Source organism: Pelodiscus sinensis, chromosome 3 (assembly GCF_052426305.1).
Source record: "Pelodiscus sinensis isolate ZL-2025 chromosome 3, ASM5242630v1, whole genome shotgun sequence".
Lineage (NCBI taxonomy): Eukaryota > Metazoa > Chordata > Testudines > Trionychidae > Pelodiscus > Pelodiscus sinensis.
Window position 1 is genome coordinate 14,475,119 of NC_143054.1, and position 144,179 is coordinate 14,619,297.

The 144,179-nt window shown below is 45.6% G+C and overlaps 1 protein-coding gene across 2 annotated transcripts; it reads right to left on the reverse strand.

The window, feature by feature from the left end:
- Positions 1 to 12,998: 12,998 nt before the first annotated feature.
- On the reverse strand, positions 12,999 to 87,595 carry ADGRF5 (adhesion G protein-coupled receptor F5). 2 transcript variants are annotated; one of them, XM_075923387.2, is made up of 21 exons: positions 87,315 to 87,595; positions 58,414 to 58,543; positions 52,919 to 52,982; positions 51,600 to 51,770; positions 43,689 to 43,868; positions 42,549 to 42,664; positions 41,447 to 41,505; positions 40,287 to 40,435; positions 38,103 to 38,315; positions 34,237 to 34,452; positions 32,756 to 32,920; positions 32,386 to 32,601; positions 30,976 to 31,188; positions 28,961 to 29,110; positions 28,344 to 28,549; positions 25,899 to 26,078; positions 22,996 to 24,393; positions 20,954 to 20,995; positions 20,795 to 20,854; positions 18,081 to 18,165; positions 12,999 to 16,045 (listed from the first exon to the last, which is right to left on the reverse strand). In XM_075923387.2, the coding sequence occupies exons 2-21, from the start codon at positions 58,516 to 58,518 to the stop codon at positions 15,969 to 15,971; spliced, it is 4,065 nt and encodes a 1,354-aa protein (XP_075779502.2). In that variant the 5' UTR covers positions 58,519 to 58,543; positions 87,315 to 87,595; the 3' UTR covers positions 12,999 to 15,968. The 2 variants fall into 2 exon arrangements, with proteins under 2 accessions (XP_075779502.2, XP_025039203.3); XM_025183418.3 differs by lacking the exon at positions 87,315 to 87,595 and adding an exon at positions 67,041 to 67,687.
- Between the last annotated feature and the right edge of the window lie 56,584 nt (positions 87,596 to 144,179).

A 144,179-nucleotide genomic window follows, 5' to 3' on the forward strand; every position in this document is an offset into this window, starting at 1 on the left:
CCACTCTTACAAAAGGAGCCATGAGGCTGGGTTCTCCAGGACTCAATCATCCAGAGCCCAACAGGGAGCTGCAGGGGCTGAGCATGTCAATTCCTGCCTAGAGACAGAGAAGGAGGAAGGTGGTTCTGCTCTGGCCAAAGGGGATTTGATGGACTGTATTTGCCAAATCTGGGAGCAAGAGGACTTGAAACCTTTAGTCCTGGGATAGTGGACAGCTGTGAAGAGGCCCAGAGAATATAGCGACAATCCAGTCTAGGAAGTATGTGACTGGTATATATAGAGACACTGGTTTGAGACCCAGACTGGGTCTAGGTCCTCCTATCAGCCAGTGCTGGAAAGACCTAAGGCCTGGAAAGGAGACATGGCTAGTTTAAAATCTAGGAAAAGGGGCTAGATTTAAAGGGGGTGGAGACCCTCATAAGGTTAGACTGACAGTCCTAATGGCACTCTCTACTCAGACCAGAGAAGGGGATATATTTCCTCTAGAAGTCTGATTAGAAAGCTGGACTTAGGAGCTGAAGAGAAAAGCTGCCCTCAGAAAAGAAGGGCTGAGTCTAGTTTGAGACAGGATTGGAAGACTTTTGTTTGTGTTTGCTTTGGACTTTAATACCCCAGAAGGGTCTCAGAGGGGTGGTCATGTTAGTATTCAGGGCTCGACAAACTATTGAATCTACTTGCCCGTGGCGAGTAGATTTCATCCCGGCGCCCTGTTTACCGGCGGCGCATGCAAGCGCAATGCGGTTCTTGCACATGTGCAGTGCGGGGCTGGCGAGGGGCTTTCGCTGCCGTTTGTCAAGCCCTGTTAGTATGTATCTGCAAAAACAAGGATGAGTCCTGTGGCACCTTAGAGACTAACAGATTTATTAGGGTAAAAACCTATCAGCTTTCATGGGTAAAACCTACTTCATCAGGTGCATTGGAATGGAAGTTAGAGAAGCAGGGGGTGTATCTGTAAGGAGGAAGTTGCTTGTGTTAATGAAGCTAATCAAGTCAGGGTAGAAGCAGGTCGGTCACAGTGTTCAATGTGGAGATGTGAATATCCAGAAAGGGGAAATTGCCTTTGTAACACATTAACCAGATGAGATCCTTATTCAATCCTAAATTGATAAGTGTTTAATTTGCAAATTAATTCCAGTTCAGTACTTCCTTGTGTAATCGGGGTTCGAAATTCTGTTGTAGAAGGACGGATACTTTTAAATCCATTACTGAATGTCCAGGAAGGTTAGGATGTTCCCCTACAGGTTTAGGTGTGTTACCATTCCTAAAGTCTGATTTGTATCCATTTGTTGGGTTTATCTGTTGTTGACTGGGTTATTTAGCTGGAGAGCCAAGTGACTGAAGACCTGCCTAGTGAGGTCAACAACCTACAAGGAAAGATTGCAGCACCATACCTAGCTAACAGATGGCGCTCGTAAGAGGAGAGTGTCCCTTGTTACAAGCATGCACAATCATTGTGTGAGCAGTGGATTGTACAGAGTGGACCAAGTTCTACTCTGTTCCACTTGCTTTCAATCTGGAATTTACTACAGTGAGCCAGCGAGTAGAAAGTGGTCATGTACATGAAAACTAACTGTTGAAAGAACCACACGAATATGAAAAAGGTGACTAAAAAGGGATCATGATAGGGATTTACAAAATAAGGACTGGAGAAGGTGAATAAAGAAGAGTTATTTACTCCTTCCCATAACACAAGGACTATGAGGTCACCAAATGAACTTAATGGGTAACAGGTTTAAAACAAACAAAAGGAAGTATTTCTGCACACAACACACGATCTGTGGAACTCCTTGCCAGAGGATAGTGTGACATCCAACAGTATACTAGTGTTCAAAAAAGAACTAGATACATTCATAAAGGATAGGTCCATCAGGGGCTATTACCTAGGCTGGGCAGGGATAGTGTCTATGGCCTCTGTTTGTCATAAGCTGGGAACGGACAACAGGGGTGCGATTATTTGATGATGACCTGTTCTGTTCCTTCCCTCTGGGGTACCTGGCATCGGTGACTGTGGAAAGGCAGGATACTGGGCTGGATGGACCTTTCATCTGAACCAGTCTGGCCGTTCTTATGTTAATTAATTCTAGGAGGCTGTATTAAACGGGATGCTAGACTAGATGATCACAATGGACCCTTTCTGTCCTTAAAAATCTGTGAAAAAATAGACTTGTAACTTAGCACTAGCAAACAAGTTACTTTGCTATGAGGGGATTAAGCAGGAAACAGTAAACTAAAATGAATAGGGACTCGTGCATACCAAGTTGTCGATTTCATGTCATCAGCTTTCTTGCGGGAACATGCTTTTTAAAAATGAAACTCTCCTATGGGCTATATGGGATTTTTATGGCTCGCTGCCTATATGTGGGGAAGGATTTCAGATCTATGACTTACTGGTTTCAAACTCCACAGGTGAGCTAATGAAGAGAAAACAAAAAAAGTCCTATAGCGTTGAGCAGACAGGAGTGTGTTCGATACACAGAGGAAAAGAAATTAACATTGTAGAATAGGGGAAGGAATGTGTTTAGGTGAGACCAGCTCTGCAAATTAAGGGCTGAGGAGCAATAATGTGAGAACTTTGCTCTCAGTCCATATAAATGTAGTACAGATATGACCAAGATGGAGGCCAGAGTCCTCTACAGATCCAGAGACTGATTAAACTGTGTGTGTGTGGGGGGGGGTGGGAGGTCGGGTCACATTGGCTTTCCCAATGAAGTGCTTCAATTCTGATTGTAGGGACCACTTCTAGGAAAGAGACTATAGTTTAGTCTCCAATTGTTGATTCCTACTTATTGTATAGGTCTTTTAATTGATAGCTCTCAAAGTGCGTTACAAAGGAAGGGTAGCATCGCTACCCCCATTTTACAGATAGAAAAACTGAGGCACGGAGTGGGGCTGTGACTTCTCCAAAGTCAGCCAGCATTCAAGGCAGGAATAGAACCAGGACTCATAAATCCTAATCCAGTGTACTATCCCCTAAGCAGCCCTGCTTCTGTGATGTTGTCACCGGTCTATTAGGAATGGGACAGATACCACTGCACTGGCGGGAGCTGGAAGGAAGCAGTGCATTCAGGCTTGTTTGCCTTTGTAGGCAAAATGTAATTTGAATGGTAACTGTAGAAGGAAATATGAGTCTCCCCCATGCTTTGCATACTGTGCCATTTTCATAAGGGGTGGGAGGGTGTAAGGTATCAGTGCATGTTCCTGGCCTGCAACACAGCCCTTTGGACTGCACTATGCATAGGATAATACTTTACCTAACCTGGGAACAGCTTTGCAGCGTACACTGTCACTGTTCCAAAGGTATAAGTTCACTTGTATACCAGATATCACTATCTTAGTACGGACCTTTATTTTCTGTTATTTTATCTAGTCCCCAATTATTTCCAGCACCCACACCAATTATATGTGTTAGTTCCTGCAAGAACTGGGAAGAGAGGCCATACACAGTTGAGCGTAAGCCTGACCTGTGTGCAAAACACACTGGGAGTTTGGTTTATAGATAGCATAAAGCCTTATAGAAATACGATATTGACTAACAAACCCCATGAGGGCTTGTGACATACTAAAGTACAATCCAACCTAATGAGAAGCTGTGTTTCGCCCTGACTAGAACAAGGGGAGGAGTGAATGGAAAGCACATAACACTCCCTAAGAAGAAGCACCTGAATTTTAGGAAGGCTAATGCAAAAATTAAAACACAGAGAAGTGAGACAGATAACTACTGCTTCTGAGAAACTTGTGAGTATGGTGAGCTGGATTAGACCAATAGTTCACCAAGTTGTGAAAAGCCACTTTTCAGGAACATTGATAAAAACTTGTTGAATTGAAATAGTGCTGCAGAAAACGAGTGTTTGCTGTTACACTAGCAGCCTTTATGAAGTGGGTGTGAACTATGACAACAACTTTTAAAGCAGCTGGAGGGAGATAAGGTAAGTAGAAAGTTCTACTGTGGACAAAGTCTATGTGTAACTTCCTGAAATCTCATGTACAGCTGCTGATTGAACAGGCTATTGCATGGAGCTCAGGGAGATAGGATCCTGGCTCAAACCTGCTTCAGCAACTGCCTGGTCTTAGATCATGTCTGCACTGGAAACCCAGGATGACACTTTGGCTGTGTCTAGACTGCAGGATTTTTTAGAAAAAAGTAGCCCTTTTTCGAAAAAAACTTCACCTGCGTCTAGACTACAGTCGCGTTCTTTCAAAATTAAATCGAAAGAACGCGGCTTTTCTTTCGATGGCGGTACTCCTCATTTCACGAGGAAGAGCACCTTTTTTTGAAAGTGCTCTTTCGAAAAAAGGCATTCTTGAATGCAAACAGGGCTTTTTCGAAAGAGAGCATCCAGACTGCCTGGGTGCTCTCTTTCGAAAAAGCGGCTTGCTTTTTCGAAAGTACTGCTTGCAGTCTAGACGCTCTTTTTCGAAAGAGGCTTTTTCGAAAGTATCTTTCGAAAAAGCCTCTTTTGAAAGAGGCTTGCAGTCTAGATGTAGCCTTTATGTGGGAGTATATCCACCACTGTTTTCATATCACTTGGGCACATGCATATTGGTTGCTTGTGTTGGCACCACATACTCGCCGGGTGTCAATGTAAAGCTAGGATAGGAAGCTTACAGTCTGTGTTCCCCATCCCTGCTGTAAAGCTTGGGGCACCACAGGTGTGTAGCTCAGCGCGCCAAGCACCAGCAGCTGCTCTAATTCCTTTTGGGCTACTTTCATGATATTTTATGTCAGAGTAATGACTCATCAGGGGATCTCTATAGAAAGAATATGGCTGCACTGGAGAGGATCCAGCGAAGGGCAACCAAAATGATTAGGGGACTGGGGCACATGACCTATGAGGGGCGGCAGAAGATTTGGGCTTATTTAGTCTATAGAAGAGAAGAGCGAGGGAGGATTTCAGAGCAGCCTTCAACTTCCTGAAGGGAGGTTCCAAAGAGGATGGAGAGAAGCTGTTCTCCGTAGTGACGGATGGCAGAATAAGGAGCAATGGTCTCAAGTTAGAGTGGGGGAGGTCTAGGTTGGATATTAGGAAAAACTTTCATGAGGAACGTGGTGAACTACTGGAACGAGTTACCTAGGGAGGCGGTGGAATCTCCATCCCTAGAGGTTTTTAAGTCCCAGCTTGACAAAGCCCTGCCTGGGATGATTTGGTTGGGGCTGGTCCTGCTTTGGACAGTGGGGCTGAACTCAATGACCTCCTGAGGTCTCTTCCAGCCTTAGCATTCTATGATTCTATGATCTCTGGGAGCTAACGGTCAATTTTCCAGTGTGCAACTTTCTTCATCCATAATACCATCTATGGCCATAATTTTCATGCCAGTTTTTAAAAACTCTCATAAACCCACATGGTACTTTTCAGTCATCTCTGAGAGAAGCTGGGAGCCCACATAAGTCTGCACTGTTCTCAGGAATGTCACCAATACAGGACACATGATTCTCCTGCATTTGCAGGCCCTCAAGAAGCACAGCAACAAGTAGGGACATGAGGCTGTCTTGGAGCACAGTTTGCAGAGGGCTGTAGTGGAAAAATAACTCATGATTGTTGGTGCTCACAGGAGAGCCGCAGCTGGCCAAGCACTGCTTCTTCACCCGACAAGTGAGCACTGACTGGTGGGGGTCTGCATCGTGAGTAGTGGCCACAGACCTATCAGATGCAAAAGGCCAGATTCCGGGACCTGCGGTTAGAGCTCAGCCCAGTCTTTGATGTAGGGACACTAAGATGAGAGCTGTATAGAGGGGGAACGTGGGTGGTGACTGCACTCTAGACCATAGGTTCCCAAACTGGGGAGGCGCACTCCCCTAGGGGGGGTGAAGAAATTCCGGGGGGGGGGGGGGCGCAAGGTGACCCAGACCCTCCCCTCATCACTTCCCCCCTCCCCCAAGAAAGAGCCTGGTCTGCTGGGTAAAAAAATACAGAAACTATCATGTGACATGTCTGGTATTTTCTGTTTTTCGTGGCTCAAGTGTCCACCGGAACACGGGCAACTCGGGCTGGCTGGGGCGGGGGGAAGATAAGCATCCCGGGCAGACTTCAAAATGGCCACCTTAAAAGGGCAATGCCTGCTCTACTCTTAAAAAGGCACCTTTTTTTTACACTGGTCCCAAGAATTAAAGGTCCCGCAACTGTTTTTCGGCCCCAGACAACAAGTTTTGCTGCTATTTGGGGGAGGGGAGTGAGGCATGAGGGGGGGGGGGTCTCAAAAATCAAAAAGGGGGCACAATGCTGAAAAGTTTGGGAACCACTGCTCTAGATACTTGCAATGCCGGATTCCTTCTGGCTATTGGAAATCACTTTGGCCTTGGAAGGAAGAACCTCACAGGGGGGCCGTTGTCATGCAAATGTGGGGCCATTGTCTTCTGCTCAGCCAGACCATGATGCTTGGCAGTGGGCAAGAACTGGCGGATGGATTTCCATGCTGCACTGGGCTGATAGCTGGCACACGTCTTTTGGCACCAGCCCACCGTATTATGGTACATGAACAGAAAGGGCTATTTTGCTATGACAGAGACAGGTTAGGGGGGTAATATCAATTTATTGGACCCACCTGCTGGTGGAAGATACAAGCTTTGCTGCAACACAGAGCTCTAGGGAAGGAAGCAGGGTCTCTTCTAAATAGAAGTAGAGGCAGATTGTGAAGCAGAAAGGGTAGTGCTGGCCCCCAAATGCAGGGGCTTTGTTCTCGGCCTCAGCTGGGGGTGGACAGGGGAAGAGGGTTCAGCTCCTCCACTTTTAAAAATGGTCCAACGCCGCTGTCTTTTGTAAACTAAAGAAACTCATTTTTTTCCAAACTTTCCACCTAGGTCACGGCCTCGCTGGCACCCTTATTACAGAGCACAGGCAGCCACTTTAACAAGCAGGCTGGTAATTGCTCTTCAAGGTGGGCAGGGAGGAGAATACTTTGTGCACTGTCCCACCCCCTAGCAAAATCTCCAAGCTCCCATTGGCTGAAGCACACGTCTGTTTTATCAGTCCCCTCAGGGATTTTCATATGCTCAGCACCGCCCCCCACCCCTCCCCCGGGACATGATGTGTTCAGAAGAGCAAAATTCCCACTTGAAAAACTAAGCCATGTGCTGCCCTTTTGATTTCTTCCAGTTTCCACTTTCATTTTCCCACCAGGTGGCAGCAGAAAGCCAAGCTGAACCATTCAGGTCAGGGGAAAGATCCTGAACTGTTCCAGATACCACCTGCAATGCCTATCAGCCTGGCTTTCTCTATCGTCTATCTCTGCATTTCAGTGTACAGTGAAGGGAAATTAACAGATTGCTGCCCTAAAGTCTGCCTCTTGTCTAGTTTTCTGTATTTTGGGGGAGTAAACCTGAACCAACCAGAATCCTGCATCCAAGCTAGGGATCTGAGGGTACGTCTACACTACAGCGCTAGTTCGAACTAACTTAGTTCGAATTAGTTAATTCGAACTAAGCTAGTTCGAACTAACGCATCTAGAACTAAAAACTAGTTCGAATTAGCGTTTTGCTAGTTCGAACTAGTAAGTCCACATTGAGTGGACTCTGAACAGGGCTTAAGGATGGCCGGAAGCAGTGCTGGCAGGGCATATAAGGAGGACTTAGAGCATGGAGATGCTGTCTCAGGCTAGCCGAGGGCTGCGCTTAAAGGGTCCCGACCCCCACCCCGGACACACAGTTCTAAGGAGTGCCCCGCTTGCAAAGAAGTTCTGGCTTGGAGTGCCCTGAGTGCCCACACTGGGCACATCACACCACTCGGCCATCAGCCCGGCTGCACTTGCCGCAGGCTGCCATCTGGGGAGAGGGAGTAATTGGGGGGCTGCAGGAGAGCTTCCACCCCCAGAAGCCCGCAGAGCCAGCCCAGTCCTCCCCATCGGGGGCTCGTACCCCATTCCTCCCTCACCTCCTTCCACTTACCCTTCCCTAGCCCCCCTTCTTATTGATGTACAAAATAAAGATAACGTTCCTTCCAACATTGACTCTGTCTTTATTGAAAAAAACTGGGGGAGACTGGGAAAAGGAGGTGGGAGAGGGGAAGAGAAAGGCTGGGAGAGGGGAGGGCAACTAACATGATCAGGGGTTGGGAACAGGTCCCAGATGAAGAAAGGCTACAGAGACTGGGACTGTTCAGCTTAGAAAAGAGGAGACGGAGGGGGGACAGGATAGAGGTCTCTAAAAGCAGGGGTTGGGTGGAGAGGGTGCATTCAGAAAAGTTCTTCCTGAGTTCCCATCAAGAAGGACTAGAGGACACCAAAGGAAAGGAATGGGTAGCAGGCTTGAAACTAGTAAGAGAAAGTTGTTGTTCTTGACAAAGCAAATAGTTAACCTGTGGAACTCCTTGCTGCAGGAGGCTGTGAAGGCTAGAACTAGAACAGAGTTTAAAGGGAAGTGAGATAAAGTGATGGAGGTTGGGTCCATGGAGTCCTATTAGCCAGAGGGTAGGAGTGGTGTCCCTGCCCAAAGTTTGTGGAAGGCTGGAGAGGGATGGCACGAGACAAATGGCTTGGTCATTGTCTTCGGTCCATCCCCTCCAGGGTCCCTAGGGTTGGCCGCTGTTGGCAGACAGGCTACTGGGCTAGATGGACCTTTGGTCTGACCCAGTACGGCCATTGTAAGCTCAGGGCTCAGTGTCGGGGGTCTCAGTGGACCCCCTTGATTTTCATGCACACCTGGTCCTGGGTGGCCAGGCTGGCAGCTCTCCTGCCCTAGACGGCCACTTTCCTGTGCCTAGTGCGGAGATCGTGGACGAGGTCCACGATGTCCGCACTAGCCCAGGAAGGTGCCCGCCTCTTGCGGTCCAGGGCAAGCTCCCGGGAGCCGCCAGCCTGGTCCCGGCAAGAGGGGGTGGGCTGGGGGGCATCGGGTGGGTGGCTCTGTGCCGTGCCAGGTGCAGGGTCTGCTAGCTGGGTGCTGGCAGGCTTGCACCTGGCACGGGCACCGTAGCCAGCCCGTGCCCCTTAAGGGGTCCGGGGCCGGGAGGGGGCATAGAGTTTCCCTGGTGTTGGCCAGAGTGGCCACCAGGGAAACCTGGGGAGGGCTAGCCTCCCACTAGTTCGAACTAAAGGGCTACACAGTCCTTAGTTCGAACTAGGCGTTAGTCCTCGTAAAATGAGGTTTACTAGTTCGAACTAAGCGCTCCGCTAGTTCGATTCAAATTCGAACTAGCGGAGCGCTAGTGTAGCACCTATTAAAGTTAGTTCGAACTAACGTCCTTTAGTTCGAACTAACTTTGTGTGTAGACATACCCTAAGTGACTAGTCGAATAGTAGACAACCCAATAAGCCTGGTTGCTCTTACTACATTTAAAAAGCAGAGCGGAAGTGGTCCTGGAGCCGGCGTGAGCCAGGACTGTTCAGTGCCATCTTGCGCTGCCCCTTATCGACTAATCGAGTACTCGATGGAAATTCCATCGACTATTTGATTCGCTTATTAACCACACTTAACATACCTAATCCAAGACCCTTTGTTAGGAAGCCTTTGTATTACCCTAGGGTGCATTTAGACTACATGGCTCCGTCGACGGAGCCATGTAGATTTGTTTGTTTGGCAAAGGGACATGAAGCCACAATTTAAATAATCGCGGCTTCATTTAAATTTAAATGGCTGCCCCATTCTGCCGTTCAGCTGTTTGTCGGCAGATCAGGGCAGTCTGGACGCTCCCCTGTCGACATGTAAGCCCTTTATCGACCTCCCTGGTAAACCTCATCCTACGAGGCATAACAGGGAGGTCGATAAAGGGCTTTCAGGTCGGTGCAGGAGCGTCTATACTAGCACGCTGAGCTGGCAAACAGCTGATCAGCTGTTTGTTGACTCAGTGCGGCAGCCATGTAAATTTAAATGAAGCTGCGATTATTTAAATCGCGGCTTCATTTCCCTCTGCTGATCAGCCTAATCTACATGGCTCCATTGACAGAGCCATGTAGTTTAGACACACCCCTAGAGTGCCGGAGTCTAGCTCAGCACCGAAATACAGAAGGATCCGACTGTCCAGTTTATTTTGGAGGAGATAGACTCTTGAGATTTTTGTGCTGTTGAATCTGAACGGTGGTCCTGGTTCAACCCTGATCCTAACCCTCCCCCATATTTCAGTCTCTGCCAGAGAGGAAAGCTTCCTTTACAGCCCATCTCTAGAAAACGCCGCTATGAGCAAATGCAGTTTCCACACCCCTGATCCACTGGGCCAGCACTAGAGTTATCAACCCAAACAATTTGAGGCAGGGGGTTCTTACAATGCATGAGTCTATACCTGCCCCTATGTGCACTAGCGTCAGTCATTAATCAGCCACGCTGAAAAGGAGCCAAGGTGCTCCCAGTTTAATATGCCTTTGTGAGAGAGTACAGCAGTGATCCCAAGACTCCAGCAGACAAAGGGTTCACACTGGCTGCCAGTCTCTTGCTCGGGATCAGGGGCTGTGGGAGAGAAAGGCAAATAGGCTACGAGAAGGCAGAGCTCCACACATGGTCCTGGTATGGATGAACCTCAGGCAAGGGATTTACTGGTTATCAGAGCCATTGGACAGTTCAGGTCAGCAGCTCCAGGCCCCAGGCTTTGAGGGACCCCCACAGCAATCGCCCCGACCATATTATGGACGGGACGGTCCCCCCATATTGATGTTAGCCTGCAGCCTGCTCCACCTCCCAGCCGGGTTGCTCTGCTTCACCACAGCAGTGGGAAGTGGACAGACCCAGCTGGATAATGGGTGACAGAGCAAAGCAGGCTTCTGAGTCACGTCCCTGCTCTGGCTCCCAATCATGGCAAGTGCGTGGGTCCGACCCCTGATGCTGCCCCACACTAGGCCCTCCAATAATCTCCTGGCTCGCATCATTTGGGGGAGGGGGTTTTGGGAAGGGGGTGGAAGAGGCAGGGTGGGAGGCAGAGCAGGAAGGGGGCAGAGCAGCCCTGTTGGTTGTATTTGTCTGGCTCCTTACAAACGCTGCTGCAAACTTGGGAGTTGTCAGCTTGCATTGCTCTGCAGAGCAGGATTTATAGCTTAGTTTTGTAGGAGACAGATCTCTGTGTGTTTCTCATCACTACCTCCTAGGATTCTATAGCTGCTGCTTGAGGAATAGCTCTCAAGGCTTCCATACAAGAAATCCCGAGACCTGAACCAACACCCTGGCTCCAAACTCCCATGCTCTGTCCGCCACCGTGTTGTGGACCAGTTGTGGAGGCTGAGGGTGTGGCATGTAGCATTTTTGATAAACAGCCAGTGCCCCTCAGGATACTGCCAGAACGCCAGGCGTTAACTACCATGAGGTTGTTGAGTGAGAAGCCTCCAGAAAATGAAATAAGGACACAGCTGGCATTCCTGGAGGACACCACAGGTGAGCAGTTTACTGGGGAATAGCTCCAGCCAGGCTAGAGTGGTTTGGGTTTTCCATGGCTGAGTCTGGGATCAAAGGAACCCTAAGTCTACCACAAGCTGAAGGAGAGGAAGGTGGGTATCGGTAGATGAAAGCACAGCAGGAGCCTGGGGCTAAGGCAGGCTGCCTCTCTGCCCTGGCTCTGCACAGCTCCCAAAATCAGCTACCAGGTCCGTGCAGCTCTTAGTGATCCGCAGGTTGCCCCTACACCAAGTGCAGCTCCCATTGGCCAGGAACGGTCACAGGAACTGGGGGAATAAAAGCAGTGGGCAGAGCCTTCCTGGTCACCCCTGCACCGAGAAGCCACAGGAACCTGGCAGCCATTTTCTGGGAGCCGTAATAAGTGTTGCTTGGACTCCCTACCCCAGCCCCCTATCCCAACCCAGAGTCCCCACCCACACCCTTATTTGTGTTCCACCTGGAGACCATGCTCCAGCCAGAGTCCTTACACTGCTCCACCCTCCATTCCTTGCCCTAACCTGGAGCCCTCTCTGCCCCCCAAACCCCTCTTCCCTGCCCTCCTAGGCTAGATCTACATTATTTCGAAATAAGAAGAAGAAATAATAACTCCAGGTATGTCTACACAGCAAAGTTATTTCGAAATAACTTTACCAGCGTCTACACAGCCAAACCGCTATTTCAAAATTAAATCGAAAAAGCGGAGGGCTTATTTCGAAATTGGTAAACCTCATTCCACGAGGAATAGCATTAATTTCGAAATTGCTATTTCGAAATAAGTGCTGTGTAGACTCTTATTTCGTAACAGGGGGCCTCCAGCCCTATCCAGGGTGCCCTGGTGGCCACTCTGGGCACAACCAAGAAAACTCTTTTCCCTCCTCTCCTCCTCAGAGCCATTAAAGGGGTAGTCTCTCGCCACAGTGCCTGTGCCAGCTCTAAGCCTGCCAGCCCAGAGCCAGCAGTTCCTGCACCTGACCCAGTGGCCCCACCATGAGCCAGGCAGCCAGCCCTCCACTGCTCCCCAGGAACAGTCTGCCAGCTCCCAGGAGCCTGCTCCAGTGCAGAGATCAGGGACCTAACTCAGGTTTGGGGGGATGCCTCCAACGTCCATGAACTCCACACTAAATAGAGGAACGCAACCGTCTACAGGCGGATGGCTGCCCGGCTGGCCACCAAAGGCCACATGGGAACCCAGGAGCAGGTTCGCATGAAAATAAAGGAGCAGTGGCAGGTGTATGCCAGGGCCACAGAGGGCAGCTCCCAACCAAAGGCAGATCCAGACCCCTGCCCCTATTTTGCCACCATGGACCAAATCCTGGGGGGCGGGATGGTCCGTGCCCCCCAGGTGGTCATTGACCCTGGAGCAGAGCTTGCTGCTTCCTGCTGCTCCAGCCCCTGCTGCCTCCCCAGCTACTGCTCCTCCTACCACTCCTTCTCCCCCTCCTGCTTCTTCCTCCCCATACCACCAGTGATGCTGAGGCCCCCGCACCCGCGGTGCTGGGAGACTGTTGGAATGGTGAGACCCCCAGTCCTGAGCCCTGAGCTTTTCCTCCCCTTTCCTCCCCTTGACTCCCTCTGCCAGCTCCCTCCTCCCAGATTTTCCCCTCCCCTCTCCCATCCTCCCTCTTTTCCTCTCCCACCTTCTTTCTCCAGTCTCACCTCAGTTCATTCTCCTTCCACCCCAGTTTTGTTCAATAAAGAGGCGTTGTTGTAATGAAGACGTGTCTTTTATTGTACAGCAGGGAGGCAGGTTAGGGAGGGGTAAGTGGAAGGACGTGAGGGAGGAATGAGGCACAAGTCCCCAGTGGGGCACACCAGGGAGATTGTTATTGCCTGCAGAATGTGCTGCCAGGCTCGCAGCAACATGTCCAGGAGAAGCACCAGAGTGCCCAGGGCAGCTCTGGCTCCATGCTGCAGAGTGCTGTGGTGTCCTGAGTGAGGGCAACCAGAGCATACAGAGAAAAAAATGCTTTGCTGTTCCTCAAGGAAGATAGGCAAGAAAGCAGGGAAACCTTAGAACCGGCTGTCTGGGGGGAGGGAGAGGGGTGTTCCTTTAAGCACAGGTTTCAGATAGCCTCAGGCAGCAGCCACACAAGGTAACTCCTGACCTGATGCCCTGCCAGAACCGGTTCCGGCCGGCCTTAAATGCAATTCAGCATCCTATCAGTGTGGACGCGCTATTTCAAAATAGCAAAACGCTATTTTGAAATGCATTTTGTGTCTAGGTGCATCCTTTGGAAATAGGCTATTTTGAAATAACGCTGTAGTGTAGACATACCCTCCCAAAATAACTATTTTGAAATAAGCTTTTTCCTCTTCACAAGCAAGAGTTATTATTTCGAAATAACAAGCTTGGTGGTGTGGATGCTCACCTTGTTATTTCAAAATAAGGGAAGTTGTTTTGAAATAACTCTCCAGTGTAGCCATGTCCCCAGAGCCCACACCTCCCAGCTGAAGCCATCACCCACCCCACGCCCCAACTACCTGACCCAGCCTGCAGCCCCCTTCTGCATTCATAATCCCTCATCCCAGGCCTTACCCCACACCAAAGCCCACACCCCTAGCCAGTGCCTTTTCTCCTCTCTGTTCAGCAAAGCCCTGGAAAAAAAATCAAACCATTTCCTGTTAGCCATTGAAGCCCCAAACCATTTAAATACCTCGCCCCTATTCTAGCTCTGCAGATCACAAGGTCATTTCGAAGATTAGCTTTCACACTGGAAGAGACTTTAAAACAAACACAAGTTGCTATTGGTATAAAGAATTTGTTTGACCAATACGTTTCTATTTCCCACTACCACCCCTCATCCCTGCGTAACAGTGACGTCTCTCTCCTTGCAACACAGGTTGAATCCTTCAGTGCAGTCAAGGGCCAAATTCACCACAGGCACATAAGAATATAAGAATGGCCATACTGGGTTAGACCAAAGGTTCATCTAGCCCAGTTTTCTGTCTGCCGATAGTGGCCAATACCAGATTCCCCACAAGGAGTAAACACAACAGATAATCCTCATGTGATCCCTCTCCTGTCACCCATTTACAGAGAGAGGCTAGGGACACCATTCCTACCTATCCTGCCTAATAGCTATTGATGGACCTAACCTCCATGAATCTAGCTAGCTCTTTTTTGAACCCTGTTAAAGTCCTAGTCTTCACCACATCCTCTGGCAAGGAGTTCCACAGGTTGACTGTGCGCTGAGTGAAGAAAAACTTTCTTTTGTTGGTTTTAAACTGGCTGCCTAATAATTTCATTTGGTGACCCCTACTTCTTATATTGTAGGAATAAGTAAATAACTTTTCCTCATTCACTTTTTCCACACTTATGTAGGCATCATTCCCCTGAGGCCAAATGGCGTTGCAGCCTCTGATAACGGTAGTGAATCTGGTCCCTAATCCAGAACCGGATGAATTTGTGAAATACTTTTTATTCCAAACAAGATTGGACTAAATATCCTTTTATTGCAAAATTCCTTTCATTGACAAGGTTGTCTTTGGCCACGAGCATTTTGCAGAGGACTCTCATCATCTTCTGTATAAGGACATCAAAATCTGCAGCCAAGGAAACAACTGAGAAGCTACAAATTCAGCATGATAACAATAATTTACATCATGCCTGTCACTCACGGTTTTACTCCTGGAAGTGCAAAGTGTGGGACTACCATTGTTGTCAATGGAAGATCACTGAAAGCTTACACAATGGGATCTTATATACACCACAGGAATGCAAGCCTGTGGGCTACAGTAAGCAACCAACCATCTCCTAAGGCAGGGCTACTCAACACATGGCCTGTGGGCTGCATGCAGCCTGTGGACCTACCATGCAGCCTGCAGGTGGGAGCCAAAACAAAGAAGTAGTCAATGTAATGGTCTTCTGTTGATAATTGTTTTAGTAGTTAAATTCCTGGACTGTCATGGCTCATTAAAAGTGCCGTCATATGGGTGGAAATCAGGTAAATGTTGCATTTTATTAATATAATCAGAACTGACTTAAATGGGATCTGTGTGTTGTATAGTCGTGCCTTAAACTTTGTATTCATACCTGTCACTGTGACCGAAGCTATTTGCATATATTTGCATATCTATGTGATCACACTTAAGTTGCAGCCCTTGGCCTGTGCTGTGAGTATCACTGTGGCCCCCAGGGCTTCCAAAGTTGATTAGCCCTGTCCTAAGGCATTACAAGCCAGGAAGGAAGGGGAAATTTTAGCTGGGGATATAAGATAAGCCATCTTGTTCTTACAAAAGTCCTGTAGAGGGCTCTCAGTATTAAACTAGAGCAAAAATTGAAAAGAAACCAAACAAACAAAAAACAAAAACAACGACAAAAAACCCCAAGTGTTTTTATGTCACATCTGAAAGGTCTCCCTGTAGTAATCATCAGTATGCTCCAGGTCTTAGAAGGTCAGCACTCTGAGTTAACCTTTTAGGGTCTGAACACGTCATGCTAGGAAGGCTAGATAGCTCAAGCACGAAATGTAGACTACTGAGTCATCTGCCCCCTATGGGAGCAAATAGTAGGAACATATTAAATAGAAGGGTTGATTCTTAAAACGTGCCAAAGCACAGTGCAGTCTGGGTAAAGTCCACTTCTCTGTATTTCACAGAGTATTTTTTCATTCTTTTGATGTATGACTGGCAAAAAGACCCAGGTCCCTTCACAGAGATTTGGTTCAACTTTTGCAGCATGTCACTGAAGCAAAGAATATGTGTTGGAGGTGTATTCCGTAGATGAACATGTGTCAGTGGAAGAAACTGTGTATTTTCCTGTAAAGAAAAACAAAATATTTTGAACTTGAAGACACAATAGCACTGGATTGGTTGACCTTGTAAAACAAAATATGTTACACAGACCCGTCTATCCATAGTAAGGATGCCATCTGGATTGTGGCCACACCATAGACCACAAAAACAACAGGACCTGTGATTTGTATCAGACACTAACACAAATAGGTTATGTTTACTTGGATTAGATTGTTTGCAAGTGACCACTGAATTCCATTACGGAGTTCCAGATACCGATGTAAATTCCACTGTTCGTTATACTTTTGCAAACTGACTGAGGCCAGAATTCTAAAGTGGGTGCCCAATGAAAAATTCCTCCATTCATTTTCAGAATCATTCTGTTTGTCCTTCAAATATATGAATAGTTAACAGCTAAATAAATGACTCGTTTTTCAAATTGCTGAGCAATCAGCAACTCCCACAGAAAGCAAGGAGGTCACTTACTGAGGTGCTTAAATGTGAGAGCAGGAGAATAACTTTAAACACCCATTTTGGAAAATCACGGCTTGGCTTTTTAGGACAAATTCTGTTTGGTTGTGCTGATGAAATCTTTTTGATTTCGCTAGGTTCTGGCACTAAATTTTGCCTCAGTATGTGATTTAAAAAACACTTTATAATTGCTTGGTATTTATTAGTATTTGCTGCTGTCCGCCCAAAACTTCCCTCGTCTCTTCTGAGTTATAGTTGGCTTTAAAAGATCACACCTTTGGGGACCAAGTTTTTCTGAGTTTAATTTAGAACAATACCTCCCTAAGTATCAATTGATAAATTAGCCTTAGTAAAATAGTTACCAACAGCCAACAGGTGCATTTGTCAGACCTCCTCCCCTCTATGTGGTGCAGTATTGCTCAGCACTGTACTAATTACACCATGTCATGAACATAAGAACACAAGAACGGCAATGCTGGGGCAGATTAATAGTCCATCTAGCCCATTATCCTTTCTTTCAGTGCCTGGTGCCAGATGCTTCACAGGGAATGAACAGAAGAGGGCAATTTATAGAGTGATCCATCCCCTGTGGTCCAGTCCCAGTTTCTTGCACTCAGAGGTTTAGAGAATACCAGAGGATGGGGTGTGTCGCAAGATGGCAGTCTTAGCTAATAGCCATTAATGGATATATCCTCCATGAAATTAACTAATTCTTTTTTCAACTCAGTTATACTTTTGGCCTGCACAATATCCCCTGGCAATGAGTTGCACAGGTTGATTGTGCTCTGCACGAAGAAATACTTTCTTATATTTTAAGTGTGCTTCCTATTAATTTCATCTGGTGACACTTGGTTCTTGTGCCAAGTGAAGGGGTAGATGTAACTCTTCTTTACTCACTTTCTCCACACCATACATGGTTTTATAGAATTTTATCATGTCCTCCACCTTAGCTATCTCTTTGCTAAGCCAAACAGTCACCGTCTTTTTAATTTTTTCTCATACAGAAACCATTCCATACCCTTAATATTTTTTCATGTTCTTCTCTGTACTTTTCCCAAATCTAATATATTAGGTGATATGATCAAAATCACACACAGTGTTCATGGTTTGGGTGTGCCAAGATTTATATAGTGACATTATGATATTTTTCTGTCTTATTATCTATTCCTTTCCCAGTGGTTCATAACATTCTGTTAGTTTTTTTTATTTCCCTTGAACATTGCAGGAGACTGGACTTGAGATGGGACCATTCTACTGTGTCCTGAAAAGTCTCTGTCTCCTTAGCTTCTCAAGTCCAGTCACTCTGATCTCAAGAGTCCATACTCGGTTTCTGAGGGCCAGAAGCTGCTAGAGATAACTGACTTCTTTAGAAAAAGCTAATCTAACGAATTTTTAAACAAACCTAATAGGCCAGCTCTACCTCCCAGTTATACTGCTGTAAATCCAATCGTTCCACTGCATTCAGCTACTGGAAAATGGAACTACCAAACGTATGTAGATAGATAGAGAGATGCTATTTGAAAAAGATTTGAAAAGACACAAAAATCCCATCTGTTGTACTTGTTAGGAGATAGCCATTGTCACTTACCTGTTTTGCCAAATAAGTTGTTGAGTGTGCCTGAGAAAGGAGAGCTCATGGAAAACACAGGAGCAGAAACATCCAGGGACGTTGACTGTAAGACGGAAACTAGTTTTAGTTAAAACTCAAAACCATTTTCAGGAGCAACATTTTAAAAAAGATTGTGTGAATAAAATTCTGTTCAGTGGGGGCACACAGGAGGCATATAAATGGGATGTAGGGCAGGCCAGATAAAAGGGTGTTTTAAACTAGCTGCTCTCAGCTAGGGGCATATGTATCTCTGTGGGTATGCAGGGGTCTTCCAGGTGATGCATCAACTCCTCTAGCCACACGCTTCATTTTACAACAGGCTACAGAAAAAGCACTAGGGAAGTGAGTACAAATTGAAATTTCATACAGACAATGATTTGTTTCTACTTATCTATATGACATACACTGAAATGTAAGAACAGTGTTTATATTCCAGTTGATTGATTTTGTAATTATATGGCAAAACTGAGCAAATCAACAATTTGTCAGTAACACTGTGCTGTGACTCTTGGTATGTATACACTGCACAGCTATTTTGGAACAAGCTATTCTGGAATAGTTATTCCGAAATAGCTTATTCCGAAATAGCAAATCTACACTGCAGGGAAGCCTCAAAATAAGTCAGAGGCAGTTTCCCTAATGTAGACATGCTATTTCAATTTAGAGCCCCAGGAGGAATAACTTAGAATGGCCCTGGTATGGGGCTATTTTGAAATAGCAGAAGTGGAGTGTCTAGACACGCCTGATTTTGAAATAGCTATTTTGGAATAGACGTTATTCTTCATAGAATGTGGTTTACAGAAGTTGGAATACGATGTCCGTTATTTTGAAATTATTTCACAATAACAGAATTGCTGTGTAGACGCTCGCATAGTTATTTTGGAATAACAGCTATTATTCCGAAATAACTTTGATATGTAGACACGCCCTATGTCTGCTATTGTAAGCAAGTCATTTTTACATAAGAAGAAACTTGGGGTACACAAGACCTATCAGCCTCCCAAGAGGGATACAGTGGTCTGCAAAGGTTGAGAGCCCCTGCTTTAAAGCAATCTGTTGCAGAAGGAATAATGAAGCTATTGTGGCATTCAGTAGCATTCAATCTATCAGCACAAATTAGAGACTTTACGTCTCTCTGTGGTTGTTTTCTTATGGTTTGTTCTGTTTGGACTGGATTGAGATGTTAGACTGATTGTGTGTGCATGTGTGTGCCCCCACATTTATGGTGACAAGAATGGACAAGAGGGAATCATACAGATTAACCCTAAAATAAAGTCACAGCCACAAATGGTCTTAACCTATGCAAATGGTGCATATTACACCTGGGGTTAGACTATAAGCCCTTTCACTCCAGCAGCAGAGGGCTTTTGCCTTTTAAGCTCAAGGAGAATTCCCATTAGCGTTGCATCTGGACTACAGACGACATCCTCTTCAGATCAGTCATCCGCACATGAGATTACTACAACTATGTCAGCAAATCTGATTCCATCCCCCAGGGGGCGGGTGAACATTAACTATATGCAACCTCATGATATATTTGTTAGTCTCTAAATTGCCACAGGACCGCTGGTTGTTTTTAAAGTTACAGACTAACACGGCTACCACTTTGAGACTATAAAATAATTGGTACTTCACAGAAGGGCAGGGAGAGAAAGAATTTATCTTGCTAGAGAGATTAAGGAAATTTCCTTTATGGAAAAGACCTATAGAATTTTATAGGGATGACCAAAAGGGTTCTACAGAGAAAAAGAGGCGTTCACTAGAAATTTAAAAGTGTATAGAATTTAAGTAGATCACTGCAATAGATTGATTTAAAAATTCTATAGCAGGGTCCTCATTCCTTATTAAATGCAATAATGCTTTTATAAGGTTCATCAGACTGAATCACTGTGGAAAAAAGGATGTAATTTTGTAGATTTGAAACACAGGGTTCATAAGGTGGTCAAGATAGAAGAGGAACGTGAATTAATTATTTTTAAGAAGTGTGGTCACAGGGCCTGATCTCCTCTGCTTACGCTCACCTTGCTAGGGAAAACTCCCACTGACAGAGGCCAAAATCTTGCAGTGGGTACAGATTCCACTGATTCTGAGGGGAGTATGAGTTGGTCCAGTGAGGGCTTTTCCTGAATAAGGAGTGGGAATCAGCCCCCAAAGTGTAGTGGCTTTTGTCTTTTCTTTTTAAAAGGGACCTATTGGCTTCGGAAGGTAATTTAACTAATGCATCGGGCTAACCCATCCCCTGTAACAGTAAATGTGTAATTTTAGATAAGCCAGTCATTTCTGATTGGGTGAGTTGTAGACGAAACATTTCCCCCAGTATCTCATTTGTACGTATGGTTCTTTATAGAACCCTATATGGTGTTAATAGTACAGCTGGTTGACCTGTTTTGAATTTCAAAAAAATCAATCAAATTTCAACATTTCTTTGAAATGTTGACTCTAATTTCTAAAAGGAAAAATATTGATTATATTTCCATAACTTCCTTCCCCCCATTTTTGACCGACTATATATCACAATATTTTTAATTTTGAAGAAAGAGGGAGATTTTTAAAAAATCATGAGTTGCCCCCACTTCTTTTCTTTTTTGAGCATTTTTAGTATGTTCTAAGTATGAGTATTAAATACATTGGGTTAATAAAATATATTGCAGAGTATTAATAAAGTAACTATGAAATCCATTTTTAGGATTAACCTTTGCTTGCTGCGTACTCCATCTTGTAAATGAATATGCATTCAACAAGGCTTCTTGCACCTGTATTTTGCAAACAGAGTCAATCAGTAAACCCATGCAGTCAATTCAAATAATAAACTTACATTTGTATCTGGTGTAAAGCATTAGTTAAATTCTTACCTTCTTATCCCATAGAGTTCCAAACACCAGAATAAATAATCCCTATGAAAATAAGATATTTAAATATTAACAGTATATATACTTGTCCAGATTTAACCACATACTAGAGCATTCCTCTACCCACCATTTCTCTGTCTTGACAACTGAAACTAGAAGATTGTCATAGCAGGAACTTAGCACAATAGGGTCCTCATCTTCTTTGAGGTCTCCAGACATTTATGTAATATAGATAGTTATAATTCTGCCCACAGAAGGGACACAAGCCAATACAGATGAGGAATTTCTTGGTTATGAATGTCTGTGTGTCTTTAAATAATCTCATGAGAAGATGGTTCCCAGTTAAACACTCTATTGTAAATCTATAACGCAGTAGTTCTTGTTCAGTGTTTTCACAATAGTAACTGCCATTCTTTCCCTGGATGTCACTGTGCAGTTAACATGTTGCTATCAAAAAGTTATAAGCAAAGTGACTAGGATGGAAAATTTTAAAGACACGAGAAAAAAAATGTTTCTCTTTTTATTTCAGAAATGAAATTTTGTGAAATATTTAAATATCTGCAGTAGTTGCTTATTAAAACTAAATTGGATTACTTCTTTAAGAATGCAAAATGTATAATGTAGATAGCACGTACAAAAGTTCCTGTTTGGTATATTTATGAAATATAAATAAGTATAAATTCTAATGTTTTGATTCAGATAATAAAGATAAATACATCTAGAATTAGGGATGAGCTGCAGCTGTACACTCAACTAGCTAGGTGCTTTTTTTGTTGAGAGAAACATATTGTTCATTTAAAATACTTATTAGTTATTATTAGAAAATATATGGAAGGCCAGAAGGGCAGCAGTAATGATATTAATTTAAACATTACTCTAAAAATTCTTTCACTGTTCATTAGAAGAAAAAATATTTCACATAATAGTCCCTTTTCAATTTTCCCTAAAATTTACAATTTTCGATATTGGGCAAAAAAAGGAAAAAAAATCCATAATATTTATTCCAAACATTTTCTCCCCCTCCTCCACCTCTTACCTTAGTGGCATAATAATTCTGATAGTTTCAGTTTTATAAGGCATTTCACTAAAGGAATCTGAGTGCTTTATATATTTGCATTATTATTTGTTAACAGAGCTGGGTAGAGAATGGTAATCTATTTAATGAAGAATTTGATATTTCAGAATTTGTTGGATGTTTTTTCTCATGTGCAACAAAACTGAAAAATTCTGAAGTTCTCAGTGAAAAGGCATATGGTCCCAGCTCTAGAGGCTGATCAGGTGCCATAGAACAAAAAGCCCAGGGCAGAATCAGAAGCAGAGAGAGGACTAGAAACCAGAAGTCCATATTCCCAGATTACTTCATTAACAGTTAGAACTCATTCTGCAAGCACAAAATCTTAGCTTATGATTGGGAGAAAAAAATCAGCCATTCATGCGCCCCAGATCCTGGGAGTGCGGCGCATGCGTGGCTCCGCCCCGGGCACCTGGCACATGCATGGCCCCACCCCCAGGCACCCAGTACATGCGCGGCAGCCCAGCGTGGTGCATCCTACAATGGGACGCCCCGGGAGGTAGCTCGGTCAGCCCGTAGCTTGGGCAGGCTCTGGGATGATCCATTTCACTTGTTTACTTCCCATCCCATGAGTATTGCTCATCAATTTATTATGTCTTATATCTGGACTGTCTTTCTACAATCACAAAATAATTGGAAGTGATAACTGGCTAGAGTAGCACTGGAGAAAACAGAATCTGATGGTAGCTCAGAATACACACACAATCGGAATACATCCTTAATCACAGTGAATTTTGCTCACGCACACAAAGTAGAGCTGTTTGCCTAATTTGGGGAAAGAATTACCCCACAACTTATTGGCAGAAACCTTGGGAATAGGGTGTCACCTTCATCTGTGACCGGCCAGTAAGAAACACAATCTATTTCCTGTGACTTCTGGAGGGTGATGGTGCTTACACCTTCCTGTTTTCTTTTTCTATGAGTCTGAGTTAAGTGGTCATGAAAAATAAAGCAGTGCACACATGATACTCACTTGGAAAGCATTGAGGAGAGTAAATAGTATATGGAAGACTATTGAGCTGTCTTTGATAACGGTCGCCAGTCCAAATCCCCAGGTGAGGCCTAATAACGGGGTCAGAATGCCAATGCTTTTGATTACTTGATTCAAGGAGTTCCTCTCCTGCTTGCTTGGCTTCTCCCCAATGGCAGGCCTTAGTATTTTCACTATGACTACAACAGCAATGATTGAATTCACAGCCACAATGGTCAGCGCGGGGATCACGAAGGCAAGGAGCGCTTTGCTGTTCTCCCAGTTGAGCCAGCAGGCGTTTTCCCTCCTGTAAGCATCCTGTGGATAAGTGACTGCTATGGTGATGACTGCTATGATGAGAGGGCACCCATATCCCAAAGAGTATGTTACAGTTTTCTGGATGGTCTTGCTCGTGTCATGTAAAATGAAGACCAGGCGATAGAAGAGCATGAGACCCGTGGCAAGCATCCAGAAAAAGACGCAAAGGTAGAACAAGTGGATGAAAAAGGTGGCAGCTATACAGACATTTCCATTCACTGGCTTCTTTGTGTCTTGTAGAGCGGCAGCGACAATGAACCAGACATCTGCGATCAGAAGACACACAGCTATGTTCAAGATGCAGACGTGGCGCATGTAGGAGGTTCTGTTTTTGGTCACAGATTTCCACACCAGACATTCAATTACGATGCAGAGCACCAGACTCGCCAAGGAAATGCTCAGGCCAATGTAGGTGATGTAATCTAGTGGCTGCAATGGGTCTCCAGGAGAGGTGGATTCCATGTAGGGCGACATAAGAATTGAGAACGAAGTCAAGTGATCACAGATGCAAATGACATTGTCTCCATTGTCCTTCGACTGACAGCCTGTGCCATCCCATCCCCCTGCACCGTCAGAGAGAGAGAAGTTCCAAAAGACACACTGGGGATCTCTCAGGGAAGTATTGCCTTTGGCAAAAGTCTGAGAGATCTGGAAGTCCTGCAGGTGCCTTTGGCTCACTGTTGTTGTCATTACCAAGCCATTCACAACCACATCTGTCTCATTGGGCATGGGCAGAATATATCTGAGTGTTGAGAAAGCCACACTGATAATGGCTGTGTTTGGTACCAGGCTCTGAATCTTAGTGCTATTAATTAGCACATTACCACTGAGGTTTGATGAACTGGAGAAAGTAAAGGTCTTATTATAGTCCAATGTGCTATTTTCTGGGATAACTATCCCTTGCAGCTGAAGGTTGGTGTTGGTGATAGAAGGAATGGTATTATTCACTGGCTGAAGGGCCTGGGAAAATCTCTCCACTGAATTCAGTAACTGGGAACTCTTCTCTTTTTCCTGATTGTGCAGTTTTTTCCAGGCAGGTATTGTGGAATTGCTGACAATAATGTCCACTGTAGAGAGGAAATTCTGTAATAGAGACAAAACACGGTATTAATGAAGTTCTTTACCATCACCAGCCAGGAGTGGAGGCATGCACACAAGACATATACTTTTCCCTTGCTCCCTGATAGGGGAACGGGAAGAAAAGCAAGCAGCGCCCTGGTATGCACAGTAGCTACCTCCCCTCTCCTACCCTCTCACCCCCCCCCCCCCATTCTCCTAAAATGGCACCTTGCATCAACTCTGTGATAGAGACTCTGTCTTCTATGTTCTGCAAAGCTCCTAGCACACTTCTGGATGCTGAGCTGCCAGTAATTTTCCTCTCTCCCATTGCTCCAACAACATCACCCTTTTAACTAATCTTTTCCTATAAAAGCAAAGTTCCTGGGCCTCCCCATCAAGGCTTTTCAAAATCTTGCCTTTGTCTGTACCTTTGTTCTTATTACCTCTTACTTTATCACACCCTCAGCTCCTCCCTAATCCATGTGAAACCCCTTTTTTCCTCCCCGGGTTACTCGGGAGCAGGTCACACTCACTGGTGTGCCTGGGCACCTGATGGTTTTAATCCAAAAGGATATCCTGGGCACCCCAGTAGTGATGGTGTTTAGCTGGGGAAAGTCCTATCCACCCCCTTGCTGCAGTCCCTTGCTCGTAATGAATGTATAATGGCGGTGCCTCCACCTGGCTGGCCTTGTACACACTTACTCGTGTGCCTTGAGAGCCTCCAGGAACATACTCATTCCAGCTATAATCTGGATCTAACTCCAGAACAACAACTACAAATCATATACATCTAATAGATTACATTAAAATAAACAATCTTTACTTAAGTTAAATAAACAGGGTTTAACAGACTAAAAATGAATAGCATTAACAAAGTGCACAATGATAATTGGAACTTATATATCTAGCATTTGCACTGCCAATACTGATCTCACCCCAAAGCGTGCACATCCCTAGACTCAGAGTCCCAGACTCTTGCGTACGTGGGCGCGCTTGAAGAATTGCAGCTGTAGTGGAGGTTCTCTGCAGGCAGTGTGTATGTGGGTCCAAGCTAGGCAGCAGCTCTGTCTCAAGCAGCACTTTCCCCAAAAGGCCCAGTTACTTACAGCCTCATGCTGTGCCTATCAGAAGCAACCTGCTAAATCCCAGTTCCATAGGTATCTAGTCCCAGTCTGTAGCTGCACTCCAACAGCCCCTGAATTGGATCAAACTCCTCCACAGCAGCCTGGCTCCCCTCTTGTTCCAAAATCCAAGGGCAGAGTACCAGACTGCTAAGCCTCTCTTCTCATGCACCTGGAGAGAGACAGATCTCCCACACAAGAGTCACTTCCTTCCTGTTTTTTCCCAAGGGCTCATGGGAATTGTAGTCTGTGAGTCTGGATTGCAGCACACAAGGTCTTTCCAGAAAATAAGCAGAGGCACCTTTAATAAGGGGACTACACATGTATTACCCAGTCAGGGAGTCTATTCCCATCTGAAGCGGAAGCCAAAGAGCCAACGAACTTCTACAAGGATTAACTGTAACTTACTGTCATAATGCGTGGATCTGCCTCTGTCGAGATGTTTGAAACCAAATTCAGGATGGTAATCACTGCATTCAGGTTTGCAGGTGAATTGTTTATTTCTTCTTGTTCTTTCCCTGTTTCATTGTGAAGTGTCTCAAGATATGTGGCTATCTGTTGTGTTGGCTGAGGGCCAGACACCAAAGACTAGAATGGAAATTAAACGTGATGTTACATATAGGCAATGCACCCAGAGCTTGATCTTCAGTCTAGATACACAGTGAGCACATAGGGAAAGAAGTGTAAATCCCCCACAAGTCTAGCTGGACAGAGGAATAGGGTGACTGCTAGTGATTTCTAGAAGAGAAGATAAGGGTTGTTGTTGTATCTGAGTGATGACACAAGCAAAGATGGGAGTGATCCTACCAACCACGCAGCCAGACACCTTGCAGTAGGAATTATTCCAAGCTCGGGACTAGCTGACAGCAAGGGATGGCCTATGCTCTGGAGCTAGCTGTAGCCATATGTGTGGGATGTATTTGCAGAGAGAGGGCCATTGGTAATGAGCTCTGAAAAGGCTCTGACAGGACAGACCATCCCATCACTGAAATGTGAACAGGGAACAGGAACATGCTCCTGGGTGTTGCAAGCCAGCAATGCAACAGGGCGCACTAGAGTAGAACTGATGCACAGGCTGCACTAGAGTAGAACCAAAGGCAAGAAGTATGTATTATGCTGGTGGTGGACAGCGCTGGAGAATCTTGTCTGTCTGACTTTACCATCATTTCCTCCCTAACTTCCTGTGATGGCCCTGTCTTGTGGTGACCCTCATTCTGGCTGTAGAGTGCCACAAATGCTCCATTCAGAGCTACTCATGGTACGTGTACTATAAACACGCACCTATGGCAGATAAAAGTCCACCTCCTGCTAACAGCTAAAGGTAATTCACCTTTAAGGTAAGTGGTAGAATGTTATGCTTATGGTCCCAACCATTGTGATGCTGAGCATAGGACAAAGCCTTGATCCAGGATAGCCCTTAAAGGCATGCTTAACTTTAAGGATGTGCTTAAGTCTCATTGACTTCAATAAGACTTAAGTATGAAAGGTATACATGTGCTTAATTGCTCTCCTGAGGGAGAAAGCTTTCTTGAATGAGGGCCTATATATGCCTAGTCAGAGAGAACTGGACAATCATGTCTGCACTGTAGGGCTGTGTCCAGACTCAGGGGTTTTTTTGGGAAAAGTAGCCTTTTCCCGAAAAAACTTCCCCTGCGTCCAGACTCAAGCCGTGTTCTTTCGAAATAATTTCGAAAGAACGCGGCTTTTCTTTCGATGGCGGTAAACCTCGTTTCACGAGGAAGAACGCCTTCTTTCGAAAGTTCCTCTTTCGAAAGAAGGCGTTCTTCAATGTAAATAGGGCTTCCTCGAAAGAGAGCATCCAGACTCGCTGGGTGCTCTCTTTCAAAAAAGCGGATTGCTCTTTCGAAAGATCCGCCTGCCGTGTAGACGCGATCTTTTGAAAGAGGCTCTTTCGAAAGATGCTTTCAAAAGAGCCTCTTTCGAAAGAAGCCTGCAGTCTAGACATAGCCTACATAAATATCATGTAGACTCAGGGTACGTCTAGACTACAGGCTTTTGTCGACAGAAGTTTTGTCGACAGATACTGTCGACAAAGCTTCTGTCGACAAAGAGCGTCTAGACTACATTCAGTTCTGTCGACAAAGGAAGCTGCTTTGTCGACAAAACCCTGTAGTCTAGACACAACCCTACATGCAATAACACCTTCTGTCGACAGAACTCTGTTGACAGAAGGCGTTATGCCTCGTAAAATGAGGTTTACCAGCGTCGACAAAACAGCTGAGTTCTGTCAATGTTATGTCAATGTTCTGTCAATGTTAGGTATAGTTTTGGCGACAAAAGTCCACTTTTGTTGACAAAACTCTGTAGTCTAGACACACCCTCAGCCAGCGTTTTGCCACATTTTCAGATTGTCAACCCCTTATTCAGAATAAAAAAAATTGCACTCCCCCTTATATTTATTGTGGAAACAAGTGCAAAAAAGTGTGTCTACAGTAACAGGGCTCAGCTTCTGTAATTTATTTGTGTGTGTATTTCAAGAGGTTGACAAAGAATAGTTGACCCGGGAGGCTAGGAGTGGGGGAGCAAGATTTTCTTTGTTTTAATTGCAATAGAAATTTCATTGCCTCACGACTCCGTCCTTTCGATTGCCTTGATAAGCACTGCATCGGGCTGTTCTAAATTACTCTGCCACACACAACTCCCTGGAGCCCTTGGAACAAAGAGTTAATTACCTGGCTTTGAAAGCACGTTTAATTGAATCGTTGCTATTTTCCAGTATTGAATGTCTTTTACATGGTTAAAGCATATGAACAATAGGAACACATTGAATGCACCTTCTAGTCTTTATTCAACGCTACTGAAAAAAACATGAAAAGAATACTAAGTTGTTACCTCAGCAGCACTGAACAGTGTGTTTATTTGGTCAGAGAGGCAGGTGTTACTAGCAACCATCCACTTGCTGTCGATGCACCCATAGATGATATTCCCTCTGATGGGGTTGCTCAGACCACTCACATTTTTGGAGTCTGGGCAGGGTTTTGTTATCTGTTTTCCTTGCTCTCCCACACCAATGATGTCTGAACACATAACTTTATTTTCTATAGTAAGACAAAGAAATAGCTGGATAACAGGGAATAGAATTGCATCCTGGGAGATGTAGTATGACTAGGGAATCCAGCCTATGAGGAAGACCAGGGGCATGAGGCACCAGAATTACAATTCCCATGAGACGCAAATGCCAGCAGAGATCATTGTCAAACTGAGCTAAAACAAGACACTTTGTTTCAGTTTTAAAGATTTTGGCAAAGCTGACATTCTCTTAGGAAAACTGTATTTTCTATATTTTAAAAAGCCCATTTGGATAACAAATTCCCAACCAGCTCTAACCTCTACACATGCTGCTGCACTTAAGCAGCCCCCATTGAACACTATACATGTCCTTTGCTTTGGCAAATATTTTAGAACTGTACATTCAATTGCTGTAGATAATTACAAAACTTCCTTCTTACTTGGTATAACAGTTAGTCTCATAGGGAAACTTTCGACCTTATCTTGAATGTGGTTAACAAAGGTACAGTAGACCGTCACATTTGTCCTTGAGTTGCAGCTTTCTGTATAATTGTATAGATAGCACACTTGGTTTCCTTGTGTTGCTTGCACTAGAAAAAAGATTTTAGGTGTGTTAATGTGATAGTTTGATTCCATAATTGGAGTAAAAGAGGAAGTGCTTGTGAAAACCTGCTTTTTCAGTCTCGTAAAGAACAGCTTTCTGAGCCCTTCCAGTAATAATCTCCTACTATTCAAACTTAGGGTCTTCTATTGCTTACGCTCATTCTTTGCCACCTTCTTATGCTGACTCTTCTGTCTACAGATATAAAGTCTAAGCATGTTCTGGCCTTCAAGTACAAGAGCAGCTTTCCTCCAGAGTCCTTTATGGTGCAGCAGCAGTGGCTGGTATAGCTGCTTTAGGACACCTCTTCCATTTCTGCTTTTGCTGCTTCTGTTTAATGTTGCTGGTCTGCCAAAAGTTTGTGAATGGGTTTGCCGATCCCCAGTATATAAAAGGTTGAGAACCACTGGTTTAACTATTGCTGAGGGTGTATGTATGTCATTACTGGGGATATTTTGAGTTAAATTAATTAAACCTTTGACCTTATTACATTTCTGTTCTTGTTTATTTTAGTGAGAAGCAGAGCAGAAATGTATGTCAATCTCATGATATTCGTAAATATTTTGAGCCACTCGGGAACTTCACCTAAACATGCTAAATAATTGGTAGAATGTATAACTGCATTAAATTCAAAGACCTAGAACCACATACATGTGCTCTGGTGAAGACCTTTTGCCTATAACTTCAAGTGAATATGGGATAGTCTCTTACATAGTATTCTTGAGTGTTTTGTCCCATTTGGTTTGAAATTACTCAAGTACTTGAGTTTTCATCACTTGCTTTGAGAGGCTGTTCCAGTGTCTAGTAAACCTCACACACAGGAACTGTTTTCTCTTATTCATCTTAATATGTTTTTGCTTAGTTTCATGGCTATTACTCCTACACACTTGAGACACCCTTAACAATGTCTCTTTCCTTCACATTTACAAATTGTAAATGCTTGGAGAGGGCTATCATATCAACCTGAATCATAGCTGCTCATCAGTTAGATAGCGCGACATGAAAAATATGATCCTAACTTGAGAACATAAAACAAATGAAAGGCTAGAAAATGTTGGCAAGCAGACTACACCTGATATGAAAGTCACTGGCAGAAAGTAAAGACAGAATCCCAACGAGTATCTTTAGGACTTTACTGTAACCATATTTTGGATCTGATCCCACACTTATGGAAGTAAATGGCAAAACTTCATTAACTCCAAGGGGATCAGGCCCTTTAAGACTAAATTGCGAGAGTGTGTTGCTTACACTGCGTCATGAGCTGAAAGACAGGTCTTGAGATCAAAAAGGTGACAATCCCCAATTACACATGATGAAATGATTAGGGGTAACAAAGCACAAGGACTTGAAGAATCTGGATTACTGTAATGAGATAGTGCAATTGAAAAACACTTCTAATTGTAGGCATCATAGAAGTGAATCTTATGGGAGAGTGTCCAAAATTGTCCACACATTCAACACACAGTCAGTACTATTTTCTAGGCCCACCAATGGAGGTGAGGGGTAAAGGGCGCAGTTGCCTCAGGACTCATGATTTAAAGAGGCCCGGGACTCCAAGCCATTGCTGTTACTACTGTGGCAGTATTGGCTCCTGGCCCTTAACATCACCACCAAAGTGCTGTACTATGAGCTCCAGGCAGCTCTGAGGGCTAGAGGTCAGGGGTGCTGCACTCTGGGTGGCACAGAGGGCTGGCTGACCCCAGCCCTGCCACTTCTGCCTGAAGCCCCACCCCTTCTGCCTGAGGTCCCACCACTTCTGGAAGCATGGGGCCAGGCCTCCACCCACCTTTCCCAGGGGCCCGTAGAGGCTGTTGGTCCTCCTGCTATTTTCGGAGTAAATATCAGCTTTCTTACCTCCTATGAATTCTCTTTGTTGAACAGTGAACGTAACATTATAGTTTTCTCTTCTGGTTGTGCAGCATGTTAGGGCACGAGATACGTCGCATTGTATAAATCCTTCAATGGGATCCAGTACAATATGCTGCTTAGCAAGCAGAGGAACAATCTCAACTGTTGTATAAGCAGAGCTTTGCAAAAACTTCTGAAAGAATGTGCAAATATAGGTGCCTGAAAGCAATGGAACAGAAACAGGCCCCTGTTGAAAGCCACAGAATGCAGACTGATGAATTGGTAAACTATGGGTATTACATTTTTCTGGCTATGGTATATGTGTCTGTGGTGTACTTGCTATGGAGGTAGATCAGAAGGGATTGCTAAAGACACCGAGCAGAAAAAGAAAAACGATGACCCAGATCAGGAGCAGCCTTGCAATCACTCAAGAATAACCGCCAGGTTAGTACATGCCTACTGAATTGTCGCTGCACAAAACACAGCTGGAGCAGGAACTGGTGATGCTCCCTTTTTATAGAATACTTGTAGTTCTCAGCAGGATGCGAGAGACCCAGGTTCATGTCCCCTCTCTACCTGATTTGGAGGGGAGACATGGACACAGGTCTCCTACCTGTTATCTGAGCATAATAAACTCCAAGAAGCTGTTCCTCAATTAATCATAGAATCTTAGAACTGGAAGGGACCTCGAGAGGTCATTGAGTCCAGTCCCCTGCCCTCACGGCAGGACCAAGCACCGTCTAGATCATCCCTGACAAGTGTCTGTCTAACCTGCTCTTAAATATCTCCAGTAATGGAGATTCCACAATCCCCCTAGGCAGGGGTTGTGATGAAATGTTGAAATACTTAAACATTAATTATCCTAGACAGAGACCATGAGACTAACTCTAGAGTAGGGGCGGGGAGCCTTTTTTAGGTTGGGGGCCACTGACCCACAGAAAAATCACTTAGGGGCTGCACCTAAGTGAAACAAACAAAATAAAAACCCTCACTGACGTGGCCCCCAACTGAGAAGGAGAAAGACGCTCCCCACATTCTCCTTGCACAGCAGAGCTCGGGGGGACCAGCTAGAGGATTTTGTGTGTTCCAGCCTGTGGAACGACAGCTCTGCAATATGGGGGAGGGAGCCCTGAGCCTCTGGGGCCAGAACCAGGCTAACCCGGGGGCCACATGTGGCTCACGGGTGTTAGGTTCTCCACCCCAGCTCTATAGGCTGCTGGTTAAGTTTAGGAGATGCAACTTCCAGGCCCTGTTCTGTTGGCTTCAAGGGACCACTTGTGTGATGAGAGCTGGGCATGTGGCTAAATGTCCTGCTGGACAGGGGCTCAGGTGAAGTTCCTATTTTCGAATGCTTGGCCATGTCACCTCCCGTGTCATTCTGACCAAACCAAACCGAGATGGGATGCCTTCACTTACCATTCCATGCCTGAGTAATAGCGTTCACGGTGAGCACAGACCTGGCTTCGGTTGATGAATTCATGGTGTTGATATATGGCTCCTGGTCTATAATTTTACCTTGGATTTGCCAGACGACATTGTCGTAATTGCTCACATCACTAATGCATGTGAGAGAAAAATTGCGTCCCTCGGAAACCTGAGCTTTTGAGTTGGAAGATTCTATTCTTACACTTGCTGAAAAATAAAAGAGAAATGACACTTTATTGTCCTTTGCACGAGCACAACAGGTCGGCAGAGTGGGAGAGAACAAAGACACAGTCCCTGCCCAAGGCACTTATGCTCAGCTATCTGCAATCAGACTCTAGCAGCATTCTCCAAAGGCTCTTACCTACTCGGAAATACGTCACTTGGATGTCTCTACTTGCGATAGCACCATGCCCCGTGTGCAGCTCACATGTGTACGTTATCGTGGTACCAGACTTGTCGCTTGGGCAATGAGACTGACTGGCATGGAGAGTGTACTCAGTGCAGTTTGTAGTGTTACTGGCGGTTCCTGTAATGAAATAAACAGTCCCAGGCCTGTCACTGCTGTCTGGTTAATAACTACAATAAAGCCTGAAGACACCAGACGTGTCCTGCCCATGCAGGAGTAGGCACAAGTTTGCACAGTGAGGGTATGTCTACACTACCACCCTAGTTCGAACGAGGGTGGTTAATGTAGGCAACCAAAGTTGCAAATGAAGCCAGGGATTTAAATATCCTGTGCTTCATTTGCATCTTGCTGGGCGCCGCCATTTTTAAATCCCCAGTAGTTCGGACTCCGTGCCCGCGGCTACATGCGGCACGGAGTAGGTAGGCTTTCTAATTCGAACTACCAGTACACCTCATTCCCGGGCTTCATTTGCAACTTTGGTTGCCTACATTAACCACCCTAGTTCGAACTAGGATGGTAGTGTAGACATACCCGGAGACACTCAGACTTAATTTGTGCAACACTCACAGTGGTGCACTAGGGACACAGGACAGGGCCAAATTGTGCACATAGTAGTGACACGTGCCAATTACTTAAGGTACCTAATGGCCCAGGTCTACAATTCTGACATACTGGGCAGCACATACTGCCATTGAGTCCAATAGTGCTGTTTGGGTGAGGACAAGTCGCAATGAGAACGGGTTTCAGGTTCAGGCCTGAGAGAAGTATTTTGAATCAGATGATCTTAGCATTGGCAGATTCAAGGTGTTTCCTCTAGTAAGCAATGGAAAGTACAAAGAAATACTGCAAATATTAAAGTCACCTATTTATCTTAGGGGACACCAACATTTTTAAGGGCTCCCCTGGAACTGTATTTTGGGTGTCAAGAGAGCAGGGTTAGAAATAATGCAGCAAATTTACCAAAACTACCCATCTAAATTATACCCATCAGATCTGAGAGTGCATCTATTGTGCAGGCAAAACTCCAGGGCGAAATCCTGATCCCAACACAACCAACGGCAAAATTCCCTGACTTCACGGGACCAGAATTTTACCTCACATATCTGAGTAGCTTACAATGTATGAATCCCTGTCCAAGCGCAATTACATTTGTGCATTTACAGTTACTCAGTTTGCAGTCAAACTTTATATGAAAGTTCCATTTATATACAGTTAATAAAAGGTCAGTAACGCTACGTCTACAATGCCGTTTTTTTGCAGCAGAAGATACGTAAAATGTGCTCTCATTTGCGTATCTTCTGCCGATCCTGTGGTTTTGCAGCTATAATAGTCCCGTGTAGATGGGGCCATTTGTTGGGGGGAAAAAAAGCCTTTAGCACAAGATCCTGTAAATCTCATTTTTTGAGTAGTATGTGAGTGTGAATATTTTGTCTTACCGTAATTATTTATTGCTTCATTTGTTCTCCAGTTACTAGTAAAGGATTGTATATCTCCAGCAATGCAACAGCTCAGCAATACTTTGGTACCATTACATACAACGTCCATCTTCTCTGATGACACTATATCTATTGGTGTGATGCTTATATTGTTTGTTATTTTAAATGTCACCATGTAACTCAGAGTGATCTCCTTGAAATTGCAAATATAGAAGCCTGTAAAGGAAATATACTGTTTTACTGCTGAGAATTCATTCTGCCTTCATCCCCAAAAGCAACGAAAAATAGGTTTAGCTATTCACCACCTAATCCAACAATAGCGTAATCATTTTAATCCCTTGTTGGCTGTCATAACCTATGTGATAATGATTCATGTCAAGCTTCCATTGCTGGTGGTAGGTGTCATAGGCCCACTGGGACAGTGGCACTGTGAGGGGAACAACGAAGTATGACATGTACCTCTTCTACAATGGACCTAGTACCAGAGCTCCCATATCTGCCCCTCAGTCTCTCTCTCTCTCTCATTGCTGGCAAACAAGCGTACCATTTATGGGAGGTGAGGGAGGAGGGTGCTACCAACTTTGAATCCCTGGATTTCATACTTGAGGTCTGCTTAAAGCTGCATACCCTGACTCTAGAGGCAGGTCTTAACTGCAACAGAGTTTGAGTTCTTGCAACTTTGCCTTTGGGGCAGGAAGTTTGTTATAAAAAGAAGGAGTCAGGGTGATTAAGAATAACAAAAGGCTGGGTAGTCAAGTAATTGAAGGATTGTTAGATCATCATGAAAACATTGCTGGGTACTCCACTTAAAAGATAGGAGAAAAAAATAGGAATGAGTGTTGTGCCGCTGGGATTTGCATTTGAATCACTGCTGTTAAACTTAAAAATACCTTTAAAAATAAGTGGTCCTGGAGCACCTTACAGACTAACCAAAAAACCTTATGAATGTTCTTGAAAATGGGGTGAACAGTGGCTAATCCAAACTGACTGCAAAGAGAGTTACAAAGGGATCTCACAAAACTGGGTTATTGGGCAACACAATGGCAGATGGAATTCAGTGAAAAGTAATGCACGTAGAAAAATAAAATCCCATCTATACATACAAAAATGATGGGGTCTAAAACAGCTGTTACCACTCAAGAAAGAGATGTTGGAATCATTGTGGATAGTTCCCTGAAAACATCTGTTCTATGTGCAGTGGTAGTCTAAAAAATAAAAAGCTAACGGAATATTGGGAATCATTAGGAAAGGAATAGATAAGACAAAATACTATATGGCCTCTATATAAAGTCATTTTATGCCCGCATCTTGGATACTCTTAGATGGTCGTCCCATCTAAAAACAGATGTATTGAATTTGGAAAAGGTACAGAAAGGGCAACAGAAATGATAAGGGGTAGGGAACAGTCTCTATCTGAGGAGAGATTAACAAGACTGGGACTTTTCAGCTTGGAAAATAAATGACTGAAGGGTGGAGGGGATATGTTAGAGGTCTCTAGCTTCTGTTTGCCAGAAGCTGGGAATGGGTGACAGGGGATGGATCATGATGATTGCCTCTTTTGAAGCACCTGGCATTGGCCACTGTTGGAAGACGGGATACAGGGATAGAAGAATCATTGATCTGACCCAGTCTGGCCATTCTGATGTTCTTATATAGAGCTGAAATGTATCTGGCCCCTGCTATACACTACTAGACCCCACTCCCCTTAAAGAGCTGAGAGCGAGCCCAGGACTCCTGATGGTGTCTCTCTCGCCATAGTAACAAAGAAAGAATATACATTAAAATTTTAAGGCTAACCGCTAAGTGCATCTGCACTGCACCCTAAACTTGAAATAAGATACGCAATTTGTGCTATGCAAATTGTGTATCTTATTTCGATTTTATTTTGAAATAAGCTATAGGGGACCCCCGACTTATGACTGCCCAGCTTACAACCACCCTGCTCCGGCCGACGTCTCAACCCGGCACAGCTCCCAGCTGGCTCTGGGCCTGGCACACTGGGTACTACAACTTCCAGGAGGCAAAGGAGGCTGAGAACAGAACCCTCATTTTAACATTGCGCCTATGGGAAATAAGGGTTCGACTCATGACGGCTTGACTTACGACAGTTCTCCAGAAACCAATTAGGTCGTAAGCGCAGGGGTCGCCTGTATTTTGAAATTTGGTACATCTACATGGCACCAAATTTTGAAATTCTGCTTTTTCGAGCCATCCCTTAACTGTCATGCCACAAGGTTACAGGGATGGTGAAATAGCACATCTGTTATTTCAAAAAATATTTCAAAATAACAGGTGCGATCCTTGGACGTGGGGTAGCTATTTCGGGATACCTCTGGCATCCCAAAATAGCCATGCAGCATAGACATACCCTAAGTTGTTGGCCAAAAAAAGTAGAGTTTTCCAGTGCCTTAGTAGCCCCTGGCTAGAGGTGATGTGTGGGGAAAGGGAGGGTGATTGGGTTGGTTTCCCTCCCCCCATTTGGTGCTTGGCTTGTACTGAGCATGCTCAGTAACACTGCTGAAGCCTCTGTCCTCAGTCCACCCATCATGCTCTCACTCTCTTCTCCCTCCCCCCATCCAAATCTGAAATGGCGCCCGTGCTGGCAATTCCACTTCTCTCTCTATCCCTCAAGTTTGCAGCCTTATCATTTCTCCTTCCCCTCTACTAAATAGTGCTGGATTTTCTTCCCTTGCTTCTCCAAAGTCCATCTTCTCCCTCCTCTACTATTCCTTTGTATCAGCCCAACAGACCTCTTGCCTTGACCACTGACCCTCATCTTCTCTGGCTTCCCAAATTGTTACCAGCAGGCCTGCCGACGGGGGAGGAGGGTCAAAAGGGGCAATTGCCTCAAGGACTGGCAATTCTAAAGGGCTCAGGAGACCTGCTTGCCACTGCCACTGCAGTGGCAGGGGCAGTGACTGGAGTCCCGGACCCTTTGGCCAGCTCTGTGGGCCGATGTGGGGGAATGCAGTGCCAACCAGGCAGCGTTAGGGGCTGTCTGCCACAGCCCCCTCCTTCCACCCGAGGCCCCGCACACATTGACACAATTGTTAGGCTCCTGGTCAAGGAGTGACCCCCACCCACATTGACCAGGAGCCTAACAATTCTGTTAGCACCCTTGGTCACCAGTCAAAGTACTGCTGCAAAAAACACCTCCATTGCCCGTGTCCTTGAGGAGGCCTCTGGCTTCACTCTGACACAAAGTTCTGCCTAATAACACTTAGCTTTTGAGAGAGGTTTGCATGGATAGAACTCAAAGCACTTTACGCAGGAAGTAAGTACCATCACTCCCTATTACAGATTGGGGGAAATTGCCTGACCACGATCACACAGTAGATCAGAGTCAGAGCTGAGACCAGAACCAGCAGTTCTTATCTTCCTGTCCAGTCCACCTCACCTGGCTCCATAACTCTAAGATCTAATAGAACACCCATTTTCAAAGGGCTCTCTACACAGTAACAGTTTAATTGTCTATGGAATCCTATGCTGTTACTTGTTATTATAATATAATACACGCAGTTAGTTGGCATTACCTTTCATAAGCTGGTCTGATAGCACTTTATAGACTAACAAAATATGTAGATGGTATCATGAGCTTTCGTGGGCACAACCCACTTCTTCAGATGATCAGATACCATCTACATGTTTTGTTAGTCTATATAGTGCTATCAGACTATTTGTTGCTCTTTTCTGTGACCGACTAACTCGGCTACCCCCTGAAGTTTCATAAGCTGATTCATTAAAGAAACTCAGAGGAAAATGATGGCAGGAAAGGTGCCTTTGTCCTGTTTTAAATAAATAGAATATATTTATTTCTTTGCCAGTTCAAATAATACACTGTATTAGCAAGAGGGACACAACCGTACCAGTATCAGCCTGTGTAACATTGGTAATTTTCAGAATTGACTTTGTGATTCCATTTGTCATTTCCGTATGTATTAAATGCCGACTGCTATTCGAGATGACAAGTCCAGAATGCCACCAGGTCACATTCACTGTATCAAAACTTCTCTCACATTTCATTATTACCGTATCACCCTGGAAAATGTCTTGGGGGGACACAATGAAGTTGGATTCACCTGGAAAGGCAAGGAGAAACATGATTTATTTTTGTATTTAGTACTTCCACTGACATTTACCTAGCACCTCCCCTCTCAAAGGAATCCTAAGAACCTCACACATTATACATACTCAATGTCAATGATATGTAGCCACCTCGGGGGTTCAGGACATCAGCTAGACAGATGACAGGTGCATAGGGATCAGTTTTGAGGCCAATTTTATTTAATCTTTTTATCGCTGATCTTGGCACCAAAAGTGGAAGTTTCCTAATAAAATTTGCGGATGACACTAAGTTGGGAGCTATTGCCAATTCAGGAAAGGATTGGGATATCATACAGGAAGATCTGGATGATCTTGTAAATTGGAGTGATAGCAATAGGATGAAATTTAATAGTGAGAAGTGTAAGGTTATGCATTTAGGGATTAATAACAAGAATTTTAGTTATAAGCTGGGGACACATCAGTTGGAAGTAACGGAGGAGGAGAAGGACCTCGGAGTCCTGGTTGATTATAGAATGACTATGAGCCGCCATTGTGACATGGCCGTGAAAAAGGCTAATATGATCTTGGGATGTATTAGGCGAGGTATTTCCAGTAGGGATAAGGAGGTGTTAGTGCCATTATACAAGGCATTGGTGAGACCCCATTTGGAATACTGTGTGCAGCTCTGGTCTCCCATGTTTAAGAAGGATGAATTCAAACTAGAACAGGTACAAAGAAGGGCCACTAGGATGATCCGAGGAATGGAAAACCTGTCTTATGAAAGGAGACTCAAGGAGCTTGGCTTGTTTACTTTAACCAAAAGAAGGCTGAGGGGGGACATGATTGCACTTTTTAAATATATTAGAGGGATAAATACCAGGGAGGGAGAGGAATTATTTAAGTTTAATACCAATGTGGACACAAGAACAAATGGATATAAGCTGGCTAGTAGGAAGTTTAGACTTGAGATTAGATGAAGGTTTCTAACCATTAGAGGAGTGAGGTTCTGGAATGGCCTTCCAAGGGAAGTAGTGGGGGCAAAAGATCTATCTGGTTTCAAGATTAAACTAGATGGGTTTATGAAGGGGATGGTTTGATGAGATAACATGATCTTGGTAACTAATTGACCATTCATTATCAGTGGGAAATAGGTCAATGGAGGGATGATAGGAGTTACTATAGAGAACTTTTTGGGTGTCTGGGTGGTGAGTCTTGCCCACATGCTCAGAGTTTAGCTGATCGCCATGTTTGGGGTCGGGAAGGAATTTTCCGCCAGGGTAGATTGGCAGAGGCCATGGAGGTTTTTCGCCTTCCTCTGTAGCATTCCTTCAGGTAGGAATAAGAGATCCTCCGGAAAAGGGCTTTATTCCGGAGGATCGCGCCAGTCTAGACGCTTTTTTTCCGGCTTTTCCCCAAGCTGGGAAAAAAGCGGCGGACATGTTTATTTAAATCTGCGGGGGATATTTAAATCCCCCGCGGATTTCCCTATACTGACTTACCTGATTTGCATCCCTTTTCCGGAATTTGGGGCCAGTCTAGATGTAGCCCACGAGTCTATGAGCACACTGCCCAACAGCAAAGTGAAAATTCTGGGCAAGGGTACTAGGGCAAACCTCAGTGTTCAGTAAAAGAACTGAGCATAGAACAATGTGCATAGAACAGACCAGTGCACGAGGCCAGAGGTGCTGATCAGCCTCAGTTCTGATCGGTCGCGTAAGGACTTGCCACAGTGAGCCCTTGCACTGAACAACACAATCCTTGATTTATCTCCTGGTGACAGGTTTCTTGTTGTCAATAGAAGATGCTGTGTGCTACACAGGCTAGGACAGCTGGCCTATTCATTTCCTCCATGGGAGCTGTGCTGTTTTGAAGGTCTGGTCCCAAGTGTTTAATAGTATTAGGCAGCTCTGCAAATTATTGTTCCCATTATTTCCTGTACTACAAATGATTGTTCACAAACTTCTTAAAGTAAATTCATAGCACACATAGTAGATCTTAAATCTTACCTGCTTTTTCTATTGAATAAAAAAAAGAACTAGAGTCTAACATATATGATGCATTTAGTAAGCCTGCTATGTCTCCATTAGCATTTCCAATTTGGCTGTATGTTTCTGGGGCAGCTCTGACCTCATAATCCACAATAACACTTCCATTTCTAAACAGAGAAAAGAATAAAAAAAAAGTATTGATTTGAAAACCCAGCACTTAGGTAATGTGTCCTATACTCAGATCTATGAACAACCATTAACTAATGACTCTCCCCAACCTCTTTATGAGATGTTTACTTGCCTTCCTTCTGTCTTCCATTCAGTGAAATTCACTACCATGCAGAGAGTCAGCACAAAAGCACATGAATGAGTTTGCTCCTATTTTGAGAAATAAAGTGCTGCACAAGCATCTGCATAGGGATGGATTTCACTCCAAATTCTTTGTATTCACTTTAACTATAGAGAATTCCATCTGTTTGCATTTCTAGCATGCCTGTCATACTCTCCTCTGAGGAAGTGGGTTTTGCCCACGAAAGCTCATGATAATATATATATATTTGTTGGTCTCTAAGGTTCTTCAGGACTACTCGTTGTTTTTCATAGTAACTACAGGGCATCTTACCGGCTGTGTCTACACTGACGCAAACTTGCACAAAAGCAGCCGCTCTTGGGCAAAAATTTGCTGCCTTTCTACACTGGCTGCATGTTCTTGTGCAAGGAAACTGACATTCTACTGTATGAAATCAGAGCTTCTTGCGCAAGAACTATGACACTCCTGCTCAGGAATAAGCCCTTTTGCACAACTGTTCTTGCGCAAGAGGTCAGTGTAGACAGGCAATTTGAATTTCTTGCGCAAGAAAGCCCTATGGTTAAAATGGCCATCAGAGCTTTCTTGCGCAAGAGAGTGTCTACACTGGCATGGATGCTCTTGCGCAAAAGCATATCTCTTGCACAAAAGCACATGCCAGTGTAGACGCTCTCTTCTGGAAGAGTTTTTGCAGAAGAACTCTTCCGCAAAAGAGTTTTTGCGCAAGATCATGCCAGTGTAGACGTAGCCGGTACCCTGTTTTGTGTCTCCAGAATGTGTGTGTGGGGGGGGGGGGGGGGGGAAAGACAATAAGAAAGAAGGGCTCATGTCTTCTGAAAAACAAAAAACAACCCAAAGATGTTTTTCTTACCTGAATCCGGTGACTCTTGCTGATATGAAGCCCGGTAAAGATTTGTAGCCAGCTGTAAACTGAAAAGGAAGAAATAGATTGCACAATGGGAAACCTCAATATATTTTTCATGGAAGCTTCAAATCTATCATTGGTAACTGGAGAGCTGACTTGATTTCAGCAAATTGGAACTCAGAATGTAAGCTCTGATACAATGAGGCTCCTTTCATTTATATGCTGTGATTTACACCCAGGTGATGGTGATTTGTATGAGACAAATAATCTGACATTTTTAGTGCCTGTAATCCTGAAAGATCTTTAAATACTTTACAGCATATCTGCATATTTGAAATCAATAAGATTTTTGTCATAGATTCCCAGTGGAAGCAGTAACTGGCTCTCTCTAAACTCATATATATGTGTTTATATGACTGGCATTACTGATGTATCATATGCTTTAATGTATTTATCCACACAGCGCCCCCATGAGGTAGCAAGTGTTATCACCTCCATTGGACAGACAGGAAACTGAGGCACAGAGAAGCCAAAGGCCAGACTTTTCCAGGTATTTAGGCTCCTCGAGGTGCAGGTACATGCACAGTCGTCTTTCCAAAAGCACTGGTGTTAATGGGAGTTATGCACCGTCATCCATTACCAGACACCATACCTATGCCAAGGGCAGGCAGTGTGGCTTAGTTGATCAAGCACTGTACTAGGGTTCAGGAAACCTGATGTCTATTCCAGTCTCCACTGCTGTGTGACTTTGGCCAAGCCACTCAATCTCTGCAGACTTCAGCTTCCCTATCTGTAAAAGCCATAAGGATGCTGACTGCCTTTGTGAAGAGCTCTGAAATCTACAGAGGAAAAGAGTTGGATAAGACCTAGATTTTTTGCTATTATTATGTTTTACCAAAGCCAGAGTATGTTCCCCTATTGCCAGTCTTTGGTACATGTTACAGATTTCTCCCTTGCTGTCCACCAGTGCAGTTGTGTCTCCCTACCTCCTACTAAAAATAATGTTCCCATCTCACAAGCAACCCCACTTATTTGGACATGAATAGCCCTCATATTGTATAGACAGTGGTTTAGCAAATGCATGTGTTTTTAAAAGCCAAAGACGTACGGCATCTTCCAAATCTTTTGTGTATTTCATATACAGTTCAGACGAGGAATTCCGAAGAGCATCCTGGAATGTGACATTGAGTCTGACTGACATTTTTATTGGAAAAGCAGAAGTGCCTGTAGCAAAATAAAAACAAAACAAAAAACAATAAAACAAAACTACTTTGAACAAGAAAAGAGTCACAATCAAATGCTTTCAAAGTGAGATCTCCCCAAACAGAACTCTGAATCCAGATACACCCAGACCTTAGGGGTGTTTGAGATTCAGGCTTCTCGCCATGGGGGGTGTTACTACATAGCAAGCTAGGGTGCAAAGTTACCACACTTTGGCTTCCTGCACAGTAAGGTCTTGTATGGACACTGCTATAGTGCACTGAAAGTCCTGAAATGTACTTTAGCTACTACACCATGTAACACATAGGAAGTCAAAGTGGACTCCAGAACTTTTAAGGTGCTGTAGTGGTGTACACATGAAAAGTTACTGCAGACCAGGCTAGCCTGGTGTAGAATTACACCATGGCTTATAGTGCAGTAATGTCCCACATAGACAAGCCCTTAGATATCAACCTAAATGTCTTAAATAGCTCTTGTCTTCATAAGGAGTTGAGTCACATCCTAGGTCTGAACATTTCCAAACTTTGGGGTTATTCTGAATCTGGACATGACATTGATTTACAAATCATGAAATTAAAAAAGACAATACATAGTGGGTTCTTCTTGTTTGCTCTCTGTTTTTATGAACATTTAGGGGACCCTCTGGTTACGTTTTCATGCTTCCCTCTGTAATCACAAGGGCTAGAAATTGACTTGCTGCAAAGAAAGCTGATGTTACTACATAATCCATGATACCAGAAGCTGGGACTTTAAGCAGAACACCACCTAATAGAGATTTATGATAAAATCATGAGTGTTGGCAACACTGCCCCATGATTTGAATGGGGCCAGTCGGATGCAGATGGAGAGTTGCATGCTGGGAGATGTAATTCGCAAGACACATTTTCCTATTCAAAATAACAGCTGGAGTAAGTAGAAGTATTGTGCTTGGTCCAGGAATCACATTTCAGCCAGCCCCACGGATGCATAAAGCTCACTTCTCTCTCCTGAGTCAATGCCATACACTACAATACTAAGCATACCTTACCTCCAGGCTGATGCTGACAATAGGATTCTTGAGAAGACAATAGTATGAGACAGTCACAGATCTCCTCTGCTCTTGGGATGGTACCTGGGCAGATAGGGTTGGCATGGCACACAGCAGCTGGCCAGCTATACCCAGGTTCACAAAAACAACGGACCTCGTTCTTACTGATGGAACTGCATACTGGTATAGATAGAACAGAAAGTGGGTGGTAATGATGTGTTATTCATAATAGTTTGCACAGCAAGCTATTCCCTTAAGTATAGCCACCCTGCTGGATGTGTATGCAAAAGTTTATACAACATACCGTGCATCTTAGTTATTCACTAGCAAGATATAATCCCAGATACCTTGAAAATCCTGTTATATTTGATCATGAGCAGCTAAATAAGAGGGTCTCTTTGGGGGCCAAGTCTGATTCATTATTTAAAAGTTTTCTTTTGAGTATACAGCATGGACCAAATGCGACCTTATTTCAAAATCGTGGATCTGTTGTATTGAAATAGTCCTGCTGACCTATGAGAGCCATGATAGTTTTAAGGTTAGATATTTCACCAACCACTTGGGCTAAAAACAAACAGCATGCATCATCTAAGCCAGTGGTTCCCAAACTTTTCGGCATCACGTCTCCATTTTGATTTTTGAGAAACCTTCACGCCCCACCCCCAAAGTAGTTGCAAAACTTGTTGAGGAAAAAAAAAAGAACCCATTTAAGAGCAGAGCAGGCAGCCCTTTTAAGGCAGCGGCCATTTTGAAGTCTGCCCTAGCCAGCCTGAGCTGCACGTGTTTCGGCGGATGCCCAAGTGGATGGACGGACTGGGCTCTTTCTTGGAGGGGGATCGATGGGGGGGGGGGATTGGGTCACCTCGCGCCCCCCCTGGAATTTCTTCATGCCCCCCAGGGGGGTGCGCCGCCCAGTTTGGGAACCCATGATCTAAACTGTTTTCAATAATGTGTTGCTGTATTTCTAGTAAGATATTGAACCATAAAGTGATATCATTCTGATTGCTATCTTGAACTTTAAAATTCAGCATCAAAAGAGCACTCTCAGAAAAACAATGTAGACACATATACTTCATGTCATCTAAAATTTAAGCCCTGGCTTTATTGCTGTTAATGAGACTTTGGCTGCTAAATCAAAGTTAACTTTCAATGTAATAGCATGAAAACTGCTTTGAACTGAACTGTTCTGTATAAACTAGATCACGGACAAGAAACACTTGGAAAGATGACCACGTGTTTAGAACTAGCATACACATCCTTTCATTGCTCCTTGATTGGAGGTTAAAAAAAAACAGTTCCTGCACTATCTATCTATATTTTAGAGGGGGAAAAAAACAGTGAAGATAGTATCATGAGCTTTTGTGGGTGCATCTGAAGAAGTGGGTTGTGCCCACAAAAGCTCATGATGCTATCTACATTTTTTGTTAGTCTCTACAGTGCTGCAGGACCAGTTGTTTAAGTTTTTAAATTACAAACTAACATAGATACCCCTCTGAGACTTTTATATATTTTAGAGAGTTTGTGATCAAGAACTCCACCTAAACAATAAGAACTAAGACCACCAAATTTGGAATACAGCTGCCTCTTATCATAGCTGAAAGCAGTGTAAAGGTTTGGTTGTGACAGGAAAATGGGTGGCTAGAATGAAATTGCTTCTCATAAAACCAAACAGAAAAGAGATAGAATCACCAAATCAATTATAGTCCTTAAAATTGACATAACTGAGCAAATGTTGAAAGAGACTGAAACAAGATGAGCCAGAAAAATAGGATGAACCTGGAATAGGATTGCTTGTCAAGAAATCTTACATAAAAGAGATAAAACAAAGACATTTGGAGTGGTGCTCTGCTTTGGCATAGGAAAACCAATGCTTAAGGTTTGAAAACTTGAATAAAATGTTTTTGGAAACCAAATTAACTATAGTCCTTTTTTGCTAAAACATAATGATAAGAGTGTATAGGGATGAAGAAAAAATACACTTGAAGGAATTCCCATTTTTAAAAAATTACAAAAAAATAAACACAAATTTTAACAATGATTTTTTAAAGAAATCCAAAATAAAAATTAACGTAATAAAAAAAAATTGGATCAAGGAAAATGATCCTATAGTTGGAACCCTCCTTCCACAGGAAGTTATGGTATCCTCTTGCACTGAGGATACATCTCTGGAGGAGGGAACTCCAGTCGTAGGAAAAGGCAGTGTTAGGAATGGAGGATTCGATCATTAGAAACATAGATAGGGGGGTTTGTGATGACCGGGAGAACCATATGGTGACTTGCCTGCCTGATGTGAAGGTTGCGGATCTCCTGAGACATCTAGATAGTCTTATGTGTGGTGCAGGGGAGGAGCTGGTGGTCATAGTACATGTAGGTACCAATGACATAGGGAAGGATAGGAGAGAGGTTCTAGAGGCCAAATTTAGGCTGCTAGGAAAGAGACTGAAATCCAGACCCTCTATGGTAGCGTTCTCTGAAATGCTTCCAGCTCCATGCGCAGGGCTAGGTAGGCAGGCAGAGCTTAAGAGTCACAATGGTGTAGAGAGGAAGGGTTTAGATTTATTAGGAACTGGGGAAACTTTTGGGATGGGGGGAGCCACTTAAGGCCATTATGGCCATTTTACAGATAGGGAAGCTGAAGTCTACAGAGATTAAGTGGAGGGAGCCGATACAGGAAGAATGGGCTCCACCTAAACCAAAATGGAACCAGACTGCTGGCACTTAATATTAAAAAGGTCGTAGAGCAGTTTTTAAACTAAGGACTGGGGGAAAGCCGAGAGGTGTGGAGGAGCACATGGATCAGACAGAGACATTTATTAGGGGAGGTTCTATTAACAGAGGTGCTCTATGTTTTAGTCAGGAGGAGAGGCTGGAAGTATGGGTCGGATCAGATGAGACACAAGCAAAAGAAAAAGAGTCTAATACATCAAGAAATGGCAGACAGATAAATAGTGACAAATTATTGAAGTGCTTATACACAAATGCTAGAAATCTAAATACAGGTAGCCCCTGAGTTATGAAAGCATCCATTTATGACCGTTCGTCCTTACAACCAACCTCCCATTAAGTGCGTTCCTGAGTTACGAACACAATCCTCACTTACGAACAGAGAGGTCACATTTAAATGAATGGGGTCTGACTTCCGAACAGATTGAGTTATGACCAAGTGCTTGGTATGTAACTTGTTCATAAGTCGGGGACTATCTGTAGTAAAATGGGTGAACTAGAGTGTCTAGTTTTAAAGGAGAATAGTGATAGAAATGTAGCCGTGTTAGTCTGGGGTAGCTGAAGCAAAATGCAGGACAATGTAGCACTTTAAAGACTAACAAGGTGGTTTATTAGATGATGAGCTTTCGTAGGCCAGACCCACTTCCTCAGATCAAATAGTGGAAGAAAGTAGTCACAACCATATATACCAAAGGATACAATTAAAAAAAATGAACAAATATGAAAAGGACAAATCACATTGCAGAACAGGAGGGGGATGCAGGGGGGGGGGAAGGAAGGAAGGTAAGTGTCTGTGAATTGATGATATTAGAGGTAGGGAGAGTGGGATGTCTGTGAGTTAATGGTATTAGAGGTGATAATTGGGGAAACTATCTTGGTAATAGCGACGAGGAGTCCTGTGGCACCTTATAGACTAACTGAAGTGTAGGAGCATAAGCTTTCGTGGGCAAAGACCCACTTCGTCAGATGCATGTACTTTATCTTGGTAATGGATGAGATAGTTCAAGTGTTTGTTGAGTCCTTTTTGGAAAGTGTCAAATTTTAACATGAATGACAGTTCAGAGGATTCCCTTTCAAGTGCAGATGTAAAAGGTCGGAGGATATTGATATAACAGGCATCATGGAAACTTGGTGGAATGAGGAAAATCAATGGGACACAGTCATACCAGGGTACAAAATATATCGGAAGGACAGAACAGGTCATGGTGGTGGGGGAGCCGCACTATACATGAAAGAAAATGTAGAATTAAATGAAGTAAAAATCTTAAATGAGCCAAAATGTTCCATAGAATCTCTATGGATAGTAATTCCATGCTCCAATGATAAGAATATAGCAGTAGGGTTATATTATCAACCACCTGATCAGAACAGTGATAGTGACTATGAAATGCTAAGGGAGATTAGAGAGGCTATCAAATTAAAAAACTCAATAACAGTGGGGAATTTCAACTATCCCCATATTGACTGGGTACACGTCACCTCAGGATGGGATGCAGAGATACAATTTCTTGATACCTTAAATGACTGCTTCTTGGAGCAGCTGGTTCTGGAACCCACAAGGGGAGACAGTATTCTTGATTTAGTCCTAAGTGGACCATAGGCTCTGGTTCAAGAGGTAAATATAACTGTATCACTTGGAAATAGTTACTATAATATAATAAAATGTAACATCCTTGTGGTGGGAAAAACACCTCAGCAGCCCAATGCTGCAGCATTTAATCTCAGAAAGAGGACCTACACAAAAATGAGGAAGGTAGTTAATAGAAATTAAGATACAATGACAAAAGTAAAATCTTTGTAAGCTGCATGGAAACTTTTCAAAGATACCATAATGGAGGCCCAACTTAAATGTACACCCAAAATTAAAAAAACACACTAAAGGTATGTCTACACTTGCACCCTAGTTTGAACTAGGGATGCAGATGTAGGCATTTGAAATAGTAAATGAAGAAGGGATTTAAATATCTCACACTTCATTAGCATGATCTTGTCGGCGTGTTACTCTGAACAAGAGCAGTTTCAAAAGTGAAAGTGCGCGCTGAGACACGTTAGTTCGAACCAAACCCCTTGGTTCAACCTAACGTTATTCCTCAAAAAATGTAACTAACATTACTCAAAAAATGTAACTAACATTACTCAAAAAAATGAGGAGTAATGTTAGTTCAAACCAAGGGGTTTTGTTCAAACTACTGTAATGTGTCCCAGCACGCACTTTCACTTTCGAAACAGCTGTTGATCGGAGTAATGCAATGGCGAGAGCATGCTAATGAAGTGCGGGATATTTAAATCCCCACTTCATTGACTATTTCGAATGCCTACATTTGCATCCCTAGTTCGAACTAGGGTGCAAGTGTAGACATGCCCACAGAGAACCAAATAAGTGCCACCATGGCTTAATAACCAGGTAAAAGAAGCAGTGACAGATAAAAAGATATCTTTTAAAAAGTGGAAGTCAAAACCTAGTGAGGAAAATAGAAAGGACCATAAACTCTGTCAAATTAAGTGTAAAAATATAATAAGAAAAGCCAAAAAAGAGGTTGAAGAACAGCTAGCTAAAAACTCAAAAAATAATAGTAAAATGTTTTTAAAGTACATGAGAAGAGAGATTAAAAAGACTGGGAGTTTTCAGTTTAGAAAAGAGGAGACTAAGGGGAGATATGATAGAGGTCTATAAAATCATGTCTGGTATGGAAAAAGTGAATAAGGAAAAGTTATTTACTTATTCCCTCAATAAAAGTACTAGGAGCCACCAAATGAAATTAATAGGCAGCAAGTTTAAAACAAACAAAAGAAAGTTTTTCTTCACTCAGCTCATAGTCAACCTGTGGAACTCCTTGTCAGAGGATGTGATGAAGACTAGGTCTTTAATATCGTTCAAAAAAGAGTTGGATAGATTCATGGAGGTTAGGTCTATCAATAGCTATTAGGCAGGCTGGGTAGGAATGGTATCCCTAGACTCTGTTTGTCTTGAAATGGATGATAAGAGAGGGATCATGTGATGATTACCTATTGTGTTTGCTCCTTCTGGAGCATCTGGTATTGGCCACTGTCAGTAGATAGGATATTGGGCGAGTTGGACCTTTGGTCTGACTCAGTATGGCCGTTCTTATGTTTTTATATTCTAAAAATAACACTGTATTTTTGTAAAATACAATCATTTAAATAAAGCATGCACATTTTCCCTTTATTTTCCACTTCCCCCCCCCAACACCTTAATTGAGTTAGGGACCTGAACAATACCAGGTAAATCTGCTAGTTTTAAATACACAGTGTCTCGGGGGCTCCCATTCTTTATGAAAATTGGCATATGAAAATGACTATGCATAATTTGAAGATGCTTTAGGCAAAAGGCATCATGTTTCATTATTTTTAAAGTTACGATCTGTGGAGTGTGTATTTTTCTTTCTCGTGTATCACTTTTGTATGTGAAGTTAGAAATATGAAGTGTGGATCTATCTATCATTTTATCTGCTAATGTGGGCCATTACTTATACTCTGGAAACAATGGCTGAGTACTCAAAATAACAATCTGTAAACGGTTTTATTTTTCCTGTAAGCTCAAATTCTGGTTGGTCCTAGAAAGACATGTGATCCTACCACCTGATACTGGAATGCATTTTGAATCTTGTATATTTCCACTGGGATGAGGAGGTTAAACAAATGGTTCCTGCCTTTGGAAAAGTGTTTTTAAGGAATGGAAAGCAATCAGGGTTTTTATTCTCAGCTGGCTTTTGAAATTGCCTCCCCGCTAGAGGATACAAATGAAGAAACCTGAAAACAAAGAACTCTAAAGAATTTTAAAACGCTGTACTCTTAGGCCAGAGAGAAAGAACAACTAACTCTGTCTTGAAAGATTTTACCCAAACCAATGGCAAAGGGTGAGGAACATGCTTTGAAACAATTTCTCTTAGGGCACGTCTACACTCTTCACACCAGAGATCGACATTCTAGTGTTCAATTTCGCAGATTCGATTTAGATCTGTGAATTGAATGCTGAGGGCAGTTCCAGCCAGGACCGGTATTCCTTGCAGCCAGGAGGAGTAAGGGAAGCCAACGGGAGCATTTGCTCCTATCTGCCTTCTGCTGTGTGGACGCCACCAAGCTCGGTTTAAGGTAAGCTGATTCCAGGTACAAATTCTATCTGAAGTGTATTAGGCTTAATTTGTGTGTTTTGTTTATTTTGGCTTAGTGACTTACTTTGATCTGTCTGTTTTCACTTGCAATGACTTAAATCCTACATTTTATGCTTGATAAAAACATTTTTGTTTATTATCAAGCCCAGTGTGAATAAGTGTTACCCAGGAGCGGAAGTTGGAGAGAAGCAACCACTGTGCATATCTCTTTTTCATTGATTAAGAAGGCAAATGTATACATTTTCTTTGTGTAAAACTTTTATACAGAGTAAGACCTTTATTTGGGGTTTTGTCCTCTTTTGGGGGCTGTGATTCTGGGTGCTATCAAGACTCTATTGCTGAGCCCTTCCAGGGCTACGCTGGTTCAGTGTGTGTTGATCTGCTGGGCAGCTCTTACTCCAATTCTGTGCCCCAGAGGAGAGGTAGGCAGGCTCAATGGCACGGCCATCACATTGGGTGACTGCCCCAAAGGGACCTGTGTGATCCTACCCATCACATGTGGAGTGTTTGTATTTTTTGTCTCATCTTTTAACTATCTAAAATATCAAATAACTGAAATTTTACATACTAGCAGCTGGGAAAATAAAGGTTCTTCAATTCTTTGCCTGTTAATAATGTCCTTTGGAATTTCACTGGAAAGAAAATTAGCTCAAGAAGTGTGTGTTCACATGATAGGGACAAAGTATAGCCTCTTAGGAGTGATTTAAATTCCAAATTACATTAGAGGGAAGTAAATACTTTGAAAATCAGTACTGCAGCTTCCTGAAGCATAAAAGTGACTCAGACTGCTATTCGTGTTGTGGCATTAAAACCATGATTGAATGTTTTAGCACCAGGTTTCTCAGGTTCCCTCCCTTCCTTCGGCAGTATCACTGCAAGGGCCAGGAAATGCTGCTATCTGTGATTTTTTTTTCTCTTTTGTTGGGTGCTTTCCCACTTAGTAGGTAAGAGGGACCACTTTGCCTTCACTTGTTGCTATGTGCAAATGTGAAGGCAATCCAATTACTGGCAAGCCATTGAATTGTTCAGAACATCAGAAGAGCGACCTGCTCACCGGTAGTAATGTTGATGCTTGAAATGTTCGCCACTGCATCTGAAGTGCTCACTTCAACTGGAAAACTAAGATTCTGTAAATCATCTTTGATGAATTCCAAGAGAGACATATCTGTCGAATTGATCTGAATGACAATAGCGTATTCCTTAGGGGAAAGGCCAGGTGCAGCTACTGAAAAGAAAAAGGATGAGTGTGTTAGGGTGCATTATAATAACGGAAGGCTTACAGACTAGCATCTGTGGTTCCTATAGCTGCCTATAGCTAACAGAGTGTCCAGTCATTATTTCTGAAAGGGGATACAAAGGAGCTGAGAGTAACAGGAACCCCATTTGAGTGGTTTGAAATCTGTCAGAGTGAAAGGAGTTAAAATTCTCTCTCATTCCTTTACCCCGTTGGCCCAACAATTGTATTAGTCCTGAGTAAATAGCCATTGATCTCAGATCTGCTAAGAGGTTCATTCTTTCTCCCAAACCATTTACTTGACCTCCATCGTTGTGTAAGCGGAGGCTGAAAGAGCACTTCCCCGGCCTCCAGAGACACACTGGGAGAAAAGGCTTCAGGCACTGACTGGGTTTGCATAGGTCCACAGCATCATGGTGCTGCTTTGTCAAAATCATCACTTGTGGCTGGTTTGGGGATACAAATCGCTCTAGTTCCATAGCACTCATGGTATCAGATGCCATCAGGGTTCTGGGGCTGGAACTGGGGGTGCGGGCTGCTGCTCTGTGCTCTGGGTTTGGGGGCTGTAGCTGTGCGCTTGGGGGCTAGGGTTGGGGATCTACTGTGGCTATGTAATCCGGCCCTGCAGTACAGGGGACTGAGGCCATGTGCTCCAGGTGGTGGTCAAGGGCACTGCAGTGCCACTGCTCACTCTGGGGGTAGGGTTGTGGGGGGGCACTGCTATGGTGTTGTCTGCCCCATGCTTCTGGGCTGAGATCAGGGGGAGTAGGTTTGGGGGATGCACTGGGCAGAAGAAAGGGGACAAAAGGGTACAAGTAGGGGTGGGGCTTTGGGAATAAGGGGCGGGATCAGCAGCTAGTCTCCCCAAACCACCAGTTCATCTGCCATCCATGTGTGCAGTGTAGATATATACCAAGTGATCAAGGATGGAAAAGGGAGGTGGTTTAAGCCATTCTTCTGGGGAGGAGCTACAAAGTAACATCTATTTAGTCACTTTCAACTGTGATTGGCCACAGGGATTGCACCATAGCGATTCACGCTCTTGATCCGTGCCACTCACTATTTCTAGGAAAGCCATCCCAAGGGAGCTGTTCCCTGCTGCCAAAAGGAGACCTGCTGTCACACCAGTGTTTACCTACCCTGTCGCTTCTGCCTGTGCAGCTCTTTTGGGACGTTCTCCACTGCTCCATTTTCACTGTCAGGCTGAAAGAAGAAAGCAATTGTATGAGCTTATGTTTTATTTTATTTTATTTTGTTTTATTTTATGACTTTACCTGAGCTGCTGAAAACAGAGAGGACACTGGAACCCTATCAGTTTGCAATTGCTGGTCCATCATCTTTTGTAGACACTTTCACAGGTTAAAAACGCCAGTGGTTTCACGCTAATACACTTTCATTGTCTTATATTCTCCTTATTATTACTGATTACTTGTATACTCCTCATAAGTGTGTCTCAGGGTGAAATTCACCCCAGCACAAGGCATATGGGACACTTGAGTCTGAATGCACTCTATGTGCTTTACAGAACTGACGCACATGATCTCTATCTCAGAGAGATTAACGGTCTAATTTTAAAAGTGACATGACCAATTACAACAATAGAGGGGAGGGGCAAGGAGCCACAAGAGCCATAATAATAAGACCATCCTGTTACTATGGGATCATATTGAAATTTCTATTATTTGTACTCTCATGATAACCTAACTCACCTTTGTTGGTAAATCTTAGATCATTTTTTGCCATAATGATTTATGATGGCAAAATAATACTTTGTATTAAAAGATCAATGTGAATTGGCTTGTCCCTGCTTTCATTAAAAACCTCCCTGGCTTCGCTCCAAGGAGTATTGGGCTCATAGGTATATGTACAATATAGATGGAAATGTTTTATAAGGGGATATTGCTACTATGAGCAACCAAGCAGGAGCTGTTGTTTCGTAATGTGAGAGCCCCAGACTGTCAGACAATGAGAGATAATCAAAACACAGAATCCCATCTCGTTTTTATTACTGATCAAATCAAACCAGCTCCTGCCCATCACCTGAAAACACTGGGAAAACAGAACACCAGGGACAGCTGTACCCATACTCTATGGACAAAATAAGATGGAAACTGTGTACTTAAAGTTATAGAACTTCAAAATAATCCTCACCATAATCATATTTGGCCTTCAAGACCATTGTGTCTGAGCACCTCCCAATCCTTAATTAATGCATTTCTCCTCATAAGAGCTTATGAGGTAGCAGCATTTTACTAGGGGAATGGAGGCACAGAAACACTAATGCTATGTCTAGACTGCACATTATTGTGCAAGAAGATATGCAAATGAGGTACAGCAATGAATATTGCTGTGCCTTATTTGCATACCTAATGAGCCACCATTTTTGCGCAAGGGGCTTTTGCGCAAGAAGGAGCTGTCTACACTGCTCCTTCTTGCGCAAAGCAATCCTCTTGAGCAATAGCGGTTCTGCTGATTTTTTTCAGGCAGAACGGCTCTTGTGCAAGAGGAGGTTTTTGCGCAAGAAGGAGCTGCATAGACATAGCCTAAGGATATGTCTACACTACAGAGTTTTTTCAGAAAAATGGCCATTTTTCCAAAAAACCTTAAATTACTTCCACACTGCAATTGTGTTCTTCTGAAAGAAAATTGGAAGAACAGAAGGGATTTTTCTGACATTGGTAATCCTCATTGTACGAGGAAGAAGCCTTTTTGCAAAAGAGCTCTTACAGAAAAAGGCGTGTGTGGAAGGGGAAAAGGGAGTTCTTTAGAAAGAAGAGGAAAGAGGAAAAAGCACAGGTGCCCTGGTAGCTACTCCATCCAAAGTAATCACAGCTGAAATGCGAGATAATGTCCATTCAGTGTGGACACTATCTTTTGAAAAAGCAGATCACTTTTTCGATGCACTTGTGTGTGGATGTGCTTTTTTGGAAGAAGGTTTTTTGGAAGATCTCTTCTGAAAAAAGGTTCTTCTGAAAGAAGCCCACAGTCTAGACATAGCCTAAGTGACTTAAACAAGGACACATTGTGAGCATCTGGAAGAGTAGGGAATTAAATAAAATGTCTCCCAAGTCCCAGGCTTGTGCCCTAACCATTGCACCAACCTATCTCTTGCTCCACAGTATGTCAATGTTTGGCCATGAGAGCGAGAAGATGCTACCTGTGAGGTGCTCTCACCTGAGTCTCCTTAACACTGTGTCTTCAGAAGATGAGCTAAAACTGATTCTACTGGGACATCTTTGAGGGCCCCAGATTCTGATTCCTCATCAAAGGCTCTTAAGTAAAGTAAGTTGTCAAGGGATAAGAGGGAAGATCCTCTCATTGATTGATAACTGGTTAAAAGACAGGAAACAAAGGGTAGGAATAAATGGTATGTTTTCAGAATGGAGAGAGGTAACTAGCGGTGTCCCCCGAGGGTCCATACTGGGGCCAATCCTATTCAACCTATTTATAAATGATCTGGAGAAAGGGGTAAACAGTGAGGTGGCAAAATTTGCAGAAGATACTAAACTGTTCAAGATAGTTAAGACCAAAGCAGACTATGAAGAGTTTCAAAAAGACCTCACCAATGGCAAATGAAATTTAATGTTGATAAATGTAAAGTAATGCACATTGGAAAAAATAATCTCAACTATACATACAATATGATGGGACTAATTTAGCTACAACTGCTCAAGAGAGTGATCTTGGAGTTCTTGTGGATAGTCTAGGAAAACATCCACTTAATGTGCAGTGGCAGTAAAAAAAGCAAGTAGAAGGTTAGGAATCATTAAAAAAGGGATAGAGAATAAGACAGAAAATATCTTATTGCCTCTATATAAAACCATGGAATGCCCACATCTTGAACTCTGCATATCAATGTGGTCGCCTCATTTCAAAAAAGATATATTGGCATTGGAAAAGGTTCAGAAAAGGGCAACAAAAATGATTAGGGGTTTGGAATGGATCCCATATGAAGAGAGGTTAAAAGACTGGGACTTTTCATCTTAGAAAAGAGGAGACTAAGGGGGGATATGATAGAGGTCTATAAAATCATGTCTGGTATGGAAAAAGTGAATAAGGAAAAGTTATTTACTTATTCCCACAATAGAAGAACTAGAAGTCACCAAATGAAATTAATAGGTAGCAGGTTTAAAACAAACAAAAGGAAGTTTTTCTTCACTCAGTACACAGTCAACCTGTGGAACTCCTTGCCAGAGGATGTGGTGAAGACTAGGACTTTAATAAGGTTCATAAAGAGTTGAAGAGATTCATGAAGGTTAGGTCCATCAATGGCTGTTAGGCAGGATGGGTAGGAATGGTATCCTTAGCCTCTGTTTGTCTGGAAATGGATGACAAGAGAGGGATCATGTGATGATTACCTATTGTGTTTGCTCCTTCTGGAGCATCTGGTATTGGCCACTCTTGGTAGATAGGATACTGAGCTAGATGGACCTTTGGTCTGACCCAGTATGGCCGTTCTTATATTTTTATATAGGTATCAGATCAGACACCTATTTCACAGGCCATCACTAGCATAGCACTTGAGACAGAGAGTAGCCGAGTACATATGGGGGCTTCCAACTGCAGTACAGGATATGTTAATTTTATAGCATACCCTAAGATGTGCTGGTACCGTTCTTAGTAATGGGTGAAGAAAAAACAAGTGGCAGGAAGTTTACATCTTTGTCAGTTTGTGGAACTTAACTAAAATCTGTATTTACAGAGTGGGTGAATAACTTGGCAACCCTTAAGATACCTCCTCACACAAAGGAACAATATGATGTGTGATTACAGCTGGTTCCTTCTCAGATTGCATCAATGCTGATCGTAAAGCTTCCCAACACACATTTTGTTGCACAAACAGGGATGCTAGCCTTTCTCTGGCTCACCTCTCAGCTTGAACAGTTACATGATGCCTACCTACGTCCAATTCCTCCTTCACTTTGAGGCTAGAGAAAGAAGTGTTATGTTCCTCTCCTAAACCATTGTAGTTTTGCTGTGCACAGTCATCAAGAGAAAGCTGCAATTCAAGAATTAGTGAAAGTGGCTTGTTAAGAAAGGGCTTTGGGATCCTTCTGGATTAAAGTTGCTATATAAATAATAGGCGTGGGGAACTGAAAACTGGGTTAGAAGTACAACCTGTCACATTAAATCCTAAGGGGTTGCCTGGTCCTTCTCCCCCCGGCCAAAAGTGATTGATGTCCTCTGCAGAAGGCCAGCCTAGTGCAAAGTGGGGTGAGCTGGGCAGTAGGGATGTAAGCGACTAGTTGACTATCCGATAAGCATAAGCTTATGCTTATCGGATAGTTGACTAGTCCCTCAACTAATCGCTTCTCCCCACTTGTTGCCTCTGTTAGAGAGGTCACAATGGGAGGGAGCAGGAACTGGTGTTGGGGGGAGCGAGCTTAAAAGCTGGTTCCTCCCAGCACTGTCTCCACGGGGGACACGGGAGGCAGAGGAGTAGTGGGACTCAGCTCGCGCCCAGTCCCAGACACTACACCTCTGTTTTTTAAATGTATTAAGATTTAATACATTTAAAAGGCAGAACAGCAGCGGGGTTAGCTCCTGGGGTTGGGAGCTAATCCTGCTGCAGCTCCCCCACTTATCAACTCATCAATTAGTCGATTGGTTGATTAAACTAAATTTAACATCCCTACCAGGCAGATGGCTTTGTCTGTCTCTGTTTTGAAGTTCTTCTTGTCTTAAGGTTCTGGGTTCTAAAAAGTAAAGCAGTGTTATGTTGCAACCCTCCTGAAAGAGCACATTTTGGGTTTTTTTATTTGTATGTACACTGTGAACATCTCATAGGATATCAGATCTTTATGCTCAATATACACCCGCCACCCAAAGCACTGTGGTTGAGGGACAGCTTGCAAACACAAAACAAAGAGAGATACTTTCTCCCTGTCAGTCATTCACGGTAGGAAATGAGGTGCTGGAGGAACCAGGGAGCCAATGCTTTCAGCTCCTGATCTTAGACAACCTATTAATGCAGTAAAGCCGCAAGTACAGACCAGGTGAAAAGCACCCCTCATCACACAAATGCCAAATAAACAGGTTTAATGTGGGAATGGATGTTGGGGATGGTGGAGAGAATCAATGCTCCAATCCACTACCACGTGCCTATGGCTGTGGCCAACCCGCCAAGCCTATTCATTCGGCCTATGGCTGCCCCTCTGGGAGCCTCAGGCACAGAGCAGCTGTATGTGGCTCTCTGTGCTGCACATGGAAGGAGGCTTTGCTCACTGCCCCGGCCTCCAGCACAATCTCTCAGCTCCCATTAGCTAGAAACCAAGGGGAGGAGGGTGGAAGGCTTTCAGTGGGAGCTGAGAGATTGTGCTGAGGGTGGGGACTGAGTGTGAAGCCTTCTCCCCTGTCCCTTGCGCCAGGCACAGAGAGCCACCTAGAACAGGCAGCCATTTTGAATGGCATGGAATATCTCCATGCCCAGGGTCCTAGTGAGTTGGCCACAGGCTGGATTAAAAGACTTGGCAGGCCGGTTTCATTTTTGCTTGACCTGGTGAATGGGTACTCTAGGAGACCTGTAGTCAGATCCTGATCTCCTTTGAAACTGATGGAAGGAAAAGTGCTCTCTAAGAGTTAAACCTTGTTATAAACCAACTGAAACCCACTCTCAAGGTGGAAGGTTACTTACTGAGTATTGGATAAATGGGTCAACATTAATGTCCAGCGAAGCATGGGAAGATGTGGTGACAATTAGAAGTAGGAAACAGAAAGCTATAATGCCCAGGAATGGCATTTCACTCGATACTTTATGGCAGAACCTGAAAGAAAAATACAGCAAAAGGTTAGGAATTTTTCTATTGATTTGCATAGTGAGGAATATTAATAAACTCCATGGAAAAGTGCTATTTTTAGTCAAACTACAATCACTCTAGTGATAGATGAGAAATTTATTTCTTTATTTTATTTTATTTATTTAAATATTTTTACCCCGCCTTTTTATTTAAAATATTTAAGGCAGCTTACAAGAACAAACAAACAAAAATACAAATATATATTAAAATTTAAAATATGAGACCTCAGAGGGACATAACCAGCTAAAAACATATTGAGAAGAGGAACACACACATACAGACTCAAACATTATTAATAAAAGCACGAGTAAAAAGAGTGGCTTTAGCCTGATGCCAGAACAATGCTAGCGTTGGCGCCATGTGAATATCCCGAGGAAGAAAATTCCACAGCCTGGGAGCAAAAGCTGAGAATGCCCTGTTCCACGTAGATGTTAATCTTATCTCCGCAAGTGGGGGAACACGAAGCAAAGCTGACCTCAATCCTCGGGCAGGTTCATATGGGAGAAGATGGTCCTTCAGATACCCTGGACCCAACTCATTTAAGGCTTTATAGGTCATAACTAAAACCTTAAATTGTGCCCGGAAACATACCGGAAGCCAGTGCACCTGCCAAAGCACTGGCATAATGTGCTCCATATAACTAGTGTTGGTTAAAACTTGAGCAGCCGCATTCTGGACCAGTTGAAGTTTCCGAAGGCTCTTTAGAGGCAGCCCTACATAAAGTGCATTACAGTAATCCAGTCGGGATGTAACAAGAGCATGGATCACTGTGGCCAAGTCATGCTTGTTCAGTAAGGGGCGCAGCTGGCGGATTAAACGAAGTTGCCCAAAAGCACTCCTGGCCACCGAAGAAATCTGATTTTCAAATTTTAAAAAAGGGTCCAGGAGGACTCCCAAGCTGCGTACCTGTTCTTTCATGGGGAGAGTAACCCCGTCTAGAACGGTGCCATGCCACATTCACGCACAGATGACCTCCTGATCCACAGGATCTCAGTCTTATCTGGGTTCAACTTCAGCTTATTTTACTTCGTCCAAACCATCACTGCCTACAGACACCGATTTAGATCAGTCATTACCACACCTGGTTCTAATGTCACAGGGAAATAGAATTGGGTTTCATCTGCATATTGGTGGCACCATCTTCCAAAACTCCTCATGACCTCTCCCAGTGGCTTCATGTAGATATTAAACAGCATAGGGGACAAGATACCCTTGCGGGACCCCATAGCACAATTGCCACGGGGTCGAAGAGCAGCCCCCAAGCTCCACCTTCTGAAAGCGTCCTGACAGGTAGGACCGGAACCATTGCAAAGCAGTGCCTCCAATACTCAACTCCTCCAGGCGTCCCAGAAAGATATCATGGTCAATGGTATCAAAAGCCACTGAGAGGTCTAGGAGAATCAACAGGGATGCACTCCCTTTGTCTATCTCCCGGTGTAAATCGACTACCAGGGCAACCAAGACTGTTTCAGTTTGAAAACCAGACCTAAAGCCAGACTGAAATGGATCTAAGTAGTCTGTTTCTTCCAAGAAAGCTTGGAGTTGCAGCACCACCGCCTGCTCGAGTACCTTGCCCAAGAAGGGAATATTAGCAATTGGGCGATAGTTATTTAAGTCATATGGGTCCAGGGAGGTCTTCTTGAGTAACGGTTTTATCACTGCCTCTTTCAAGGCAGCAGGAACCATACCAGATCTAAAAGACGCATTAATAATCCCCTGGACCCAGCCAGTTATCCCTTCCCGGCTAGATTTAATAAGTACGTGGTCAGTTGCACTCCTCCAAGCATCCTGTCCATATCCTCAGTCTGCAATAGCTGAAACTGAACAAGAGAAAAAAGACTGGGTGCTGCACTCAGCACATTCTGTGCCCCACTTATACAGCAATCAAAGTCTAAATCCAACCGGATGTGGGCAATCTTATTAGCAAAATGCTTTGCAAACAGATTGCAGCCGGGGGCCAAAGGCTCCTCTATTTCGTCATGAGTGCCAGACTGTAATAGGCCCTGCACTACTTGAAACAATTCTGCTGGATGGTATTGTGCGGACATGATACAGGTGGAGAAGTAGCTTTTCTTCATTGTCAGCACCGCCACAGAGTAAGCTCGCAGTTCAGCTCTAACCCACAGTCGATCAGACTCAGCCCTAGTTCTCCTCCAGTGGCGTTCTAGCCGTTGCACAGACTGTTTTGCTGCCATCAGCTCCCTAGAAAACCAGGGAGCAAACTTGGCTTGACTGGTCTGAAGAGAGCGCTTAGGAGCAATCATATCAACTGCCCGGTCTACCTCGGTGTTCCATGTATCAACTAGGGTATCTACAGGACTATTGACCATAATGGCTGAACAATCCCTCAGGGACCTCAGAAAACCCTCCGGATCCATCAGCCTCCTGCAAGTAGGAATAAGAGATCCTTTGGAATAGGGCTTTATTCCAGAGGATCGCGCCAGTCTGGACGCTTTTCTCCGGCTTATCTCCACGCTGGAAAAAAGCGGCGGCCATGAAAATGCAAATGCCGCGGGGGATATTTAAATCCCCCGCGCATTTGCCTCTTCCAAAGTTCTACATTAGCATGCCTATTCCGTAATAGGCGGCCAATGTAGACGTAGCCACAGTGTTCTGTGCCATCAGCATGCACTTTACTTTTTTTCACCTTTGTGTCACTTGTCTTATCTTTGTGTCACTTTAGTAAAACCGGTAGGGAAAAAAACTACGCGGGTGGAAACCAGTGGAATCCGGTAACTCTGCACATGGGCAACACTAGCAAACAAAATACCTGATGGGCCACCCATAGAGCCAAAATGGACCGCATGCGGCCCCCAGCACACAGGTTGCCTGGCACTGATTTAATAAGTGGGCAATGGATGGGCCAGTTGGTGGTGCAAGCTGACATTTCCATAGTAAATGAGAGGGGATAGGTAGGGTAAGGATAAGCCATGAGGGGACCCTGAAAGTGAAGTCAAGTAGCTTATGTCTGACAGAATAGAAAAGGCCAACTAGCAGGGGTATGCAAAGAGGGGGGAGAGACATTCAAAGTGTCAAGTTCTGAAAATGATCTTTGTCGAAGCCTTCTGCGTGGATGAGAGTGAAGCAAGATTGCATTTGTCCAGGCCAGAGGGAAGGATATGGGAAGAACTGAAGGATAAGAGGATGAGGGCCTGCAGGACAGTTTTAGCGATGTGATGGATAGGAAAGGCCGTATCTTAGTGACGTTATGCAGAAAGAAGATTTAGCCCGCGTATTTTGACATAGGTCTGAGCTGAAGATGCAGTGATGGTTACAGGCCTGAGTGACAGGCAGAATGGACATGTTGCACACAGGGCTTGAGAAAGGAGGTGGAGGGCAGGTCTGAGGAGAAAGATTAAGAGCTTGAACTGAAATTCATGTGGAGATGTCAGAGAGACAGGCCGAGGTTTTAGTTTGTACAAAAGAAGTCAGGACTGGACTACAGAAGCAGGTTTGGAGTTGTCAGCGCAGAGATGGAAATCAAATTTGAATTACTCGGACATAAGGTGTAGACGGAGAAAAGGCAAGACCAAGAGCAGAGCCCCAAGGAATCCCTACAGAAAACTGGAGGGGGTCACGGGGATGATGAGGGTCCTTTGCAGGACTTGCTGAAGGAGCGGTTAGATAGGTCAGAGGAGAGCCAGGAGAGAACAGAGCCCCCTAAACCAAAGGGGACAAGATTTCAAGAACAAGACCATGGCAGACCGTGCAACATGGCTGACAGGCCAACGAGGGTGAGGGTGGAGAACTAATTCTGAGATTTAGCTAGGAAAAGGTCATTACAGACTTTGGAGAGAATGGTTTCAGTGGAGTACAAGAGTAAGAAGGTACATTGTGAGGGTCTACAATGGAACTGGAGGAGAACTCCACCCAGTCATTGTACGTCATGCAGTCAATGGGCTTAGAGACAGAAGGGAGATGGGGAGGCAAGTGAAGGTGATTAAGCTGGAAGAATTACAGCATGTTTGTATGGGGGAGGAGGAAAGCCAGAGGAGAGTGAGAGGTTCAGAAAAGAGTATGGGAATGGATGAGAGTGAGCAGGAGGGAGTCCAGGAGATGGGATGAGCCCATAGGCACATGTGAACGGGTTACAGGAGGCAGGGGAGGTGACAGAATTGCTCCAAGAAGTGGAGGGAACTCAGGGCTGGGGCTGGGGACAGCCATCCTTCAGCATAGCCCAGACTGCACCAGGCTGCCCTTGCCTCCCCTCCCCTCAGTCCCTAGTGCCACCTGGAATGCATCCCCCAAGGCTCTGGCAGTGATCTAAAGGGTCTGGGGCTCTGGCCACCAACACTGCTGCAGTAGCAGTGACAGTGGTCAGAAGCTCTAGACTCTTTTGAATTGCAGGGCCCTGGGGCAACTACCCCTTTGCCCCACCCTCTCCGCAGGCCTGACAGGAAGAGAGCCGCCAAGACACTTCTATGTCTGTGCCAGGAAAGGAGGAGAGAGTCGTAGAAGGGGAAGGAAGGCAAGCGAGGCGAGGAGTGGATCATGTTCGATTTTCCTCATCTTCTCTTGGAAGACATTGGCGAGTGCCTGTGTGGAAAGAAAGCAAAGGCTGGAGGAAGAGAGGGTTTGAAAAGTGATCCACAGGAGGGAAAGGGGGCATGAGACTGAATTAAGGCGGAGAAGTAGACTTGCTTAGTTAGGAAGATGGCAGAATGAAGGCAAAGGGGATTAATTTATAGTGTAGGAATTCAGGCCGGCCATGCGATTTCTGCTCTGAGGGTATGTCTACACTACCCCCCTAGTTCAAACTAGGGGGGTAATGTAGCCATATGGAGTTGCAAATGAAGCCCGGGATTTGAATTTCCTGGGCTTCATTTGCATAAAGCCGTCCGGAGCCATTTTTAAATGCCGGCTAGGTTGGACCCCGTGCCGCGCAGCTACACGCGGCACAGGGTCCGACCTAGCCGGCATTTAAAAATGGCGCCAGCCGGCTTTATGCAAATGAAGCCCAGGAAATTCAAATCCCGGGCTTCATTTGCAACTCTGTATGACTACATTACCCCCCCTAATTCGAACTAGGGGGGTAGTGTAGACATACCCTCAGAGAGCAGAGGGAGTGGGTATTGGGAGACAGCCTGTCAACACTGGTGTAAATCCAGAGTCACTCCACTGGAACAGCTCACTTTGGGGTTACTTTGGTAAGACAGAGGTGGGGTCAGTGATGCCCAACTATAAGGGCGAGGAGCTGCTGTCCTGAGTGGACTCCTCTCCCCAGAACCTATAGAAATCATTAGTGCACAACCAGTGGCTCTCACTGCGCACCGATGCCAGTATTGGAAGCAGCATCCATCACACCAAGCCAGGATCTTGGTTCAGTGCTGATTCCAAAGAAAGAGCGCCTCCTGCTGACTAACAAGCCCCACTCCAAGAAATGTTAGAAAAGTGCTTGGAACTCTCCCATCCCACTGTTGACTTAACCTAGACTTGCTTGGCTTGGGAGTGTGCCAGGCCCACCATAGTGCGGCTGCAGGCAAGACAAACTCATGTCTTTTGGAAACTCATGCACTCTTTATGGTACTTTAGGAAAGACTCTCTATAGCAGGGCTACTCAACTGTGGAAGCCTCGGGGGCCACAATAATACTCACAGCACATGCCGAGGGCTGCAACTTAACTGTGGTTGCATATACGTGCAAACATATATGCAAATATATGCAAATAGTTTATTTCACATTGATGGGCATGAATACAAAGATTAAGGCAAGACTACACAACAGGCAGGCCCCATTTAAGTCACTTCTGCTGATATTAATAAAATACAATATGCACTTGATTTCCAACCATATGACAATACTTTTAATGAGCAATGACAGTTCAGGCATTTAATTACTAAAACGCATATCAACAGAAGACCATTATATTGACTCGCTGTTGTGGAACGTGTTCCCAGTGGAGGCCATGTTCAAATGGTCCCACCCGCAGGCCATGTGTTGAGCCCCACGTAAACCCAAACTGCACCATGAGCTGCAAGCAAATGGGCCGCGGGCTGCATACGACCCATGGGCCGCATGTTGAGTAGCCCTGCTCTATAGGCTGCATGCAAACTCTACGAGTCCATACTCCAAACTCTTCAAGGTCCATTCAGTATAGGGAAAATATATGTCGTTAAATATAGGCATGTGCATAAATCCTCAAAACATAGACAAGAATACTTATTATTAATACAACTATCAATCATCAGTGGCGGCCTGTCCATAGCGCAAACTAGGCGGTTGCCTAAGACACCAAATTAAACGGATGTTGAGGCGGGGGCGCCGATTGCACGCCGATTGTGCATTTCGCCTAGGGTGCCAGTTGCTGGCAGCTCATCTAGGGCTGCTCCTGTCAATCATCATCATCATCATTAGTCTTATTGTTGCAGCACCTAGGTGTCAGGGCTCCATGTAATAAAGAAACATAAGAAAGAGGCATCCCCTGCCCTGAAGAGCTTACAATTGAAACAGACTGCAGGTGGATAAAGCAAACAAATTATGAAAGGAAACAATCAACCAATGCTGATCATCATGGAAAACAGCAATTGCTCTGAGACAGGACAGTGCCTTGTGTAGTTTTCATTCTGCCATTTACAAACATATGTGCAACCACGTACACTCTGGGCCACATTCTTTCCCCAAATATGTCATCAGGGAAGCCACATAACTAACAGCAAATGACCCATCATCTGTATCATTAGAAGGTACCTGCAGCTTGCCAAAGCAGATATGCCCTAATTATGAACTGTAAATATTTATGGATTAGGTAAACACTGAGGTGTTCATTTTAATTATACAATGTATCCAAATGGGTGTAAAAATTTATCTTTTAATTAAATTGTTTCAGTAAAGGAAGATACAAAGAACTTTCATATGGTTTCTTCTTTGCATAGAAAAGTACAGTAAGAAGGATTATCTTCCTGGTGAACAAGTGCATTGTTTTGATATTCTTCAAATGTGAAATGAAGCTAAACTACAAGGCAATGGTATATCACCAAATTATCAGCACCATTGTTTAAGATCAGCAAAAGTTGCCTGTTACATCATATTATTTTTGTTGAGATAGCAAAAAGTGAAACTTTGCACAAAAGCATTATTTCTGAAGATCATGAAGTTTTTTTCTCAAGTAGCCTGTTGAAACCATGCTAACGCCCCCGTAGCTTTATGTTTTGAGACAGCTTTTAAGTGATCACCATAGAAGCGATTGTATTACATATGTACATTATTTTCAAAAATATGGATAGAGGTAAGAAAACTTTTCTGAGACATTGTGTCAGCATGACAAAGATAGTACTGAGAGCACAATGGGAGAACATAATAAACATCCGTTATTTCTTTCTTCTTTCTTTCTCCTACTTCAGACAGGCTATGTCTAGACTGCAGGCTTCTTTCGGAAGAAGCTTTTCTGGCCGAGAGCTTCTGAAAAAACTTCTTCCAAAATAGAGCGTCCACACTGCGAAAGCGCATCGAAAAAGCAATCTGCTTTTTCGACAGATAGTGTTCACCTCAACGGACGCTATCTCGCATGTAAGCTGTGGACAGAATTACTATGGGCAGAATGGGCACCAGGGCACCTGTGCTTTTTCCTCTTTCCTCTTCTTGCGAAAGAACTCCCTCTTTCCCGTCTTCTGGAAAAAGGCTTCTTCTTTGTAGAAAGAGGTTTACCAATGTCAGAAAAATCCCTCAGTTCTTTTGATTTTTTTTTCAAAAGAACGTGATTGCAGAGTGGACATAATTGAAGTTTTTTCAGAAAAATTGCCGTTTTTCCAAAAAAACTTTGTAGTGTAGACATACCCGCATTCCCTGAGCTTCAGAGTTGTCTAGCTCTAGTTTTGCTTAGTCTTATTCCAAAGACAATTCAAACAAGGTCTAAACAATCTCTAACCACTTTAATTTGCAGTTCCTTAGTCCTTCCTACCTCTTCTCACAAATGTTCTTTCTGTGTTTCTCGCACTGTGACTGTGGGCAACTAAAATCCTAACAGAATTGGGCAGATTTTTTTTTCCTACAGAAAAATGTCTGCAAAACCAAAAAGTTGTTTTTGTCAGAACTTCCAGCAGAACATTTCAGCTGTGATTTCCAACAGGCAGAACTTGAAACACCTGCTCCTTTTTCACTTTGGATAAAAAATTAATTGATAATCCAACAAAGCATCAAAGATTTTCAAGAAAAGCAGACAGTTTCCATGCTTAAAAATCAATCCTTCAATTTTAGAATTGTTAAAACTTTGGTGAGACATCTTCAGCCAGCCCTCACTCCAGGGCTGATGCAGATCCATTTGCTAGCAAGATGTCTGTACTCTTTTCCCTACAAGTCATCTCACCATCTCCAAGCTTCCACAGCTCAGAAAGCAAGATAGACACAACTTTACTTCCAACTCAGTCTGCTGAACTAAAGTACACAGGTTTGCTGTCACATCACTTGCTGAAAACATTTGGTTTTCAGATACAAAACAACCATAGAAAACATACACCAGGGAACCAACCTGTGCTAGGAGAAGGACAGTCCGACTCTTCATGAACCGAGAGCAGCTCTTCTTCATCCCTAATCTCTGAGAGTTAGTCAGAAGTCTCAATGAGTCTTTAAAGAACCTCTTACAAACCCAGCCTATTTCTTATAGATGAAAAGGCTGTACATGAAATCCAGGCATGTAATCTGCTTTACCTGGCCAGTTTTCCCTGAATTTGACTCATGCCTTCTTTAAAGTCTTTCTCCCTTCCAATAGCTGTCTATCTGCTCCTAATGCAGGACATTCGATGAACTGGTCGGGTTGTCATTGCTGCATGGAGAATGACTAAGGTTTGTGGCTGGGACTCCTTTCAAAGCAACGTCACAGTACACAACACAGCAGGCATTTTAAGAAGTAATTTCCTGATATCTCTCATCAAGTAACTCTATTTTTCCCCTCCACAGGATCCAATTTCTCAGCATGTCACTCCAGCAAGTGGCCTAACTTGTTCTGTCAGCATGATTCATTCTGTTTGGATTAAACAAAGGGTCCTGAAAATGGTAACTAACCAGATAAAAATGAGGGTTGTAATTGCAACGGAATGATATTCACTGCCTTTGATTTAATTGCCAAGGGAAAACTACCTGAAAGTTACTCTGATAGGCCAGCAGGCTGGCTGCTTTTCAGAGATTCCCAGAGTTCGAGCAGCCCCATATGTAACAGGAATATTTATAGGTAGATGATATATCACAGCAGCATTGCAGGTTGCATGCAATGCAGTACTATCGGCAAAGTGTTTTCTGATTAAAGTCCTAGCCCCACTGGTTCAAGCTTTTAAGGAACAGGATGCCATTTGCTTACAAAGCTCTGCCTTATATGCACAGAAATACAACTTTGTAACAGGACTCCAAGTTCATTTCATAAGAGCCTGTGGAAAAAACTACATCATTAAATCCAGTGTGAAAGCATCGGGTAAATACTCAACCGGAGATGTTAGGGCTGGTGGCCAGTCACGCTTCCTAAGTGGTTTTTTTTCCCTTGCCCCATTCATAATTTACAGTCACGTCATTGGAAGTCTTATTGTGCCGGATTTTTACCTTTTCAGAGAGATCTGACTGGGTTACTCTTTGGATGAAGCAAGCCTACAGAAGTCTATGCACCACACAGGGTTGTTAATGAGTCAGGAGGTGGTAACCTGGTCTCTGAGTTGGTTGGTATGATTTGTAATGGCCTCAGGGCCAAAGATTACCATGAGCTGTGCTGGGCGCTGCCCAAAGCTACTGCCAAAGCCTCAGAGAACTTCAATGTGAAAAGGAGCAAGAACAGATGAAGGGCTGGGGCTGAGGCTGTGACATAGCAGCAAATGAGCATGGAGTGGTTTAGCTCTGCTTTGTTAATGCCCCAGTTGGCTGGCATTGGGAATTAATAGTGAACTGAATGCTCAGCATGGCATTTGGGAACACAATGCTGCTGACGGCCCCATCTTCACCACTGTGCAATTGGGACAGTTTTACTGTCGGGAGCAATAGTTACCTGCTAACTTCCCACTTAACCCTGCACAAGGGCTCAGGGCTGCAGTGGGGAGAGCTCTCTCCCTCAAGCCCTGAAGCTCTCGGGGGCTCCTGCACACCATTCCCCAGACTGGAGCCCCTCCCCAAACCTGGAACCCCCTTCCCACACCTTCCATGCCCAGCCCCACCCCAGAACCCCACCCCCAGCGGGAGCCCTCAAACTGCTTCACCTCAACCTTTTGTCCCTTGAAGCGGAGGGGATACTCAGAACCTCTTGGCCCTACTTCTGCCACATGAATTTTGTTATGTGCACTCATAGGAGGGTAAGGGGTCACACATCACGTCCATGTGACACATCACCTCCACACTGGTGCACGTAAGAAAATTCATTCCACTCAGGGGTGGGTAAAAATAGAGGAATCACTGGTTATCTGCCCTCCGTCTGTGGGAGTCCTATCAGAAGGGTCACAGCATGAATACAGAGCAGGTGGGTGAACTGCAGCATGGCCACTGGGCCTGCAGCATCGCCAGGGCAACAGAGGTTATAGAACTGGTCCCAAAGGGCAGCCAAAGTGGTTGCCCGGAGACCTGCAGGTTGGGAATGGCTTTCCCCTGAACCTTTGGGCACCGCCATGCATGGGAGAAAGGCCCCAGTGCTGGTGCTGCTCCAACCCATAAACTGAGGGAGTTAAAAGTAACCATCCATTGCCTTTATGCTCACCCCTAAAAGCTAAAAGTAGAACCAAGTCTTACAAAGGTGATTTGATGAAAGCAGCGGTGACCAGCAGGAAACAGAAACTGGCTCCATCTAGGTTTGCAGACCACGAGCAGGACAGAGAAATTAAAGTTACATGGTACATGATCCTGAATGCCCAAAACCTCTGCCCTCCAAAACCTAATTCAATAAGCAGTTCACACAAATGGCAGGTCCAGGGTGGGAACAACGCCAGTCTTAATTTGCACAGTATTTGCCAAATCTTTTTTATTTATTATTTTTAAACTGTTGAAATGTCTGGGCACAAAGTATCTCATTCAACACATTTCACTGTGTTGTTTTATAGGAAGGAAAGGTAAATTCCGTAAATCCTCTGGTTTTGTCAGGCTGGGCCAGATCCAACACTCAGTGAAATGAGTACATTGACTCCAGTGGGCTTTGGATCAGGTTTGCAATGCCCCCGGCAGCTGTTTCTGACCCTGCCTGGCTTTACTTTGCAAGCTTTGGCACCAAACAGTGAGGATGGACCTTCCATGGGAGGTTACATTTGTTGTGCTCGTGGGAAGGTACCTGTCAAATGCCAAACTGGATCCATATCCCAATCTCTGCCAGAGTCCGGGATATTAAATTGGGCAGCTCCCTCAATCTCTCCACTTGAAGCTGTTCCACAGGGGATAAACAATAAAAGACTGCTTGCCCCCTTTTTGCTGGAAAATTATTGTAACATTACATTTTAATAAGATCAAAATGTTGTGTTTTGATTGATTATATTACTATATTATGGAAAAGTCAAAATAATCAAGTGGTGATGGAATGCTCTGCCTGTGTCAAATTTCAGAACTTCTGTTTCAGGATGGAAAGTTTGTTCTGATTTGGAATGAAAGAAATTCCAAAATGTTGGCTATTCCTGGGGCAGAGGATGGCTGGTTTTCAGCCAGCTCCTGTCATAAATAGGTGTAACTGGCCTAGAATAGCCTTTAGGACTTGCTGGGAGCAGTCTAATGGAAGGTACTGTCCTTCCTGAGAACCCCAACAAGCAGGAAAGAGCATTTGCAGCTACAACTTGTAAGTGTTGCTGCTTGCCTGGAACCTCCATGAGAAGCCAAATCTTTTGGTTAGTTTGGAAGAGAGACAGGGCATTGCTTATTTCAAGTGCCTAATGGTGCTGTTCGTACTAATTGCATGCAGGCCTTGCACCCACCAAAGGCAAGATGATCAGCCCTTACATGGAGGTTGTAAAGTGAGCCAATGTTTCATGCACCTTTCCACGTTCACTCCACATCCCCACAGTCGATCACCATGATCTGACCAAGCGAGGGCCTAGCCCACCGACTCCCGCCACCTCTTATTCCTCACTATTAAAAAATACTCAGTGTTGTGTGAGTAGCTCCTGGAAGGTATGAGCACGTTCCTAAAAGCACTGAACACTCTCACCTCTCATCGGCTCTCACAGGGATAGCCAGGGACCTATGCCTGTCTCAGCTGTGCTAACCATGGCCAGTGTTCTCATTTCAATGCAGCTGTCTGGTTATTTTTTGAGATATCCATCATCGCCATGGTACCCAAGTGCCTATTTGCTGGCACGCTTATTGCCCCGGGCAGTCAGTGAGCTATTTTGTCTCTCAGACATCTATAAGGAAAATTCTATTTTCCTCATCTATTTCCAGCATCTGAGAAGAAAGAAAAGCTGGGAGAGAGGAATTAGGAGAAGCTAGAGCAGGGGTGGGCAAGATCCGGCCTGCAGGCCAGATCCAGCTCACCAAGCCATTGTAGCCAGGCCACTTCCTTCCAGGACCCTCCGACAGGCTCCCTGCCTGCCACAGTCCCTGGCCACTCAAAGTGGCTGTCTGCTGGGGCCATTTGCCTCTAGACACCACACACCCCTTGCAGAAGCAGGGGGAGACTAGGTAAGTGCCTCCCAGCCAGAGTCTGCCTCTGGCATCCCAACTCCCTGCCCAAGGTCACAACTTCCTCCCAAACTCTGCACCCCCTCCTACACTCCTACTCCTTATCAGAATCCTCTCCTGCACCCATACCCCTCCTGGATCCTGCACCCCAATCCTCGGCCCCAGTTCACAACCTCCTCCTTCTCCCAAACTCCGTCTCAAACTCCACACTCTAACCTGCACACCTATCCCAAGCTCCCTTCTGCACCCAAGATCTGTCCCAGAACCCACACCCCCTCCACAGGAAAGTGCAGCCTGTGACCGCTTACCAAAATCTTGGAGTGGCCCCATCCATCAAAATTATTGCCTGCCCCTGAGCCAGAGACCTAAAACCACATTTGTAAAGGTTCTAAGGTACCTAAATATATGGATAGGCATCTACAGGAATTTTCAACAATGCCTCAGTACCTAACTCTCAAAAAAATTGAACTTAATAGGAATTAGACACTGAGGCAGTATAGAAAAAAAAATCACACTCAGTGCCTTGCAAAATCTTTAGGTACAATACTGCATAAAGGATTGTGACTAGAGGGCTGCAAAAAATTTCAGCTGCAGCTTTTCTTGTTACCTAAAAGGGCAGATTAGGTTTGATGGCAACATTTCATGGAATACTAGGACTGGAAGGGACCTTGAGAGGTCATCGAGTCCAGTCCCCTGCCCCCATGGCAGGACCAAATACTGTCTAGACTATCCCTGACAGACATTTATCTAACCTACTCTTAAGTATCTCCAGAGATGGGGATTTCATGCATGTGTGCTGAGTTTGGCAAATTGGCTTAGTTGAAAACAAACAAATCAAAAGTTTTGAAAATATCAGAATGAACCACTTTGATGCTTACAAAATGAAATATTTTGATTTTCCAGGATAGCATCATAAGGGGATGTAGGCATCATTCACAAAACTAATGAGGAAGTGAGAGTATGTCCCTCTGATAGTCAATATTTCTGCATTTAAACACTCATCTGGGTTGTGAGAGATCCAAGTTCAACTTTGTGCCTCAAAATGGGATTTAACCTTTTGTCTGCCACGTCCCAGATGAAAGCCCTAACCACAGGAGTGTTGGCCACAAGGAGAGCTTAGTCATCACTTCCTTCTCCCTTAATTTCCTTTCCTTTCCTTTTTTTTTTTAGGTTTAAAATGCCTGAAATTGCTATTAAGTATTTTACTTTGGGACAAATGAAGCCCTATTTTTATGCTGAAATGAATTTAATTGCCACTTTTAGATTCACTTGTTTTTTTAAGCATTAATTTGGGGTTTACTTTTTTGTTTAATTTTGGATCAGCCAGCAAACTGAAACATCAGTTCATTGCCCAGCACTTGCTGTGAATGGTATTGGATCAAGGAACTGAATTCATAGCTGGTGTAATTCTGCATAGAACACTTGGTGTCCATGGAGGTAGACTAGGATCTGGAATAAGATCTTTCAATCTTCAAGCATCATCTGTGCATTTGTTCTAAGAGACCAGATTTCTAGCACTAAGGCCATAATTTAAATGCTAACTTTCTCTTGTTTTCCAAAATTCTTTCCTGACTTCCAGTATGGAATTTTTTGCCATTTTTGCCTTTGCCTTGGTACTATTATTCATCTCCTAAAACATGACTCTGACAGGGGCATAATATGACTAGTGAGTAGACAATGTTTGTTTCAGACAGAAAAGAAACAACGACCTTAAGAAATAGACGCACATGCCCAACAATAATTCATGGGAGAGTTTGCTATAAGGCCAAATGCGGGAAATTGCACTCACTTCAGATAACACATTTCAATGAGAAAAACGCAAAGTAAACAAAGATTACTCAAGGACCTAAGATTCAATCTCGTGGTAACAAGGATTCAAGTGGTGAAAAACAAGCCGTGATTCATTTTTCTGCTCCAAGTTTTTTAAAATGAGCACACGGGATCTAATTATCTCTGTTATTCCAGTTTTGTGCCAGAATAATATAAGTTGCCTGCAAAGACCAGCAGAGCAATGCTGTGGCAAAATGGCTAACAGGGTACAGAAAGGGGAATAACAAGCAGAAGTGGGGAAGGGATCTTGCCTCAGGTTGTACCGATGATAAGAGAATAGTGTGTCCAGTCCTGATGTCCACAATTCAAGAACGATGTGGAAATCCAGGAAAGAATTCAAAGGAGGGGCTATGATAATGATCCAGAGGGAGGGAGCAGAAAACAAGGCTTATGATGTGAAACTTAGGGAGTTTAAGTTATTCAGCTCATCAAAGAGAAGCCGAGATATGACTTGATCACTGTGTACAGGAGAAATATAACGAGTTCTAGGGGCACTGTTTAGAACATGGGTTCCTAAACTGGGGGGCGTGAAGAAATTCCAGGGGTGGCACAAGGCTACCTAGCCCCCCCTCCCATCAATCCCACCCCAAGTATTACTGCTATTTTTTTGGGTGGGAGGGGGTGTGAGAGTTTCTCAAAAATCAAAAAGGGGATGTGATGCGAAGAAGTTTGGGAACCACTGGTTTAGAGGGTCAAATCTGGTTGAATTGCTTAAAAACAAGACTTTTTAGCACTCAAGACTGGTAGTGCTTCACTATAAGGCACCAAACCAGTCACAAAGAACACTTCTGTTTGTCACACTGCCAGCCAGGGGTCACACAAACAAACCCCTCAGACACTCCAGCTTCTCCTGTGGAATACCAGGAACAACAAGTACCACACCTTACAGAAATGAGGTTACAGCTACACTGCAGTTTTTTTGCAGAAGAGATTATGCAAATCGTGCATGCATTTGCTTATCTTCTGATTCTTTTTGCGGAAGAGGTTTTGCCAATGAAAAGCCCCAGATAGACCAGGCCATTTGTCGGAATAAAACCCTCTTTCACAAGATCCTGTAAACCTCGATTTTTGAGGAAAATGGGCTCTTGTGAAAGAGGAGTTTTTTTATGACAAATGGCCTGATCTACATGGGGCTTTTTACTGGCAAAACCTCTTCAGCAAAAAAGAATCGGAAGAAGATATGCAAATGCGAGCGTGATTTGCATATCCACTTCCGCAAAAAACAAAAGGCTGTGCAGCCATAGCCTGAGAGATTATGAAAACCAATCTCACCAAATCCAAACTGCTTCTTCTGATCCCAAGGGACCAGCCACATTCCCAGGTCAATTTATGTTTTAGATCTTACCTAAAAGAGCACATTGTACCAGTCCTTTATAATTGAAAATCTAAAGGGTTTATTAATAAAAGAAAGAAAGAAAGAAAGAAAGAAAGAAAAGGTTGAGAGTAATATTGTTAAAGGAAACAAAATTATATGCATCAAATTACAAAGCTCCTGGTGCAGGCTTGAACAGAGATGGAATAAACTGCTATCTGAAAAGTCTGTGGAATACATCCTCTGTTAGGATGTATCATCAGTCCTTCCAAGCTCAATTCATAGCAAAGATGCTCCTGAAGTGATGAGCTGGAGTGAAGACAATGGAGGAACCCCTATGGCCCTTTTATGACCTTGCTCATGTGGAGGGAATTCCATTGTTTGCACTGTGTGAAGGGACCTCCCCAAAATAGAGTTTGTCACACGTGCAAGTCACCTGTCCGTGCATGATTCAGCCCTTAGCAGACATCGCTTATATGAAAGTTTCTTTAGATGTGGATTGGCACCAATCCAGGTCCATTGTCAGTCATCTGCATCATGGCCCTAGTGCATGGGCACAAAGAAGATTGAAAACCTCTTGTACTCTCTCCTCTCATGTGTACACCAAGGGCCCTAAAAATATCCATTGAAGTCAAACTTGCATTGACTTCAATAGCTGTTGTCTCATATCCCTAGACTGGGCCAGGCACAAGCTATTCCCACATGCTAAAGTCCTAGAAAGCCCAATGCCTGGATGCTTCCAACTTGTTGAGCCTTTTTAACCTCCTGCTTATTTTCCTGTTATTGCCATGGGAGCTGCTGAAATAATATGAATGCATCCGGCTAACGTGGCTTGATGTTTACATAACCCACTCTAGACGGTGAAGGAGTTTCCTACACAAAGGAATAGGCTGTTACACCCAGCAACCAGAATTAAAATCCAAACCAGCATCCTGTGCATTTCATGTACACAGCAGGACCAACAGCCACTATGGGCCCCAGGGCAACATTCGGAAGGGCAGTTCCTCACTGTTGGAAAGGGTGAGGCTGAGGGCAGTCACCCCTTTGCACCACCTGGACCGTTGCACATGATACACACACCCCAGTCCTCAAAGCCATGTGGAACACCTCTCTGGCAATCTCCTGGCAGTTCAAAGGAGTCTGGGGCTACAGTAGCAGCGTCAGCAGCTGGGAGCTCCATGCTCCTTTGAATTGCTGGGCCTTGGGGCAATTTCCCCATTTTCTCCACCTTCCGCCTGTCGGCAGGCTTTTTCTGCCTGAAATAGTACAGAGTTGCTTGGACATGGTAAATACAGTCATAGCAGATCCATTGGCAATTAGACTGGCTCTGAGCAGGATTAGAGCATAAGGTGTTAAAAGGTTCAGGCTATTGTATTCTCAGGATCTTTTTATGGTATCAAAGCTGTTGGCTCCATCTGAATCATTGGCATTTGGCACGTGGTCAGTTAGTGACTCACCACTGTGTTACTTTAATTTTATGGCTGGGGAACACCACTGAGAATAACCCTGGTTCTGGAACAAAGGGCTTGTCTACAAGGTATGGCAAAGGTGAGATTCCTAAAGTGCACTAACCCACTGGGCACTAGCTGCACCAAGCAGACCCTGCTGGAAGGGTCCTCAAGAGGTCATTGAGTCCAGTCCCCTGCCCCCATGGCAGGACCAAATACTGTCTAGACCATCCCTGATAGATATTTAAGAGTAGGTTAGATAAATGTCTCCAGAGATGGGGATTCCACAACCTCCCTGGGCAATTTATTCCAGTGTTTGACCACCCTGATAGTTAAGAACTTTTTCCTAATGTCCAATCTAAACCTCCCTTGCTGCAGTTTAAGCCCATTGCTTCTTGTTCTATCCTCAGGGGCCAAGATGAACATATGACACCATTTTAGATACCTGAAAACTGCTATCATGTCCCCACGCAATCTTCTCTTTTCTAAACTAAACAAACCCAATTCTTTCAGCCTTCCTTCACAGGTCACGTTCTCTAGACCTTTAATCATTCTTGTTGGTCTTTTCTGAACCCTCTCCAATTACTCCACATCTTTCTTGAAATGTGGTGCCCACAACTGGACACAATACTCCAATTGAGGCCTAATCAGCGCAGAGTAGAGCGTAAGAATGACTTCTCGTGTCTTGCTCACAACACACCTGTTAATGCATCCCAGAATCATGTTTGCTTTTTTTGCAACAGTATCACACTGCTGACTCATATTTAGCTTGTGGTCCACTGTAACACCTGGATCCCTTTCTGCCGTACTCCTTCCTAGACAGTCACTTCCCATTCTGCATGTGTGAAACTGATTGTTCCTTCCTAAGTGGAGCACTTTGCATTTGTCCTTATTAAACTTCATTCTGTTTACCTCAGACCATGTCTCCAATTTGTCCAGATCATTTTGAATTATGACCCTATCCGCCAGAGCAGTCACAACCCCTTCCAGCTTGGTATCATCTGCAAACTTAATAAGTGTACTCTCTATGCCGATATCTAAATTGTTGATGAAGATATTGAACAGAACTGGTCCCAAAACAGACCCCTGTAGAACCCCACTTGTTATACCTTTCCAGCAGGATTGTGAACCATTAATAACTACTCTCTGAGTATGGTTATTCAGCCAGTTATGCATCCACCTTATAGTAGCCCCATCTAAGTTGTATTTGCCCAGTTTATGGGTAAGAATATCATGCAATAAAGACCGTATCAAATGCCTTACTAAAGTCTAGGTATACCACATCCACCACTTCTCCCTTATCCACAAGACTTGTTATCCTATTAAAGAAAGCTATCAAATTGGTTTGACATGATTTGTTCTTTACAAATCCATGCTGGCTGTTCCCTATCACCTTGCCATCTTCCAAGTGTTTACAGATGATTTCCTTAATTATTTGCTCCATTATCTTTGCTGGTACAGAAGTTAAACTAACTGGTCTGTAGTTTCCTCTGCCCCCTGGCAGGACCAAGTACCATCCCTTACATATTTGCCCCAGATCCCTAAATGGGCCCCTCAAGGACTGAGCTCACAACCTGGGGTTTAGCAGAACAATGAACTATCCTTGCCCCCCAAGGACCTCCACAATCTGGGCCCCCTTTTCCTTCCTTAGTTCCAAGTCCATTTTGGTTGAGGGCAGGGCTTGACCCCCTTTACCTCTGGAGGCAGGGATCTTATCTGCTGTGCTACTAGAGGAGCCCCCAACCTTTGGGGCCCCTCTTGTCTGTCCAGTGTCCCAGGGATGCTGGGGGAGAGCTTGTGTGTCCCAGGAATGACAGTGTGTGTCTTGAACCCTTGATTTCTGGATTTAAAGGCAGGTACTTTAGCTGCTGTGCTACTGGAGGAGCTCCAGAAGAAACAATGCTGAAGAGCACTAGGGAACTTTAATGCACACCAGCAGGTTCTCGGTGGATCAACTAGTGCCCATTATGTTAGTGTGTTAAAAATCATACCCCCATAGCTCACTTACTGGATCGTGTAGATGAGCCACCAGGCTCCCATGGATTAAAAGTGCAGGAATTCAAAACGGCAACATTGTTGTGTGAAGGCCGCATCTTGGCCAGCACACCGCTGATTGACCCAGGCACCTCCAGAGCTAAAAGCATGACTTGCTTCAGCTGTATCTGAGGCTATAGCAATTCATGACCTCTGAGCACAGATGGGAGCCTCTAACAGACACTCACCAGTGTGTTACATTTGCTCTTTGTAAAGAGTTTGACTCCACAGGGTCTTTGGGCTCTGAACAGAGCAAGCTAATGACACTACTCTGTTGTCAAACTGGAGTAACGTAGCAGTTACTCCCAACCATTCACTTCAGTTATGTGGGGTTAAATCTTCCACTGGTGTAAAGGGGTGTCACTCCACTCAGGCTGACTGCGGCAAAGACGTGTACAACTCCACCAGTGTCAGTGATATTAGGAGCCCTTGTGCAGACATCTGGCTGTAGGCTCTACACGTGGAACCTCTCTAGTCCAGCACTCTCTGGTCTGGCAACTTCTGTGGTCTGGCATGATTTTAGTTGGCTGGATGTCCGCTTATGGGTGTGGCTACATTTTCTGCAGTTCCATGGAGTTTGCTTATAGCCACCAGCCCTGGCTCCCAGGATTCTGTGCTGTTATTTAGCTCTAATTTACCCCTAAATGTCTTCTAAGAGCCCAGTAAGCAGTGGAAGTGTTGGTTATGCTGTTAGACAATATTGACTTCCCTTGGTCTGGCAAATTCTCTACTTCAGCACCGATCAGGTCCAGAGGGTGCTGGACTACAAAGGATGAACCTGTACTTTAATCCTGGCGGAAAGCAGACTGGCTCTGAGCAAGGTTAGAGCACGAGGTGCTAAAAACAGGTCTGGGAGCCAGTAGCCCAACAACACAAGGGCTCCTAGGACAACCTGTGACTTTGACTTCTCAGCCCTCTCTTTTCATTCCTTCGCTGACTCTTCTCCCCCCCCCCCCCCGGCACATCAATCATGAATTGCTTGTCTTTGTTTTAAGGCCCCTTGTGACTAGGTCCCTACCAAATTCACAGATAGAAAAAACACACTGGAGACTGTGAAACCTGATCTCCTCCGTGAAATTGGGTCTTCTGTGTTCTTTCCCCTACATTGTACATACAACGGGGTAAAAGCATACAAAAGCACACTGTATTTCTTAAATGGGGGGGCCCAACCCAAAAGTAGGTGGCAAGCCTGTTGTAGGGTGGGCATAGTATTACCACCCTCACTTCTGTGCTGCCTTCAGGGCTCTGTAGCCAGACAGCAGCGGCTGTTTGCTGGGTGCCCAGCTCTAGTATGGGGAAGGGTCACTTTTTGGGAAGAGGGGGTTGTCATGGCCTAAAATATATTCAAAGGGGGTCTGAGCAAAAGAAGTTTGAGTACTAATATTTACCAGACTCCTGTATACAGGGCAGTTTACAAAGGTAACTGTAGTAGTAATAAGCCCTATAAATATACTGAAGGAACACATCTGCGAAATTTGCTATTGATGTCACCACTAGCGTGTGATTTAAGTAGATCCCTACTCATGACCCTAATTGCCCACACTCCAGTTATCTCTTATTAAGCTGCCAGTTCCAGCCGCCGATCGGACCACGAGGCCAACCTTCACTATCCACTTGAAACCACCTTTGTGCTTTCTCCCATGCTGCCCCTCATGCTTGGGAGGAGCTCTGCATACACATCTGCAAAACTAGCGCATTATCCTCCTCCGAAGCCCTGCTGGAATCTCTCCTTTGCTGGGATTCCTCTAAAACCTTGAGACCAGCTGGGCTGCTGATGTGCTGAGACACAGCCTGTCACACTGACCCGTAGTATTCAGTGGTTTCCTTTGTACCCCTTTGGTCGCCATCTGTTGTTTCTTGTCTTACACTTAGAATGTAATCTCCTCAGGACAGGGACCATCTTGCTCTGTTAGCATAGCACCCAGCACAAGGGGCTCCTGGTCCAGGAGAGAGGCTCTGAAGTGTCGTCATAATAATCATGATAATTAATAACAGTTAATGCAGCTGGAATTCAGTCATCATTACCATGAGCGGGACATCTTTGATGACTCTTTTCTGCATGTAAAAGCTCCAGCCTGAGACCAAGACTTCCCCTCCCCGCCTCCCCCCAGTGTGCAAGGCACTGTAATAAGAAACAGTCCCAGCCCCAAAGAGCTAAGACAAGATGGATGGGAAAGAAAGCACTGTTGACCCCATTTCACAGATGGAGAACTGAGGTGCACTGTGATTTGTCCCAGGGAGAGCTGTATGAAAAGTCTGTACTAAAGCATGTAGGGAAGCTTTGTGTGAGTATAATATTTATTGCCATAGGAATGATTTAAAGCAGGAACTCTCGTGAGCCCTTTCCTTGGTATTTTAACAATGAGCGGAAGCTCTGCTTTGTTTGAGGAATTTCCTAGGGCACTAAATCGGATACTAGAACTCCGTTCTATTAAATTTCTCTGGGGCATATTTAAGATAAGTGCTTTTCATTGCAGTAAGTTTTAATTGGGGCTCAATGCAGCTTAGACATTGCTGGGCTTCAGCAAACACAACATACCACAAGCTCTTCTCTGGTCTGGAAGCTCTGGGTATTTTCAAGTGGTTGAGGTGGAGAATTGCCCCTCCCTGAGAAGGAAAGTTTTAGCAGCAGGGGCAGAGTGAGAAGTCAGACCTATTCCTGGTACCTGCTTTGCATTCTTCCTGCCTTCCCAAATCTCTCTTCCAGGCTGTCTGACAGGTGCAACTAGAAAAAAGAAGCAAAACCAGCCAGCAACGTGGAGATTCAATGGAGACGGCATTTATACCGCCGCCCTCCCCAGAAAAGGAATTGTGCACATCTCAGACCAGAATCCATTCATCTTCCCTCCACCAGTTCTGTGTGGTGGGGAGGAAACATTATTGAAATTTCACAGACCGAGACAAAGAAAGGAGAAAGTGAAATGGCCACAGGACAAAACTGGAAGCTGTCTCACCAGAATCACAGCTCAGGGCTTTCATCCCAAGCCCATCCACTGACTGGTCTGGTGCTGCTGGGGGCTCAGAGCATCTATCTGCAATTCTCTGCTCTTTCAAAGCCTTCCTGTGGGGCCATGGGCAGGCGACCGACTTTCTCCCACTCCCTCAGGTCCCCCTCCCTAATGGGGTAATAGTACATCCCCACCTCACAGGGGAATAACAGGGAGAATAATCCTCAATATTTAGCTACCTGCATATTGTGATGCTGTAGGGACCATATAAGTATGACAGGCACTCAATGCACTGCAGCTTCCCTGCCACACAGAGCCCAGTGGGAGACTGCAGTAAACTGCCTGTTTCAGGTGACCTTTGAGCTCCCCTTAACAGGAATATGTAATTAATATCCTGGAGTGAAATAGGGGAATAACAAGCTGTGCCGGGAAGAGGAAGAACCTATTTCTTATTCAGCTGTGGTCCAGCACAACTCTGGCATCCATCCCTCTGGCTGGTAGGTTTGTGGCTGTGATGTGCCAGGGAAGGAGGAATTTGTTAACTGGCTATAATGCAACCATAAAAAAACATTTTTCCTACCACTGTTATAGAATTGCAACAAATCTTATGCCAAGCATGAGGAGTGGCCAGAAAGGGTTCAACATCTGCAGGCTAACTGCCGCAGGGTCAGTAAATGCTAGCTAGGCTAGAACGTTAAAATGAAAACTTAATTGTGTGTGTTTACTTATCTATCTTGTTAGATGTTAGCCATGTAAACAGACAGTTCCTGTAGCTGTGGATTTGAAGATCAAAGAGACGTTGAAACTAATCGTGGGTGAAATAATTTCATTGTCTGTATGTTTTGTCAAAGTTTGAGATAAATTGTCTAATGGATAAATTACCTTATGTTAATGTGATGCTGTGTTTGGAAAACAGGCGGTTATAGCAAAAGCCTATTGTTCACCCAGGATGGTGTGGTCAAAAGGCTGCCAGGAAATGGTATAAGAAGACTATTGGGTCTAATTCTGTCATCTTGGGTCTGCTTAGGGTTTCATGCAGGGGAAACTTAAACCGTAAGGATTGAGATCCTAGTCCTAAGCTGACACTCCCTGATGTTGGGCTATAACCTATTAACTAAATTCTGAAAGAACTCTTTGTAACTGCAAAGCTCGCCATCTCCAAGGTGAACCTGATCTTAGAACTGAACTCATGTCTGTCTCTATGGTGATCTTTCAGCTCATACGCTCTCACTCTTTTATGCTTAATAAATTGTAGTGCAGTTAATAAGAATTGGCTGTAAATGTGTGTTTGGGGCAAGATCTGAAAAGTTCATGGCCCTGGGAAGTAATGTGCCCGATTCTTTGGGATGGGTAAAACTTTTTTTGACTGGGTGGAGGCCTAAGGCTGGGTTGCTTTAAGGTAACTGTGTGGTTGGCTTCGGGTAATGAGTAAGGGATCATAGAGAAGGGATCTCAAACTCGTTTTGGTCCACGGGCCATTCCTGGCTGGAGCAATTGTGCCATCTGGCACAGGACTGCTGGTGGGCAGGAGGAGCTCTGCCCATTGCTGGCCCCCATGCCTTGCCCCTTCCTGCCACCACCATGCCTTCTCCCCCCCTTTGGCACCCTTGCCCCAAGGATGTGTCTTTGGGGATCACCAGGAGTTTGGTGTGGTGCGGCGGCAGCAGTCATCCCACCCCACCCCACATCTCCCACAACAGCAGGAGCCATGGGGAAGCAGCGTGCACTGAGTAAGAACACTCTCCACTGCGCTCCACTTCCCCAAAGCTCCTACCAGTATGGGGAGGTACAACTGCTGCTGCCACACCAAGTCCCCCTCCCCCGGGAATCCCCAAAGCCGCATCCTTGCGGATGGGGTGCCTTGGGGGGAGAAGGCAGGTCAGTGACAGGAAGAGGTGGGGTTTGGGGCCCAATAATAGACAGCCCCTCTTCCCCCAGTTCACTGGAAGTGTCAGGCTGGATTGCACAATCACTCCTGCCAGAGAGCGCCCACCGGTCGGGAGTTTGAGACCCCTGTCACTGAGGCTGTTTTGTGCTGAGTATTGAAATATCCACCAGTTTTGGGGAGTGGATGCCCCATTCTTCTTGCAGTTCACCCTAACTGAGTGTCCTCTACTGGATCCCTGGGACCTCAGTCACAGCTATAGCGCAAACAGAGGTGAGGGACTTGATCAGAGGTGAGAATAATATTTACAGGTAGTGTCATATTGCAACTCCTCTGGGAGAGCCCTCAGGGCAGGAGGCTGGAGGGGGTGTGATAGACAATACCTGTAAGAAATGTAAGGGTGGGCTCAAGGCAGGAGGTTGGGGAGTGTTGGGGCATGGGTGGGCTCAGGGTAGGGTGTGGGGGTGTGGAGGTGTGCAGGAGTCAGGGCAGGGGGCTGGGATGTGGGGAGCTCTGGACAGGGGGCTGTGGTGTGTGTGTGTGTGTGTGTGTGTAGGTGGGTGTGCAGGGAGGGCAGGGTTGCGGCTGAAGCACTCCCTGATATTCATACCAAGATGCAACTTGCCCTTCCCCTTTCCTGTCACTGTCAGGGAGCGAGAGGAAAGCACCCAGCTCATCTGCCCCCTGCTCTCTCCAGCCAGGGGGCGAGGAATGCAGCAAACTGTGCACTTTCCCCTCGCTCCCTGACAGTGACAGAAGGGGAACACCCACAAGAAGCGTCCGGGTACAAATCCAATGGTCTGGGGGAGGGAGGGGAAGTTTCCCTCCTCCCTAAATGGTGCCTTGGTGGGGGGCTCAGGCCTGGGACAGTCCAGGATGGGTGGAGGAGGATGCACCCCTAGCCGGCCCCTTTAACCTCTCTGGCTGCCTGCTGCTTAGCTTGGAAGCTTGCAAGAGAGACCTGGGAGCCAGGCTCAGAGCGCCCCACCTCCTTCTGCCACTGAGCACCCCAGCCAGACAGCTCCTTGCCGCAGCAGTGCACACTGTCTTACTTTCCCCTGTGGGCTTTATGCAAAGATAACCGGGTGAGGTTGTATCACCTGTGCCGCACAGCAGGTCAGTCTAGATGATCAGAATGGGCACTTGAGGTCTGAGATCTATGTGTGGAAGTCTCCAAGGAACTTCTTAGATCATTTTAATCTTTGCACTGCAAGGAGACACACAGCCCCAGAGTCTCGGTATGGCTGCAATGATTCACAAGCCCTCCTTACTCACAGCATCTCAGAGATGTCAGCCGTCGGCAGCGATGCTGAGGCAGCTTTTCTTGCTCTAGGTGAACGGGTTAAAGAGTGCAGAGGCTCTAGTAAAGCGTCTGACTTCCCTTTGTATTTTAACAATAAGAGGAAGCTCTGCCTGGTTTCAGGAATTTCCCACGTCTCTAATTCAGACATTAGAAAATGTCTATTTTTAAGGTAGAAGCAGGGGTGATTAAATAGCTAGATAAAACAACACACAAAGGTAAGGGGGCCAGAGAAACATACTTCACTACAGCACCATCACTTCAAGAAGAGGCTTTTTTATTTTTCATTAAAACAGAAGCCGAGAGCAGGGGAAATCATAGAATACTAGGACTGGAAGGGACCTCGAGAGGTCATCAAGTCCAGTCCCCTGCCCTCATGGCAGGACCAAATACTGTCTAGACCATCCCTGATAGACATTTATCTAACCTACTCTTAAATATCTCCAGAGATGGGGATTCCACAACCCCCCTGGGCAATTTATTTCAGTGTTTAACAACCCTGACAGTTAGGAACTTTTTCCTAATGCCCAACCTAAACCTCCCTTGCTGCAGTTTAAGCTCATTGTTTCTTGTTCTATCCTCAGAGGCCTGGAAGAACAAGTTTTCTCCCTCCTCCTTTTGACACCCTTTTAGACACCTGAAAACTGCTATCATGTCCCCACTCAATCTTCTCTTTTCCAAACTAAACAAGCTCAATTCTTTCAGTCTTCCTTCATAGGTCATGTTCTCTAGACCTTTAATCATTCTTGTTGCTCTTCTCTGAATCTTCTCCAATTTCTCCACATCTTTCTTAAAATGTGGCGCCCAGAACTGGACACAATACTCCAAATGAGGCCTAATCAGCGCAGAGTAGAGCGGAAAAATGATTTCTTGTGTCTTGCTCACAAAACACCTGTTAATGCATCCTAGAATCATGTTTGCTTTTTTTCAACAGCGTCACACTGTTGACTCATATTTAGCTTGTGGGCTATTATAACTCCTAGATCCCTTTCTGACATACTCCTTCCTAGACAGTAGCTTCCCATTCTGTATGTGTGAAACTGATGGTTCCTTCCTAAGTGGAGCACTTTGCATTTGTCCTTATTAAACTTCATCCTGTTTACCTCAGACCATTTCTCCAATTTGTCCAGATCATTTTGAATTATGACCCTATCCTCCAAAGCAGTTGCAACCCCTCCCAGGTTGGTATCATCTGCAAACTTAATAAGCGTACTCTCTATGCTGATATCTAAATCGTTGATGAAGATATTGAACAGAACCAGTCCCAAAACAGACCCCTGTGGAACCCCACTTGTTACTCCTTTCCAGCAGGATTGTGAACTGTTAATAACTACTCTCTGGGAACGGTTATCCAGCCAGTTATGCACCTACCTTATAGTAGCCCCATCTAAATTGTATTTGCCCAGTTTATTGGTAAGAATATCATGCAAGACCATATCAAATGCCTTACTAAAGTCTAGGTATACCACGTCTACCGCTTCTCCCTTATCCACAAGACTTGTTATCCTATCAAAGAAAGCTATCAGATTGGTTTGACATGATTTATTCTTTACAAATCCATGCTGGGTGTTCCCTATCACCTTATTATCTTCCAAGTGTTTGCAGATGATTTCCTTAATTACTTGCTCCATTATCTTTCCTGGCACAGAAGTTAAACTGACTGGTCTGTAGTTTCCTGGGTTGTTTTTATTTCCCTTTTTATAGATGGGCACTATATTTCCCCTTTTCAAAATTCTGGACTCTCTCCTGTCTTCCATGATTTTCCAAAGATGATAGCTAAAGACTCAGATACCTCCTCTATCAGCTCCTTAAGTATTCTAGGATGCATTTCATCAGGCCCTGGTGACTGGTAGACATCTAACTAAATGATCTGCCAGATTCACGGTAACCTGTACTCCTAGGACCAGGTCTCTGCTAAATCAGCTTTGTTCCATCAGCTTGATTAATTTGCACCAACGGATGATCTGACCCTAATCACTTCATTTCACTTTGCATTCAGGGGCTCGGAAAAAAATGTTGCATGACAATGGAAGTAAAAAAAAGGCTGAAACGTTTTTTTTTATAAGCAGGATTGAAAAGTGCACTTTCCGTGGTAAAATAGCAACAAATAACTAGAGCGTAAAAGAAACTGTGGCCTTCTACAAATTACATTTTCATTTCAGTTCCTACCCACTGCTCTTCCATATGGGTGCATCTAGACTACATCGACAGAGCCATGTAGTCTAGACATACCCCATGATGATAAAGCCAGACCTCATAATAATATTTTGCATTTATAGATCATCTTTCATCCCAAACTCCATATGTCCTTTACAAAGACATCCGAACATTACTGTCTCATTATGAGGAAACTGAAGCACAGAAGTGAATGTGATGTGCCCAGGGTCACACAGCAACCCAATAGCAGAGCAAGGAATAAAATTTATATCTTCTCACTCCCTGCCCTCTGAGTTAACCAATAGTGCTGCCTCATAAATGCAACAGTGCTTGGTTAGTTTCTGCGTTGCTGAATCAATGCTTACAAGAGACTATAGTGCTGGAGTCAATATCATCAGAACCTCCCACATAGTACATGTAAAAAAAAAAGCGATTAACCCTGAAAGCATCCGTGCTTTCACACCGACTCACAGCTTGACACTGATTTCAAGCCAACACAGAGATGATGGCTGCTTTGCCAGGATACAAATTAACACCAGACAAATGAGAGTTGCTAGAAAGCAAGGAAGGGTAGAAAAAGTGATTGAAAATAAAGATAACCATGAAACCCAAAGGTAGTCCCATGCTAAGGTCTCCTGTGTTGCACTTAGTATTCCAGGTCCCTCACCTTTAAAACCCTGCTTGATCCAATGTAAGTGTGACAAAGCAAGACTGCAAGAGAACATGTTTAAAATAAATAATTATAGCGTAATCTGAATGGAATATGTATGTTTATCTGCACTGCAAATCCCAGCCAGCAGAGATATTGAGCCAGGATACATTATTTTGTCATCACCGAGACAAACAATCAAGCTCTTTTTCTCATTTTTGCAGATGCAGAGATTGATAATTAATTGTAGGCCACATGTTTAATTTGGTTTTCTACATAAAAGCAGCACCTCCTATCACCTCCATCTCTGAAGCACTAAATTTCATCTAGCAAAGTCATTGTCTCAAAGAAAACCTCCACAAATGGCGTAGCAGCAGGCTGCACAGTTTAGCCCCCACTTTCACAAGCTAAAAATACCACACTAGAAGTGGTCCTCTGATCACCTGAAAATGAAACGTTTCATATGGCAATTGCCTATGCCATATGAATCTGCACAGGGTCCCTGGACTATGGCTGAGTTATTCTAGATTGGCACCAGAAGGTGAGAGTTTGGTCCTGAACACTTTCCTGACCAAATGAGTTCCCAATATAAGGGGAATGGCTGTTGTCCTTACCTGAGGGAAAGCAAATGCCAGGCTCCTCTGAGCAGTCTCTCTCCTGCAATGAGACTCCTGTCCAAGTGAGAGCCTGAGTCTCAACCACTGTCCTTTGTTTTCCCACAGATTCCTGGGTAGCTCAGTTATACCAGGAAGGCACACCTGTTTTTTACCATTCGGGAAAAACAGAACAGCTGGAGAGCAATTCTCAGAGAGACACACACGGTGAGGAAGAGACTTTGGATTTAAGTGTACAAACTAACCTAACATCCAATAAAGATCCCAACCTCCTCTTCCTGTGACCAATGAGAAATCCCATCATTCACATTTCAGGGTGGAACTCTAGTAAATTCCACAGGGGCTGAATGGCTCCTTGCCATATGGGCAGGGCCGGTTTTCCCCAGCATCTCTGTTCTCATGGTGTGCAGAGCAGAGGTGTGTTGCCTTCTACTGTGGCTGCTGGTCTGAAACGCAAACCTAGCATTTGGCTAGGAGAAAGGGAGGAAACCCTGGGAAATGTAAGAGTGAAAATGTTTTCCAAAGGATTTCCTGTGCTTGGGGGAAAGTGTGTGTGGTGGGGGAGGGGAAGTGATGGAGAGTTTAATTTCAACACATGGCAAACACTGTTTCACCTTTTGCTTTATTTTTTGGCAATTTGTGGAGCTGAAATAGAACAGGCTTAGAAGCGAAAGTCCTGCTGTCAGATGTGACCTGGACACTTATGCTCAATTCACATAGAAAACTTAGACGCAGTGTTGCACTGCCAAATGTTCAGGCACTCTGCTGCCTCCAGGAATGCCCAGCTCCTGGGGTAGACACCCCCTAGCATGCTGGGGAGAGATAGACTCTCTATGAGCAGGAGATGGGAGTGGCGTAATCCCTTCTCTCTGCTGAAAAGGTGCCCAGGTCTCAGTCAAGGGCAGATACCTCCCTCCGTTCAGGTTTCATAGCTGATAAACTCTAAGCCAGGTCAGCTCTTTAGCCTCTAATGGTAGCAGGGCACCTCTTCTAGCCAATGTCCCAGTGGTTAGAGCACTCACACAGGATGTGGGAGACCTGGGTTCCAATTCCTACTTTATCTAATGGGCAGTAAGGACTTGAAGTCAACTCTCCTGCTTCCTAAGTGAGTACCCTAAGCACCCGGCTGTAAAGTGCCCCAGACTGGGGAGGTGGGAAGAGCTCTCAAACTTCCCTGTTCAAGTTGTTCTGCTTTCTTAAGAGATCGCAGACCTAAAATTAACAGTAGTTAGGGACAAGTGATCATAACTTGCTCACATTTATGAAGTGCAAGCAGAATAAAATCCAGACCAGTGAGACACCCAGACGTAAACATGGTGCTTTAATAGGGCCATCTGCACAAAGCTGAAAACAATTACGAGCAAAACCCACTGGGAGGAAGAATATAATCAATCTCCTGATTGATTGGGAATCATTTAAGAAATACTCGATGTCACCACACAGACTGCCAGCTGGATGGGATAGCCCTTCAGTGCTAAGAAGTGCGCGTCCCTGCATATCGATGGCAGTAGAAGTGGCTCAATCCATATGCCAACATTTCAGATCCAGGATGGACCCAAGATCTTCCTTGAGGATGGGCAAGTGTACCAACATCTCAACATGCTCCTGGGTTACTGTGTCCAACAGACTCCTAAGAATGCCATTACAGAGATTCTATGAATTGTGGCCTGGATCGACTCCTCCCTACTGACTCTATGGCAGAAGACCTTCCTGAGCCCATATATTTAATTCCTCCAAAGGGCAGCTGATTATTTCTCAGAGAACACATTTGTATTAACAGCAATACCCAATACACAGCAAATGCTTTCTTGATAGGGTCATAACATAGTGAAGAGGATTCTCTTGATGGAGGCTCTCATGGCTGGGTGTAAGTTCAGCTATAATTGGGGAACCCGTCTGAAGTGAATGGAGTGAAGGGGATACTGAGATGGGCTAGGAAAATGCAAGGAATGTATGGGTGGCGTTTGGGGAGAGCAAGGTAAGCAGTTCTGTATGGGCTATAGAAGCGAGCACACAAGTGTTCTGCCTGTAGCATAGTTTCTGCTTGACTTCAGCAACTCTGTTTGGTCCTCCATAACTTTTATCATTTGCTCCTGGCCCTGTTTCCTCTCCTGGCTAACTATTCTTAAGTTTTCATTAATTGTCTTTGTCCACACTCTATGATCTTGATCTGTGTCATCAAAGAATAGGAGGACCTCTTTAAACAAGCCTTCCTTACTCCTCCTAGTGACACTCCCTTATCTGGCAGAGGTGCTCCACCACAGCGCAGGGGGTTCCCCTCTGAGCCAAGGAAATTAATAAATAGAATAGAATAGAATAGAACAGAATAGAATAGAATAATAGTGCACTCAAAGCATTGAATCATAATAAATACAGCTCTTTCTCCGTATCCCTTGGCATGCACATAGCTTGGTGAGCACCCTAAAGATGAGCAGTTTGCCCCAGGAGGAGACGTTTCTCAAGATACAGCACAGAGTTGTTTTTTAAAGGGATCACTAGAAGCAACTAAGAACAATATTGTAAAATTCTGCCGTTATTTTCCAGAGATGGAGGTAACTGAGGCTGATCTCTCACTCTTGGAGGTAAACAAGGATGCAAGGGCACATCTTCTATATGCACGCAGCTCTGCTAGCTTGTGTGCTGCTTTGGTCCCTGCACAAATGATTGCCAATTGGTGTGGGAAAGTTTCCTACAACAGAGGAAGGAACAAAACATCTCTGCCAAGGAACCTTTGACCAAGTATTGGCAAATACCTCTAGGAAAGATTCCTAGAGATTTCTCTAGCAAATTCCCATGAAATCTCAGTGTTCCTTAACACATTTTTCTGCGGGGCCTCCGCTAAATAGCTGCATAGGGGAATGTGATGCAGATATAAACATAGGGTACGTCTACACTACAATGTTAATTCGAACTAACTTAAGCTAATTCAAACTAACGCATCTAGAACTAAAAACTAGTTCGAATTGGCGTTTTGCTAATTCGAACTAGCGCGTCCACATTAAGTGGACCCTGAACCAGGCTTAAGGATGGCCGGAAGCAGTGCCGGCAGGGCATCAGAGGAGGACTTAGAGCGTGGAGATGCTGTCTCAGGCTAGCCGAGGGCTGTGTTTAAAGGGTCCCGACCCCCACCCCGGACAGACAGTTCTCAGGGGTGCCCCGCTTGCAAAGCAGTCCTGGCTTGGATTGCCCGGACTACCCACACTGGGCACATCACAGCACTCGGCCATCAGACCGGCTGCACTTGCCGCAGGCTGCCATCTGGGAAGAGGGGGCAATTGGGGGGCTGCAGGAGAGGTTCCACCCCAAAAGCCTGCAGAGCCAGCCCAGTCCTCCCCATCGGGGGCGCGTACCCCATTCCTCCCACACCTCCTTCCACTTACCCTTCCCTAGCCCCTTTTCTTGATGTACAAAATAAAGGACAATTGTGTTCAAAAATGGAATCTGTCTTTATTGAACAAAACTGGGGGAGACTGGGAAAAGGAGGTGGGAGAGGGGAAGAGAGAGGCTGGGAGAGGGGAAGGCAACTAAAATGATCAGGGGTTGGGAACAGGTCCCATATGAAGAGAGGCTAAAGAGACTGGGACTTTTCAGCTTAGAAAAGAGGAGACGGAGGGGGGACAGGATAGAGGTCTCTAAAAGCAGGAGTTGGGTGGAGAGGGCGCATACAGAAAAGTTCTTCATTAGTTCCCATAAAGAAGGACTAGAGGACACCAAAGGAAAGGAATGGGTAGCAGGCTTCAAAGTAGTAACAGAAAGTTGTTCTTCACAAAGCAAAGAGTCAACCTGTGGAACTCCTTGCTGCAGGAGGCTGTGAAGGCTAGAACTAGAACAGAGTTTAAAGGGACGTGACATCAAGTCATGGAGGTTGGGTCCATGGAGTGCTATTAGCCAGGGGGTAGGAGTGGTGTCCCTGCCCAAGGTTTGTGGAAGGCTGGAGAGGGATGGCACGAGACAAATGGCTTGGTCACTGTCTTCGGTCCATCCCCTCCAGGATCCCTAGGGTTGGCCGCTGTCGGCAGACAGGCTACTGAGCTAGATGGACCTTTGGTCTGACCCAGGACGGCCATTGTAAGCTCAGGGCTCAGGGTCGGGGGTCTCAGTGGACCCCCTTGATTTTCATGCACACCTGCTCCTGGGTGGCCAGGCTGGCAGTTCTCCTGCCCTAGAAGGCCACTTTCCTGTGCCTACTGCGGAGGTCGTGGTCGAGGTCCACGATGTCCGCACTAGCCCAGGCGGATGCCCACCTCTTGCGGTCCCGGACAAGCTCCCGGGAGCTGCCAGCCTCGTGAAACCAGGTTTACCTGTGCCGATGAAGAAAGGCTTCTTTGTCGGCGCGTCGCGTCCAGACTGCCCCGATCTGCCGACAAACAGCTGATCGGCAGATCGGGGCAGCCATTTAAATTTAAATGAAGCCGCGATTATTTTAATCGCGGCTTCATTTCCCTCTTCCGATCTGGCTAATCTACATGCCTCCGTCGAAGGAGGCATGTAGTCTAGACACACCCCAAGGTCCTGGACAACCCTGTCACCTTTCTCATCTCATCCACCAATTCCTCTTCATTGTCCACCACACCACCCTTGTGTTTTAGTCCACTGTCTCCTGTCTCCAACCTTCCTGAAATATCCAAGTGATATCTTGGCAGTGGAAGTGAGGCCACTGTCAAGAATGGTTCCCAGTTCCTTGTAGAAGTGGAGCTATGCTAAAGACCTGCCAAAGTGATGTTTTGACTCCCTTGTCTTCTGCTGTGCCTGCCTCAACATGAGTTTATGGAAACTGCAAAACTAATGTAATATCTTTCTTTGATGAGTTTATAAGTTTGATTGATAATGGAAATAGTGTTGGCATAATATACTTAGACTTGGTATCATATAACATTCTGTTTAAAGAACTCGAATGATATAAAATTAATGTGGCACACATTAAATAGATTAAAGTGTGGTTAATTGATCAGTCTGAAAATGTACCTGTGGAATTGTCGTCGAGCAGGTATGTTTCCAATGGAGTCCCCCAAGGATAAGTTCTTGGTCCTTCCTAGCAGGCTGCTAAGCTCACCACACAGTTCTTCCAACAAACAGCTCAGTACATGGACCGCCAAATAAACCGACAAACACAAGCTCAGCACACGGTATCTTTCAGACAACCAGCATGTACCCACCAAACACAAAGACACACACTATGGACAACTACTTATGCTAAGGGTCTTGTAATTGCTCCTCCTTCACCTGGTGAACTCCCTCACAAATCTCCACTATTAGCTGTCTCTGCTCACTCGCTGTGTTATAGAATCACAGATTCATAGAATACTAGAACTGGAAGGGATCTCAAGAGGTCATCCAGTCCAGTCCTCTGCCCTCTTGGCAGGACCAAGCACCATCTAGATCACCTCTGATAGATATCAGTCTAACCTGTTCTTAAATATTTTACACAAACACAGAATCATAGAACCAGAAGGGATCTCAAGAGGTCATTGAGTCCAGTCTCCTGCACTCACGGCAGGACCAAGCACTGTCTAGATCATCCCTGATAGATGTCTATCTAACCTGCTCTTAAATACCTCCAGTGATGGAGATTCTACAACCCTCCTCACCCCCTAGGCAATTTATTCAAGTGTTTAATCACTCTGACAGTTAGGAAGTTTTTCCTAATGTCCAACCTAAACCTTCCGGCTGTGTCTAGACTGCATCCCTTTTCCGTAAAAGGGATGCAAATTAGACACATTACAATTGTAAATGAAGAGGGGAATCTAAACCCCCTCCACTTTATTTGCATAAACATGGCTGCCGCTTTTTTCCGGCTCGGAGCTTTGCCGGAAAAAAGCGCCGGTCTAGATGGGGATCTTTCGGAAAATAAAGGCTTTTCCGAAAGATACCTTATTCCTCTTAAAAAAAGGAATAAGGGATCTTTTGGAAAAGGCTTCGTTTTCCGAAAGATCCCCATCTAGACTGGCGCTTTTTTCCAGCAAAGCTCCGAGCCGGAAAAAAGCAGCAGCCATGTATATGCAAATGAAGCAGGGGAGATTTAAATCTCCGCTTCATTTGCATAGACTCCTTGTTGCAATTTAAGCCCATTGCTTCTTGTTCTATCCTCAGAGGCCAAGGAGAACAATTTTTTCCCTCCTCCTTATAACACCTTTTTAGATACTTGAAAACTGTTATCATGTCTCCCCTCTCAGCCTTCTCTTTTCTAAACTAAATAAACCCAATTATTTCAGTCTTCCCTCCTACATCATGTTTTCTAGATCTTTAATCATTTTTGCTGCTCTTCTCTGGACACAATTTCTCCACATCTTTCTTGAAATGTGGTACCCAGAACTGGACACAATACTCCAATTGAGACCTAATCAGCGCAGAGTAGAGTGGAAGAAAGACTTCTCGTGTCTTGCTCACAAAACTCCTGTTAATGCCCTTGGTCCCACGGTGATTTAAGCAGGTCTGAAAATATTGCTTATCACAAAGGATTCCAGAATATTTGGCAAATGTTTACAGGAGTACCTTCATCACTACATTGCATCCACATCTGGGCTGCAACACAGCTGTTCAACAGCACTCGGCAACATGACACAGCCATAGAAGTTTCAGGAATAACGTTTAATGCTAGGGCTAAGCAGCTGGACTCGGCAGGAATGGCAAAGGTCCACATATTTTGCTATATGGATAATCCCAGCTCTCTCAATATCTGTGCTAGTGCTCTTTGTGGTGGATTGCTTGTGGGAACTAAAAAAAAGTATATACAAGAGCTAGGTTCTATGCCCCATTTCTGCCTTCCAAGAGCCAGGAGGAGGCTACATCCTTGTTGACCTCTATTTGAGGACAGGCACTTCTCTGAGCCACCTTGGGAGAGGTCCCTGCCTTTTTCCCCCTGAAAAGCCTTTCTAATTATTAAGTAACTTAATATGCTGTTTCCTGCCTTCTAGGGATATGTCTACACTACAGCATCATTTCAAAATATCTTATTTTGAAATAATGCGTCTAGACACAACATGCATTTCAAAATAGCGTTTTGCTATTTTGAAGTAGCGCATCCACATTGACAGGACGTTGAATTGCATTTAAGGCCGTCCGGAACCGGTTCTGACAGGGCATCATGTCAGGAGTTATCTTGTGTGGCTGCTGCCTGAGGCTATCTGAGACCTATGCTTAAAGGAACGCGCCCCTCCCTCCCCCCAAACAGCCGGTTCTAAGGTTTCCCTTCTTTCTTGCCTATCCTTCCTTGAGGAACAGCAAAAGCATTTTTTTCTCTGCATGTTCTGGTTGCCCTCACTCAGGACACCACAGCACTCTGCAGCATGGAGCCAGAGCTGCCCTGGGCACTCTGGTGCTTCTCCTGGACATGTTGCTGTGAGCCTGGCAGCACATTCTGCAAGCAGTAACAGTCTCCCTGGTGTGCCCCACTGGGGACTTGTGCCTCATTCCTCCCTCACATCCTTCCACTTACCCCTCCCTAACCTGCCTTCCTGCTGTACAATAAAAGACACGTGTTCATTACAACAAAGCCTCTTTATTGAACAAAACTGGGATGGGGGGGAAATTTAACTGAAGTGAGCCTGGGGAAAGAAGATGTGAGAGGGGAGGAGGGAGGGTGGGAGAGGGGAGGGGAAACCTGGGAGGAGGGAGCTGGCAAGGGGAGGAAGGGGAAGGAGAAGCTCAGGGCTCAGGGTTGGGGGTCTTGCCAGCCCAACTGTCTCCCAGCACTGCAGGTGTGGGGGTCTCAGCATCTCTGGGGGTGTGGGTAGGAAGAAGCAGGAGGGGGGAAAGGAATTGGCACTATTCCTCGTGGAATGAGGTTTACCAATTTCAAAATAAGTGCTCTGGTATTTCGATTTCATTTCAAAATAGCAGTTTGACTGTGTAGACGCTAGTAAAGTTATTTTGAAATAATGACTGTTATTTCGAAATAACTTTGCTGTGTAGACATGCCCTAGGAGATCATATTCCATATACTGTATCAACATTTTAGGCTAATTGTCTCAATAGGTACCTACAAAGCAGGGGTGCTGTGTGATTCCGTGGGAGAGATTCGCTCCTTCTGCCTTATCCACTATAAGTGTTCTGGTGGCCCACATAAAGGTGCTACAGGAGGCTGGGGTAGAATTTCCCCAGTGTAAGAGCAGATATAGAGAATGAAATACGAGTCATTACACTAAGTAATGCAGAGCCAGGTTTTGCAATCTGAGGAGGGGTGGGAGGTTAGGACTTGGGTTGCCAACCCAGAACAGTCCTGGGGTCTGCAGGAATTAAAGATTAATCTTGAAGTGAAGATCACATCATGTGATGAAACCTCCAGGAATACAGCCAGCAAAACTGGCAACCCTTGCTAAGACATGAGGGAAAATAAGGCAGGCCTCTGAGAAGCAGGGATAGATGAGGTAGGGGTAGGCCATGAGGAGCAGGAGAACTAGGGCACAGGACAGATGGAGGGCAGAGGTATCACTTGTTTGGCTACTATCTGCCCTCATCTTCCGGCTCATCCAGGCCAGGTCTACACCAGAGTTTTTGTGCAAAACTGGCCATTTTTTCGCAAAAGCTCACAGAGCATCCACACCTCAAGCACATTTTTGCACAAGTAAAATGAAAGAACAGAAGGGTTTTCCCCAGTGTAGGTATTCCTCATTCTATGAGGAATAACTCCTTTTCGCAAAAAGGTGTGTGTGTTCGGGCAAAAGGGGTTTTTTGTCCAAGGAGAGGGAAGAGGAAAAAGCACAGGTGCCCTGGTGGCCATTCTGTCCCTAGTAATCACTGCTGATTTGCGAGAGAGCATCCAGTGAGTCTGGACACCCTCTTTCGCAAAAGCGCATCGCTATTTCGATGCGCTTTTGCAGTGTGGACACGCTCTTGTGCAAGAAGATTTTTTGCGGAAGATCTCTTCCGACAAAAGCTTCTTGTGCAAAAAGCCTGCAGTCTAGACGTAGCCAAAGAAAAGGAATAAATGGTTAGTTTTCGCAGTGGAGACAGGTAAATAAAAGGGTTCACAATGTTCTGTACTGGGACCGGTGCTGTTCAACATATTCATAAATGATATGGAAAAAGGGGTAAACACTAAGATGGCAAAGTGTGTATACAATAGAAGTGTATTCAAGATATCAAACTCCAAAGCTAGCTGCAAAAAGTTACAATGGGAACTCACAAAACCGGTGACTGAGCAACAAAATGGCAGACGAAATTTAATGTTAATAAATGCAAAACAATGGACATTGGAAAACATGATCCCAACAATACATATAACCAGGGCTCGCCAGCTGCGCTGTCCGGTGATCTGCACATGTGCAGATCGCCCGAACCTGGCTCTTCCAGGTTACAATCTACTCACCATGGGCGAGTAGATTGTATTATTTGTCAAGCCCTGCATATAACATGATGGTAAGCCCACTTCTTGAATCCTGCATGCAGGTGTGATCTTCTCATTTCAAAACAGATATATTGGAACTGGAAAAAGTATAGAAAAGGGCTACAATGATAAGCGATATGAAACAGCTTCCATATAAGGAGAGATTAATAAGACCAGGACTCTTCCACTTGGAAAAGGGCTGACTAAGGGGCAATATGATAGAAGTCTATAAAATTATGACTGGTGCAGAGAAAGTAGGTACAGAAGTGCTATTTACTCCTTCTGATAACTATTGAACTGGGTGTTATGGGCTGCTGCTGGGATTGTTCTCTGGTATGCTGATTATGCCCATCTTCTTGTTCTCTGGGGTTCCCCACCGCCTTGTCCTGCTGGGCCAGATTCTCTGGTCTCCCCCAGAGAAGTCACAGAGTTGGAGTTACCACCCCCTGAAGAGCAATGCAGACACTGAACCACTTCAGCTATGGGAGAATGCAGTTCTAGGGTACAGTACCCAGGAAACCAACCCTCAAAAGGGATCAAAATCCCACATAAATCCGTCTTTCTCTGAATGAAAGTTATACACAAAGAAAGCACATGAGGATGTTTGCCCTCTTTATCAATGAAAGGGAAAAATGCACACACATACCCCGTAACATTTATACTGGGTCTGATAGAAAACAAAAAGTGTTTTCATTCAGTACAAACAGTAGAGTTTAATTGGTTGCAAGTGAAAACAGACAGATCAAAGTAAATTACTAAGTTAAAATTAAAAGAAAATGCATAGAGCGATCTAATTAACTAAAAAGCTTATTGCAAGCTAATTCTTACCCTACATTGCTATTCTTGTTCTAGGCATAATCTTCAGGTCAGAGACAACCTCTTTCATCTTGACCTGGGTCCCCAGCCCTATTTGGAGTGTGTCATGCCAGCTGAAGACAAAAGATATGATAGGCTATTTAAGCAATGGGAAGCTTTTCCCCCAAGGCTGGAATCTTTTGTTTAACATCCCCCTTCCATTGAAAACTACCTAGGTCAAAATGGAATCCCAGTACCAGGTGGTATGGTCACAAGTCTTACTAGTCCCATCACCTTTGGACTTACAGAACAAACAAGGCTGTTTGCAAGTTGTTAAGTTGATCACCCAGTCATTAAGGCTGGGGGGGGGGGGGAGCGGAGGAGGAACCACCAGTAATGTCTTTCATTGGCACATTTAAAACTATAAACAGTCTCATACTTCATATTTCTAACTTTACATACAAGAATGATACATGCTCCAAAATAGGATGTACCGAGCCAGCAGACTGTAACATTAAAATTGATAGGTTACGTGAGGCATTTTGTTTAAAGCATCTCCTAGTTATGCATATTTATATTAATAAGCCAAACTTCATAAAGCATGGTGGGGGAGACTGTCACACTAGGGATGACTGAATGAAATTAATAGACAGCAAGTTTAAAACAATCAAAAGGAAGAATTTCTTCACACAGCGCACAGTCAACCTGTGGAACTCTTTGCCAGAGGATGTTGTGAAGGCCAAGACTCTAAGGGTATGTCTACACTACCACCCTAGTTCAAACTAGGGTGGTTAATGTAGGCAACCGGAGTTGCAAATGAAGCCCAGGATTTGAATTTCCCGGGCTTCGTTTGCATGTTGCCGGGCGCCGCCATTTTTAAATGTCCGCTAGTTCGGACTCCGTGCCCGCGGCTACATGCGGCACAAACTAGGTAGTTCGGATTAGGCTTCCTATTCCAAACTAGCGGTACACCTCGTTCCATGAGGAGTAACGGTAGTTCGGAATAGGAAGCCTAGTCCGAACTACCTAGTTCGTGCCGTGTGTAGCCGCGCGGCACGGGGTCCGAACTAGCTGGCATTTAAAAATGGCGCCGGCCGGCTTTATGCAAATGAAGCCCGGGAAATTCAAATCCCGGGTTTCATTTGCAACTCTGAATGACTACATTACCCCCCCTAGTTTGAACTAGGGGGGTAGTGTAGACATACCCTCAGATGGAATTATTCCAATTTCTTGTGCATGCCAAATTGGCTGTATTTTTATGATTTATAAAATCACGTGGAGACTTTAGAGCCCAGTATCAACAACCCCTTTTAGCTGAGTGCCTTGCAAAGTCAATTAAGTAGTACAAGCCTCATTTTGCACACAGGGAAAATGAGGTACAGATTAGTTAAATAAATTGCCCAAGGTAACACAGAGGGCCTGTGTCAGAGCCAGGAATAGATCCTTTGCCTGTGGAGGATAGGTCAATACCCCCCATCCACGTAACCACCTGTCTCCCTGTGGTTAAGGAGAAATTGGGCCCAAGGAAGGAAGAAGGTTTGGCAGGTGCCAATGGACCAGGAACTCAAGTGCAAGCTCCTTCATGAGAACAGTACTATGTTGCAGATCTCACTGGACAGGAAATAGCACAAAAACAGCCTTTCTGTTCTGACACTTTTGGCCCCAGCCCCAACCAGGAAGGGCATAGTGAAGCAAAAACAACCAACCAATCCTCCCCCCTCCCCCATCATTTCAATATTTCAAACCCATAGTTTACTTGGCAAGACTGGACTGGGTTGGAGAGTAAAGTTAGAGGAAAAAACATATCAGACTGGCATCCTTTTCTTTTGTATTATTTATTATTCTGGATGCAAAAAGCTGGAAATGTAGAGGATTGGGTTTAATCCTGCAAACACATACATTTGTGCTTTCCTTTATGCGCAAGATTAATTCTCCAGAAATTTGTGAGAACGTTTACAGGAGTACAATTAAACACATGCATAAGGGTTTGAAGGATGAGGGCCATCGGCGTTGAACTCAGCAGGGCGGAAACTCAATTGATGTAAACAATCATAGCTCCATGGATTCCAGTGGAGCTATGACTGCGTGCACCACATGAGTCCCTCTGCAGCTGCAGTGCTCCCCATGTACAGGAGACTTTGCAGGATTGCAGGTTGTGTGCTTTCAAAGGTTATCTTTCTGGCTTGTTTGTGGTTGCAATAGAAATTCCAATCTTGCCTAGCTTGGAAGACGCTACAGAGGACTGGCAATCTGGTAGGACTGTAGAAAGTCCTCTTACAGTACAACTAGAGAGGGAGATGGAAAGTCCCCACTGCACGACAGAGTTTTTGTGCAAAAACAGCTGTTTTTCTGCAAAAACTCAGGGAGTGTCCACACCTTAAGCACGTTGTTGTGCAAGTAAATCGAAAGATCAGAGGGGGTTTTGTGCAATTGGTAATCCTCATTCTACAAGGAAGAACACCTTTTTGCGCAAGAGCTCTTGCACAAAAAGGCGTGTGTGGACAGGGAAGAGGGGTTTTTTGGTGCAAGAAGAGGGAAGAGGAAAAAGCACAGGTGCCCTGGTGGCCATTCTGCCCTTAGCAATCACTACTTACTTGCAAGAGAACATCCAGGCAGTCAGGATGTTTTCTTATGCAAAGGCGCATCACTTTTTCGATGCACTTTGCAATGTGGATGCTCTTGCGCAAGAAATTTTTGCAGAAGATCTCTTCTGACAAAAGCTTCTTGTGCAAAAATCCTGCAGTCTAGACATAGCCCCACAAAGCCCTCTGAAAAAGAAGGGAACACTCAACTTTACAATCCTGCTACCCTGTAACATTAGTGCATCCAGAAAACATAGTTGATGGGCTGTGACATAATTAGGTCAGTTATTTATTGAACCAGAACACTTGACAATTTTTCTACAGCACGACCAGGCCTTCTTGCTGCATAATTAACACAAAAATTAAAGAAAAAAATCATCTATCAGGTGCTATGTACAATGAAATAAAAATCACTGCTACCAGCTTGGGGTGGGGACGGGGAGGGATTGTGCTGAACAGGATCAGTTGACACGCGGAATAGTAATAGAGAGGTAGCTGTGTTAGTCTGATCTTGCTAAAACAAAAGGAAAAACTATGTAGCACTTTAAAGACTAACGATATGGTTTAATGGGTGATGAGCTTTCGTGGGCCAGACCCACTTCCTCAGATCATATGCTGGAAGAGAATTGGCATGACCATATACAGTAAATTTCCAATAATCCAGCAGCTTTGGGACCCAGGGGGTGCCAGATTATTGGATTTGCTGGAGTACTGGAAGGGGGGGCTATGAGGGGTCGGGGGGGTCGGCGGGGAACTGCGCAGTGTGGGCAGCACTCCAGCTGCTCTGCCCCCGGCTTCCCTAAGTCCGCCGCTGCTGAAACTGACCAGTGTCAGATTTGGGGAAGCCGGGGGCAGAGCAGCTCCAATTGTCTGGCTGGCCAGAGCACTTCCAGGTTCCAGTTGGTTCCAGACTATCGGGAGTGCTGGACCACTGGATGCCGAACAACTGGAGTTTTACTGTATACCAAAGAAATACAATGAAAAAAGTGAACACAGTTTAATAATGTTTTTCCATTGTATTCCTTTGGTATATATGGTCAGGCCTATTCTCTTCCAGAATATGATCTGAGGAAGTGGGTCTTGCCCATGAAAGCTCATCACCCATGTGGAGGGATCCCCAGCCCCACCCTCTTCTCTACAAGGTTAAAGCAGGCCCTGAGGCCAAGTTCAGCATAATTCGCAGGTCCTGAGGCCTAGTCCAGCCCAATCGCGGGCCCGGAAGCCTAGTCCAGCCCAATCGCGGGCCCGGAAGCCTAGTCTGCAGTCAAAGCAGGCCCTGAGGCCTAGTCCACGCCCTGAGGGGATGGGGTAGGGGGGTCCAGGCTCTCCCTCTCCACCGGACCCCAACCCAGGGCCCTATTAGTGGTGGGTGGTTCCCACCACCAGCTCTGCGAGGAGTTCTCCACAAAACGCGCCGAGCCCACCGGGGGGTTCCCTGCCCCTTGCCCTGGGTTGCTTCCTACCCCTGCCCTGTGGCTGACGGAGACCCCACCTGGTGGAGCGGGGCTGGCGGCGGCGGCAATGTCGGCAGGTTCCAGGTCTGGGGCAGTAGAGAAGGGGTTGTCCACTGCGGTGGGGCGGGCGACTCCCTGGAGTCGGCATTGCAGGCGGGCTCGACCCAGGAACGGTAGCATCAATGGCGGCGGTCCCAACAGCTCTGGTTCCAGCAGCAGGTCCAGCTGTGGCTCTGAGGTTTGGGCCGGAGCTCCTTCCTCCCCGGAGGTCAGCCCCAACTGAGCAGCCCGGCAGCCTTTTATACTGAGGCTGCACTGCGAGCATGCCCAGCAGGGCTGTGGGGAAGGGCATATTCTACCCAATAGACAGGCTCTCCTCTCCCTTGTTCAGTTCAGGGCAGGCCAGCCCCGTCACAACCTATTAAACCATCTTGTTAGTCTTTAAAATCCTACATAGTTTTTCCTTTTGTTTTGACATGGGGAGTGAGTGCTAAAAACGTTGCTGGATCTAGCTGAAAAGTGGGTTTTGGCCTCTCAAAAGCTTGATTTTTCTCTCATTTTCACACCAGTATAATTCCATGAGAGTTGATGGACTCACTCCTAGTTCACACAGGGCACGTCTGCACTGGCATTAGACACCTGTGATTGATCCTGTGGCATCTGACTCAGGCTCACAGGGCTCAGGCTAAGGAACCTAGGAGGTGGGTGGATCCCAGAGCTCCGGCTGCAGCCTGAATCTGAACATCTACACTGCGGTGAAACAAGCCCTGCACTTGAGCCCCGCAAGGCCAACCAAGCAGGCACAGGCCGGCTGTGGGTGTCAAACGGCAGCACAGACAAAGCCTTTGAGTGCCGGTGGACAGGCTGGGAAGAGAGAGGTGTGAGAGACAGAGATTGTGCCCTTCGTACACATGTGGGTCATTGGAGATCCTTCTCCCCCTGTCCCTGAAATGTGACTATTTCCTGTCCATGCTATTTACCCACTGCCCATCCTGGTAGGGAACCTAAGGGTGGATGCAGCCCTTGGCTTGCCTGGATCTGGCTTCCGAGGCTCAGAGCTCCCCCTTAGCACTGGGGATCCTGTGTTGGTGCACCAGCTCCTTGCTGTCCCCTCGTGGGGCTGGAGCACATAAAATCTACTAGCCTGGAGAAAGGAGAGTCTTTTTCCTTCTCACTCAGGGACCACATCTGTAAGGGTTTTGTTTTTCTCACTTGTGTGTGGTCCCCGGCTGATTTTTCTATGGATCAGCGTTCCCTGACCCAAAAATGGTTTCTCCACCCTGTGGTAGGGGAACTGCTGAGGCAGATCGCTTTATGAAACCATTACTTTTATTACTCACTGTTGTCTGAAACGGGCTCTTCACAGAATTTTTCCTCCGCTTCCCGGGTCTCCTTCATTCACCACGAGTGCATACTGTTTTGTGGCAGTAGGCTGGCTCTTATCCTGGATAGTGGTGCTGGGGCAGAAGTGCAGAGGGCACTGGAGAGGAGAGAAGGTAGGAATGCAGCATGGAGCTATTTGGTTTGCAAAAATCCTAACCAACTTGGCAGTGTTTCTCACACATTTCCTGTTGAGGTGAGGGAAATAAGCCTTTCCCAGGCTGCTCACAAGCCAGCACCTTCACCTGCCACACTTACAGGAAGGAATTTATCGCCTTGATATCTACCTACTTAAAAGAATTTGTCCGGCTCTCGCCACTGACTCACTTGAAATTCCAGGCACTCCCTAGGGGTAACAACAATCACCGCGGTAACAATTCTGCCAGCTGCCTTTCTCCTTACTGCCCTCCCCATGGACTGGAGGGGGTGCGAATGGACCACTTGGCCTTGAGTGGTCCTTTCAAATATGCCTTAATGAGACATATGCTAAACAATGTCCTATCTTGTATTTCGCTGTGACAACCAGAGGGAAGATGTATTCTGCAGCAGGGCCATGGACTGGGGAACAAGAAAGGGGGCAGGTACCCTACGATTTGGTGATTTAAAAGAGCCCGGGGCTCTGGGCCACCATGGCTGCAACTGTGGCAGCAGCAGCAACTGAAGCACTGGGCCCTTTTAAATTGCCATTGGAGCCCTGCGTGGCGCTGTCCAGGCGGTGCTGAGGGCTGGCTATCCTAGCCCCATCCCTTCCTCCCAAAGCCCTGCCACATTGCCCAGGGCCCGGCAAAATCGGTCACAAGTCCCGGCACTACTGTAGCACTTCAGTAAAGAAGCTATGGTGCCAACCGGAGAGCTTCTCACATTGGCATAGTCACTACCCTCAGAGAGGTGGTGGCTCTGTGGTTGTACGGAGCCCTCCGTCGACATAGCGCTGTCTACACCAGGGTTAGGTCAGTCTAACTGCATCACTTAGTGGATTTTTCACCTCCCTGTAGGATTGCCAGGTGTCCGGTATTCACCCGGACAGTCCGGTATTTTTGCGTCCTGTCCGGTAAAAAAAATCAGAGCATACCAAACACCTGAGATGTCCGGTATTTTCTGAATTTTTCCCCGGCCAGGAGGCGAAAATGCCAGGCACCTGGCAACCCTACACACACTCAGTGCCTGGCCTCCCCAGACCCCAGTCCCGATGCTTACCTGGTTCCCTAAGGCTGCCGGCACAAAATGACTGCCGGCCAAAAGACCTAGTGGGAGCAATGCTTTCCCTTGAGTCTTAGTGCTCAACTTCTCCCCTGTTTCTATCCCTGCACTCACTCTTAAAGGGGACATTCTGTTTTATTTTAATTTTTCTTTTTTTTTTCTGCTCAGCAACTTTGGTCTCTCTCCCTCCCCCCCCCCCCTTTTTTTTTCCCCTTCAACACAATTTTTTCTCAGTGGTTTTTTTATTTGGGGGAGAGGGTGTTTGGTATTTTTGTTTCAACCATCTGGCAACCCTACCTTCCTGCCCCCCGTGCCACAGTTGTACTGATGTAAGCTTTTAATGTAGACCTGGCCTGAGTATGTTCCCCAGATCAGAAGAAGAACGCACTATTCATCTGTCCCACCAACAGATGTCACCCCACCCACCTTGTCTCTCTATTATCCTCGGACTGACACAGCAACAACAACTTGAGCTCTCCCTGCTAAGGGCACTTGGTACTCCGCAGTTTGCTTAAACTGGGTATGGGACTCAACCACTGGGACACTCAGCATCATCAGTTCCCCTGACTTTGCTGGGCATGTTAGGAGCCCAGCACCTGGCAGCTCTGGTTGTTTTGCTTTATCACCAATCCCCAGGGCTAGTTTCACAAAAGGGCTTAGGCACCTGACTGCCACTTTGGAGGCCTAAATCTCAGAATTGGGACCCTCTGGGCTTCACAAAACCCACTCCCCCACACTAGCTGGTCCTGAACCTGTTTCAATTTGCTTGGACCTTGAATTTTTGCAGTAAAAGTTCCCCAGGTACCTATATTCCTGCCTCTGAGCTTGCACATTTGCAGCCTTCTGCCAGGTGTCTAGATACCGAAGCCCCAGAGCAAAGCACAAACTGGAGAAAGATTAGAGTTCTTCTTCTGAACTTGCCTACAAGGCCTGACCCAGTACACAGACTAGGTTTTCCACACTGGAAAAAAGAAGAGAAATGTTAAACAAATTTAAAAGGATTAAAAAGCCTTTTCTCTCAATTACTCCAGGGTAAAAATTGGTGAAGAGTTTTTTTTAAAAAAGAGCTAAAATGTGTGCAAGAGGGAACAGCAATAAATCCAAAAGCTGAATAAAGGACAAACCAACCCTTTTTTTGGATTGCCAAAAGTGACTCAAAACACTCTTTTCACTTGCGATGAAATGAGTATGTTTGTTTCAAAATGTTGAATCAAAAATGAAATAAAAATTCACATTTAATTATCCATTTCGACTCAACGTTTCTCCTTCAGAACACTGTGGCTACATCTACATTGCACTCTCTTGTGCAAGAACATATGCAAATGAACATATGCAATTGAGGCCGAACATATGCAAATGAGTCAGAACAGCTCTTACACAAGAGGGGCTCTTACACAAGCATTGTAGAGTGCTCCTTCTTGTGCAAAAGCCCCTTTTGCAAAAATGGCGGCTCATTAAGTATGCAAATAGGTGCGGTGATATTCATCGTCATGCCTCATTTACATATTTTCTTGCACAGGAGGAAGGGTCCACCAATCATCAAGAAGGGATATCAAATCTTAATGGGACTTAAGCAAAGCAAAAAGTTCCATAAGATTTTCAATTGGAAATACGGGGCCAGAGAACATAGGGGTATCCATCCCCGGCTATCCTAGCAACCTCGTCGTATCATCCTGTACAGAAACTGTTCCTCCTTCAAAACGAAATAATGTGCCATTCTGAAGCAACAAATTCTGGTTTCCTTTTTGAAATGTTGATTCCCAAGGGAAGGTTTTGTTGTGATTCTTCCAAACAGAAAGGCATTACAGTTGCTGAAATTCCACAGAAAATCTCTATTTTGACAAACACCTGTTTCCAAAGAGACGATCTTTCAGGGATCACATTTTGACCAGCACCACTGCTGCCATTTGAAATGTTAGGCTAGGATTACGGGGGTGGGAAGGGATTCTGACAAGCATGATCAGACCATGAGTGGTCGGTAATGTAGGCAAGTGGAGGCACAGCTTTCCCAGAATTGCCTACACGTCCTGGCTGCCTGGAAAGGCTGGGGCCGCAATGCAGCAGCCTGGCTTCCTGGCCCCCAGGAGGGGTGGGGTTGGAGCTGGATTACTCTCTCCACGAATCTGGCCATTTCAGCTCTGTTACAGTACATTCTAATTACAAAGAGAAAATTATTCTCCTCTAAAAACCATCCCTCCGGAACCAGCTGTGCGTTCCTACATGGGACTGAACAGGCCTATAGACTCCAATAAGCAGGTAAGCCCAGAGAAACAAAACATCTTGAAGTAACACCAAGCTGGAGGTTCTATACAAGAGTTGCTTAATAACTGGCAAGACATGAAACTTGACTTATTGGGGAGCAAGGGGATTTAGCAAAGGCATCTCCTCTATCCTGTTAATTTAAGGGGATGTATTTCTAAGAAAATGATTTTCAATTAGGAGGAAAAATGTACATATAGTGTCTCAGCAGGTTGCAGAATACATTTCAGGCTGCAGCTATAACTGGACAGAGATATCCAGGCCACCAATTTCTATGTTTAAAACCAAAAGACGATGATTTTGAACTGATTGTTTGTTCAGTAGTTTCCACCCAGGCATTATCATCTCCAGTTTATAATGGGGAACTGAGGCATCGAGCTCTCAAGCTACTTTCCTGAGGTCACCCCTGTGACAGACTGGGCCAGGTCTGGGCACCGCTGAGGGTGTCAGCTTGGGATGAATCGCTCAAAGCCAGGGCTACTTACAGCCCTCGACTGGAGACCTTTCCCAAAATAGGTTACAAACCACTCACACAGAGTGCTTCAGCTGCCATGCTGGCCAGCAGGAAGCCTCACAAGCAAAACTCCTCAGACACCCCAGCTCTCCCTGTACCACAATCAGCCCCGGGCCTTATGCACAGGTGAGGGGTTTTAGAACCCAATCTCACCTACTCCGAACAGATCCTCCCGGTCCCAAAGAACCAGCCACAGTCCCCGGTCAATTTACATTTTGGATCTTACCCACAAGAGCACGCTGGGCCAGTCCTTTAGAATCTAAAGTCTAAAGGTTTATTAATAAAAGAAAGAAAAGGTTGAGAGTGAGATTGTTAAGGAGATTACATTACATACATCAATCACCAAGTTCCTGATGTAGGCTCTTAGCAGAGATGTTACAAACTGCCAGCTTAGAAATCTCTGGTGTACATCCTGTATCAGGATGAATCAGCAAATCCTTCCCGGCTCTGTCCCTAGCAAGGGTGCATCTGTAATCAGGAGCAAGACAGAAGACAAGATGGAGCTGCCCTCATGGGATTTTTATATTCCCGGAGGCTCCCAGGAATATAAAAGTCATAGATCATGTGGAGCTGGTCACATCCAAGTAGCCATGAGGCACTGGCTGGTTTGCAGACTTCCAGACACATTCCTCAGGTGGGTATTGGCTGCTCTGAAAGCCATTATCCATGGAGCAGTGCTAGTTAGCACAGCCAGTCACTGAACAATCCTTCCTCACAATAGGCAGTCCAGGACCATTGCTCCCTCCCATACAGAGAACATTTACAATACAAGAACAGATCCCACATTCATAACTTCACATACAAACATCATACAAGTACATGAGTAGAACACATAGAATCAGTAGAGCATAAGCTTTCATTTGACACCTCACATGGCCACTTTGTTCAGAATTTGGGGCAAACACCACCCATGGGTGCAACAGTGATCTAACTGCTCACTTTAAAACCCAATAACGTGACAACCCCTAAAGTCACTGGCAGAGGAACAGTATCCAGCTTTCCTGAATGTTTAACCATTTGTCCTATACTTCTGCTACTCAAAGACCTGAGTAATCACTTAACTCTGCTAATAGAACTGGCATTGAGTTAGTGTAGGAGAAAGGTGCCAGCATATCCTTATATACATGCCGGTCATAATTAAATACAGTGTCAACAATTATGAAGTGGGAGGAACTCTGACATTCTTACACTGAAATTTAAATTAAATAGGAAACTAATTCAAATGGAAGTAGTTTTCAACAGTATTCATGGACAGAGCTGCTTGGAAGGGTTTTTTTGACTGTGGAGAATTTTAATGAAAACAAGTCCATGTTCAACTCTTTGCTAAAAATCCAAAAACTCAAAGCCGAACACTTTTTTTGCCATCTAATGTTCATGGGGAAAAATTCTATTTTCCAACACAAAAATCAAAACATTTTGAGCAAAGCAGAGTCACAGACGTTAAGGCCAGAAGAAGGCATCATGATCACCTACTCTGACCTCTTGCACATTGCAAGCCACAGGATCTCAACCACCTACTCGGGTGATAGATCTCTATCTTCTGGCAGAGGAGCTAAAGGTCTCGTGTCAGAATTTAAAGACTTCAAGTTACAGAGCCGTTAACACTAATTTAAAGCTGCAAGTCGCCCATGTCCCATGCTGCAAAGGAAAGCAAAAAACACCCAATGTTTCTGATAACCTGGTCTGGGGGAAAATTCCATTCTGACCCCAAACATAATGATCAATTATACCCTGAGCATGTGGTAAGACCCAGGAGCCAGGGAAAGAATCCTCTGTGGTAACTCAGGCTACCGTAGGGTTGCCAGATGGTTTAACAAAAAATACTGAACACTCCCTCCCCCATCAAAAAACCCAAAACCACTGGGAAAAAATCTGTTGAGAAAAAAAAAGGGGGAGACCAAAGTTGTTAAGCAAAAAAAAAAAAAAAAAGGCACTGTGCTTTTAAATGCCCCCACTTTCCCTCACTCCCCGCCCCCGCCATATGCGGCAAGGGAAAATTGTCCCCACCGGGCTTCCATCTGAAGGAAACAGGAAATATGGGTATGTCTACACTAGCCCCCTAGTTCGAATTAGGGAGGCTATTCGAAGTTGCGAATGAAGCCCGGGATTTAAATATCCCGGGCTTTATTTACATCTTACCATCCAGGTACCATTTTTAAATTCCCTTAGTCCAAACTAACTGCCCGCAGCTACATGCGGCAGTCAAACGTTAACTCGAACGAGATGTAACAGTTAACTCAAGCCAAGGAATTAGTTCGAGTTAACGTTTGACTGCCGCGTGTAGCCACGTGCAGTTAGTTCGGACTAAGGAAATTTAAAAATGCCGCCCGGATGGCAAGATGCAAATAAAGCCCTGGATATTTAAATCCCGGGCTTCATTTGCAACTTCGAATGCCTACGTTAGCGTCCCTAGTTGGAACTAGGGGCTAGTGTAGACACACCCTACCAGACTTTTTATATGTCCAGTATTTTCTGGGTTTTTTACCAGACAGGGGACCCGAAAAACGGACAGTCCGGGCGAAAACTAGATGCCTGGCAACCCTTGGCTACAACTACACTGCCATTTTTTGCACTCACATTTACATATCTTCTTCTGATTCTTTTTGCGGCAGAGGTTTTTCAGATAAAAAGCCCCATGTAGATGGGTCCATTTGTCAGAAATAAAACTTCTTTCACAAGACCCCTTATTCCTTATAAATTATGGTTTACAGGGTCTTGCAAAAGAGGGTTTTTTCCAACAAATGGTCCTATCTACTTGGAGCTTTTTATCGGAAAAACCTCTTTCGCAAAAAGAATCTGAAGATATGCAAATGTTAGTGCGATTTGCATATCCGCTTCCACAAAAAAATGGCAGTGTAGCTGTAGCCTCAGAGCTATCTCCATGTAGTGTCCTATCACTGACCTTTGGAGATATTAGCGACTGCCGTTAAATTCTTTTAAAGAGAAAATTCACCAAACAAAAACATTTCAATTGGGTCTTGCTTAATGATTTGCCAAGGAGGAAATGCTCTGAGGTTTGCAAGCGTCCCACATTTTTAAGCAGACATCAGATTCCAAGCACTATTGTATTGCAAATGCCATGAAGACCGCAAACACCATTTTTGGCAAACAAGACACTCACATGGCCCTTTTTAATTCAGGCATTTTTGTGATGTAACCAAACTGATTTCCTTGAACTGGAAAAAAAAAACTTCATTGTAGAGAGAGAGGGGACTGGAATGAGTATGGCTGGAAAAGGCCAGTTGTAGAGATTGTAGCAGCCAGAAAAGCACCTGGCACAGCTGGTAAGCCAGTTACAGAATCGTAGGCTTGGAAGGGACCTCAAGAGGTCATCTAGTCCAGTTCCCTGCACTCATGGCAGGATTAAGTACCGTAAAATCTTGAATATAATGAGCACCGACGTATAATGCGCACCCTGACTTTTGAATTTTATCATAATGAAAAAATCTATACTCCTATATATAATGCGCACCCCAACTATTGATTTACTTACTTTTTTGAAAGTCTATATGTTTTCTAGTCTATGGGATAAAATTCAGCTTCACATCCGGTGTCCATGTTTATAACTTATTTTCATAAATGTCAGCGATTAATTAACTATAAACTATTTCATACGACAAGTAAGACGTAAATTTCATATTACTTATTGTTTTTAAATATTTTAAAGCATTCTAGGAATCTCTGCCATTTCAGTTGATGTTGATTTCATGTTTACTGCTGTCTTAGCGTGGCGTCAGCAGAGTGGAGGTTCGTCGTTTTCTGACGCGGAACTGCCAAAACAAAACTTTAAACAATAACTCCTGTATGTAATGTGTACCCCGACTTTGACCCAAAAAAACTCAGAAAAAAAGTGTGCATTATATTCAAGATTTTACAGTAATCTCTAGACGAGGGATGGGGAACATATGGCCTGCAGCGAGGCTCAGGGCGAGCTGGTGGTAGTGCTCCAGCCCCATGGTCTGAGGCCGGCTGCGGCAGCTGGCACCCCAGGTGGGTGGCACAATTGGCGCCCCTACCTGCACGGCTTTCAATGGCCATGACGTCATCATCGGGCGCCCGGGCCAGCAGCGCTCTAGGCAACTGCCTAGTTCGCCTAGGCTCACGGGCCGCCCCTGGATGTTAAAGCTCGTGTATGGCTGGGTCTGCCTGGCAGAGGGAAAGGAAGAGGAGGGGAGGAAGCAGCTCTGTGCACTGCCATTTGCTCCCTCCCCCAGCAGGGAAGCGTTTGCCTGCAAGCTCCCAATGGCTGGGGTGTTGCAGGCAAGCGCAGGGCAGCACAGAGCCACCTGTGTCCCCTGTCAAACGTTGGGGGGGACACACAAAATCACCCTGGGCCCCCAGAAGAGTTAATCTGGTTGTGGGGGGAAACCCTGAGCCTCGGCACACTCTCCCCCACAGGGCTGCCCCCCTAGAGGAACCTTGGCCCCCTAAGTTGCGCGAGTGAAGCGAGTGTCTCTCTTTTTTGTTTTGGTTTTGTGGTTGCTCATTCGTATTTGGCCCCCGAATGATTTTTCTGTGGGTCAGTGGCCCCCTCAACCCAAATAAGGTTCCCCACTTCTGCTCTAGACAATCCCTCACAGGTGTTTGTCTAACCTCCTCTTACAAATCTCCAGGGATGAGACCTCACTGGTGGCAGCACACAGTGGGCAGGGGCAATGAGAATGGGGAACCACAGCAAGGACAAGGGCAGGGCTACAAATCCCACCACAGAAATCTTCAGGTTCTCCTACTACGTAGGGGCCTACAGCGGTATCGGCCGCCATTAGGTTGGAAGGGAGCCTATGGAGCAGCTCCCCAGCCATTCTGTGACCTGAGGGGGAAGGGATTCTGCCCTGTTTCAGCAGGACCCAGCCTGCACAGGATGAAGTGTGTGTGGCCCTGCACATTTCTTTCCATTTGTTGGAAGGAAACTAGTATTTATTTTTTATTCTGAGCCAAAAAATGTCCATTATCCAGCACATTGGCCTTCCTCTGACCTACACAAGCCAACACAGTCTTCAATTGAAATTCCTTCTGCCAAGAGGGACTGCAGCCACCTCACCGGGGTTTCCTTTGTTGGCCCCACTTGGGAAACCTTCAGCCAATTTGGCTCTTCCATCTGATGCTCCTTTAACATTCACATACATGCAAATTAGCTTAACGAGCTTCAGAGACAGGCTAGCTATAGTACAGAGCACTGAATAATTAATACAGCGTCATCAGAGTATTCAGGCCACGTTGCCAGAAGCAAAGGTAATAAGCAGCTCACATGCTAAACAGTTACCCTGGGCAGCCCCTGCAGAACACAGCATGCTGGTGTGACCCCAGCTCTGCCAACTGCCCTGCCTAGCTCAGGCGTTTAGTTCATTTCTCCATGCAATATTATGTTGGCTGTCATCTATATACAGCTATTGTTTACATCGCCCTTGCCTCTAAAGCTCCTAGCCAAGGCTCCATTGTGCCCTATATACACAGAAAATGACACATTTTCCTTGAAGTCTCTCCTTACTAAGGGCCAATGAATAAACAAAGGTGCTTTTAATTCCAACACCCTCCTTGATATCGCTTGCTCGATTTTACCCTCATTGGATGCAGTTGCAATTCTGGAGAATACATCACAGCTCTGCCTTTTGCCTGCCAGAGGGGGCATTCAAATCATCTCTTAGCCAAGGACCTTTGCTTTCCACTCAAGTCACATTATTGTTGTTTTTCCAAGTGATCCATGAAACATGCCAGACTGAGACCAGCACTGGTTTCTGATTAGCCACAGACAAGGGTCAGCTTGTCAATGGCAGTACTAGCCTCCCCCTGTCCTTCACTGTTAACCTGGAAAAGGCACCTAGGTTTACAGGCAATGAGCAGAGGGTATTTCTAGTTCATTTTCTATGACCCATTCAGTTGCTGGTCATCCTGCCAAGATGGCCTATATTGGTATGTCTATACTGCAATAAAACCCCAGGTCCACTGACATGGACTTGAAGAACTCAGTCTGTAGTCTAAATACTTCAGTATAGACAGTCAGGCTCAGTTTGTAGCCCAGTAGTCCAAGTCTAAGCTGGCTAAAGAGCTGCAGGGATCTGACTTGTTTTTTATTGCAGTGGAGACGTACGCCAGAGAGTGAGTCACTGTCATTAGCTGATGTTCTGATGTGGACACCTGACCACTGGGTAACAGACTAAAACCATCAAATTGGTTCCCACAAAGCATGGCGCAGCTATTAGACGGGCTACCCCTTCCAATCTCCTGTGTCTTCAGCTAGACTGATAGTAGGAACGTAGGGCCAAACTCATCATTTCCTTTGGGTGTTACGCCGGCATATTCCAGGGCTGAGTTTGGACCCTACCGGTGAAAGGTTTTGAGTGCCAATGCCTATCATTTTGGCCATCCACCCTTCTATGGACTGTACACTCACTTTTGTCCCACTCCCCTTTGATGTTATTGAACACAAGGCTAATAACTCTGAATTTGCTAATGTGATCACCACCATCTTGGCTAGTGCATGGGAGATCAAACCAGAGATCTCAAGAGCTAAGTTACCCTGGTTTGAGCTGAAGAACTAAACCACCCCAACTGGCACTATAGCATTTGTGGACCAGGTACGGAGGACACTCAACTTCGTGTCACACTGACAGAAAGAGAAGGCAATACGTTTAAAAAAACAAAAGACACAACCACACAAGTCCCCACCCCACTCCCAATCTCTTGGAGTTGGGGGACTTTCAAGAGGATGGGAGTCCACATTCCATTCGGATAAATGTCTACAAAATTTCAGACACGTACCTAAATAATATGCCATTGTGTCATCCAGTCACTGCCTGCAAAACTGATGTGGAGATTTTGTGTTACAGCATTATCATTTCTAGTCTCAGCCAGAACCCAAAAGTGTATACATGTGAATATGGGGAGGCATTCAAAAATGCACCACCTTAATGTAGGTTATTGAATTTATTCTACAAAGCAAGGAAAGTTTGTGGAGTCTCTGGTGATGAGATGTATTCAAACTGTCTGTCCATTCCTACAGTAAAACACTGTGAGTGGAGAGCAGAGATGGGCCGAAACCTGGTATATACATGTCAGTCCCCGTAATACACGAGGTTCGAAGGGATGCCGGAAAGGATGAGACCACAACTGGGGGTTTCAAAAAGCACAAACTGATTTTATTTTGATGGCGCCAGACAACACAAAACAATTCCCTGAGGCTTTTCTAAATCACAATAATTCCCAATAACTGCCCAGGGGTTAGGAACAGTTGAATTAACACTGGTATTATCCATAGGGCTGATTATTTACACAACTTTATACAAGGAAACAGTAAAAAACCTAAACCACAACTATTTATAAACTAACTTAGTAACTTTTTAGCCACTGTCACTGGGCAAGAAATAAGGACAACTAAAAAATCAATTAGGATAGGGATGATGGTAGGGGGGGGGGGGGTGTTATACCAGTTCTGGAGACAGCAGGAACACAAGTACCGGTCACACGCTCATAAACTGTCTCCACTCGGGTCGACCAACTCGGAGTACGCTCAGTAAGACTCAAGAGCGGGGGGTGCAAGGCGTCTGGGTGATCAGGCCAGGCGTTCACTCAATGCGAATCCCCAGTGAGAGAGGGGCTGCCTGCCTGTTTTATTGCCTGTGAACTTATCACCCCATAGGTTGGTTTTTGCTGCAGTGGGTGGAGTAGCAGGCCTGAGCACCAGTCAGCCCACTGGCTGATCTGTTACTGCAATGGGTGGAGTGAGCAGGGGAAGATTATTAATTTACATGCCCTTATATGGAAAACACTCCACCTCACAGACAGAGCCCCCTATACCAGTCTCAGAGGTATTACAGGCTATGGCTCCCTGCGACGGGCAGCCATTTCTGATGTTCTGCCTCGGACAATACACAGCCCAGTGTTTGGGGAGTTCAAAATTAGCTCCAGATCAGAGTTTTCCAGTCTGGATTTGTCTTTATCAAAAGGCCCCGCACCTCTTAGAGATACATGCTAGTTTGGACTGCATTACCTGTGTCTAATTTAATGTCTGAGCCAAAGGCCATTGAAGTCAATGGGAAGCCTCCCACCGAGTTCAGTGATATGGGAGTAAGCTGGAACCGTTCTTCCCTCGGTGTCAGCTGAAACTATATGGGCTTGCTGGCACTTGCATAGAATGCAAAGGGCTGTGCCACTCTCTGCTTTCCCAGAGAAGGAAATTTCATAGAATCATAGAATACTAGGTCTGGAAGGGACCTCAAGAGGTCATCGAGTCCAGCCCCCCGCCCTCAAGGCAAGACCAAGCTCCACCTACACCATCCCTGACAGATTGGTGGCCCAACTTTCAGAGATGCTCTTGAGGCATGTGATGGGGGTGCAGTGGCACCCCGCACTTCAGAGGCACCACCCCTGGAGTTCTGGGGTGAGAAGGCGCCGTGATTTCTGCTGAGGATTTGCGGCGCATGCTCCACGGCCGCTGAGAACCTCTGGGGACAGAGTACAGCCTAGGGGAAGGGAGGTGGCGGGGCCAGAAGGGTGGCCCAGTGTCTCCAGCAACATCTCCACCTGCGTGGTGGGACGCTTAAAAGGAGGAGCCCTCCCAGACCAGAGGGGGGGAAGGAATGGAGGAGCAACATCGGGCAGACCTTGGTGGGCTACCCCTCCACCATTGCCTGGCATCAGAGACCGGGCAGCAGACTGCACGATGGGAGGTAGGAAGCAGCCCAGGGCAGGGCTATAAGCATACGCCCGCAGGTTGGTGAGTTGCGGGCAACAACCCCAGCAACTGGACAGCGGGCTCGGCCCCTATCCTTAGGGCCCTGGGTCAGAGCTCGGAGTGAGGGCGGGCCAAGCGCCCCTACCTCCCCTGACCCTTTACGGGTGGTGTCCGCTACTGCGGGATGATGTACGATTAGTGGACACAGAGACCTCGCTAGGGAGGACTCGAACAGAGAGAACCGGCTTACAGGCTTAGATGCACGGTATTATGAGCACGGGGGAGGAGGGGGAGAAACCCCTATTCCTGGCGAGACGGCCGGACTCTGAATCACTTAACTAAGATGGGAGGGGCAAACTGGTGAGGGGAGGAGACTTGCGCTAGGTAGGACGTCTTAAAGAACCTGATCGTGAGATTGGTAAATCTGAGCCGGGGAAATCAAGGCAGGGGGACCTCGTTTCTGAGTTGTATTTTGGCGTTTGATTAAAAGTGGCCATGACCTCAAGCCACGGCTCAGTCGTTACATGTGAGCTCAGTCGACACAAGGCTCTACGATGCCTGCTGAGGTCAGCGCTTCTGAAAACCTGGTCCTAAGCACTTTTACCTGGTGACTACAATTTAGATGTCCTGACTCTTTGGATCATGTTCCCTTCTGTACAGACTGCATAAGATAAATAACAACAACACGAATTATAAAATGACTATCTCTATTACCATAAGGCTTGTTAAACAAATCCAGCTGCCAGGGATTCCAGAGTCTGAATCATATGCTGCATGAAGAATCATTTCTTTTCCTTGTTCTACATTTATTGACCATTAATTGTATTAAGCGACTCCTTATTCTTACAGAATGGGTCACTAGGCTCAGTTTTCAAGGTGCCCGTCACAATTCAGCTCTCTTTACAAACTGATAGCTCCAGCGTTTGCACCCCTGCCACAATTGCTCCATGCTGGTTTCTTCCTACCCAGTCAAGTATTGAGTGTTGAAAGTTAAAGAGGAGTCAAAGCCTTCCTAGGAAACGGCTGTCACTCACCTTCTCCCTGACAGTCCAGTATTGTCACTTCCTGCAAAGCCCTCACTTTGCTTTCTCACTTGTGTGAAGCCCTCAACTGATTTTTCTGTGGCTCAGTGGCCCCCAGCCCAAAAAAGGCTCCCCACTCCTGCAATAGCTGGTTACCAGTTTGAAGAGAGCCCACTCCTTTGTGGTGGAATGTGTGTACTCCTGAGTTGCAATCTCATTAGCATATTTTCTGCCGTTTCTTTTTGCGCAAGGGGTTTTTGCGCAAAAAGAAGTAATGTGGACTTTTTCTTTTGTGCAAAAATCCCATCCACACTGCTTCTTTTTGCGCAAAAACCCCTTGCGCAAAAAGAAACTGCAGGAAAATATGCTAATGAGTCCGCGACTCATACTAATGAGTCCCTCGTTAGCATATTTTCTGCCAAAAAAACTCGCAGTGAAGACAAAGCCCTAGAGTTTTGCCCCACACAGGCTCTTTTGATACAGAAAAATAGGCATGAACTCCACATCCTGGCTAAATTATGGGGCTGGGGAAAACCTGAGACAGAAAGATCATTGGAGGAAGTAAAAATGGCCCTTCAAAATACCTAATGTTTGAGTAACTGAGCTACATAGCAGACTTTTGTGGCATGGAAGAATCAGAAGGAGGAACTTGGCTCTGAAAATAGTTGCTTAATAAAGCAAGGAATCACATGGCCTGTAGAATTAATGTTCACCAAATAAGTTGTTTGCAACAAATACTATTAGGCTGTGTCCAGACTCAGGGTTTTTTTCGGGAAAAGTAGCCTTTTTCTGAAAAAACTTCACCTGCGTCTAGACTGCAGCCGCGTTCTTTCGAAATTAAATCGAAAGAACGTGGCTTTTCTTTCGATGGCGGTAAACCTCATTTCACGAGGAAGAACGCCTTCTTTCGAAAGTGCTTCTTTCGAAAGAAGGCGTTCTTGAATGTAAATAGGGCTTCTTCGAAAGAGAGCATCCAGACTCACTGGGGGTACGTCTACACTACAGCGCTAGTTCGAACTAACTTAGTTCGAATTAGTTAATTCGAACTAAGCTAGTTCGAACTAGCGCATCTAGAACTAAAAACTAGTTCGAACTAGCGTTTTGCTAGTTCGAACTAGCGCGTCCACACTGATTGGACGCAGGGGGGCATTTAAGGGCAGCTGAAACCGGTTCTGGCAGGGCATCAGGTCAGCAGTTGCTTTGTGTGGCTGCTGTCTGAGGCTATCTGAGGCTCGTGCTTAAAGGGACCCCCCTGGACAGCCGGTTCTCAGCTTTCCCTGCTTGCTTGCCAACCTCGCCGAGGGACAGCAAAGCATCGGTCTCTGTGCCCGTCTGTGTCGGTGCTTCCCTTCGGGGGGGACCGCCGCAGGTGGCAACATGGAGCCACGGCTCGCCCTGCACCTTCTGGTGCACGTTCTGGACTTGCTGCTGCAAGCCTGCCACCAATGGCTCGAGGCTGCCTGGCACCACCTGGGGAACGTCAGCCCCCTGCCTCTCCACCTGGCCGTCCTGGGGGCCGTGGAGGAGCCGCGGCGGCGCCCCGGCACCGGCGTGCCCCGCCGCATCTGGCGTCTGGACACCAGCAGCGACTGGTGGGACCGCATCGTCCTGGAGCACTGGGACGACCGACAGTGGACCCAGAACTTTAGGATGAGGAGGGACACCTTCCTGGAGCTCTGCGAGTGGCTCGCCCCTGCCCTGCAAAGAAGGGACACTCGCATGAGGCCCGCCATCCCCCTCCAGAAGCGGGTGGCCATCGCCCTCTGGAAGCTCTCCACGCCGGACAGCTACCGATCCGTCGGGAACCAGTTCGGCGTGGGGAGATCCACTGTCGGAGCAGTGCTCATGCAGGTACGGCGCTCGTCGGCCACCGAGCCGGGGGGGAGGGGGGCTGCGAGGAGGGGATGGGCCGCCCCAGGGACAAGGGGGGGGCGGGAGGAGGCGAAGCGCCCCGCACCGGAGGGGTCGGGCTGTCCCGGCCGTACTACACGCCGCCAGGGGGGTTGCTTCCGGGAGTGGGGCGCGGGGCACTGCCAGGGCACGCACGCTCCCAGCCACCCGGGCGCCCCACTGATTGACGCTTTGCTGTGTCTCTCTCCGCAGGTGGTCAAGGCCATCAACCGGGTGCTGCTCCGCAGGGTGGTCCGCCTCGCCAACCCGGATGCCGTCATCCGGGGATTCGGCGCCCTCGGCTTCCCCAACTGCGGGGGGGCCATCGACGGGACGCACATCCCCATCCGTGCCCCGGAACACCAGGCGTCCCGGTACGTGAACCGCAAGGGGTACTTCTCCGTCATCCTGCAGGCCGTATGTGACCACCGGGGACAGTTGACGGACATAAATGTGGGCTGGTCCGGCAAAGCACACGACGCCCGGGTGTACCGGAACTCCTCCGTGTGCCAGCGGCTGCAGGACGGGACCTTCTTCCCCGACCGCCACATCAGGGTCGGGGACGTGGACATGCCCGTCTGCCTGGTGGGGGATGCCGCCTACCCACTGCAGCCCTGGCTCATGAAGCCCTACACGGGACACCTCAATCCCTCCCGCCAGGCCTTCAATAACAGGCTGAGCAGGGCCCGCATCGTGGTGGAGGGGGCCTTCGGGCGACTGAAAGCCCGCTTTCGATGCCTCCTCACCCGTCTGGACCTGGCCGAGCACAACATCCCTCCCGTGGTGGCGGCATGTTGTGTGCTCCACAATTTGTGTGAGCGGAAGGGGGAGGCTTTCTTGCCAGCCTGGATGGCTGAGGCTGACCGCATGGCTGGACACTACGGTCAGCCCCGCACCGCCGCCGTCCGGGAAGCCCAGCGGGGGGCCATCCGGATCCGGGAAGCCCTGCGGGAGAGCTTCCAGGTGGAGGAGGAGGAGGACTGACCTCTCCCTGCATACCCCACCGGGGCCTTCTTCCACCCTACCCCCCCCTTCCCCTTTCCCCTCCCTACCTACTGTCAAATAAAGACACCTGTTTTTCCAACAAAAACGTCTGTTTATTTCACAGAACTGGGGTGGGGGAGGGAGGAATGAAGGTGGGAGAAGGGAGGGGGAAACCTGGGACGAGGGAGCTGGAAGGGGAGGGGAGGGAAGGGAGGAAGGGAAAGGAAAGCTCAGGGGTGGGAGTCTGGGTGCCTCTCCCGTCTCGCCACACTGCGGGTCCGGGGGCGTCGGTGGGGAATGGTTGTGGAGGGGGGGGCAGAGAGGACAGGGGGTGTGGAGGAAGCAGGAGCGGAAGCAGGAGGAGCAGGAGGAGCAGGGGGAGCAAGAGGGGGAGCAAGAGGGGGAGCAGGGGGAGCAAGAGGGGGAGCAAGAGGGGGAGCAGGGGGAGCAAGAGGGGGAGCAAGAGGGGGAGCAGGGGGAGCAAGAGGGGGAGCAAGAGGGGGAGCAGGGGGAGGAGGAAATGGAAAGCGGTCTAGCAGGCTCTGGAGGTGGCCTCGCAGGGCACGGCCCTGCTCCTCCAGGGCCTCCAGACTCCTCTGGCGCAGCCTGAGGTCCTCCTGGACCCAGTGGTCCTGGAGACGGAGCTGTCGGTCCAGGAACCGGAGATGCCGCCTCTGGTAGTCCTCCTGGTTCCTGGCTGTCCTGCTTGCCCGGGCGCGGGCGGCTGCTGCAGGCGGGGTGGTGCGCCCTGCAGTCCCCGGTGCTGCAGCTGTGGTGCAAGAAGACCAGCGGTCAATTACCCCAGGGGCCCAGGTGTGTGAAACCCAGCTCCCCTCTGCAAGGCCAGGGCCCCTGCAGGATCCCCAGCTGCTGCTCCGTAGTGGGCAAGGCCCAGGCGCACGGTCCCGGGGCTCCCTCTCGCCCCAGCCCCCCGTACACATAAGGGGAACACGAGGGTACTCACAGGTGGATGCCTCCCCGGCCTCTGATGATGCAGGCGAGCGGCTCTGTGGGGTGCCTCGGGGGTCCCGGGTCCTGGGAAGGCTGGCAGCAGGCTCCTGGCTCTCAGAGCCCTCTTCCTCCTCCTCGGTGTCCAGGAGCGGTCCCTCTGCCCCGGGGTCAATCACGTCCCGGGGGGCAGGGACGGCATGAGGCCCCAGGATGCGGTCCAGGGCATGGAAGTGGGGGCAGGCCTCCGGGTCAGCCCCTGGCAGGCAGGCCCGGGAGTAGGACTGCCGCAAGTCTTTAATCTTGCAGCGCACCTGCTCCCGGCTGCGCTGGTGGCCCCTGGCGGCCAGGCTGGCAGCCATGCGTCCATAGACGGCCGCGTTCCGGTGGCTAGTGCGGAGATCGTGGACATTTGAGGCTTCCCCCCAAACCTCGATGAGGTCCACGATCTCCGCACTTGACCAGGCGGGCGCCCGCCTTTTGCGCCCCCGGGCAGGCTCCCGGGAGCCGCCAGGCTGGTCGTGGGGAGCAGTGGAGGGCTGGGAGCCCTCGGATGGCTGGCTCATAGTGTGGCAGGTGCAGGCTGTGCAGGCACGGGTGCTTGCAGCCTTGCAACTGGCACAAAGTGAGTAGCCAGCCCGTGGCCCTTTAAGGGCTCCGGGGCCGGGAGGGGGGCAATAGAGTTTCCCTGGTGTTGGCCAGAGTGGCCACCAGGGAAACCTGGGAAGCCTTAGCCTCCCACTAGTTCGAACTAAAGGGCTACACAGCCCTTAGTTCGAACTAGCTAGTTCGAACTAGGCGTTAGTCCTCGTAAAATGAGGTTTACCTAGTTCGAACTAAGCGCTCCGTTAGTTCGAATTAAGTTCGAACTAACGGAGCGCTAGTGTAGCGCATAGGAAAGTTAGTTCGAACTAACGTCCGTTAGTTCGAACTAACTTTCTAGTGTAGACATACCCTGGGTGCTTTCTTTCAAAAAAGCAGCTTGCTCTTTCGAAAGTTCCGCGTGCAGTCTAGACGCTCTCTTTCGAAAGAGGCTCTTTCAAAAGTATCTTTCGAAAGAGCCTCTTTCGAAAGAGGCTTGCAGTCTAGACATAGCCTTAGAGATTTAACTCCTGGGTATGTCTACGCTACAGAGTATTGTCGGAAAAACGGTCGTTTTTCTGACAAAACCTGAGTAACATCCACACTGCAATCACATTATTTCAAAAATAAATCAAAAGAACAGAGGTGCTTTTCCGGCATTGGTAATCCTCTTTCTACGAAGAAGAAGCCTTTTTCCAAAAGAGCTCTTTCGGAAAAAGGCATGTATGGATGCAGAAGAGGGAGGTCTTTCACAAAAAGTAGAAAGAGGAAAAAGCACAGGTGCCCTGGTGGCCATTCCACTCATAGTAATCACAGCTTACATACGAGATAGCGTCCATTCAGTGTGGATGCTATCTGTCAAAAAAGCATATCGCTTTTTCGATGTTGCGTTTTCGCAGTGTGGACTCTCTCTTTTGGAAGACTTTTTTTGGAAGATCTCTTCTGGAAAAGCTTCTTTCTACAGAAGACTGCAGTCTAGACATAGCCCCTGTGATCTGGGCTCCTACAGGGCACAGACTATTGAATTTCCAGCAGTGATCCCTTCACTCAGCCCCAACACTTGTGGCTGAAGAAGAACATTTCTTGCAGCAAGACATTCAGTCCTGTTTTAAAGAAGCCACCTACTGGAACATTTACCACCTTGCTCAGGAACCTGTGCTCCAATGGGTGGTGACCCTCCCTGTTAATCCTTTGCATTTTATTTCCATTGGGAACTCTGTGGTTTTCAACAGGGCCATCGCCAGACACAATCGTTATGATGTTCTTATTTTGTCTCTTCTTGCATTTGCATACTCATTCATGATGTTTAACATTGCTAGAGTAACACTTGCATATGGGTCAGACTTGGACAGTGCTTCAGCAAGGATGATTTTGGGCCACAGGATGTCTGTCTACCCTGCAATGAGACACCCACTTGGGCTAAGGGGCTGTTCAATTGCCGTATAGATGTTCCTTCTTGGGCAGTATGGCGCAAGGGGATACCCTGACTTCAGCACTCCCTTCTCTCCTCCTTCCCCACGCTGCAGAGCTAGTAGGAGGATTCTGGGAGCAGCTCAGCTGCAGGATGGGGCAAGATGGGGAGAACTGAGCATAGACAGCCAGCATGCTCTGCTAATCAGCTAAGTGGGCTGGGTAGAAATGCTGGGTGGGCTGGATCCAGCCTGTGCACCTTATTTTGCCTGATCTATCCTCTTGATTTAGTTGGGATTGGTCCTGCTTTCTGAGGTCTCTTCCAGCCCTAGGATTCTGTGATACTATGATTCTGATTCCCTGAAAGGAAGCTATGTAAAAATCCTCCTGATGAGCCAGCGATGATTCTGGATGTAAGTGAAACCTTGAAGGAGTCGGTGGTGGCTCAGCAGATCAATCCTTCCAGAGAGCCAGGTAAAAACGAACTGCTGTTTAAAGAAGCTGCTCAAGAAAAGAATTCTCATGGTAGTTGTTGCAAGCCGTTTACTATAACTGAAGGGTGTGTAAGTGATTTGACTGAGGTAGTTTCAGTTCCTAACAGCTAGAAACTTCCTGTTGAAAATGGATCAATTGACTTTCCTTTACCGAATTCCAGTGTGGATAGCTTTGAGGTGGTTTCAGATGGAATAAAAGTTCTTAGGGAATCTGAACAGCCATTTAGTCATCCTAAGGCTGTGTTTGTCTAGCTTGCTGGGAAGACACTGTTGTTGGGACAGGAATGTCTGTCTTCATGCAGATTAAGAGGGCAGTGTGCATTTCAAGTTCAGGGGGAAGTCTAGGTAGCTGAAACTGCAGAGTAGAATAGCTATGCAATCAATCTCTCAAGAACACAGGGGATGGCAGGTAAATTTTCATCTCTGGACACTTTGGATATATCGTGTAGTCTCTTTCTGGACTTGATATCTAATTCGATGTGGAAACAGTGGCTGGTAATGGAAGGACAAAAGAACCATAAGTCTAATGTGCTAGTGAAAATGGGTGGTATCTCTTTAAGGCAGAATCCAGCCTTGGAGTTGGGTAACTGTTAAGAATCTGAAAAGTGGTAAACAGGCTAGTGTCGGTGTTGATGCAAATTACCTGACTGCCAGGGATGGGGACAGGACTTTCTGAAATTTGATAGCAGAGAAGACACACCCAGCTAGCCAATGGATTCTGTTAAGCAAGATACCACGATTTGACCCTACAGGACAGAGAGGAAAGGGAAAATGTTATCTTGCAAAGGGAAGCCACAGGTTAACCCTAAAATGCCAGAATTCCAGTGGCACTGGGCCAAAGATGTGGCATGACAAAGATGTTTGTAAATGAACATTTGCAATGGATTTGTTCCTATTGCTAATGTTGAATTTTGTGATTAATGTGTTACAGATACCAGGAACTGTAAAAAATGCAGTGTGCATGAAGTAGGAATAAGAGATCCTCCAGAAAAGGGTTTATTTTCCAGATAATCACGTCTAGACTGGCGCTTTTCTCCGGCTTATCCCCAAGCCAGAAAAAAGCGGCAGCCATGTTAATGCAAATGCCGCGGGGGATATTTAAATCCCCTGCGGATTTGCCTATTCCAAAGTGTCTAATCTGCATCCCTTTTCCGGAAAAGGGGTGCAGTGTAGACACAGGCTTTATGTTAAAGGACCTTCAGATACTGATATTTTACCGTCAGCACCTGTAACCAGTCTTCAAAAGCGGCGAGGAGTCCTGTGGCACCTTATAGACTAACTGAAGTGTAGGAGCATAAGCTTTCGTGGGCAAAGACCCACTTCGTCAGATGCATGTAGTGGAAATTTCCAGAGGCAGGTATAAATATGCAGGCCAGAATCAGGCTGGAGATGACGAGGTGGATCCAATCAAGGAGGATGAGGCCCACTTCTAGTAGCTGATCTGGAGGTGTGAATTCCAAGAGAGGAGAAGCTGCTTTTGTAGTTAGCAAGCCATTCACACTCTTTGTTTAATCCAGAGTTGATTGTGTCAAACTTGAAGATGAACTGTAGCTCAGCAGTTTCTCTTTGAACTCTGATCCTGAAATTTTTTTTGCTGCAGGATGGCTACCTTTAGATCTGCAATTGTGTGTCCAGGAAGATTGAAGTGTTCCCCTACAGGTTTTTGTACGTTGCCAGTCCTAATATCTGATTTGTGTCCATTGATTCTTTTACGTAGGGACTGTCCAGTTTGGACGATGTATATAGCAGTGGGGCATTGTTAGCACATGATGGCATAGATTACGTTAGTAGATGTGCAGGAGAATGAACCAGTGACAGTATGGCTGATCTGGTTAGGTCCTGTGACAGTGTTGCTGGTGTATACATGTGGGCAGAGTTGGCACCGAGGTTTGTTGCAAGGATTGGTTCCTGAGTTAGAGTTATTATGGTGCGGTGTGTAGTTACTGGTGAGAATATGCTTCAGGTTGGCGGGTTGTCTGTAGGCAAGGACTGGCCTACCTCCCAAGTCCTGTGAAAGCGAGGGATCATTGTCCAAGATGGGTTGTAGATCACTAATGATGCGTTGGAGAGGTTTTAGCTGAGGACTGTAGGTGATGGCCAGTGGTGTTCTGTTGGTTTGTTTCTTGGGCTTGTCCCTCCTTGATTGGATCCACCTCGTCATCTCCAGCCTGATTCTGGCCTGCATATTTATACCTGCCTCTGGAAATTTCCACTACATGCATCTGACGAAGTGGGTCTTTGCCCACGAAAGCTTATGCTCTTACACTTCAGTTAGTCTATAAGGTGCCACAGGACTCCTCGCCGCTTTTTCAGATTCAGACTAACACGGCTACCCCTCTGATACTGTAACCAGTCTTGGAACTTTTCACAAGAGAAAAGACACTCTAGACCTAATGTTCTATATGAACAAGGAAACTGAGGCACACTGACATATTGCTCCAAGATACCTATTCTGTGGAGAACATTCAGGCTCCAGCTGGACCTGGGCTCTGAGGCTCTGCGATTTGGGAGGGTCATAGAGCTAGAGATACTGACCCCATCTCTTCAGACCAAGGGTTGGGAAGAGGGACACAAAATGGTGCTGCTCCAGTCTGAAGTATGGTGAGTAATTGATATGAGTGTCTGTCTTGTAACTAACTTCATCAGATGCATGAAGTGAAAGAAAAAGAAATAGATATTAGGGGTACAGAGATGGGAGTGATACATCAGAGCTAATTCAATCATGGTTGGTGTGGGTAAGGTGAGAATATCTAAAGTGGAAAATTACTTATAGTAATGAGCAGGGCTCGCCAAGCCGCAGCGAGCCCTGCTCGCCAGCCACGCTGTCTGGTGATCTGTGCGTGCATAGATCGTTCTGCGCATGCGCTGATCACCCGAACTCGGCTCTTCCGGGTTACATAGATTGTCGAGCCCTGGTAATGAGAGAGCCATTTCAATGCACTGTTTCTAAGATTTCTCCAGCAGCCAGCCTTTTGCTTCTTACACACATGTGCCTTCTCCACATATGCCCCATCTCTGCAGAGACAGAGACAATAAAGCAGACGCAGCCAGCCTGTGTTCACGCATGTGCATGCACACATGTACACACACACACATACACACACACACACACACACACGTGCCACATACCTAGTCTGTGCCACACACACTCTCCCAGTCTCTGTGCCACACACACACACACACACACACACACACAATATGTCTCGAAGTCTTTGTCTCTCTCACATTCATACCCACACTCTCTCTCTCTTTCCAGTTTTCATCCATACCCCTTCAAGGGGCCTAAAGCTAGCCCCTGACAACTTACCAACATTCATGGAGTGGCCTCCTGTGCAAATTATTGCCCACCCATGTGATAGACTCACTAAATAAAAGCTTAAAGGTGTTCTCTTTCCCTTTGCAGCTTTCCTCACTGACACCATGCAGGCTACCAGGCTCAACACACACAAGTGTAGGAATCATTTCTTCCTTGTTACAAGTTTCCACATAGTCAGAGGGTAACTCCACCAAATCATCTATATGTTCTCCTTGTGCCCTGGCTACAATTTCAACCTGATCAGACAGAGCAATTATATCTTACCCAGCAACACATTAGCACCAGGGATTTTGTATGCGCACTAACACCTACGATGCAGCACAAACTGCATCATTCCCTTCTTGGGCTTTAGTTGTATTCAAAACCAAACTCTGAGACAACTGATACATTTTCAAACACTCTAAGCTGACTGGTTACTTTTGTCTGCTTTACAGATAAAGAACTGGAAAGAAACTTCTTCCTCAATGGGCATGCTGCGGTTGTCACACAAAGACATTCTCTCCTTTGTCCCAGCACCCATGGTTGATTTCAGACATGTACCTGGAAACTGAAACCACTGCTTTCACAAAATGTCACTCACAACTGATAAACTGCTATTCTCCACAGTGGATGATCACACTAAGCTACATTAAGCAAAACAGCTCCACAAGCTTCATTAGCCAACAATCCATCACCCTCCAAAAACTGACCTTTTTTTCCCCCCTCAACAAGGGCGTCAACCTGATTGTCAACTTTAATCTGCTCTAGAGAAACTTTTCCTGATCAAGTTCTCTCTGTGCTTTATCAAACTCCAGATTGACTTCTGAGATATTAGACAGACATTTTGAAAATTAATTCACAGACAAACATTTTCCACCTTCCCCTGTTAGAGATATTTTATGCTCATTGTAGTCAGAGAAATTATTAGCAATGTTGGCCACTCAATTATCATCAATGTGCATCTGAGTTACCTTCCCTGACAAGAACAGAAGCATTTTTTATCTCTCAGTGAGTTGCTATTCATTTATATATGGCTCTGCAAACATGGGCACTCAGGAAAATTAATGTGAATTATCTAAGAGTCTGAATTAAAAGTGGGTTTGTTAAACTGCATAAAAGCTTTATTTTAGTTGAGCTTAATTCACTTTAATTCTGAATGAGAATGTTGACAAAAGGGCTTAACGCAGTTTAACTAATCCACTTTAAATTCACACCTTCAAATTCATACCTTTCAGTAATTTGGATTAATTTTCTTGAATGTTCCCATGTAAACAAGCCTTTTACCAGCCAACCCTGAATCAGTTGCACTGGATTCATGATTTGAAAGTTTTCTTGGCATCAAGATTACAGACATATATATGTTTTTAAAAAGCTTAGATTCTGGAACAACAACAAATAAGCAAGTTGAGCTATGCCATATTCTGCTGGGAAGCGAAAACCCTGTTTATTCAGTTGTAAAATGCCACAAGATCAGTTTACGCAACTGCTATGTTGAAATGCACAGACAAGATCTAAATGCTTGTCTGGGCTAGTAAAATCAGATGATAATTCTGTTTTCTGGCACAGAAGTGCATCCAGGAAGTTGGCAATATTTACAGCACTGAAAAATGAATCAGAATGGTCTCATGGCTACAGCCTCTTTTGATAAGTGAAACAGCCATGTGGACTGTTCCCAATTATTTTATCACAGGTTAAAAAGTCTGGGTTTTCTCAGTAATGGATTTCAGGTCTTTGCATTGGAATTACTATTCTGCCTTCATTTGCTCTTCCACGTTGGCTGTTTAAAGAGTAATTCTGCTCTGTGCAAATATGGCTTTGCAACAGCAGCACTGTGGGTTTTCATGTGTATTGCCTCTTACTGCCTTCAGAATATAATCTGCTCAATTCACAAGTTTCAAAAGGTGTTGTCTGTGTAATTGCCAGCCCTGCAAACTCTGTCCAGCATTCTGAAATGGCCTGTCTCTCCCTGGACTCTCAATGAAACACTGAAAACTTCCAGATGCCCCTAAAGTATACCAATAATCATAGTATTTTGCATACCACCCTTCATCTCAGCATATTTAAATACTCTATAAACAACTCACTCACGCTGACAACTGCAGTACACGTTAGGTGACAGAGGCAGCAATCACAGCATCCCACACTGAAATGCGGCTCTCTCCGAGGCAGAACACAGCATTAAATTATTAAATCATGTGCTGCTTCACAGTGCCCAGGAACACTAAGTTCTGTGTAGCTCATTTATGGCAAGTGCTGCAACAGATGACAAGATGTGAGGGATAAATTGGCCCACAGTCATGGGGTGCAGGAGGGGGTTCACGACTGGGGCGGGGGATGGGAACTGGCTCCAGCTGGACACTGCTTATCTCAGGTGGCTCCTGGGTGGTGGGGCTAAGGCAGGTTCACCCCTGTCCTGTGGCCCTGCACAACTCTCAAAAGCAGCCAGCACACTCCGTCCATCCCAAGCCCTGTTGTGCCCCCCTCCCCTCCGTTCTGTGGAGATAGAATACAGGGTGGGAAAGGGGGCACCATGACATCAGCACCCCCACCCCTCCCTTCCCTGCTCTGCACCTAAAGCAGGAGGCTGGGGGTGGAGGGAGAGGGAGAGATATCTCCAAGGCAAAGGGCAGGAGATGCACAGCAGTGGGGGGGGGGGGGGGAGGGACAGCTGAAGTGCTGCACTTGATAGCCTCTTGGCCAAACCAGTCAGGATCACCTGTCAGAGGCTCCAAGATCTACCAATAGATCCCGATCTACTGGGTGGTGACCACTGAGTAACAGGCTGCATGAATTCCCTGCACTTTGGCACCATTGTAATAAACCTGAGAAATCATAACAACTGCTACAACCGGACATATTCCCAGTGACAAACAGTCCTTGGCCCACAAAGAGCTTGGCCTCTGCATAGACAAGAGAGACCAAGGGTGGGAGCAGGGAGGTGAGATGATACCCATTTTATAGATGGGGAACCAGAGGCACAGAGAGATGAGGTGCAGATGTTCGGGCTCAGGGCGAAGCCCAAGTTCTAGAACCCTGGAAAGTGGGAGGGTCCCAGAGCTCAGGCTGCCGACCAAGCCAGAATGTTTACACAGTTAAACAGCTTCTAACAACCTTAAACAGCTCTGCAATTCTGAGTCCTCTGGCACGAGATGTCTAATGGCAGGGGAGACCAACTCAAAGTGACTTACTTGAGGTCACAAAGTCACTGGCAGAGCCAGGAACCGATGGTTCCCCCACTGCATGAGCCCCACTGTACCTCCCCTTTGCCATCTTGGGGCTCACTTCCCCTTTGCAGCCACCTGGCAAAATGAAACTATGTGGAAGAGGAATTTGGCAAAAACTTTAATTGTAGCTGTTTTGTAAGGGATGTTGCAACTGAAAGCAAAGCAGAGACATCACCATGTGGACAGCCACTTTGTGGACCCCCCAGAAGAGAGTCTCAGATCAGTGATGGTCCACAAACCACAGTTTGGGAGACACTGGCTGTGTCTACATTGGCATGATTTTGTCTACACTGGCAGGGAGTTCTTGCGCAAGAACACTGACGTTCTAATGTAGGAAATCAGTGCTTCTTGCGTAAGAACTATGATGCTCCCGCTCCCGCTCAGGAATAAGCCCTCTTGCGCAACTGTTCTTGAGTAAGAGGCCAGTGTAGACAGGCAACATGAATATCACCTCTAATATCATTAGCTCACGGACATTTACCTTCCCCCCCCCCCCATCCTCCCTCTGTTCTGAAATTTGATTTGTCCTTTTTACATGTGTTCACTTTTTTTTTATTGTATCCCTTTGGTATATATGGTCATGCCTATTTTCTTCCACAATTTGATCTGAGGAAGTGGGTCTGACCCACGAAAGCTCATCACCTCCTAATAAACCATCTTGTTAGTCTTTAAAGTGCTACATAGTCCTGTCTTTTGTTTCCACTTCCTTGGCAGCCTCGTCCCTCCTGCTCTCCAGCCAGAGCAAGAGTGTGTCTTCCTCCCTCCTGGAGTCCTTATTTATGTAGCCCCAACTAGACCCTAATGGGCTACTGTCTGCCACAGCTGTGAACTTTGCTCTCAGCCCTCTCCCAGGGCTGGGTTTTTACCCTTAAAGGGCCAGTGCAGGGCAGACGCCCCATCACAGGACCATGGTGCTCATCAAATCTAACCTCCTCTATCACCCAGTTCATAGAACTTCCCCTGATTAATATCCTAGAGCAGAACTTTCAGAAAGAACATCCCATCTTGATTTAAAAATTGTCAGTGATGGAGAATCCACCATGACCCTTGGTAAGTTGTTGCAGTGGTTAATTGCTCTCAGTGTTAAAAATGTACATTTTATTTCCAGCCTGAACTTGTGTAGCTTCAGCTTCCTGCCATTGGCTTGGGTGATAGCTCCCTCCCTTCAGCATGCGCAGTGCAGAATCAGTCCCATTGTCTCGCTCAGGACCTCTGGGCATGACTGGAATGCTAATTGTCAGCAATGATAATAACAGCACTGAATAAGTCATTGCTCTGTTACGGTGCAGTTTGCACAATGTACAGAGTATCAGTGGGGTGGCTAACGTATCCTCTGGGGTATCTCAACTACTGGAATGGCTCTTGGGGGCTGTTGCACCATGGTGCAACTTTGAACAGCTCTGGGTTCACTCTAAATTGCACTGGGAGCTAAGCCAGCCTCAGGATGGGAGTGTGGGAGTGTAAAGGTGGTAATGGTGAACCTCTGCTCCTTCACCCGTGCCAGACCCCCAAATCTGACCAGCTTTGCTTATGATTTCATTAGAACCTCTCTCCTCATCTGAGTACCTGGCTTCCCAAAGTCTTCCCACCACCCCCCATCCACTCTCTGCTCTGTTTTCCTATAACCTTGCCAATGGATTATTATTTCACCTCTTGCTCCCCTTTTTTGGCAGAAAGAAAATTCCATAACTTCCAAGTTGGTCATTGGACTGTGTAATACTACAGTGCCTTCAAAATTAAGGAGGGGCATATGGCCCATTCACCATGTATTTTTTAATCAAGCTGATGCCTATGCTAATCCATGTCCTATCAACATGATATAGTCAGGAGAGGACACCTAGTGGTATAAATGTACTATGCTAGAAAACAATAAACATGAATCACCCTCCGCAGCTATTGGCTATTAGATCATATTGCATGACATCTTTTTTCACACTCATAGTCCCACTAGTCACCATGATGGGATCTACCACCAAGTTAGTGCGTATTACAATTCAGAGAGAAGCCAAAATCCCTGGGTGAGTCTGCAAAGGAGAACTTGTTGATGGCACAACATGAGAGGAGAAGAACTTGAACAAGGGTTCCTGGAAGTGAGAATTCCAGTTGGGGAACCGAGTACCTCTGCTGCTACCTGTCTCTAGCATGTCAAGTGGGTAAAAAAAATTTTGGATCCACAGCTAATCCACATCCACAAGAATCAACTTCTGTCCCACCCACGATCCACACTCTTTTATCTGCATCTGTGCCACACCAGCATGCAATATCACCGTGCCTCTCAGGAAGAGCATCTGTGTGCATGTGTGCATGTGTCAGAAAGCTATATGACTTCAGGAATGTGCACCCTATTGTTGTTATCATTTTAAACATGAACCTTTTTATGCAGCAGGCATCAGAACAAACTGCCTTTTACCTACCAAATAATAAAATGTCTCAAGTCAATCATGCTCAAAAAGTCACAAACCGAACTACAAAATAAACACAGCTGCTGCCTAGTTAGCTTCTGACTTACAAAGCCACCAGATTCCGTGCTCAGCAATCCCGTGTCTTTGCGCCCGTTGGCTTAGGTTTTCATGGGTTTCCCCTGTAGCCCTGGGGAAATTAGCTGTGTGTTTCCATCTACAGGCTGAGAAAGGAGTCTTTGCCTTCTTGTCTTGCAGCTGCCAGTCTCCCTACTCAAAGCTGCCTTCTGTGGTTTCCACTCCAAGCCCTACGGAGGTCACAATCGATAAAGCTGTTTGCTGCATGTGGTGCGATGTGTTACTGACGTTGAGAAAGAAACCACCACGAGTATTAATGCCATGATGTCCCTGGCCTCTGTTTGCCAGGTCCTGGGAATGGGCGACAGGGGAGTAATCACTTGATGATTCCCTGTTCTGTTCGTTCCCTCTGGGGCACCTGGCATTGGCCACTATTGGAAGGCAGGAGACTGGGCTAGGTGGGCCTTTGGTTTGACCCAATATGGGTGTTGTTGCATAGTTCCTCCTCTGGCAGGCTGCATGGGATTTGTAATTGATCACACAACCCTGACCCCCACTAGGTTAAGGGATTATCTGCACCATCACATGTGAGCTGCTGATAAAGAGGTAACTGAAAACAATTATACTAAATTGGGGTGGGGAATCTAAGGCCCAGGAGCCACCCCCAGTTTTCCTGGATCTACCCAGACAGGACTTAATTTTTGCCAGGACATGCCCAGACTGAGCTCTGGCCATGCTTTCACAACAAAGGAAGCACTGCAGGGGTATTTGGAGATCCCTCTGCAGGGAGTTTAATTCCCCTTACTCAGAAGTGGTACACTTGCTCTATTAAATGGGTTTCATGTTCCCAGCTGCAGAGCTGTATCAAGATGCAGTGAATGTCACATAATGAGAGGTTTGTACTTCCACCTTCTCTAGAAGTAGGATTTCAGCAGTCAAGAAGCAATAGTCTGCAGCTATGGCTTCCCGACTCAGCAGAATCATAGACTCATAGAATATTAGAACTGGAAGGGACTTCGAGAGGTCATCGAGTCCAGTCCCCTGCCTTCACAGCAGGACCAAGCACCATTTAGATCACCCTTGATAGATGTCTGCCAAACCTGCTCTGAAATATCTCCAGTGATGGAGATTCCACAACCCCTCTAGGAAATTTATTCCAGTGTTTAACCACCCTGACAGCTAGGAAGTTTTTCCTAATGTCCAACCTAAAGCTCCCTTGCTGCCATTTAAGTCCATTGCTTCTTGTCCTATTACCAGAAGCCAAGGAGAACAATATCTCTCCCTCCTTCTTGTAATATCCTTTTAGTTACTTGAAAACTGCTAGCATGTCCCCTCTCAGTCTTCTAATTTCTACACCAAACAAACCCAGTTCTTTCAGTCTTCCTTCATAGGCCATGTCTTCTAAACTCTGCAGCTGCCTCTCTCTCCCACTCATCTGATATGGCAATAACAGAGTCTATAGAGGTTTCCTAAACTGCTTGGCTGCTTACACTGCAGTAATTGGAGCATGGGGAATGATAATGCCGTGTTGATCTATCTCAATTTTCTCTGCATAGGGCGGTGTGTGTGGGGGGGGGGAGGGTATTTAGTCTGTTTTTATGGGGAGGGAGGTGGACTTTGCTGTGTGTCTTGATCTGTTACACTTCTCTCTGTTTGGGAGAGGGAAGCTTTGTGTCACTTTGAAGTACACACAGGTGTGACACATGGCCAAAAAGGGTTAAGCACCTACAGGATAAATGACCTAAATTCAAGGTGTAAGGACATATTGGTAGAACACGTTTGTGTGTTTGCATGTGTATTGTTAGAGATTCACAGTGTCATCAAATGGTTCCTGTCTATGCTGTATTCATCTCCCTTTGAAGTGTAGAGAAAACCTGGGAATGGTAGAAAGCAATTACTTTATGTTAATCTGTTTAAATAATTACCTTAGATGCTCGGGAAACAGATTTATCTGGGAGTCTTCAGGATTGCCTACTGTTCAGCTAAAGACTCTGAACTGTGGAGAGAAGCCTGGACTTGTATAAAGAGCCTTGGGACCTGATGCTTTTGATCCAAAATCTGCATAAGCTTCATGGGGAGTGGGGAGTTTGAGCCACAAGATTTGAGATCTCCAAGCCTGTGGATCTTCTCTGAAATATGGACTTTGTTCAGACGTTCCCTAAGACAAACAAGTTTGTTTACATTTATGGGAGCTGCCCACTTCTTATTTACAACGTTACCAGAAAGTGAGAACAGGTGTTTCCATGGCATTTTTTAGCAACATCACCAAGGCCTTGTCTACACTGGCATGTTTTGACTCCAAAACCTACCTTCTGGCAACAAAAGAGTGAGAGTATTTACACTACAATGCGACTTTTGTTGGGAAAACCACCCAGTTTTGATGACAAAAAACTTCTAGCTAGTGAGACACATTTGTCTTTTCCCCTCCCTTTATTGTGGGCAAAGAGCCAGAGACATTGTGGACTCTGCTGTTTATTTTGTTGGGAGAACTAGCTCCCACCGGTATCTCACAATGCCTGCCCTGATGGCTGTGCTCAGTGTTTTGTGATCTCTGCTTTCCTGCAGGCATGCACCCTGCCCCTTTCCAAGCTCAGGGAAGTATCTGACAGTTGAGGGAGCTGCTCAGTTTGGGGAACAGAGAACAAATCGTTGGAGTGCTTCTGTTCTGCTACTGCTGTGTCGCTTTGACATTCCTTAGCAGGGAGAGCTCACAGACGTATGAGGGAATCCCAAGAAGCACATGGAAGCACAGTGTTGCCTTCTCACAACACTGTACTGGGGATGTTTATCCACTTTTCTTTGCTCTGTCTGTAGACAGGGGAGCTGGAAATATGGCCAGGAAGTGTCGACAATAGGAGGCAGAAAAACTGGTTTGACTGGTTTTCACTTTTGGTGACTTCTGCATGTCGACAGCCCTTTTGTCGCCAAACCTTCCCAGTGTAGACATAGCCCAAAGTATTTATGTGCCAGATATGCTAAATATTCATATGCATCTTCATGCTTCCACCACCATCCCAGAGGAATGACCTTTGTTAAAAACTGTGTTAAATTTGTGACTGAACGCCTTGGGGAAGAATTATGTGTGTCCTGCTCTGTGTTTTACCTGCATTCTGCCATATATTTCTTGTTGTAACAGACTTAGATGATGACCGAACACATTCTTCCTTTCAGGAAAGAAATCAGAAGGGAAAACCATCTACCGGAAGGCATGGGATGCGTAGTCCTAGGGATGGGGGTTCCACGACCACCACCCCCAAAAGAAGATGTATGGTGGTGGTGGTCGGGGACTCTCTCCTAAGAGGGACTGAATCATCCATCTGCCATCCAGACCTGCTATACTGAGAAGTGTGCTGCTTACCGGGAGCTCGCATTCAAGATGTAACAGAGTGTCTTCCAAAACTGATCAAACCTTTGGCTCACTACCCTTTCCTGCTTCTCTGTGTAGGAACTAATGATACAGCCAAGAATGACCTTGAGCAGGTCATAGCAGATTATGTAGCACTGGGAAGAAGTATGAAGGAATTTGAAGCACAAATGGTGTTCTCATCCATCCTTCCCATTGAAGAAGAAGGTAGGGATCATCGAATTGATTAAGTAAATGTGTGGTTGCGCAGGTGGTGTCGGAGAGAGGGCTTTGGTTTCTTCGACCATGGGACTCTGTTCCAGGCATAAGGATTGTTAGGAAGAGATGGGATCCACCTAACCAAGACAGGAAAGAGCATCTTCGCGGGCAGGCTTGCAAACCTAGTGAGGAGAGCTTTACACTAGGTTTGTTGGGGTACGGTGACCAAAGCCCGGAGGTGAGTGAGGAAGTCGGACACTGGGAAGAATCACAAGGAGGAATGAGCAACAAAGGAGGACGCCTGATTCAGATGGAGAAGGTAGGGCAATCAACTGGTTATCTGAGGTGTTTGTACACAAATGTGAGAAGCCTGGGAAACAAACAAGAAGAATTAGAAGCCCTGAACCAGTCGAAGAACTATGATTTGATTGGAATAATGGAGACTTGGTGGGATGACTCGCATGACTGGAGCACTGTCATGGAAGTGTATAAACTGTTCAGGAAGAACAGGCGGGGGAGAAAAGAAGGAGGAGTTGCATTGTATGTAAAAGAGCAGTATGATTGCTCGGAGCTCCAGTATTTAGAGGGAAAAAAGACTGTTGAGAATCTATGGGTTAAGTTTAGAGGTGGAAGCAAAAGTGGTGATGTTGTGGTTGGGTCTTCTATAAACCACCGGATCAGGTGGATGAGGTAGACAAGGCTTTCTTTGGACAACTGAGAGAAGCTTTCAGATTGCAGACCCTGGTTCTCATGGATGACTTTAATCACCCTGAAATCTGTTGAGAGACCAATACACCAATACACAGACAATCCAGGAAGTTTTTGGAGAACGTTGGGGATAACTTCTTGGTACAAGTGCTGAAGGAACAGACCAGGGGCCATGCACAGCTTGACCTGCTGTTCATGAAAAGGTAGGAACTAGTAGGGGAAGCAGAGGTGGGTGACTACCTGGGAAGCAGTGATCATGAGATGGTAGATGTCAGGATTCTGACCAAAGGAAGAAAGGAGAGTAGCAAAATACACACCCTGGACTTCAGAAAAACAGACTTTGACTCCCTCAGAGAACTGATGGGCAGGATTCCCTGGGATTCTTACATAAAGGGGAAAGGAATCCAAGAGAGCTGGCAGTATTTTAAAGAAGCCTTATTAAAGGCACAGGAAGAAACCATCCCGATGACAGCAAGAAAAGCAAATATGGTAGGTGACCAGATTGGCTTACCAGGGACATTCTTGGTGAGCTTAAACAGAAAAAGGAAATTTACAAGAAGTGGAAACTAGGACAGATTACTAGGGAGGAGTATAAATATATTGCTCGAGAATGCAGGGGAGTTATCAGGAAGGCAAAAGCGCAATTGGAATTGCAGCTAGCAAGGGATGTGAAGGATAACAAGAAAGGTTTCTACAGGCATGTTAGCAATATGATCAGAGAGGGTGTGGGGCCCTTACTGGATGAGGGAGGTAACCTAGTGACAGACGATGTGGGAAAAGCTGAAGTACTCAATGCTTTCTTTGCCTCTGTATTCACGGACAAGATCAGCTCCCAGACAAATGCACTAGGCAACGCAGTATGGGAAGGAGGTGGATAGCCTTTGGAGGGGAAAGAACAAGTTAGGAACTACCTAGAAAAGCTAAACATACCCAAATCCATGGGCCTGGATTAAATGCATTCAAGGGTACTGAGGAAGATGGCAAATGTCATTGAGGAGCCTTTTGCCATTATCTTTGAAAACTCGTGGAGATCAGGAGAGATCCTGGATGGTTGGAAAAAAGCAAATATAGTACCCATCTTTAAAAAAAAGGAATAAGGACAATCCAGAGAACTACAGACCAGTCAGCCTTACTTCAGTCCCTAGAAAAATCATGGAGGGGATCCTCAAGGAATCCATTTTGAAGCACTTGGAAGAGGGGAAAGTGATCAGGAATAGTCAACATGGATTCATGAAGGGCAAGCCGTGCCTGACCAATCTGATTAGCTTCTATGATGAGGTAACTGGCTCTGTGGACATGGGGAAGTCAGTGGATGTGATATATCTTGACTTTAGAAAAGCTTTTGATACGGTCTCCCACAATATTCTTGTCAGCAAGTTAAGGGAATATGGATTGCATAAATGGACTGTAAGATGGATAGAAAGCTGGCTAGACTGTTGGGCCCAATAGGTAGTGATCAACGGCTCGATGTCAGGTTGGTGATCAGTTTCTAGCAGAGTGCCTTAAGGATCTGTTCTTGGACCGGTTTTGTTTAACATCTTTATTAATGACCTGGATGAGGGGATGGATTGCACCCTCAGCAAGTTCGCAGATGACACTAAGCTAGGGGGAGAGGTAGTTACGCTGGAGGGCCGGGATAGGGTCCAGAGTGACCTGGACAGATTAGAGGGTTGGGCCAAAAGAAACCTGATGAGGTTCAACAAGGACAAGTGTAGAGTCCTGCACTTGGGACGGAAGAATCCCAAGCATTGTTACAGGCTGGGGACCAACTGGCTAAATAGCAGTTCTGAAGAAAAGGACCTGGGGATTACAGTGGATGAGAATCTGGATATGAGTCAACAACGTGCCCTTGTAGCCAAGAAGGCTAATGGCATATTAGGGTGCATTAGGAGGAGCATTGCTAGAAGATCTACAGAAGTGATTATTCCCCTTTATTCGGCTCTGGTGAGGCCACATCTGGAATATTGTGTCCAGTTCTATATAGTGGGATATAGAAAGGATGTGGACACATTGGAGAGGGTCCAGCAGAGGGTGACCAAAATGATTAGGGGACTGGAGCGCATGACCTATGAGGAAAGACTGAGGGATTTGGGTTTGTTTAGTCTGCAGCAGAGAAGAGTGAGGGGGGATTTGAAAGCAGCCTTCAACTTCCTGAAGGGAGGTTTCAAAGAGGATGGAGAAAGGCCGTTCTCAGTAGTGACAGATGGCAGAACAAAGAGCAGTGGTCTCAAGTTATAGTGGGGGAGGTCTAGGTTGGATATTAGGAAAAACTATTTCACTAGGAGGGTGGGGAAGCACTGGAATGGGTTCTCTAGGGAGGTGGTGGAATCTCCATCCCTAAAGGTTTTTAAGTCTCAGCTTGACAAAGCCCTGGCCGGGTTGATTTAGTTGGGATTGGTCCTGCCTAGAACAGGGGGCCGGACATGATGACCTCCTGAGGTCTCTTCCAGCTCTATGGTTCTATGATTCTATGTTGTTCATTTAAGAACACACTAACTGCAGATTTAAGGAAATGCAAAGAGGGTACCAATGTGAGATTTCTAAAGATAGCTACAGCACCTGACCCAGGGTTTGAGAACTGGAAAGCAGCAAAAATAATAAAATGTTTAGAAAACCTGTCCTATGAGGTGAGCTTAAAAAAACATAGGCATGGTTAGTGTTGAGAAAAGATGACTGCGGAGGGACTGGTTAAGTCTTCTGATATGTTAAGTGCTGGTATAAAAAGGACAGTGATCAATTGTACTCTACGTGCATTGAAGGTAGGACGAGAAATAGTTAGCTTATTCTGCAGGAAATTTTCCATCATCTGTGAATCAAGGTTGGGGGATTTCTAAAAAATCAATCAGGATGTGATGCTGGCATATCAGTCCCAGCTCATGCCAAGGTCCCTGTGTTTCAGCCAAACAGTGACAAATGCATAGCTCAAATCTGTCTGGCTTGGTTGCGCATTGATGTTAATAGTATCAGTAATAGAATGATAAGAAAATGTGCCTGTTTGGACTCAATTAATTGCTTGTGAGTTGTTGCTGCTGCATTAATCTTACTTGAAGTATCTGTGTTCAGTCCTGTAATGTAATATTTGAGTGTTTTTATTGTGAGCCTTTCTGACTTTATCAAATTACCACATAGGAGAGGGGTATTAATTAGTGAAAAGACCTGCTCTTCTACAGAAATTAATATGCCCCTTCTGACAGAGAAGAACAGTAAATATCAGACGGGCTCTCGGATCTTACAGCTCCAAACACCCTATCTCTGGGTTGAGAAGCCATCAACAAAAGGATTCTTATTGCTCTATCCTCCTCCAGATGAAGATGAGTTGTGAAAGTAAGTTCGTCCCATCACCCGAGTTGGTAGCTTAGAGCACATGGCAGGAGAGTGACTAAAAAAATCCCAAACCAAAGGAACTAAGCATGTCCATACTGTTTGGGCTCTTGATGGGGAGAGGGGAGTATTTTTTTAGCTGAAGGAAGAGATTGCCAGTTGCTTAGCCTGGGTTATGGGCTTAATGCAGGAATCTGTAGGTGAAATTCTATGACGTGTGTTATACTGGTCAGCAGGGCTGTCCTTACCCATACTCAGAATAAGTAGTGAACTTGTGAAAGAGTCATTCAAAAGCCTTTAGCAGGCATTTGCCAACCCCAGGTACATACTTTTAGTTTCTGAATTGATTGTATTAGTTTACAGGACCTTAGTTTAAAACAGTTTAAAACTTTAGTTTTGGGTCGGGGGCTGCTGACACACAGAAAAATCAGCCAGGGGCCGCACACACATGAGAAGCAAAAAACACTCACCACAACTAAAACAAACCCTTATTGAGGTGATCCCCAACCGAGAAGAAAGACATTATCACATTCCCCTCACACACCAGCGCGTGGGTGGCCCAAGCTAGTAGATGTTGTGTGCTCCAGCTCTGCAGTGGGGCAGCAGGGGTGGGGGAGGGCTGGAGCACTCCCCAAAGCTGGGGGTGGGGGAATTTATACCTCGAGGACTAGAAGCAGGCCTCAGATTCCCCACCCCCGGTTTAAAATTTGCTTTAAAAATATTTCATTAGTGTGTTGCTGAAGATTATAAAATCACACCTCTAAAAAGTTGTCCCTCCCCGCCTTTCCTGGGCTGCCATTGGACAAAGGTGCACCAATTTACTAGTACTTCATAGAGCTCCATAAATCTGAAGGATGGAGGATCTTATTCCTACTTATTCTCAATAAGATCCTCCGGAAAAGGGCTTTTTTTCCGGAGGATCGGGGCCAGTGTAGACGCTCTTTTCCGGCTTTTCTAAAAGCCGGAAAAAAGCGGCGGACATTTTTATTTAAATGCCGCGGGGGATATTTAAATCCCCCGCGGGTTTCCCTATTACGACCTGTGAAATTAACATGCCCCTTTCGGAAAAGGGGCCAGTGTAGACGAGCCCAAGGCGAATACAGAGGCTGTGTCCTTAACCAGGCATGATAACCTTGCAGGATCCTTGAGTGTCTTGCACTATTTGTAATTTTAGCAAGACAGCAACAGGGATGAGCTAGATGTCAGACAGACAGAGAGACGGACAGACAGACAATATACTCTAGAGTTCGGCTGGACCGATCAGAGCACATAAGAGACACAGAAAGAGGAAAAGGAAACCCAGGAGGAGCCTAGACAAGCCAACTGACGCAGACAGGTAAATGTCAGTCATGGGATGGAATCTGATGTGGTGTTTCCTTGCTAACACTGTATATTTTGGCCATCTTGACGGTCCTATACATAACTTGGAGGATTTTACTCATTCTCTCTCATACCCTAGCCACAGCTGCCAGGTTAGATGCAGCCCTGTCTCTTACTCCAGCCGCTGCTTGGGGCAGCTGCTAATCTCCGTAAATGGAAGCTCATGGTTTTATGCTAAATGGATTCATTAAATGATTTGCAGAGAAGGGGACATGTGGAGCAGCAGAGAACTGGGGAGCGCTGAGGCACGTCTACACAACTAACTGAAGTCAACCTATGTTCGGTTGACTTACAACCACCGCAGTAGTCACTGTGGTGGTCCATGCCCACACTGCCCTTCTTCGGTCATGGCAGCGTCCTCACCAGGAGTGCTTCCACCGACTCACGAGGGCAGGGGCTGAGAGCCTGGACTGGTGCACAGCTCCCTGCTGGGCACTTGACTGCCCCCTGGGGTTTCGGCTTCTGGCTCCCCACCGGGAGCATGGCTGCCCTTCTTAGGCTCCCAGTGGGGAGCACTGCACCCAGATCACAGGCAGTGGCCAGGCTCCCAAGGAGGCACTAGGAGACTGGGTGCAGCCAGACTCAGAGCAGGGAGTCCAGGCAACAGCCTGACTGGGAGCGGGGAGCTGGGACCCTGTGGGCTGCAAGGCTCTCTGCAGGGAACCCAGGGGACAGCCTGATGGAACCAGTAGCCTGGATGTTAGCCCAGATTAGATCAGGAAGCCAGGAGCCAGCCAGTGCTCAGCACCACCTAGAGCACATCACGCTGGTCCTCCCATCACCCAGCCAGCCCTGAGAGCCACCAGGAGCATGCTTCACAGCGCTCCAGCAGTGATTTAAAGGGCCCAGAGCTCTGTCTGCCACTGTTCCTGTGGTGGCAGCTGAGAACCCCAGCCCTTTTGAATCACTGGGCTCCAAAGTAACTGCCCCCCCCCCCCATTGGCGGGCCTGGCACGAACACATAGCATCACACAGGAGAACATAAGAACATTATTCCATCTGGGCATAACTCTGCACAAACGACAGCAGAGTCAGAATGTTAAAATAATCATTTAGCGAGACAGATGTCTGAGGATGTGCAGAGGAGAGAAGCTCCATTTTCAAAGGTTCTCAGGGAATTTAGTTTAATTTATGAATAAACGCAAAAAACTGAAGATGCTTAAGTACGCCACAAAGAATAGCTCCCCTATAAAATTGAGCTGGGTCATTCCAAACATTTTATTTTAATGTCAACTTTTAAAATATTTTATTATCTTTGAATATACTAGCAGGGAACAAATCTGCCCTAAGAACACACATTAGTACTCCCAGAAGTCATTCCGATTATTTTTTGGAACCCAGAAGATATTTGTATGTGTGATTAGTTCAACTATTACTTACATACAGCTGCTAAAATTCAGATGCATAAGCTCTAGACTGGCCTTTTGTTCTGTCCCTTGTTTTCTTTTTCGTGTGTTTGCTGTTCTGGTTTTAGCCTCCAGAGGGCAATGATCCTTCAAAGCATGGCGCAAAAGAAACAACAATGAAGCAGAAGCCAAATCTGTTGTTTACCAAGTAGCTGAAAAAAAGAAAGGGGGAGGGGGAGAAGCCAGGGAAGAGAATTCTCTCCAGCTGTTTGTTTTCTCTCCGTTTTCCTGTGACTATTTTGATCATCTCACTGGTCACACAGTACCTGAGGTTTGTAAAATGATGTAATGATAAATCCCATCTAACAACAGGGAGAGAACATAAAATAAACTATCCTCATGAATTAGCCTTAGATCTAACTCTTCTCCCTAGGTAGCATCTTTTTTAAAAAAATGATAAAAGCATCATGTTCTAAAATCAAGAAGTAAACTTCTCATGCAATCTTCCCAGCAGCTGATTTGCAAGCGAGAATGTGTGTGCGCGCATGCACATGCACGCACGTGTAATACAGCCAAGTCCAGCACCTTTCTTACACTCACATTATTCTTTTTTATTTAAACATACACAAACTATTCTTTTGTCAGCTGCTTTAGGAAAAAAAGAGGCCTACTTCTCCATTTCCCTGCACCTTGTCATCAATTACACCAGTGCAAAGTGGGCATAAAATGCTACCAGCTCAGAATGTGAGGGTGTAAATGTCCACCCAAGGTACATAGTCACAGAAAATCATGCCTAAGGGCTTACGTCATTATGGCTAAAACATTTCATGGCTTTTGGTGTCTCCATTTTGGATGTTTGTCTTTAAAAGACATGATTTTCAGACGACGCTGAGCACCTGTGCTCTGAAAATCAGGCCCCTTTCTTGAATTGGGCACCCAAAAATTGACACATGCAAAAGCCCTGGTTATTTTGGAAAGTTTTGGCCCAACATCCTCCTCCTTTCTGCCAAATTCATTGCTGCTACAAGTCACTGCAGAGCCAGGTGCCTCAATAGACTGGAATCCATGTTGACTATTCCTGATCACATTGCCTTCTTCCAAGTGCTTCAAAATGGATTCCCTGAGGATCCCCTCCATGATTTTTCCAGAGACTAAGGTAAGGCTGACTGGTCTGTCGTTCCCTGGATTGTCCTTCCCTTTTTAAAATATGGGCACTATATTTGCCTTTTTCCAATCATCTGGGATCTCTCCCAATCTCCACGAGTTTTCAAAGATAATAGCCAAAGGCTCTGCAATGACATTTGCCAACTCCCTCAGTACCCTCAGATGCAGTAAATTTGGACCCATGGATCTGGGTATGTCTAGCTTTTCTAAATAGTTCTTAACCTGTTCTTTCTCCACCGAGGGCTGCCCACCTCCTTCTGGGAGCTGACCTTGTCTATGAAGACAGAGGCAAAAAAAGCATTGAGTACTTCAGCTTTTCCCACATCATCTGTCACTAAGGGTATGTCTATACTACCACCCTAGTTCGAACTAGGGTGGTAATGTAGGCAACCGGAGTTGCAAATGAAGCCTGGAATTTGAATTTCCCGGGCTTCATTTGCATAAAGCCGGGTGCCACCATTTTTAAATGTCCGCTAGTGCGGACTCCGTGTCCCGCGGCTACACGCGGCACGGACTAGGTAGTTCGGACTAGGCTTCCTCCCTCATCCAGTAGGGGCCCCACACCCTCTCTGATCACCCTATTATTGCTAACACGCCTGTAGAAAGCTTTCCTGTTATCCTTCACATCCCTTGCTAACTATAATTCCAATTGTGCTTTCTCCTTCCTGATTACTCCGTTGCATTCTTCGGTAGATTTCAGGATCCTGACCAAAGAAAAGAAAGCAGCAAAATACGCACCCTGGACTTCAGAAAAGCAGACTCTGACTCCCTCGGAGAACTGATGGGCAGGATCCCCTGGGATGCTAACATGAAGGGGGAAAGAGTCCAGGAGAGCTCACTGTACTTTAAAGCAGCCTTATTGTAGCACAGGAAGAAAC

Coding starts and splice junctions, on each gene's coding strand:
- ADGRF5 (XM_075923387.2), bottom strand. CDS start 58,518: ATGCCATTCCTGGGCATTATAGCTTTCTGTTTCCTACTTCTAATTGTC. Junction 34,453..38,102: donor TGTTACACAGGCTGATACTG/GTACGGTTGTGT, acceptor TTTCCTTTACAG/GCTTCTATATTTGCAATTTC. Junction 26,079..28,343: donor CACTGTTCAGTGCTGCTGAG/GTAACAACTTAG, acceptor TTTCCATTCTAG/TCTTTGGTGTCTGGCCCTCA.